This window comes from Conger conger, chromosome 12 (genome assembly GCF_963514075.1).
Source record: "Conger conger chromosome 12, fConCon1.1, whole genome shotgun sequence".
Lineage (NCBI taxonomy): Eukaryota > Metazoa > Chordata > Actinopteri > Anguilliformes > Congridae > Conger > Conger conger.
The window spans coordinates 30,913,112-31,056,297 of record NC_083771.1 but is presented as its reverse complement, the minus strand read 5'-3'; the positions used below and the strand labels follow the sequence as shown (position 1 = coordinate 31,056,297).

Below are 143,186 nucleotides of genomic sequence, written 5' to 3'. Positions count from 1 at the left end.
GTTTTGCTGAGATGTGATGTTTTTTTTAGATTTCACAGCTTTTTAAATGCAGTTCAGCGCAATATAATGGACCTCTATGGACCACTCCTTTTCTTGTAATGAAAGTGCCGACAATTTGCATTCTTAAAACGACACAACAATGGCTCTTTCCAAATATAATGGCATGCTTACTTGCAAACATCTGCAGAGCTCAAAAATGTACATTTTAATCCAGAACTATTTCTGGACTCACCAACTATGTCCTCGCAAGCAGAAGTTTCTGCTGAAGCACACAAGTATTCTGGGGCAAAGTGTTCATGACTTCTTTGTAATCTGACATTGCAAGCGAAAGGAGTTCCTGTATTGACTTGGCACAGTTTTGCTAACTAAAGTCCACAGCTGGCTAATGTACACTTGATATGCAAGCCGCTTGCAGCTGCAGCTAAAACACTGGTCTAAACAATTGACACTTTTCCCCAGAAGGTGTGCTTCCTTGGTGAACTGTGTCTAAAAAAGTTCTATCTATATTCTTCACATCTCAGCAAAACTGTTTGGATGGATAGATAGTACTCTTGGGTAAGTGGAAATGTACTTTAATTTCATTTTTGGTCCTTTAAAGTCATGTATTTTAAATGTTTTACCACTTCAAACATCAGTAAAATTCCTGGGACTAATGCAGGGAAAAGCGACAAAAATTCATGCAGTGAATTTGTACAAAATTAATTCAGCCTTTCGTGTGTTTCTACATTTGGTTAGGAGCATATATTGCGAATACCTGTGTTGTAAAATTATGCTGGCATCGAAAGCATTAAAATATTTCAGGCACATATTTTACCCCGGTCTGGCTGGAGAGGCATGTCCTCTAGCACTGTGCCCGCTCGACATGAACCGGTACTCTCTACAGATACTTTGTGCCCCACAATGAAAGGTATCTGTTGCCTGTTTGCAGGTTATAGCCAACATGAGTAGCGCTTACAAACAGGGAAAGAAGGAGGCCAAACAAAGAGGGATGAGCATGCCCACTGTCACTCTGAAGGTGACTGACAGCTTACTGGACACTGTGGAATCTCCCCCACCAACGCTGCCAAAGGAGAACCATTACCTGATGTTCCCGGCTGGAGCCATCCTCACCACAGAGCAGAATGGCTTTGCCGAAAGGAAAACAGAGTTTGAAATCCCTGTGCTGGTGTCTGGCATCCAGTGATGGTGACTTGCGGCTGGGGGAGCTGGACGTCCCCAGTTCTCGTCGTCTGGCCTGCAGGACGCAGTTCCCGTCTTCCACCATTGCTTTCATCCTGAAGGAAGCCCACGGAAATGGCGTGCCCAGTTTGGGAGGAAATGACATTTCCTGTCTTCAGCGGAGTCTTCAATCAAAACGCAGACCTCCATAAAAAAGGGAACGCCGATCTAATTGGAGCTCCAAAGCCCAGTAGGTGTTTGCTCATTATTCCATCACCAGCTGATTGAGTTGATAATCTGCCTCGTGTCTGTGAAGCCCAAGAAGGCGGATGTTTACCAGTGACTGAAAAAAGGGGATTGTTTGGACTTCTCATTCAGCTCTGCTGCTTCACCAACTTTAATTACCCTTGAGAGTACAACGTATACACGGAATTTAATTACGTTTGGTTCGAAATGGGATTCCTCAGCTGTCATATGTCCTACTGAATAAATGACTAGTTCTTCTAGGATGGGTGGGGGTTGCAGTTGTCCATATGATTTATTTTTGTAAGGTATGGTTGCTTGTTGCACTGGTGTTTTCCATACTGACTGTATGCATGACATTTCCTCCTCACTGCCATGCTATAATTTGTGATTTTTAATCTGGCTCTTGTAAATCTGCTGACAGCTTTAGAAATGTTGCTATTTGGCTTTTAAGTGGGATTTTAAGTGCATCTCGTATATATGGCGAGAAATACCAAACTGGGAGACTCCAATGAAGACCACTGTTATACTGTTGCACTATAATTATAATTACCATTTCAAGTAATTATATACAAGGTAGTTTCATATATTTCAGCAGATTTAAATTAAGATCAAATATTTAAACCAATTGCCTTGGTACTACTTTAATATTTCTTACATTTGGGATTCTGTTGAGAATAAGTGCCTTAATGTTTAAGATGGATGGATGTAGCAGATATGCTATTAATAGCGTATCTAACTTTTTTTTTATTTATTTGAATATGTGTTTGTATTGTTTCTGTCTTCTGGCCTATGGAGGAAAATAGCTTTTTAATAAGCATTACTTACTTACTTACTTCTTCAAGGCAAGCATGATAAACAAACCAACAGTGTTCTAAGTGTTTTCATTTTATTTGTTAAAAAAATAAAAAATAAACACTTTCAATGTGTCTCTTTCTTAAAGTTCTGATGTTTAGGCAGCGACAAACTAGGTCTGTACATCTTCCCTTAGTGAAGGTTCACAAAGGCAATGTGTGTGCGTGTGGCCAGCAATTTGACTGTACAAAGCTTTCTCACATCACTCCACACTACTTACCTGGCAGAATGTGATCAAACCATATGACTTACAGGTGTTTCACAAGTATGTTGAGGAATATTGCATAATCTGTGGACGTTCTTCTAAATGTACCCAGGTATGACATAATTCATTATAAAAAAAAAGGTATGTTTTACCATAAATTCATGGGTATTGCACACTGTTACCCATAACATGTATCACAGAGAACTTGAGTGTATAACATCCAACTCCATCCCATCCATCCATCCATTATCTGAACCTGCTTATCCTGAACAGGGTTGCAGGGGGGCTGGAGCCTATGCCAGCATACATTGGGCGAAAGGCAGGAATACACCCTGGACGGATCGCCAGTCCATCGCAGGGCACACACACCATTCACTCACACACTCATACCTATGGGCAATTTAGACTCTCCAATCAGCCTAACCTGCATGTCTTTGGACTGTGGGAGGAAACCGGAGTACCTGGAGGAAACTCACGCAGACACGGGGAGAACATGCAAACTCCACACAGAGACCTGGATTCGAACCCAGGACCTCCTTGCTGTGAGGCGGCAGTGCTACCCACTGCACCATCCGTGCCGCCCCATCCAACTCCAACTGAACCAAATTTAAAAATAAGGAGATCACATTACTCCTAAAGTGATTGTACAAGGTAAATGTCAGAAGACCACGTTACTGTGCCCTCTCCCTTCATTGAGAGCACAAGCATAAAAGAGCAATGGAGGTTCAGGGTGAAATGGTCAACCATAAAATCCCAAAATAGTTGCAGACTGCACCAATTTCCTCTTATTTCTAACCTATAATGGTTATCTTATCTCAGGGCTGTGCTTTTTGAGGGGCAGGAGTTCAAAGTGAGTAAAGGTTATTCTACAGAATATATGTATATGACCAAAATAAATGAATTAAAATAATACAGTACCAGTACAACTGAATATATAATGTAGTATATATTGTGTATATTATATATTGTAATATATAATGTAAACACAGTTGATTGTAAATACCATCTAATACAAAATTAATTAATTTCCCTTCACATCAATTATTGCGACTAGTTCTGTAGGCCTCTTGTTACACTATTCCTTTCAAACGGCAAATGACGTCAGTGCTGCTCCTTCTCCCTGATTTGACACTTTTGGACAAGAAACCTGCTGTATTTCCGGTTGGAAACCGAGCTGCTACTGTAGCGTCTGCTTTTCTGTATACTTACTAAAGGGAACCTTGACCACCAAGGACTAAGAACACCGCTGTAGCAGAAATGTCTGGGTTCACTGAAAAACTCAGTTCTTACACTATGACGCAGTTAAATGAGTTGCTTGAGGACGAGGAAAAGCTCAACAAAATCGTCCAAGATTTAGAAGAGGTAAGTATTTTGACTGTCATAGCTACCTCGCCAGTTGAACAGCTGGCTAGTTTTTGAAAGCTAAACTAGTTTCGGTAACTTAATATGGTAGTATAATTATAACGCTGTAACTGTAGACTGTAACAATTAGACAGCTTTTGGTTTTACACCTATTAATGATGTTAGTATGAATGTGGCGATGTGTGGTCACGGTTTCCTGGCTTGTATTGCTCGAATAATGAAATGGCATCTTGTTAGCTAGCTATTTTTGCTAACATTAATTTCCTATACAGTCAGTATTGTAACGTTACAGTCCACCAGAAGGTATTCTGAATCCGTTTGTTTTTTTCTAATGTTGAATATACATAATCATGTCTTTCACATTTCTCAAGACACTACTTAAAACACTGCTGAAAATGGTAACGTTGAAGTTGACGTTAGCTTGCCGGCCGGCTCCATTTGTTTCAAAATAGCCAGCCATCATTATATAGAAATCATTATTGCCAGCTAGCTAGTCATCGTCATTGTGTTCATTTCAAAACTGACCGCACGGTTGTTTTTTGCTATCCTTGCTACTACGAAAAGTAATAAACCTGGATGCCTGGTCAGCTCATTCACACCTGTTCAGGCAGCATCGTTTAATAGTGTGAGTTAATACCGATTTTTTTTTTTTTTTTTAAAGGCATTGTGCACATTGCATTCATTTAGCAGACTCATATCCAGAGCGACTTGCATTCTAGGTTTATATTGTTCTTTTAGCCAAAGCCATTCATGAGTTTTCCGCAGCTAGTTTGGGAAATTATATAATTGCGTACTATATAGTAACGGTTGGCATTTATATAGCGCCTTTATCCAAAGCGCTGTACAATTGATGCTTCTCATTCACCCATTCATACACACACCAACGGTGATTGGCTGTCATGCAAGGTACCAACCAGCTCGTCAGGAGCATTTGGAGGTTAGGTGTCTTGCTCAGGGACACTTCAGCACATCCAGGGTGGTATCGAACTGGCACCCCTCCGACTGCCAGACGACTGCTCTTACCACCTCAGCCAATATCACCCCAAAGAGCAAGACAACGGAGCGAAGAGATGAGGGAGATCTAAAACGTCAGGCTCCTTCCATTTACATACAGGCAAAGTGAGACCCAGACTGCTGGGGTAGCAGAATTTGCGTGTTGTCTGGCTGGCAGTCACGGTCTTGACCTGCTAAAAAATAAGCCTACTGTAAGTGTTTAATAAAGAATTGTATAATTCTATAATTATCCAAAAGAAAAGCTCTTGAATGTCATGTCTGGGCGTAGGTGAGGTTGTTGATGGGCTGTTGTGCTGCAACACTGGGGAAGGTGAGGAGGCAGCCAGTCATAGTGAATCTCCCTCCAGAGCAATCTGCATACCTGACCACAGACCACAGCTTGCGCTACTGAGGTCTGTGCTTGTGGATCACTGCTTACCCCAAGGGTGTAAGATGATGTCACGAGTGCTTGGTTTGGCAATGAAATTGGTTTGATTTGGCTTGGTTTAGCATTTACCATTTACCATTTAAACCCTGTGGGTTGAAGCTGCTAGTGCCGAATTTCATCAGCTCATAGTCTCTCATCAAAGAGAAGATGTGGAAAGGTGAATTTTGTCAGCTCATAGTCTCTCATCGAAGAGAAGATGTGAAAGTAATGCTTTCAGTTCATTCTGGCCCAGGGCTCTGTGGGTGGGGGGGGAGCAGTTTGCACACAGAGGGTGTGCTTGCTCAAACAAGGCTATGGATAGGCTGGGCTCCTGGGAAAAGGCAGGGAGGATCTGCCCCATTTGAATGGCCAAGGTGGACCCAGCTGAGCTGTCGCTAGGGCGACTGAAACGGTTTGTGACTGCTGTAAGACTGGGGCCCATACACTCAGGCTCCCGTGCTCGATGGTTGTTTTTAGAATCCCTTTAGCACGCAAGGAGTTGGAGGAGAGAGTCCCAAAGCTCATGCTCTGACTGCCCAGCGTCATTACAGCATTGCCAAGCCTGTGTCTGTGATGGTTTTGTTGAAAACAGGGGCTGGTTGCTCAGCATAAATGGTAAATGGACTGCACTTATATGGCACTTGTATCCAAAGTGCTTTACAGTTGATGCCTCTCATTCACCCATTCACACATACACTCGCACACACCAATGGCGGCTGGCTGCCACGCAAGGCACCAACCAGCACGTCGGGGGCAATTTTCTTCTTTTTCAGGAGCATTTTATTTATAGAGCCCAGAGCCTGAGGTTGCTTACCAGTTAAAAATAAAAAGTCCCTGTGGGACTGCCGAGTTCATTAGGGCTCTCAGTGAGCATTGAGTGGGCCACTTAAGATTGCAAGCAAGAGACTTAATCAGTGGGGCGGAGTCGAGAGGAGAAGTCTGACCTCTTGCATGAATTAAGCTATGTGGTTTGATTCTTGGCCCTGTCATTTCACATTCCATGGCTAAAACTGTTGTAGCAGCCAGTAGGACCCCCTTGGCAGCGCTACCATACCTTTAGATTGGACTGTGATTGACATTCCCTTATGAATTGAGGAAAAATTGCCCCACTTTGTGAAATTCCACCCTGTCTTTGTGTAAGTTTAAAGTCTGAATATATTCCCAAAATCAGATGGGAGATGAGGGACTCACTGGCACCACACCATTCAGGCATACCTCAGCATTGATACTTTTCTGTCGCTTTCTCATTGTTATGCATCAAAGATGCATTCTTAAGGTGGGGGCGGGGGGTATCTTTAACATGCTTGGCCTCATTTTTCTTTCTTCCTTGTTTGAGAGCAGGGCAGAGTAAAGGCAGGAAGAGGAGTCGTCTTTCTCGTCACTGAGGAAAAGCAGGCCCCTGTTGAAGACACAACCTACCCAAAACTGTGGTTTCCTCTTTTGTGTTTTGTGACTGCCAAATCTATGCGCTACGTAAGCCTGTGTCCACTTTCTTGGCATTTAGGGGTTTATATGTGTCAGAGAACACTCTGATAGGGTGTCCAGACAGGGTGCACAGCTCTCCACAGCTTTGATCGCAGATGGACCAGGGCTGGTCTGGGGCAGGGCTGATGTGATGAACAAACTTGGCGGAAATCAAACCACAGCCAAACCCTGTGCCACGCAACACATTGCAGCCTCAAACTGTTCGCTTAGTGACACCCCACACCAGTTGGGATGGTGTAGATTTAGATCCTGTCAACATGTAAGTGATAACGTTTGCTGTACCAGACTGTCATTTTTTAGTCGCTTTATTTAGTGCACTGCAAAAAAATAAAATAAGAAAGACAAGGTGGCATGTTTGTCCGCTTAATCAGATGAGTTGGGACCCTTTGTGAGTTTTTAGATCGATGGCAGGCAGGGAATCCCCCTCATTAATCAACATCTCGACTAGTTCAGCCAGCAGGGATGTATAGACTACGTTGGCCGAAGTCAATGCGGGTGTTTCGCTTTGTCTACGAATGCATCATTTAATTCATAAGAAGTAACAAAGGTTTGTTTCCGCAGTATGTAGTGTATAGTGCCGGCTTTATTCTGCCACACCAGACTGAGCCAAACTAAAGTCTTACATTCAGGAACTTGGGGAGGGGGAGTGGGGTGTAGGCAGAGTGACCTACATTATGAGCTGCGCAGAATGATGTAGAAGACTCACATTTGTGTCCTCATGTCTCTAGAGATCGTCCTGCTCAAAGGCTTGCACCATATAGGGAGGGGAGGGGAGATCTTCCTTGATTCAAATGTGCTCAGATATCTTGTTTAATCAGCCAGGTAGTTCTAGTTGTGGCCTGACCTCGTCTCTGGGTTCTGCAGCGACCCTGTCTGAAAGCCGATTGCTTCCACATCAAGAAGGCTCCGTTTTTCCCTCTGGGGTTAAGAATAAAATGGCACTTCCTGATTCCTGGTGGTACTTATCGTTCCACCACTCCATACAAAGCTGTCTAGCTGCTTAATCTTAAGTGATTTCACTGCGACTCTACCCTACCCTCCGTCAATACTCATGACGCAGCCCCAAAATCACTTACTTGATTCTCCTGCTGACATGCAATGTGAATTTTGCGGCCATCGGAAACGAATTGTCTCAAGTGGGAAGTTCTGCTCGGGGAATCATATTCAGGTGTTTCTGACAGCGGAGGAATATTCTCAATAGAGTTCCGCAGACTCTAAGAGCGAAGGCACGGAGCCGCGCGTATGTAGTGGGATTAGTCAGAAGTGTTTAGCGTGGAGGGTGGATGCGTGGTTGTTGGCGAGCAGGCGGTGGCAGCGTCGTGAGACGACGAGAGAAGGCGGCGTTGTGTGAGCTGGGAACCGACGCATGGTCTGTAGGTGCGCTGGCTACGCGTGAGTCCTGTGTGGCAGTATAGCTCCAGCAGCCAAGGAGTACAGTTGGAAACGGTCTTAGCCAACTGAAATCAGTGGCCCAGCGAGACGGAAGCCTGCGTTTTGCAGTGCTGCTTTCCGCCTGTTCTGCAGTGCCCAAGGGGAAAGTGGGTGGCTTAGTCATTCAAAGATCTGCTGCCAGACGAAGTTGGTCCAGGAGCAAACCGAAAGGGTGCAAAAGTTTATTGAAACAGGAATATCTTTTTTTATATGTTGAGCAAGGGACTTGAAACAGTGGGGCCCTTAAAACATCCAAAACACCTGGGCTTACTCCAGGATGTGTTTCAACCAGTGCAGGGAAACACCTGTTTGAAGGAAAGAAATTGATCTTTCACAGATGTAGCATCATAAAATTATTTTGACTGCTTAGGCTAAAATTATCAAAAATATGTTTTGCTCTTGCTTTCATTCACTGTAGCATGTCAATAGCATGTCTTCTGTTTCATGGGCTGGCAATCAGAAGTGAATATCCATTATGAAACAACCTCAAATCAAATCTCCCCCTCTTGTTTAAAAATGTATATACTTTACATCAAAAGGAAATATTATCATTCATGACCATGTCTATGGATTTGGAAATTTAATTGTTTATATTGTGGTTTAATGAGCATTTTAAATGGAAGCATCAATATGATAGCACATGACTAGAGGTTTTCTGGCAGTGATATCACACCTCATCTGAATGGGCTCTATGCTGCCTCCATTTTAGGTGTGTTTGCTCCTGAAAGTTGATGTGTGCTAACTTGAAACATAATTTTGGAGCATGTGACTTACATGTGACCATAGTGTCCTCAAAATGTGTCATGTGGGAGCATTTGTCACCATAGAGCCCTGAGGGACCCCTGCGTACTATATGTGTAAATATACATGGCTTTTACCAGATCTTAACAGGTAAACAGGATATTTGTGGCGGCCCTGGCTTTGTGTCTGTCACGCAGCAGGAAGGGAGTGATCGCTGTACCTGGTGGTGTTTGTTTCAGACGCAGGGCGTGCAGCAGTCCAAGGACGTGGTGCTGGCCGGGAATCGCAGCCTGGCCGAGCAGAACCTCCTGCTGCAGCCCTCACTGGACCTGCAGAAGAACGAGCTCACAAAGCGGTACCGCTGCCTCCAGGAGCTCTTCGAAAGCTTCCAGCTCCGCAAGTCCACGTTAGGTAACCCCTCCGCCCTGCAGGGGGCGCTGTGTTAAGGGCCTGCCCGCTTAACAACTCATTCCACTGATGTATCTGTTATACTGTCTCATGTAGCCTTATTATATATAATATAGCTATTTGTGTTTAGATGTGCTGTGCTCTTGAAAAGGAGATGGCATTCTTAATGGGGCTGTTTGTCGATAAATGAAGGATAAAAAAATTATATTGTGGCTCTTTCACCAGCTTTCCGCTTAATATCCATGGTGTTACTGGCCTGGGCACTGTTTTTTCTTAAGACTGACTGTTTAGTTGGTGATGATTTGGTTTTTAGCTTCATGCACACTGTCTGGCAAATGACCAAAATTCACTTGTGAAGCTCCATTTGTGAAGTGATAAAATTCCACCTCCATGGTTCAGTCGTGTTTTGATTCAGTCCAGGCCACTGTATACAGAAATGTTACTGTCATTATTGTCACATGTAGCACCATTCATGATAATGGCCTTAAAATGATCTTGGCCATTATCATGAATAATGTCTTTGCTAAATGAATAAGCACTACATTTTCAAATGACCTCCTAATGGATCTGGTGTTGTAGGTATTTGAAATGACATTTTATTTTACTGACTTAATCATTCAATATTCATAACTGACATTTGTGGAATCTGGATTGATTGTGGAGCAGCATGTGAGAAGTGCGCTGAAGTCTCCTAGTGTGTGCATAAGTACATGTGTGTGTGCGGGCGTGCATCCGTGTGTGTCTAAATCCGTGTCATTCCATCACGTGAATGGGTGTAGTCGTACACTGGTGCGCTTGTTCCTCTCTGTGGATGACACACACAGGCCAGACTGGTTCTGCTGGTCCTCACAGCTGTGTTCCTGGCTTAAGCACTCCCCTGGGCATTACTCCTCACATAGTGGTTTATCTGTGTGTTAGAGCAGCGAGTAGGGTGTCACAGTGAGTGAGTGTGTGTGTGAGTAGTTTTGTAGGGAGTGAGTGCGTGAGTGTGTGTGCGCAGATGTGCAGGGTGTTGTGATGCATCTAGTGCAGTTGTGCAGTAGTTAGAGGGAAGGTGCATGTCTACTTCCCACCTGCTTGCAACCCTCTTGCTTACAGCTTGCTGCCGCTGGCTAGCCCCTGTGGTGAACAGGAAATCAGCCTAGTGTGTAAGCCTTCCCTTGCCAGTACACAGCCTCTCCTTCACCAAGACTCCTGCCAGGCATCCTCGTGGCCACACACGGTAACTGGGTGCCTCGCCGGTCCCTGGCAAACTTGGCAGGGGATCTCGGAGCTGCAGTGGTCCCCAGAGGTGTGATGTGCAGGCCCGCAGTTGTGGACATACCCTGGCGTCCACCAACCACTGTTCCGCTGCCTTGTGGGTAAGTCCAGAAAGACAATGGCTTGGGGAGCACACCCTGAGAGAAAAGCTGGTGCTGGCAGGCACACCATAGGCGGTCCTCCGACAGACTGGAGCTTCGGCAGCCTCCTGCAGCTGTGAGGAGTTGCCGGTCGTCTTGGATTATTTTCTTGCTATCGGAGTACAACTCCCCACAGCGAAGAAGTGATGTTGGAGCAAGCGCATCCCCTTTGTCACTTTAAATAATCTCAGCATGCAGGTATCTGCTACTGGTTTATTGAGTTCCATCCAGGCCCCTGCAAACCTATCAAGTCTACTGCCGATGGGGTGCCTGGTGACGGGGGCAGGACAGAATGATCTGGAAGCTCCTAGCTAGGTCCCTGGACAGTTGCAGCACAGGGCTATTTGGTTGTCAGCAGCTGGGATTTTGAGTGGCAGCTGCTCCCGGCAGACCCCTGTGTGTCTGAACAGCCCTATTAAGGACCACACTGTTCACCCCAGTTGGGGAAAGGTCTAGAAAAAGTGACCTAAACATTGCCCACTCAGACTCTCCTGGATGGGATACCGCGCCCCTCAGCAGGACATTCCGTTTAGCGGTCGGAAAAAACAAAAAAGCAAAATATATTCCTACGAATTGCAACATGGAACGTCAGGACCCTCTTGCACTCTAGCCACAACACCGACAGGCCCAGTGGAAGGACTGCGCTGATTGCGGCAGAGCTGAAGCGCTACAACATTGACATTGCTGCTTTAAGCGAGACCAGACTCCTGGGTGAAGGATCACTGAAGAGGGAGAGGGCTACACCTTCTTCTGGAAACGTTACCCCACAGGAGGACAACACCTGCATGGAGTGGGCCTGGCGATCAAGAACTGCCTCTAGCCAAATCTCACTGAGACACCGACTGGCATAAGTGAAAGGCTTATGTCACTCTGCATCCCCCTCGTCGTAAAGCAATATCAGTGCTTATGCACCCACCCTTCCATCACAAGAGGATGTGAAAGACCGCTTCTACGAGATGCTGGATTAGGCCCTCTGCAAAGTCCCCAAAATCTTGCTGTTGGGTGATTTCAATGCAAGAGTGGGGAAGAATAGTGACATTTGGAAAGGCGTGATTGGACAACACGGCATCGGCCACACCAATGCAAATGGGTTAAGACTCCTAAGTCTCTGTGCTGAACACAATCTCACCATTACCAACACTATATCCCAGATGAAAAATAAATACAAAACCTCCTGGATGCACCCCCGGTCCAAGCACTGGCACCTTCTGGATTACATCATCATCAGGCACTCGGATCTGAGGGATGTCCACATCACATTAGCCATGAGAGGGGCGGAGTACTGGACAGACTGTGCCTGGCTGCAGGAAACAGGCATGCAACAGCTTCCGCTGTTCCCTAGCTAACCAGCTCTCAGTCTCTCCTGGGCATTGAGGGGACGACCGATGACAAGTGGTCCTCCCTAAGTGCTTCACTTTACGAAACGGCAGCCAAATCTATCGGCTACAGCAGGAAGAAACACCAGGACTGGTTCGATGAAAACTCCACACACATCTCCACTCTCCTCAACCACATGCATAAAGCCTCACTCAATAACCCATCTTCTGCAGCCCTTAAAACCAAATGGCAAGACCAAAGGAGAGAGGTACAGCGTTCCCTGAGGCACATTAAAAACCAGTGGTGGGTACACAAGACATAGCAAATACAATCTCATGCAGACAGGTATGACATGCACAACTTTTATGATGCAGTAAAGGCCACTCATGGTCCAAAACCTACACTGTCTGCCCCCTAAGAACTGCAGATGATTGTCCAGAGATGGGGGGAGCATTTTGAGGCTCTGTTAAACCAGCCAGCCCCAGTTGACGTCTCAGTTCTGGAAGACCTCCCAACCCTACCCACCATCCCGAGCCTGGACCTTCCACCTTCCTTCTCCGAGGTACATGCTGCCATAAGGGCACTGAAAAACAATAAATCCCCAGGACCTGACTCCATCCCTGCTGAGATCCTGAAGCACGGGGGCTATCTCTGCACCAGAGCAATCCACCTCTTCATCTCCCTAGTATGGCGGGAAGAAAGCATCCCCCATCAATAGAAGGATGCAAATATTGTCACCATTTATAAAAAGAAGGGGGACAAATCCATCTGTGGGGCATAGCACTTCTTTCTGTTGCTGGCAAAGTTTTGGCAAAAATCAGGTTCCACAGGCTTATTAATACTATCATTGAAGACCTGCTACCAGAATCCCAGTGTGGATTCCGGAAAAACCGAAGCACAGTGGACATGATTTTCACCTCCCGGCAACTGCAGGAAAATGTTGTGAACAAAAACAAGACCTGTTCATGGCCTTCGTGGATCTCTCCAATGCATTTGACACCATACATCGTGACCTCCTTTGGAAAGCCCTTCTACACGATGGCTGCTCAGTGAACTTTGTCAACCTCCTGCAGCAGTTCCACGATGGAATGATGGCCAAGGTTACAGTAGATGGACTGGAATCTGCCCCTGGAGTAGGAGACAGGGATGCATTCTCGCTCCGGTCCTCTTTAACATCTTCCTCCTATGTGTAACGACACTTCTGCACAAGGAAATGGAAGATGGAAGTGGGGTGACCCTGGACTTCAGACTGGATAGGAACCTCTTCAACATCAGGAGGCTCCAAGCTACAACAAAGCTCCAGTCTATAAGCATACTGGAGCTCCAGTATGCTGATGACTGTGCCCTTGTGGTGCACTCACCAGAAGCCCTGCAGGCCACGCTTGCAGCTGCTGCGAGAGCATACAGCAGAATGGGACTGTCTGTTAACACCTCAGAAACAGAAGTCCTCTGCCAGTGGTCATCAGAACCCCCAAAGAAACCAACTGTCTTCTCCGTCGCAGATTCCCAACTCACCATCGTTCCACACTTCAAATACCTTGGAAGCATTCTCTCAGAAGACAGGACATCTAAAACCGGATCAAGCAGGCCTCATCCTCCTTTTGAGGAAAAGAGTTTACAACAACAGCAATCTCCATCTACACTCCAAAGTTGCAGTTTACAAGGGAATATGCATTTCCACTCTCCTATACGGCTGTGAGACATGGACCATCTACGCTCGCCATCTAAAGATGCTGGAGTCATTCCACATAAAGTGCCTCCAACGCATCTTAAAAGTGACCTGGCAGGATTGTGTTCCGATGGACTACCTTAACGTAACGTAACGCCTGAGTAGTTTTTGTAGGGAGTGAGTGAGTGCATAAGTAGTTTTTGTAGGGAGTGAGTGCGTGAGTGAGTGCATGAGTAGTTTTTGTAGGGAGTGAGTGCATCAGTTGTTTTGTCATGAGTGAGTGATTAAGTGAGTGTGAGGGAGAGAGAAACAAGAATGACCGGGGAGCGATCTTTCTCTCAGTTTGAGATATTCACCGCCACACGTCTCCATCCTACACACGCCTGCCCTAACCATGTCCGCCCTCACCCCCTCGCCGTGACTACAAACAGCCATTTCAGGCCAGGCCCAGATTGCAGTGGGCGTGGGTGCGTCAGCAAACGACCGCTCTCCGGTGCCCCCCAGCCCGAGCGCGGAGGAGAGGAGGGGAGGGGAGGGGTGGGGTGGGAAGGTCCCCCTCCGTGTCACCGTCACCGGCTCCCGGCCTGCAGCTTCACCATCTCCCAGTCTGCTGATCACACACCCCCGCCTTCCCCACAGAGGGCTGAGCTGGTGGAATCCCCACCCTCTGCGGGAGCCAGACAGCCAGCCTTCCCCGGTCTGGATGCCCTCACTTCCAGCTGAGCGCCAGGGGGGGCGGGCTAATCAGAGGGGCCAGATTTAGAGAAGGCAACCGGGGAACGTGGCCAGGGAACTCCCCCGCGCTTTTAGCAGTGAGGAGGCTCTCGCAGCAGTTGGGTGGTGTCGAGTGGGCAGAAATGGGATGAGCGGTGCCTACTTTGTGATTGGTTGTAGGGCAGAAATCTGCTTTGTGATAGGCTGCAGACAGACACACACAGAATCACACACAGGCAGACAGACACACAAACAGGGACACACAGAAACACACACAGATTCACATAGACACTGATAGAATCTGATAACAGAAGGCTCAGGGGCTTTCTGGGCACAAGGGACTGATAAGGGTTGTTGGTCTGTTTGTGTTGGTGGAACAGCACCAAGGCGACTGGAAATGTGAACATACAGCACACACACATCACTGCATGCGTGACACACATGAACACACACAGACTGACACACACACTGACACACGGACACAAACAGGCAGGGACACATCACCGTACACATGAGCGCATCCTGCTCATTCTCTACTGTGGGTCAGAAAGGTTTCCATTGAAGGCAGGACCCACAATTTCCTGTTCTCTCTCCCTCCCCTCAGATCATAAGTTAGGCAGTGGATCGATGGACACACTGTTGGCCCTCCTGCAGGCAGAAGGTGCCAAGATTGAGGAGGAGACTGAGGTAAGAGTGCAGCATTTTATTCCCGCTATCCACACACACACACACACACACACACCCAGGTACATACACGCATTCACACACACACACACACACACACTCGCGCACAGAAGTACAAGCTGCCATGGTCTAATGCCATCGGGACCACACTCCACATCTCAATTTCCAGTCTGGTATTATAGTATTTGCCATGAGTTCAGCAGTAACTCACCCTGTCCCTTTGTCACTACCTGGCTCTGCCCCTCCCTCCCTCCCTGTCTCTCTCCCTCCCTCCCTCCCTGTCTCCTTCCTACCCTCCCTCCCCGTTAGAAAATGGCGGACCTGTTCCTGGATGGCGGGCAGCCATTGGAGTCCTTCGTCGATGATTACCAGAGCAAGAGGAAGCTGGCGCACCTGCGGCGAGTGAAGATCGACAGGCTGAGAGAGATGGTCCTGAGGGGCGTCAGGATGCCCCAGGCCCCCGTGGTTCAGCCCACCCCCGCGCCTGCCCCCCAGCTCGCCCCCGAGGCCGACACCAACGGCTCCCCGACTCCCGCGCCCCGGAGGTCCCCCACCCAACCGGCTCAGCCCGCGTCCGCCCAGCCCGCCGGGCTCTCCGGCTTCCCCTACCCGCCCTGCCCGTACCCCTCCGTCCCGCCCCAGACGGGCTACGCCTCCGCCTTCCTCCCCGAGGGCCTGGGGCCCCAGCCCGGCTTCATCATGCAGTGATGTGTCACCGCCCCGCCAAGCCATTGCACAGGGAGTGCAGCTTCCTCTCGTCTGTTTGGGTGTACGGACCGCCATGGCAACAATATCGTCATCAAACAACCCATCGAAAATAAAAACCCTGATCATTTGAACTTGATCTTACAAGGGGAAGTATCTTAAGTTATTCTAATTTTTACCCAATCAAAAGGGAATGGGGATTGATCATTTGGTGTATATATTTTCCTTCTTTCCTAGATAATTTTTATTGGATAATCTGGCCAGGGGGGGTTTGTACAGGGAGCGGGGCGGGGCTCCAGGGCTCCACCCCCCCTCCGCCAGTATGACATCACTTTCCTCCCCAATTTGGGTCACACTCGCGGCTGAGCGAGTGAAAGGGTATCTTCTGGGTTTTTGCTGTTATTGGTTGAGTGTGTGTTGTAGCATATCTTTAACGTGTAATTTCATAGCCGAAAACAAACCAGCCCTTAAGACAGCCCACTGGACTGCTAGAATTGTGGTAACAACTAAACCAAGCTGAAAAACATTGAGCCTAAAATGGCGTGTTTCAGCCTTATGTTCTCATTTTCTCATGTACAGTGAGCCAGAATGACTGACTGGAGTGACGTACAGTGGCACATCATATGCAAACAGTAAACTGTGAATATACTGTGCTGTTTTATACATGTGCATACATTTTTTTTCTTTTTCTTTTTTTTTAAATCACTGTCTTGTTTCGAGGGGATCAAAATGTTTTTTGTTTACCAGGTTTAAATGGTGCAAACTTGCAACCAAAGTTGGACTTCCATGGGTGATTTTGAAAAAATCCATATAGGACTCTTTGTACTTAAACATTACATTTTTACAGCATTACACTAGTTGAAAACTGGACACATTTATGTGGAGGTGAGAATTGACAGAATTGTCTTTTGGAAAAATAACTTTTAAATGTGATTTGTTTTGTGGAACAGTTTTATTTAACGTCTTTTATTTTGAGATCTGTTCTGGATAAATCCGCCTGCTGCAGGGAGTGTCTGTTTACCATCTGGTTCAGTGGCCATCTTGGGAGGGACCATAATTCCTCTTATTGTCTTAAACTGGTACCTTGGTGGGCATGCCAGTCCAGGGAGGGAACCTAACGAGGGTTTTGAGGGTAGCAGGCATGGCTGGTCACAAGGGGTACCTGGACAGGCCAGATGCCAGTGCTCTGCTGGTAGGGTAGCACACACAACTATGCTGTACTAGGTACGTCAGGGTGGAGTTACCTGTCTGAGCCTGTGCACCAGGGTTTTACTTGTGTGAATCGAGTAGGTCAGGGTTGCGTTACCTGTGCTAATCCAGATGTGTCAGGCAGGAGTTACCTGTGCTGTCCCTGGTGTGTGAGAGTGGAGCTAACCAATGCTGATGCAGGTGTGTTAGGTTAGGTTGGAGTTACCTGTGCTGATGCAGGTGTGTTAGGTTAGATTGGAGTTGCCTGTGCGGATGCAGGTGTCACAGAGTTACCTGTGTAACCCAGCTGTTTCCGTGTGTAGTTACCAGTGTAACCCAGGTGTGCCAGAGAGGAGTTACCTGTGTAACCCAGGTATGTCAGAGGAGTCACCTGTGTAACCCAGGTATGTCAGAGGAGTTACCTGTGTAACCTAGGTATGTCAGAGGAGTTACCTGTGTAACCTAGGTATGTTAGAGGAGTTACCTGTGTAACCCAGGTATGTCAGAGGAGTCACCTGTGTAACCCAGGTATGTCAGATGAGTCACCTGTGTAACCCAGGTATGTCAGAGGAGTCACCTGTATAACCCAGGTATGTCAGAGAGGAGTTGCCTGTGCTGAGGCAGGTGTGGTGTGGTGTTAGCTGTGTAATCCACGTCTGTCAGGGTGTGTTACCTGTGTGTCCTGGGTTATGGTGGCTTCCCAGGCTGGCGATAAACTCAAGTCGACCTGCTCATTTACTGAGCCACTGTGAGCCTGGCTTTACTCCGCCACTTATACTTGTATTCATTTACTCTTTCGTTCTTTTATTTATTTATGTTTTATTTTCAGTTTGTTTGCTGCTGTTTATATTTTCTTGCATTGCCTACGTTTCTCTTCTATTCCCCATTCAGTAACTTGCTCCCGACTACTTCTCTCCCATCTTGCAGTGCTTCTGACCCCTAGTGGCAACTGATAACCACAGCCTTGTGAAAAGTTGTTCCTTCAACTTCCACCTCCTCATAATCCCAAATTGGGGAATTAACATTGTTTTTAACTACTTTTCTGAGAATATTTTCTGAAATAATATCCAAAAGTCTATTTTTAATACAGTCGTTTGTCTCCAAACCGGTGGCACAGGCACACCTCCTGGCCTGAAACCCTGCAACCCTGCATTCCTGTTGAGGAGGGGGAACAGGTCCGACATTTCTTGGATCCACACGCCCGTAACGGCCCCGTTCTGTTTTTAATGCTAGTAGTCACCGGTCCCTTGACACACACACTCCCCAAGCCCCTTATCCCCTGACTGGCCTGGCCTGAGAGTGTTATTCCAGAGAAGAGGCTGTGACACTGGGCCTCTGTGCTACAGTGGGCTCTGCCTCCTGCAGGTGGTGCTAGAGCGCTGGCGTTAACCGTCTGCATCTTTAGGTACGCTCTCCAGGGCCACTCTTCATCAGTACCAAGTCCAGTTACTAACACTAGCGAAGTAGCTGTGCTCTGTTGATTTGCCTTTCAGTTATTAATACAAAAGGTTTTTTTAAACATTGCCAAATTTCTCCTGACAAACCAGCATGTTATTATGCCAAACATCTGGCTTTTACCACTGCTTTTGTATAAATCTTTCTCCCCACTTATGAGATGCAGGGTCTTTTTCTTGAATCTCGTTTTTATATAAACAGTACGTACAATGTGTATGCGACAAAAGCCCTGTGAAAAATTCACCTCTCAGAAACCACTGTTTTATATGTAAAATAATTTATTGTACACTCCTTATGTAAATTTTGTTGATTGTTATTGTAATGATGTGCTGTATGACTAAAATGAGGATTGTAGTGGGACTGCAGAAGTTACCTCTGATTCTTTTTAAGGCTAATCAATAAAAACAAATGTTTTTATAACTGTATACTCTTTGTTGTGTTTAATGTCCTGTCTTTTCTGTGATTATCTGTCTGCAAGAATTTTAATTTGTGCATTGAGTGTGTGGGGCTAGGATTTGATTCCTGAAGTAAATTCAAGTAAATAAGTAAATAAGTAAATAAGCCATAAGCTCATGTGCCTGGAGCATAAGTTGGTGACCACAGGGTTGGTGAGTGACATCACTAAGAAGTGTGTCATAGCTTTTCCCTTTTGTCCATGTATTAATGCTTGTGCGAAGTGCAATTGAAGACTTGTTCCCTTCCAACTCCAATCTCTTGGCTAGATTGGAAACCCCACTGTACCCCCATATTTTATTAGCATATAGACACCCACTGAGCACACCTACTTATTTATGCAATTATCTAATCAGCCAATCAGGTGGCAGCAGTGCAATGCACACAATCATACTGGTCAAGAGCTTCAGTTAATGTTCACATCAACCATCAGAATGGGGAAAAATGTGATCTAAGTGACTTTGACCGTGGAATGATTGTTGGTAGCAGACAGGGTGGTTTGAGTATCTCAGAAACTGCTGATCTCCTGAGATTTTCACACACAATAGTCTCTAGCGTTTGCAGAGAATGGTGCGGAAAAAAAGTTCAGTGAGCAGCAGTTCTGTGGGCAGAAACGCCTTGTTTATGAGAGAGGTCAGAGGAGAAGGGCCAAACTGGTCGAAGCTGACAAGAAAGTGACTATAACACAAAAAAAACACACATTGCAGTGGTATGCAGAAGAGCATCTCTGAACACACAATGCATCAAACCTCCAAAGTGGTTAGGCATCAGCAACAGAAGACGTAATAAAGTATAACAAAATGCTCACTGAGTGTGTGTGTGTGTGTATATATATATATATACAGTAGTGTGAAAAAGTGATTGCCCCCTAAACCTAACAACTGGTTGGGCCACCCTTAGCAGCAACAACTGCAATCAAGCGTTTGCGATAACTTGCAATGAGTCTCTTACAGCGCTGTGGAGGAATTTTGGCCCACTCATCTTTGCAGAATTGTTGTAATTCAGCCACATTGGAGGGTTTTCGAGCATGAACCGCCTTTTTAAAGTCATGCCACAGCATCTCAATAGGATTCAGGTCAGGACTTTGACTAGGCCACTCCAAAGTCTTCATTTTGTTTTTCTTCAGCCATTCAGAGGTGGACTTGCTGATGTGTTTTGGATCATTGTCCTGCTGCAGAACCCAAGTTCCTTTCAGCTTGAGGTCACGAACAGATGGCCGGACATTCTCCTTCAGGATTTTTTGGTAGACAGCAGAATTCCAAAAAGTTCAACTTTTGTCTCGTCAGACCACAGAGTATTTTCCCAAAAGTCTTGAGGAACATCAAGATGTTTTCTGGCAAAATTGAGACAAGCCTTAATGTTCTTTTTGCTCAGCAGTGGTTTTCGTCTTGGACCTCTGCCATGCAGGCCATTTTTGCCCAGTCTCTTTCTTATGGTGGAGTCATGAACACTGACTGAGGCAAGTGAGGCCTGCAGTTCTTTGGATGTTGTTGTCTTTTGTGACCTCTTGGATGAGTCGTCGCTGCGCTCTTGGGGTAATTTTGGTCGGCCGGCCACTCCTGGGAAGGCCCTTTGTGGATAATGGCTCTTACTGTGGTTCGCTGGAGTCCCAAAGCTTTAGAAATGGCTTTATAACCTTTTCCAGACTGATAGATCTAAATTACTTTCTTTCTCATTTGTTCCTGAATTTCTTTAGATCTTGGCATGATGTCTAGCTTTTGAGGATCATTTGGTCTATTTCACTTTGTCAGGCAGGTGATTTCTTGATTGAGAACAGGTGTGGCAGTAATCAGGCCTGGGTGTGGCTAGAGAAATTAAACTCAGGTTTGATAAACCACAGTTAAGTTATGTTTTAACAGGGGGGGCAATCACTTTTTCACACAGGGCCATGTAGGTTTGGATTTTTTTTCTCCCTTAATAATAAAAACCTTCATTTAAAAACTGCATTTTGTGTTTACTTGTGTTGTCTTTGACTAATATTTAAAATTTGTTTGATGATCTGAAACATTTAAGTGTGACAAACATGCAAAAAAAAAAGGAAATAAGGAATGGGGCAAACACGTTTTCACACCACTGTACATATATATATATATTTATATATATATATATATATAGTCAGGTCCATAAATATTGGGACATCGACACAATTCTCATCTTTTTGGCTCTACGCCATCACGATGGATTTGAAATGAAACTAACAAGATGTGCTTTAACTGCAGACTTTCAACTTAAATTTGAGGGTATTTACATCCAAATCAGGTGAACGGTGTAGGAATTACAACAGTTTCTATATGTGCCTCCCACTTTTTAAGGGACCAAAAGTAATGGGACAAACTAACAATCATAAATCAAACTTTCACTTTTTAATACTTGGTTGCAAATCCTTTGCAGTCAATTACAGCCTGAAGTCTGGAACGCATAGACGCTGGGTTTCATCCCTGGTGATGCTCTGCCAGGCCTCTACTGCAACTGTCTTCAGTTCCTGCTTGTTCTTGGGGCATTTTCTCTTCAGTTTTGTCTTCAGCAAGTGAAATGCATGTTCAATCGGATTCAGGTCAGGTGATTGACTTGGCCATTGCATAACATTCCACTTCCTTGCCTTAAAAAACTCTTTGGTTGCTTTCGCAGTATGCTTCGGGTCATTGTCCATCTGCACTGTGAAGTGCCATCCAATGAGTTCTGAAGCATTTGGCTGAATATGAGCAGAAAATATTGCCCAAAACACTTCAGAATTCATCCTGCTGCTTTTGTCAGCAGTCACATCATCAATAAATACAAGAGAACCAGTTCCATTGGCAGCCAGACATGCCCACGCCATGACACTACCACCATGCTTCACTGATGAGGTGGTATGTTTTGGATCATGGGCAGTTCCTTTCCTTCTCTATACTCTTCTCTTCCCATCATTCTGGTACAAGTTAATCTTTGGCTCATCTGTCCATAGGATGTTGTTCCAGAACTGTAAAGGCTTTTTTAGATGTTGTTTGGCAAACTCTAATCAGGTCTTCCTGTTTTTGAGGCTCACCAATGGTTTACATCTTGTGGTGAACCCTCTGTATTCACTCTGGTGAAGTCTTCTCTTGATTGTTGACTTTGACACACATACACCTACCTCTTGGAGAGTGTTCTTGATCTGGCCAACTGTTGTGAAGGGGTTTTTCTTCACCAGGGAAATAATTATTCTGTCATCCACCACAGTTTCCGTGGTCTTCCGGGTCTTTTGGTGTTTCTGAGCTCACCGGTGCGTTCTTTCTTTTTAAGAATGTTCCAAACAGTTGATTTGGCCACACCTAATGTTTTTTCTATCTCTCTGATGGGTTTGTTTAGATTTTTCAGCCTAATGATGGCTTGCTTCACTGATAGTGACAGCTTTGGATCTCATATTGAGAGTTGACAGCAACAGATTCCAAATGCAAATAGCACACTTGACATTAACTCTAGACCTTTTATCTGCTCCTTGTAAATGAGATAATGAGGGAATAACACACACCTGGCCATGGAACAGCTGAGCAGCCAATTGTCCCATTACTTTTGGTCCCTTAAAAAGTGGGAGGCACATATGGAAACTGTTGTAATTCCTACACCGTTCACCTGATTAAAGCAAGTTTCATTTCAAATCCATTGTGGTGGTGTATAGAGCCAAAAAGAGGAGAATTGTGTCGATGTCCCAATATTTATGGACCTGAATGTATATATATATATATATACAGTGGATAGAAAATGAATACACCCCCTTCAATATTTTAAATGTCTTGTTGTGTCATGGAATGTAAATGTAATGGATTAAAATGGGACTTGTTTTTCCCTGACCCAAAGAACACAACATACCATATGAATGCACTGAAATTATTTTAAGTATAAACCCCCCTGAGTCAATACTTGATGGAAGCGCCTTTGGCAGCAATTACAGCTACCAGTCTTTTTGGGTAGCTCTGCACAAGGTTGGCGCACCTGGACTTGGAGATCTTCCCCCACTCCTCTTTGCAGAACTGTTCAAGCTGGGAGAGGTTTGTTGGTTTGCGCTGATGGACAGCAACCTTCAAGTCATTCCACAAGTTTTCAATTGGATTTAGGTCAGGGCTTTGGCTTGGCCATTCTAGCACATCCACCTTGTTCTTTACAAGCCACTCAGTGTTAGCTTTGGCCTTGTGCTTTGGGTCATTGTCGTGCTGGAATATGAATTTTGGACCCATTCTCAGTCTCCTTGCAGATTTCTTCAGGTTCTTCTCCAGAATATCCCTGTATTTGGCCCCATCCATCCTCCCTTCAATGTTGACAAGTTCCCCAGTCCCTTTAGATGAGAAACATCCCCATAACATTATGCTGCCACCACCATGCTTCACAGTCGGGATGGATGAGCAGTGTTGGGTTTAGAAATCTTCTTATATCCCTCACCTGATGTGTACCTTTCCAAAACTTTGTCACGGACTTCTTTTGCGAGATCTTTGGAGCCCATGCTTCTGTCTTTCAGTGAGACTGAAATTCACCTCTACTGTATGTAGATTTGTAGAAAAAACACATTGATTAATTGCACTTTAATTACAGGCTATATGTCAAGTAAATCTGAAAAAATGTTGAGGGGGTGTATTCATTTTCTATCCACTGTGTATATATAAATATGTATATATATATATATATATATATATATATATATATATATATATATATTGTGTACACTTTATTAGTGTAGTCTATCCACTTAGAGTTATGATGCGTTGTGTGTTCAGAGATGCATTCCACTGTTCTAATGTGTGGTTGTTTGCGTTAATGTCACCTTCCTGTCAGCTTTAACCAGTCTGGCCCTTCTCTTCTGACGTCTCTCAGTAACAAGGTGTTTGTGTGGGCAGAACTGCTGCTCGCTATTTTCTTTTTTTTCTTTTTTTTTGCACCATTCTTTGCAAACTCTAGAGAAAAGTGTGCCTGGAAATCCCAGGAGATCAGCAGTTTCTGAGATACTCAAACCACCATGTCTTCCACCAACAATCGTTCCACGGTCAAAGTTACTTAGATCATGTTTTTTACCCATTCTGATGGTTGATGTGAATATTAACTGAAGCTCCTGGCCTGTATCTACATGATTGTATGCATTGCACAGCTGCCACACAATTAGCTGATTAGAGAACCGCATGAATAAGGAGGTGTAATAAAGTAAAAATGTTCCTAATAAAGTGCTCGGAGAGTCTGTATACTCACCATGCCAAAAAAAACTGAACCTCTTGACCACATCTGCATGCTTTTATACATTTAGTTGCTGCCACATGATTCGCTGATTAAATACTTGCATTAACAAGCTGGTGTACAAGTCTACTTAATAAATTGTTCACTGAGGTATGTAGACAATTATTGGCACCCCTGGTTTAATACTTTATGCAAACACCCCTGGCAAAGATGACAGCCATGAGTCTTTTCTTATAATTTGTGAAAGTTAGAGAAAACATTTGGAGAGATGTTTGACCATTCCTCCAAGCAGACCTTTTCAGAATCATTGATATCCTAGGGATGTTATTTATTTGGTTCTGTCAAAATGTAATTTTAAGACCTGAACATTTGTCATGTCCGGTAATATATATCATAAGGCAGGTCTGGAACAATATGAATGTGGTCTCAAATTACAGTTCTGAATTAAAGGAAGAGGGTGTGATGGCAAATTAGTGGTTTGGATTGTATGTTTAAGGTTGCCACTGGAGCTGACACAAGAGAACGTTGCTATGGTTGTGTCTATTCTCTACGGACTCAGACAAAGAGAACTACTGCTCTATAGTAGACCTTCGCAGCCATACTGTAACTAGATATCATCATAGTAATTATCTTCCAACCAGCTCATGAGTTTGTGAAATGGGCGTGATTCGTACACGACACCTATATCCCGTGCAGAACATGGGTATCAACCCAGTTGCCTATTTTTAATGATTATTTTACTAATTTTGGAAGGTAAACTCATTAGCTCAGACATGTTCAGAACAAATTCCAACATTTTACAGGTGCTCTTATAGTTTTTAACCACGCTCAAATTACATTTGCCAGCGTTGTAATTGGTGGCCTTTAAACTAGGACAGTTGGTCACATTATTGTTTCATTGTTTCACCGAAAGATGTGACAACAGCGCCACCACACCTTATATAGCCTCACCCGGAACCCAAACGACAGCATTTGTGAGTTCGAAAATACACAGTCGTGAATCCAGTTGCTCAGATTGACAGAGAGGATGAGCGGACGTGTCGGCGACCTCAGCCAAAAGCAGGAGGAAGCGTTGACGCAGGTGTGATGCAGTTTTGCTTTTTTTTTTTTTTGTACTGTACATATTTTACCTGTACATTTTTTCATGACAGCTCGCGCGCCTTAAATCGTGAACGTTAGTCTGTGCAGCTATTTAACTCACATGGCGACTTGCAAAAATGCATTAGGCTATTTTACAAACAAATCGATTTTAAAACTGATTTTGAAATAGAATAGAATGTCGTCATCCACCATCTAGCAGTGCTCAGATAGACACATAGGTCACATTTAAAGCATTCTGACAAACTTGTGAGAAATTAAAGTGACATGCATTTGTTAAACCTAAACTTGCACATTCTCATGAAGAAGCTAAACGGCGAAAGGGATTCCGTTCACTTCTCTGAATGAATGACGCCTCCAACTTTCTTTGAGCAGTGAGTTTGCGATTTGTGAAACTTTACGAAAACTTATTAATTAATGAAGCAAGCCCTACAAAATGATGATGAGCGAGTATTAATGCAACCAGTACGCTATAGAAGATATCAAAGGATTTAAAAAAATAGCCTTTGAGAGGCACAAGGTAAAACAAAACGGGCGTCCTCCGAAGGGATATTTGAAAGCATGTCACGCGTTCGCAGTGAGGTTCTAATTAGTATTGGTATCATTGTGAAGGTCTAAGTCCATTAAAGCATACAAGACCATGTAACATTCTGTTTCTGTATGTATTTGTGCATACATTATTCTAAATTCTAAAGGCATAACACCGTTTGTGTGAGCGCTTTAGCCGTTACATTTCGTGTCATTCATTTACTGTCTCACAGTCTCCGATGTTGTTTTCTGTTTCCAGTTACGAGAGAGAATAGAAGACATTCTCCCGCAGCTCCCATTGCAACATGACCATTTCCTGCTTCGCTGGCTTAGAGGTGAGGAGAAATGTCACTTGCTAATTTATAAGCAAGTCACTGTTATTCAGGCCGTGCACAATCATGTTGACACCGCCGCCATCCATAATCACACATTATGTTGATAACATGGGACCTGTTTTAATTCTACCGAAATGCATTATTCCATGCACTGCCTGCAACCAGGGGAGCAGATGATTAATGACTGACATGTTTATTCCAAACACAAATTAAAAGCCTAGACCTGGACCAAAATGACAACATAGAATTGTGCTGACCTGGGACCTGTTTTACCTTTCATTATAAGAAATGATAAGATTCTAGATTAGCAGTCCTACTCTGACATGCTTGATATATAAGCCCCCTGAATTTGGGGTTTCAAAATTGTTTTCATGTTCTGTATCATGTTGTTACACTGCCGATATGAGACATACAACAATACTGGACTAGAGTTTGATTTTCATACTGACATACTTCATTGCTTTTTAACGGATATATGACATAAAAAGCCATTGTATAATCGTTGTATAATCGTGGTTTCATAGTTAAAACAGTGCCTACCTCAGTGATATCATTCACCGTAACCCAGGGGGTGCAGAACTGCGGTCCTCGAGGGCCGGATTGCGTGCTGGCTTTTGTTCCAACCAACTGCCTTGTTTTTAATTTGCTGACAGCTCTATAAATGACCATGTAAGTAAAATCTTTAGGATACACTTGCAGTCTGCAGCTGTAGCCGGTACTCACACACATAAGCAGGGCCATGCACAGACATTTTGGGGGGCAGGGGCTCAAGCATGTCCTGTATCGTTTTGTTACACTGCATATTCTTTATAAATGAGGCATACAGTATAGTAACTACTGAACTGCAGTTTGATTGTAAAATATTTTTGAGCATCATACTGAGAGGAAAATAAACCACAGTATTAGGCCTATATTATATTCAAAAACACACACACACACACGTATGCACTCACACACTTGTTATAAGTATTACTCTTGTTACATCTATGCCAGGGGTGTGCAGGAAGGGCTGAACCATTTCAGGATTTTGAGGCAACTTCTGCTCTTAATTATTTAATTTGCCCAATCATACTGCATCTTGGTCATTTGTATCAGTAGCAGCTACAGTCACAGACTGCTAAAGATTTTACTGTGATCCAGTACAGGAGTGAACCAGTGTCATCTATAGAGCTGTCAGACAACTAAAATTAAAGTAATTGGTTGGAACCAAAACTAGCATGCAGAATGGCCCCCCAGGACGGGAGTTGTCATAATTAGACTAGCTTGCACGCTCATGAGTACCTAGGCTATTAATGCCAGGATTACAGCACGAAGGTGGCAACAGGCAAGTCCTAATGACCTACTTCATCATTTTTTAATGGATATATAACATAAAAGCGAAGTAAGTGTTGTTTAATCGGTTTCATAATTAAAACAGTCCCTACCTGAGTGATATCGTTCACCGTAACTGAATTGGGGCTAGGGATGTGGTGCAACTTGCACCAAGATTGATTGATTGGGGGGCTACTTTTTACATTGATGCATTTAAAAGTGGGTATTTTTTCCTGGATACTACTATACATTCAACTCTTTTTATTTGATAGGATTTCAATAACAAATGAAGAAAAAATAAAATACAATGAATTACAATTAAATGCAAAAAAAGGGCACTTTGACTCTGAGGGCAAAAGGGCAGGGGCTCAAGTCCTCCTTGGGCCCTATCTGTTCACGTGCATTAGTTAATCGAGGCAATTCAACATTTTAGTTTTCTCCCAATTCACATATGTAGGGCCAGGCTATAGATTTTAAACTCTGTTCCATATTCTCACAGTAACATCACAGGCATCCCAAGACAAACAAACTGTTGCTTCTGTGTGTGTACTGTCCTTCCAAAGTCGCTTTTTTGTCTATACGTTCAGTGTAGCTACATTCTTTCCAATATTAACATGACTCCAGGTTGTTTTGTAGGCTATGCATGGATATGCTGCATTTGTATAACTCACATGCATCATTTGCATTCCACGCAATTCGCCTTCTCTCTTTTCATTTTGGCCATTGCATGAAGTCACGGAGAGCAGCAGGTCATGCCAGTTCCCCTGTAGCAGCTGTTACCAGTTTTATTTGTCTGCAGATTTTGTAGTTTTCCTCAGTATTCTGTGAACTTTGGGGTAAACACTCAGTGTATTTTGTGTACATGTGTACTTTTGCTTTCTGCAAAGAGTGGAGTGGAACAGGAGCTTTTATTAATTATTATGTGATGCAGTGTGTGTGCGCATGCACGTGTGTGTGTGTGTGTGTGTGTGTGTGTGTGTGTGTGTGTGCATGTGTGTGTATTTGCATAAGTGTGGTTGTCAGTCCTCTTTTGGGGTGAACTAACTGCACTGACCCCTGTACCTGGCACATATTCAGCTGGCAAAGCTTCATTTTGGATCTGGGCATTCCAGTAGTGGCTAAGGTTCAGAGCTACATGCTGTTGTTTACTCTTAAAGCAGCTCTGGCCTCTGCTATTTTATAGCCAATCGCAATCGCAGAATTGTATATCTGGAGCAATCTCATTTGACCCCCAGAAGCTGTGCGCACCAGATGAATATAAATGGTATTTTCTCCAGTGCAGCTTTTAACAGCCACTGATTTGATTTCAGCACAGCTTTAATTGTTTTTGTTTGTTTGCTTTTTTCCCCATTCTGAATGGGAAAGAAATGTGATCTAAGTGACTTTAACCATGGAAAGATTGTTGGTGCCAGCCAGACAGACAGATTTGAATATCTCAGAAACTGCTGATCTCCTGTGATTTTCACACATGACAATCTCTAGAATTTGCAGAGAATGGTGCGAAAAACTAAAAACATCCAGTGAGCTGCAGTTCACTAATGTGTTCTTAATGAGAGAGGTGAATGGAGAAGACTGGTCAAAGATGACAGTAATGCAAATAACCACACATTACAAAAGTGGTATGCAGAAGAACATCTCTGAACACACAGAATAGCTGTTTATGGAAAACAGCTATTTTGGATTTATTATACAATAATTTAGTATAAATCAATACATAAATCTGCTACAGAATGTGAAGTAATCTGGATGCGCAAAAGTTCCAATTTATTTATGCTTTCAGAAAAGTTACCTGCGTCAGAGAACCACATAATATTGTGTGGCAAAACAATTATTGCTATATAAATTCTACAGAAAATTGAGATTGTTAGTTATCGGGATACATTTGTATGTGGGAAGATGACAATTTTATTTGTTCTCATTTAATTCAAAACATTCATACAAAATCAAACCATCAAACGTCTCCACATTATCAAAGCTGACAAATTTAAAAAGACATTTCATTTACAAATATTAACTAAACAAAATAGTAATGCAGTGTTAGCTGTCTTCGTAGTTGGGTTGAGTTATGTTAAATGAGGCTGGTGTCCACAGAAGCAATGGGACAGGCCATGGACTTTGTACCAACTGGATGGGGGTGGCATTTGGAGGTCATCGACCCAGGCTTTCTTTCTGATGCACTTGCTGAATGCAAACATGGGGCTGAAGGACCTCTGATGGACTGGCCAAAACGTTGCTGTGGGTCTTGTGCCTCCAACCATTCTTGAGTGGATGCTATGCTTCTGTTTACTTAAAAATGTTAAGTGAAGATGTCTGCCAACAGCATCAGTGGTTCACAGGATCTGTATGGTCAAAATGTTGTCATTGTGATTGCTCACCACCCACTAGGAGCCAACCGTTGCCATGGTATGGTTGTCACCCTCCTGGCTTATTTTGTTTTTACCTCCATATAGTAATTATTGTTGATGTGAGTACACCACTCATTGTTCTAGGTGACTCTGGCTAACCCCATGGTGAAACCACCCCTTATCCAGCCCCTCTGACTCCCAACCAAAAATACACACTTATCATTGGTGCTATAATGTGTTCTTATCTCTGCGTGGTCAACACCCCACAATAATCACAAGTATCCCCTTAAAGTCCAGTGAATGTATTCAAAACAGTTCACATTATTTACCTATTTGTTTCATGAATAAATACTTTTCTTGCATGATGGGAAAGGTTGGTGTCGGGTGATGACTGGCCAGTTTGTAGGCATTTGTTGTTGGTACAAACAGGGATAACCGGTTCTCATTTCACTGATGTGTTAGCCAGTGACCTTGAGTGTCAGTCGACTTGCGTAAGTTCTGTGGTGTCATTTGCCGGTTCTATTTCCAAAACTAAAATGCAGGCTTTAATTGTGAAAATAGAGCCAATTGCTCTATTGCTAAACCTCACACTTTCAGGTCCGTGACAGCCAATTAGCAGTTCAATGATCTCTGTTTCTGAGATAGTTTATACTTTGTGACAGATTACTTCAAATGAGAACCTGCTTATGAATGTGAATTGTAGCCTGTCTGGTGGAGACCATATTACTCAAACACCACAGCAGCTTTCAACTAAGTGTCTGTGATGGAACTATAGTTTTTCCTGCCATGCTGACTGAATGTGAATGGATAACCATTAGTTGCTTGAAGAACAGACAAATGCTGCATTAGTCTCTATTCAGTGCAGTCTTGTTGGTCTGTATCTGTCACTATGTTTGTATAATCAGTTTCATGTCTTCAATATCTTATTTACTTTTATTTCATAATCGTTATTGTGATGACGGTGGCCCCACTCCAGACCATGACAGGACATGGACAGGGCTGTTTCTAAACAACTGGCTGTCCCTCCCTCTGTAGTTGAGAGATAAAATGAGGCAGAACCCTGGACAAAAATAATTTCTTAATTCAGAAAATGCACACTTCATTTGTGCAAATGTGCAAAGGTTTAGCACAGTGAAGTTCTTGAACTCTTAGAACATCATAGAAGTTCAACCAAACGCCACTGTCAGTGTCTAATTTTTATGAGTGGAAATATGAGAACTTCTCACCTTTTTAAATCCAGTGTGTACTCTTTGAATGTTGTGTGATTTGTCAAGAATTTGCTATCAATATCCTTTAAAGAAAACAGATCACTGTAGAATTTTTACCTGTTGCTATCAATAGTTTTTTCCCTATTAGCTATACATTAGCTTTCCATGTTAAGTTGTCACAGGCCTTGGTGATAGCAGCACAGATTGATCACATCCTTATTGATTATGGATCTTTCATAAATATACTTACTGTGATCTATTTCTTTCAGCCAGAAGCTTCAATGTACAGAAAGCAGAGACAATGCTTCGAAAGGTAAAGTATTCTTTGTTTCTTCTTTCCTATCCTCAATCCTCTTGAAGTCTGATGGATTTTAGTGTTTGTCGTGCAGGGGCAAGAGATTGCTTAAGCGTAAATCAAAATTTAACTTTGGATCGACTTGTGTGCAAGCCGATTGCGTGTGCACATTGGAGAAGCCAATGGAGGATAATAAGTCTAAGTTAAGTATGAGTATAATAAATATTTAATAAGTTTAATAAGTTTAATAAGTTTACGTTTCACTGTCCCCTTCATGACTGACTAGTTAATTGTGGTAGGACAGTCTATAGCTAAATAGCCTAAATGTTGATCCTGGACTATCCTGTAAGTCTGATTTAGGAGCAGAAAATGACTGAAACTGAATAGGATATGCAAATCAATTCACCCAAAATCAAAACACCCAAAACAGAAGCATTTCTTCCCTCTTGTGTATGCTGGACACTGTCAGGTTTGGGGGACAGAGGAACCAAGCGCAGACTCAGGGGTTATGAGAAAACGGCAGGTTTAATGAAGCCGGCTGATAAGGGGCAGACAGAGCGTAATCCAAACAGGCAAAGCTCAAAAACCGGGTGGTCAGTCCAAACAAGGCAGTGGTACAGAGATCGCAATCCAAAGACAGTCCAAAGAGCCAGACAGGGGTCAAAACAGAAATCCAAAAATCGAAAAACAGAACAGAATATAAACAGACATAAAACAGGCTAGAACAGAAGAGAACAGAGAATAACCTTACACAGGAGAAACCAAACTGATGAACTAGCCACAAGACAGGCTTAAATATACTAACAAATGAACTAAAACGATAATCAGGTGTAAGTGCTGGGGAACTGATAACGAGAAACAGCTGGGACAAGACAGGAAGGAAATGCATATAGTGGTGGGCGGAGACACGAAATAGGGAGAAGTAAAACAAGGACCAGAGTGAAAGGAGAGAACATAGTAAAGGGAAAAACAAATAGAAGGGCACGGACTTGACAGAAACAATGACTGGACACTGGATGGGAGGAGCAGGGAGGGTGGGCGGAAACAAGGGAAGGCAGAGCACTGAGGGTACAGGGACGATAGGGGCAACATGAATAGTGAGGGAAACAGACAAAGTACAGCCACTGGGGCTTCAGGACAGCATGGGAGTCCCTCGTTCTGGACCTGGAGGGGCTTGGGGTCAGAGCGGGTGCTGGACACTGGGGGCCTTCGGGCAGAAACGGTGCGGGGGCCAGAGAATGGACCTGGGACGGAACAGGAAGCTGGATTTTGCATGGTTCTGGGAGCTGGGTTGGGAATGAAGTAGGAGACTGGATCTGGCCCGGAAATGGAAACTGGACCTGGCGCAGTTCGGGGAGCTGGGTCTTCAAGAGGAATGGATACCGGGCCTGATTTGTTGCGATCTGAGCAGCGATCTGTTCAAGACTTCGCATGCGGGCCAATTGAATGGAGATCATGGGGTCTCAGGCGAGCCTGGGGTCTCGAATAGAAGGGCACGGATGTGACAGGACACAATTGTTTTAATCTCATTGATCATACATAACTCACTAACAACAATGTCATTTATTGTTATAATTTTTTTTGTTTTCTGTGCATTGTCTCATTCTTTAAATCAGAGTAAAATTATGTTACTGGTTATCTAAAACTACTCCAGACTTGGGCATGCTGGTTTCACCATGCATAAATTGCACCACTGTATTTCCTGTTATAGGCTCAATGTTGTAATGCATGGTTATTTGTGTTATTGTCACCTTCCTGTCAGCTTTGACCAGTCTGCACATCTCTCATTTCTGCAGAACTGCTGCTCACTGGATTTTCTTTTTGTTTTTTTGCACCATTCTTTGCAAAGTCTATAAACTAGTATGAGTGAAAATCCCAGGAGATCAGCTTTTCTGGAGATCAGAGATTTCTGAGATACTCAAACCACCCTGTCTGCCACCAACAATCATTCCACGGTCAAAGCCACTTCGATTTTTTCCCAATTCTGATGGTTGATGTGAACATTAACTGCAGTTCCTGATCCGTATCTACATTGTATGCATTGCACTGCTGCCATATAATTGGCTGATTAGATAATCACATTAACACGTAGGTGTAATAAAGTAAACGTGTTCCTTATAAAGTGCTTGTGAGTGTATATGTTGTGAATGTTTATGGAAAGTGCACAATATGTAGTTATTCTTCCCCACATCCATCTCATAACCCACCACAACTGCTCTCACGACCCATACCAGATACCTACCTACAGTTTACAATACAGAGTTGAGGATATAGACAACGATCTCACCATTCCCCATAAAGTGCGATTAGGTTTGGTTTCTAATGCTTTCTGCCTCCCAGTCAAACAGGAAGTGTTCATCCTAATCTCTTATCCGTCTGTTTATTTCATCCTCAGCATGTGGAATTCAGGAAGAACATGAAAGTAGACGCACTGGTTACTGAGTGGGAGCCACCGGAGGTACTGATCTTTAACCTCTTTAACCTGCATTGGAATGGCAAGAGCAGTGCCGTCTGTAGAATATGATATTGCCTCTGGGTTTGTTCGCGCCTTACTCCCGCCCGATTGGCTGGTGTGTGTTCTGTGTCCAGGTGATCACCCGATACATGGCAGGGGGGATGTGCGGTTACGACCTAGAGGGCAGCCCCATCTGGTACGATGTGATTGGCCCACTGGACCCCAAGGGCCTCCTCCTGTCTGCCAGCAAGCAAGACTTCCTCAAGCGCAAGATCCGCGACACTGAGATGATGCACAGGCTGTGTCGGCAGCAGTCAGAGAAGGTACAGTCCTCCCCATCCTTGTGCCCTCTCTCTCTCTTATACACCTTATAATACACCCTTATAAACAATACCGCATGCTCTTATATACCATTTAGTACATTCTCATATATGTATCATATATTCTCTTATAGATCACATAGAACACTAGTATAGATGTTTTGGTACACTCCCATAGAGGGTACTACCTTTCTGTAGGCAGTCCATCTGCACCTAATGTGATCTGTGGCCAAAGTCCAAGAATTACAGTGTTTTTAACTCAATATGCAGCATTATGATATTTCTTTTGGAGAGAGGGTGAATGATACAGAGATAAAGGGAGAGCACAGAGGCTGTTTGGATCATGTCCAGCTCAGTGAAATTTCACCCTGGCTTGGAACAGATTCCAGACTCTCCTATAACAGCTGTTTGTTTCTCCTCCGCCTGTGTCCTTTTAAAGCAAGCACATTGTCCCAGAGACTGTAGCTTGGAATGTTATATTTGTGTGCTCCCATAAGCCCCAGTGGCCCTGTGCAGGTTTACTCCTGGTCTTGCCACACTGCAAGTCACATTCCTTTTCATCTTTTCAAATCACCATGCAGATTCACATGGGTTGCTTTGATCTCCTACCTTGAGTGAGCGTTAGTGCTGTGCAGAAATTCTGTGAGTTTTAGCCCACGGCAAAATGCTGACGTGCTTTGACATTTAGCAGAGCTCTAATCGTGCTGGCTTGGACTTCAGCGAAATGTTAACATGCAGTCTCATTATTGGCCTCCAGCTGGGGAAGGTTGTGGAGTCCATCACCCTGATCTATGACTGCGAGGGGCTGGGACTTAAACACCTGTGGAAACCTGCCATCGAGTCCTACGGAGAAGTAAGGGCCCAGTTTCACCCATAGAGAGATAATTACAGAGATACAGTGCTTTACACTCTCACTCTCACGCATAGAGCAATAATGACATAGCGACAGTAATAATTACATTACATTTTATTTATCCAATACTTTTATCCATAGCGACATACAAAACAGTGAATATCCAGGTCATGCAACAAACAACCAAACAGGCCAGATAAGGTACAATTCATATACGATTGGTTGTAAGGCAACAAACATAGATCCAGTACACAAGGTAGATAGGCCGAGTCTGTAACTACCATACCAAGACCACTAAAACTTGTGTGTACTCTACACACAAGGCGACATGGCTCAGGCAGTAAGAGCTGTTGTCTGGCAGTCGGAGGGTTGCCGGTTCGATCCCCCGCCCGGGCTGTGTCGAAGTGTCCCTGAGCAAGACACCTAACCCCCAAATGCTCCTGACGAGCTGGTCGGCGCCTTGCATGGCAGCCAGTCACCGTTGGTGTGTGTGTGAATGGGTGAATGAGAAACATCAATTGTACAGCGCTTTGGATAAAGGTGCTATATAAATGCCAACCATTTACCATTTTACACACAATGATATGCAGTGCTGTTGAAGGTTGACCCAAAAATGAAATCTCTCTTTCCCCATATAAGGTTATTGAAGTGACAACTAAAAAGCATTTTAGCTAATGACATTATGGTTCCAATGGTGTATAATTTGTAAGGCTAGCATAAAACACCACAGCATTTTTTCACCTGCATAAGGAAACAGTAGCATTTATGCACACAGAGTCTGTTGCACTTCAGCAAAAACAGTTCTTGTTATGCCAAAGAAGGTTGACATTTTACAACCAAAAAAAAAGGATTTTGCAATGTCTATTATTTTGCAATGTGAAATCTGGCTGAGTTGTTAAGTTGCTTGATACTCTGGGTAAGTGGAACCACACTTTAATTTCATTTTTGGGCAGACTGCCCCTTTATTGGTTGTAACCATCTTGCCAGAGTTCATATTATGGCCTTCAATATTATTTAAGTAATGGAAGTGGTGCAAAAGCTCTCCGAGCTCCCACCACTGAGTTGAACAATGTTGCACTTCTCACATCATTAGCAAAAGATTGACAACCCTCCATGTCTGTGCTGCTGCAGATCCTCACCATGTACGAGGAGAACTATCCCGAGGGCTTAAAGAGGCTGCTTATCATCAAAGGTGAGTGTATTCCGTTTGTCACAAGTCTATGTCCGATCATATCTGGCGTATGTATCTGGCCGCTTTTAGACAGTCACGACCGATGGCATAGAACTGGCCTGAATAGATTATAAAACAAAAAATGTTTCCATCATTTTCCATTCGTCTTGCATTTGCATTTGGGGTGCAATGTCCTGAACAAACAGCATCACATACAAGTGACATGTGGGAGAGAATGTTGACAGACAAAAAAACATGCAAGTGGTGTGTTGCAGGTTTGGAGCCCTGTGCCCGGTTGCATGAAACACAAAAAAAAAGTGCTTCCCTTAACTCGGACACTTAAGGGTTAATTTTCCCTTAGCTAAGGGAATTACCTGAGGGTGTTGCATATAAACCCTGAGACGTTTTTCTAAGGGAAACAGTTAAGTGCTTTGCTGCAATGGTTGATGGTTTACTGTAGCAAAATTCGACCGTAGTCATGGATGCGTTCTCTCATGGGTTACGATCAGATACTGTTGGCTATAAAATACGATTAGGGTTTAACCCCTAACCTACGGTAGCCTAGCTATATTTTGTTTTATCTTGCAAAAATGAAAAATACGGAAAACAAAAAAAAGGAAACCAACTTGGACAGATGAGGAGAAGTGTATACTACTGTTGGAGGAATACGTGAAAATAAAAACCATTTTAAAAAGCGAACTCAATCCGACTGTGACAGCGACCAAAAACAGAAGATGTGGGAGGAAATAACAGATTACATTAACGCTAGAAATATAGCCGTGAAGACAATTCAGGAGGTTGTTAAAAAATACAAGAGTGTGCGTAAAAGAATTGAGAAATTATAGGAGGGAATCCAGCAAAACCAGTGAGAACTAAAGTCATACCTAGCTAGTTAGCTACCCATAGATAACTATTCCTTCGCTAACCTTAAAATTAACTGAGGGTATTTCATGCAACACTGAACTGATTTTAACGGAGTACTTATAGGAGTAGATGAGTCTAGATGAGTATTTAGATGTTTAGATGAGTCCAGTGGGACCACATTAGAGTCTACACCAGCGCAACTCACCTGCACGTCCTGCAGGCCGCAGTGTCTTCTGGAATTTGCTTCAATCGTGCGGTACACCACCTGATCTCACTAATTAGCTTATTATCTGAACCAGGCAGGTAAAATCGTGAGTGAAATCAGGCAGTGTAGTGCAAGGTAGGAGCAAATACCTGCAGACACTGAGGCCCGTAGGACCTGGAGTTGAGTAGCACTAGTCTACACTGCACTTTTCAGTGCAGCTGGAATGAGCATTTACTGGCCCTAAACTCCCTATCTTTAGCACATATTTACCTAGTGTACATGTGTAGCTTGAATGTCACGTGATATGAAATGCAATCCATTTGACCATATTTAGTATCCTTGTGAGATACAAATACACTCAATGTAATCAAGGTTCCCAACACAAAGGAAAAAATGTTGCCTGTTTGTGTGTGTGTGTGTGTGTGTGTGTGTGTGCGTGTGTTCTCACTTGATTTCCCATGCGACTTTGCTCCACCATGGCCATTATTGTGTTCAATAAGTTGGGGAAGATAAGATAAGAAGTTTCCCTCATCTTGGTCTTTTATGTGGAAATATTTAATTTACATAGCAGGCACAGGAACATAGAATCACAGTAAAAAGATTTACCTGCAGTGCATACCTACATACTGCTACCAACATACTTCTATGTTGTGAGCAGTCTGTGAGAAATGTTGGTGTAGCACAGCCGTAACTGTTCAGCAAACAGGGACTTGTGTCCAAAATGTGTCGAATCAAAAGCTGCTTCAGCCAAGCTTCTGTCTTAAAAACCTTACTACAACTGTGGCACCCCTCTCTTTATGAAAGACAGTAGACTGTAGACTTCTGCCTGCAGTTCCTGAACTCACATCTCTCTGCGCCCCTCTCCCTCCACCCTCTGCAGCCCCCAAGCTCTTCCCTGTGGCCTATAACCTGATTAAGCACTTCCTGTGTGAGGACACACGCAATAAGATCATGGTCCTGGGAGGTAAGAGCCACACGGCCAAACACACACCTGCACCTGTCCAGTAGGAGGAGCTGCTCAGACAGACAAATGCAGGTTCTTATTAGTATTATAATCGTTTGAAGAAGTAGAAAAAATACTTATCAATACTTGTGCGTTTGCAGCATTTTTCATAGTTGCTACAAAAAAAAAGCTTAAAAAAATTTCACACCGAATCAAGAGGTATGTACCATACATAAAAGAATAACTCCTCCCCCCAATAAGATGAGCTCAGGAATGTGTACTCATCCTGGAGTGTTGGTTCATCTCTCTCTCCCTGTTTGTCTGTCTGTGTTCCCGTCTCCATGTCCATCCACCTCCCTACAGCCAACTGGCAGGAGGTGCTGCGGAAGTACATAGACCCGGCGGAGCTGCCTGTTGCCTACGGGGGTACGCTGACCGACCCCGATGGGGACCCCAGCTGTAAGACCTGGGTGAGAGATAACAGAGGAGTGGTGGGGGCAGACTGAGGGGGTAAAGGGGCAGTTCAGGGGCGTCCCCCTGTTTCAGCTAGCCCCCGATTCAATGAGATTTCTCAGCGTTGCACCTGGATCCCAGTGCAGGAGATTTAAATTTAGATTTAGATTCAAGGATACCTTTTAAACTGAAGCATTTAAACACAGTGGTGGCCTAAAGCGGGCTTGTGTTCAACCCTTTATTTCCTTCTAGCTTTGATGTCACTAATCCCTGATCATGGATTAGTTGCCCTTCAGTATTGGTGAGGAGACCAGGAGGCAAGTGGCTTTTTGAAAAGCATTTTTCTGCCTGCTCATCTCCGATTTTATGAATTCATGTTTCTGTGAGTCCAGTGAGCATGTCTGTTCTGGACCATAGACAGTTTGGCGCTCAGTCAGTTTTGTTTCTTACCCAATGAAATGGCAAGGTTATTTTTGCTAGAACAACTGCTGGAAGCACATGTTGAATCCACTTAAAATCCACTTGGGATTTTTATCCCAAGTAATATCAATATAGTACTGCAGATAAATAGATAGGCTGGGAATTTAGCCAGGACACCGGGGAACCCCCTACTCTGTGAGTGTCGTGGGAACTTTAATGACCACAGTAAGTCAGGACCTCGGTTTAACGTCTCATCAGAAAGACAGCGTCTCCTACAGCACAGTGTCCCCATCACTGCACTGGGGTATTAGGGATAATTTGACCAGAGGGAAGATCGCCCCCTACTGGCCCACCGACACCACTTCCAGCAGCAACTTAGTGTTCCCAGGAGTACTAACCAAGCCCACATCTGCTTAGCTTCAGCCATTTGGCAGGAGCTGGGTGCATGATGGTATGGCTGCTGGAATAAATTTGAATTCAGATGAATCGATCCATTCTAAACTTTATCGCATTTGTCCATAACTGTGAAATTCTGATAGAAAAGAAAACGGCCTTTGTCAGCACTGCTCCAGTAGCTGGACCCGTATGTGGGAGCTGGAAATGTTCATGTGTACAGGGGAGCTTTGTTCCCCTGCGTCCGGGTGGCAATGAAGGATCGAGTGATTCAGCACCCTGACCCTCGTTTAGACCCAGAGTGCAGTCAGCTGAAAACACGCTTCAGTGCTCAGGAATGACAGAGCCGCTCCAGCACCACGCTGCTGCAGTACAAGGAGCCTCGATGTGCCCAAATACCACCACCGCATAGCGGAGTTAGAATGCTTACAGACAGACAGACAAACAGAGAGATAGAGACAAATAGATGGACAAATGGACAGGTTGACAAACAGATTAGATAGATAGGCAGACAAAAAGATAGATAGACTGACTGTGGGAGCCGGGACGGAGCACCAGACGCGACCGAATAGGGAATCTTCAAGTTACCCACAGAACGTGTGATAACCACTAAGATAATCTAGGGTTCTCCCCAATGTAATCTAGGAGGACCACTAGAGGAGAAAGGGGAAAACGAAAAACAGGACAGAAACTCCCCAGCGAAATGTCAACTAAAACTTGGTACACAAGTCTATTTTGACTTAATAGATGAACAAAAAAATAAAGAAAACTTGATACGGTTCGGTTACCTGAATACAGGGTAACACGCCTTTAAGTCTCTAATGAAATACCAGCCTTGAAGGCTACCTCTACCTGGCTCAGTGTCTGAAACACAATGTAACACTCAAGCACAGAGCAGAGGGACAATGAGTCTTAAATAGGGTAGAACCCGCCTACCAATAAGAAATAATTGGTCAGTAATTAGACTGCACCTGGATACCAATTAACCAAGGCAGGAATCTGCATGTGTGAGCCCGAAAAACGTTACTGCTTGGAAAATGAGTAGGAAAACCCTGACACTGACAAACAGATAAATTGATAGATAGATAGATAGATAGACAAACAAACAGGTAGGTAGATAGATGGAGCGGCCTGCAGCGTAGTGGTAAAGGTAAAGGACTGGGACACACAAGGTCGGTGGTTCTAATCCCGGTGTAGCCACAATAAGATCCGCACAGCCGTTGGGCCCTTGAGCAAGGCCCTTAGCCCTACATTGCTCCAGGGGAGGATTGCCTCCTGCTTAGTCTAATCAACTGTACGTCGCTCCGGATAAGAGCGTCTGCCAAAAGCTATTAATGTAATGTAATGATAGATAGACAGACAAACAGATCAATAGATCGATAGATAGATAGAGAGACATATTCTCCAGGACAGAGATTCCTATGTCTTCAGCGTTATCATGGGTTTCCATCTCCAGATAAACTACGGGGGCGATGTGCCAAGCTCGTACTACGTGCAGGACTCAGTGAAAGTGCAGTACGAGCAGAGCGTCACCATCGGCCGCGGCTCCTCACACCAGCTGGAATATGAGATCCTGTTCCCGGGCTGCGTGCTGCGGTAGGTGGGATTCTAAATCTAAATCATTCAGCATGCTCATGAGCATCAGATTGGGGGACCGTGACCCTGCTGATTGTTTTCCCTCTTGCCCTTTGGCCCTCAGCATAGCACCAGAACATGATGGCGTGCTTCACTGAGACTGACCCAATTAGACCAAGCAGCTTACACTGTCTCCTCACTTTTGGAGGAATGAATAGTTTTCTGACTATAGCTAAGACATTTACAGAAAATTATAAAATGTCCCTTGCTTAGTGCAGAAGCCATTGTATGGAGCTTGTTGAAGGGGTGATTTTCATGTTACCAAGCTACCTGTGATTAGAAGAAGGCAAAGTGAGGCAGCAGACTTTTTATTTTACTGATAAACTTTCATTCAACCCCACTGCCTAAAGGACAACTGCACACCCTGTTTTTCAATATATTTTCCCATTTTTCTCCCCAATTTGTAGCCTAATGATGCTAATGCTGCAATGCTAATCTCAAGCTGCACTATCAAATCTGGAAAAACACATAAACTGTCATTTGTATTTGACAGTGGAGTTAATTATGCATCTTGCACACACACACGCAGGTCAGAGGGAGACACGGGATGTGCAGCTCGCTGTGGGTGGCCAGTCAACCAGCTGGCGCACCATGAGAAGCTATCTTTCTGGCTGAATCACTGAAACCCTCCATTCCCTGGGTGATGCTAGTGCCATTTATGCGGCCGGCCACAGTGGAACAGTTTGGATTCGATTCCAGGCAGTGGGGTCCATCCACGCACTAGAATAGGACAGGATGAGCCATGCTGTAGCCCTGCACGCCCTGTTTTTAACCGAAACCGGGGTGGTGGTAACAGTGAGATGTTTTCTCTGAATGGCGTTGCCCTTGCACCCAGGTGGCAGTTTGCGAGTGAGGGGGCGGATATCGGCTTCGGGGTGTTCCTGAAGACCAGGATCGGCTCCAGGCAGAAGGCTGGGGAAATGCAGGAGGTGGTGCCCAGCGAGCGCTACAACTCCCACATGGTGCCCGAAGACGGTTCCCTGACCTGCGCTGACGCGGGCGTCTGTGAGTACGGGGCCTGGGACTGCAGTCCGACTCCTCAATTAACTCACTGCCGATCTACATTGTTTCTCACGTAACACATTCGCTTAGCAGCCGTCCTTATCTAAAAGGACACACTGCTTGTGGTTTTTACACGGTGCCCGTTTATGAATCTGGATATATATGGAAGCGATTCAGGCAAAGTACCCTTCTCTAAGGAGCAATGGCAGTAGTCTTCTTGGGATTTGAACTCACAAGGTCTGGTATTACGCGTTCGGCTCTTTCCAGACTACAACATACTGCCACAGACCCCAGTTCCAAGCCGTAGACTGCCAGGTTTGCATTCTGTAAACGAAGGGTCTGTTAGCGGCTTCACAATGCTTGTTCATATCACTTTACTTGAGGAACAATCAGAATTTTCTTTTCTTTTTTCCATTCCAGATGTACTGCGGTTTGACAACACCTACAGTGTCGTGCATTCCAAGAAGATCAGCTTCACAGTGGAGGTTCTGCTGTCTGACAGCCAGATGCAGTCAGAGAAGCAATTTGAGTAATAGGCTGGGTCAGAGACTGAATTCTGTTCAGTCAGCCAATAATGTCATTGAGATGACAAAGGACACTGTCCCTCTTCTTCTGTTTCACAAAGGCTTATGTACTGTAGCTATACCCAACAGCTTCCAACAAGGCTTAATGCTGAAGGTCACAATCTTTCAGCTCAACTATTAATAACAAGCTAATAGCAGTCAATGTTTATTTACATTCTACTTTAATCTGAAGAAGATTTAAATCAACATTCATGGGAATAAATTAAAACCTTTTAATGTTTTTTTAAAGGAATTATCAGTAACTGCATATGATATATGATATGTGAATGAAATACCTCTCTTAATCATATGACTATCGTTATGTTTCTTCTATCAGTATGGCAATTGTTGTTTGCAAACAATCTCATAAAGTCCAACAAACGTGACAAAGCATTCATTTGTGAAGCTTCTGTAAATTACATATCAATGTTTCAAGTTCTTAGCTGCAAGTGAGCTATGTAGGCCTACCTCTTAAATGAAGTAAACGCTAATTTGTTATTTATTTGTAATTGTTACACCAGGATGATATTTAACAATTTTGTTAAACTAATTTAACAGTGTGAATAAAATGTATTTTAGCATAACTTTGAATCTTCTCTCATGAAATAACTGTAGCCCATGAAATAAAAGGTTGTCAATCCCATACAAAGATTTGATGCCATTGATAATAATAATATAATATAATACAAGCCTGCACTGGTACAAGCTGATATGAACCATATAGTATGCACAGGTATGGCTGTGAAGCTTGGACATCTATGGTTCCACAGTGTTCAGTCAACCGCCCGGCCATGTCCTGCCAGACATTTCAAAACAACCTTGAACCTTTACTTTTTCTATGCTGTCTGTCCGAGGGGTCCGTTTTCTTGTATTTATATCTGTTAGTGTGGCTCTACCTCTGCCTCTGTCTGTCTGTCTCTCTGTCTGTATATGTTTGTGTGCATCTTACTGTGTATGTCTCCTCTCATTACTACGGCATTCAATTCAGTTCCATTTTATTTTGGGGTAACATCGGAGCGACATGAGCAACTCACCTAACCCCCAATTGCTCCTGACGAGCTGGTTGGTGTCTTGCATGTCAGGCAATTGCCATCGGTGTGTGTGGGTGAATGAGAAGCTTCAATTGTACAGTGCTTTGGATAAAGGTACTATATGCAGGCCATTTACCATATCTGTGGTGCCTAATGCTTGCTAAAGAAATACTTTACAGTGGGAATGAAAATATGATATACTCCTACAAATATACTCCCATTTGAAAACTGCTCACTAGTGAAGCAGCACATTACAGACCTGCGCTCACAAATATAAGCTTTAAAAAAATTCTAGCAGTGTTACTGAATTACAACATGTTGATGTTTCTTCAAAAGCTGCCATTAATTCTGTCTGATAAAACTCCTGTTGATCGACAAATATTGTAAGTTCTCGCCTATTATTATTTGAGGTGTAAGAAATTCAGTTAAGTTGCTCATAACTCTCACATAGGCTAAGAATAATGAGAACACGATGCTTTCCAATCGTTATGCTCTCCTTGTTTCGACACATCGAGTTTGGGTGCTACTATTACTTTAACCACTTGAGGGAGCCCTGACATAATACATTGAAACGGGGTCCAGTGGTATGTGCATCCTATGTGCCGGGACAAATTAAAACAATAAGACAAATTAAACATCAGTGGTCAACAAAGAATACAAACAACAACAACTACAGTGTTATAATAACGCATTTCTTAGATACATATCGGGCTATGACCCAAATTACACCGTTAAAAAACATCCCGTCAAGGTCACAGAAATGAGCAACATTTCAGGGGTCAAGAGAGATGTCGATCGGAAATGGTAAAGGGGGCATAACCCTTAATAAAATAATTTTTTTAAAGCTGTGGAATATTTATTTTACGACAGTTTGAGATTTTCAGGGGTAGGCGAGGTGGTGCATGTTTCATTAGCATATCATATTAAATTATCATTCATAACATGTTACGATGGAAATGCTTAAGTCAGTTAGTATTTTGCGAGTTAGTTGATTACTAATTCAGCTTAGAGCTCCCGTGAATGGACTGACCATCGGGTGAAACAACGCCGTATCAATGTCAGAGGGCCGCCGGTTGAGATTGCATCACAGAGGTGTCTCTGACCAGAAACTTGACACGGCGGCGCGGATTGAGCCGCGGCGCTTTTCCAAGAAATCCTCGTGGCTTAGCCGCCCTCTGTCCCCAATGCAGTACCGCACCGCGCGAAGGGAACAGCGCCAGAAAGATGCAGATAGAGAAGGGTGGCTACAGGCACGTTATGGATGCCATGTGCTTTTACATAACAACCGGGCGTCAATGACAGCTGTAACTCAACCACCTAATTTGCTGCTCATAATTTTAAATTCGACGTGTCTGGTTGCACTGTCAAATTGAAGGGGTTGACGGGTGATGGTAATTCCAGTAACCTGGTTAAAAGTGTACAGAACCTACAATAAACACCCTTGATTATCCGAACAATAATTTTCCACCGGCTTCAGAGAAATACAGGGAATATACGCAGAATTGCGCTGGTCTACAAACCCACCAACATGACAACTAAAATGATTTGAAGAATGAACAAATATAGGCTACTGACATATAGTGGGGTTGCTTCAATGCTGTAAAATTGCCTGCTGTAGCCCAACAAATGCAAAGCAGGCAGCTTAAAAAAAAACTATATTTGAATTATTTATGATGGGGATGCGCTATTCTCAGCATGTAAACAAATAACCTGAGACATGTTAAATCAGACTTAGCTTGCAAAGATGCAAACATTTTATCAATCTGACTGATCAGTCCTTTATAAAAAAATGTTTTCCAGGCGCTTACACTTGTTTGTTTACACACTAGCTCCCCGTAAACAGTACCTGACCGCTCCGGTAGGCGTTGCGGAAGGAGTTGTTATGTTAATAGAGGGGCGGGTTGCGGGAAATGAGAGTGGGTGACGTCAGCTCCCTGCTCGCGGAGAGTGAAACAAACATGGCGACAGGATGGAGTGGACAGGGGTATGTTCTAACTTTGATCGTTTTTCTCTGGGGTGCAGTGGCCGGACGAATGGAGACAGTTGTCGGGGGGATCAGCGCCAGCCGGATCTTGGGCATGCGGCTGGAGAGGAGCGACAAACCAGCCACGACCACTGATGACGGGGTCATCCAGGTAACGGAGGAGAGCAGCGTCCAGCTCAGGTTTTATGGGGTGCATATGAACTCTGGCACCTGGTCACAGATCAGGTTCACGGAGCACGGGGACAGCGGGGAGGAGGGCAACAGTAATGACAATGTTAACAGGACTTGTGCCGATTTTACCAAAGACATCAGCATCAGCAATTACATGAACGTCAGTAAGCAGGGCACATCGGGGGTGCTCGGAATTAACATTAAGCCACTCCGCAAGAGCGAGCCGCAGAAGGAGTATGGTCTGTGCGTCAAGAGTAACCCCGAAGGAAGGTGGCACTTGCTGGGGGACAGCGATGGCAGGATGCTGGTGGTGGAGGAGAAGAAGTCGCTGCTGCCGATATGGTTTCAGGGCATCCTAATTTGCTGCCTGCTGATGCTGTCCGGCATGTTTAGTGGGCTCAACCTGGGGCTGATGGCCCTGGACCCCATGGAGCTTCGCATAGTCCAAAGTTGTGGTACTGACAAAGAGAAGCGTTACGCTCGCAAAATAGAGCCAATTCGCAGCAAAGGGAACTACCTGCTCTGTTCGCTACTGTTAGGGAATGTTTTGGTCAACACCACGCTCACAATCCTTCTGGACGACCTGATCGGCTCTGGCCTGGGGGCAGTGGTCGCTTCCACGGTTGGCATTGTCATTTTTGGTGAGATCGTGCCCCAGGCACTGTGCTCTCGCCACGGTTTGGCCGTTGGGGCAAACACCATTCTTTTGACGAAGTTCTTCATGGTTTTAACCTTTCCGTTGTCCTTCCCGGTCAGCAAGCTGCTGGACTGCGTGCTTGGCCAGGAGATTGGCACCGTGTACAACCGGGAGAAGCTCGTAGAGATGTTGAAAGTGACAGAGCCCTACAATGATTTGGTAAAAGAGGAGCTGAACATTATCCAGGGCGCACTGGAGCTCCGAACCAAGACCGTGGAAGACGTGATGACACCGCTGAGTAACTGCTTTATGATCCATATCGACGCGATTCTGGACTTCAACACCATGTCAGAGATCATGCAAAGCGGCTACACGCGCATCCCGGTCTACGACGAGGAACGGTCGAACATTGTTGACATTCTCTATGTCAAAGATTTGGCTTTCGTGGACCCGGACGACTGCACAACGCTTAAAACCATCACCAAGTTCTACAACCACCCGGTCCACTTCGTCTTCCACGATACCAAACTCGACGCTATGCTAGAGGAGTTCAAGAAAGGTAAGTCGTCTTACTTGTCCAGGTCCAGACAGCCTATTCCAGTAATTCAGACGAAATTTGAAGGGTATCGGAGAAGAGAAGATGGAGATTACGTACGCAAAATTGGATTCCTTTGGGGAATATTTTGCGGATCTAGCCTGTTGCGGTCATCTTATTATTTTGTATGTTCTGTCTCACAATTGTGAGGTGTTAAAAAACTGAGAACAAAAGAGAACGTGTGTCTTTTCTGAATAGTAAGCTTTGTTATTGTGTTACCGAAACCCTCCACACTTGCTTTCTTGAATGTTTACTACAAAGTTGAACGCATGTTGGAATCAAATAAGAGGCTTCATTGCACCCATTGTTTTCATGTTTGCCATCTTCTGGTGTATTTAGACTTATGGTGGGGTACATTTTTATACCATTCGTACACACAAACATACACATCTGTGCATTGGCGAATGGATCAGCCACTGTGATATCAGCTTCATCACCTGTTTGGCATGCTGTGCCCAACCAAACATGAACAAAATACCTTCTATAAACCTTCCATTTTCCCCTTTATCTCCAAAATCAGACAGACTTGGAGGCAATGTTTGCCGACAAGAGTCCATAGTCCACTGGCATAATTTCTCATTTCTCACTCTTTCTCCATCCTTGAATCACATTGAACATACATTGAGCAATAGAGAACTAGTGTGCATGTGTCTAAGTCATGTTGCTTTTGGGTTAAAATGACAGCTGGAATGTCAGTAGATTGGGTTCAAATCACAAACGCATCACACCAAGAGTTTTAGGATGTGCGTTGGCAAATGGTGCGTATGTTTAATGAGGGGAAAACAGCCTTACTGTTAAAAATTCAGTATGTAACCAGAACTAAAAAAAAATGTTCACCGCTGTGATTGTGTGTGATTCAGTACTATGAACACAAAGCCTCATGTTTAACCTGTTATCATATGTTTGAACAGAAACCGCAGACAGAGTCCCTGCAGTCTTTGCTTGCCTTACCAAGCTGTAGCATGCAGAGAACTCTGCACTGACATGACTACACCGAACACATTTTGTTCATAGGTTTTGACAGAGTGTCAGTTTCACACATCTGGACATAGTGTTCCCTGAGCTTAAAGAAACATTGCACCTTACACATTCACCTCCCACCCAGTTCTCAGAGTTGTTCCCTGAACAGGTGGGCAACTTCGGTCAGTGTGGAACCAAAAATAAATCAGTTGCAAACAGGGCTGATGCTATGTTCTTTCTCATGTGTTGTCCACTGCTACTCTCCTTTTTTGGTTTTGCACGTCCATCTCCTGTCGGCCATCTTCCTCCGCCCTCCTTGTCCTCCTGTGTAGTTACTCTGCACAGACTGTACCCAGGCCTGGCCATTCAGCCCCCACTGTCCGATTTCAGTATGCCCATACAGGGGGCAGCCCGTAACATAGTGGTTAAAGTACATGATTGGTACCCACAAGGTCGGTGGTTTGATCCCCGGTGTAGCCACGATAAGATCCGCACAGCTGTTGGGCCTTTGAGCAAGGCCCTTAAACCCACTTTTCTCCAAGGGGGAAATTGTCTCCTGCTTCATCTAATCAACTGTAAGTCGCTTTGGATAAAAGCGTCAGCTAAATAACTGTAATGAAATATGGAAATGTACTGTATACACTCAGTGAGGACGTTATTAGGTATTTATCACACTTATTTTTTAGACTTATTGGTCTTCTGCTGCTGTAGCCTTAGAGGTTTGAAGCATTGTCTGCTCAGAAATGCTCTGTTGTAATGTATGGTTATATGTGTTACTGTCACCTTCATGTCAGCATTGACCAGTCTGGCCCTTCTCCAGAAAAACCCAGGAGATGTTTCTGAGATACTCAAAACAATTCACCCTGTCTGGCACCAGCAATCATTCCACAGTCAAAGTCACTTAGATCACATTTCCTCCCCATTCTGAAATTTGGTCTGAACAACAGCTGAACATCTTGATCATGTCTGCATGCTTTTATGCATTTAGTCGCTGCCTGATTGCCTGATACATGATTGGCCGATTCAATATTTGCATTAGCAAGCTGGTGTATAGGCTTACCTAATAAATTGCTCACTGAGTGTATGTTCCTATATAAAAACAAGACGGACAAATATTATGCATTATGCAAACATTAGATTTATGTATGGGTTCTCAGTGCAGAGTTGTACTGCTGCTCAATATAGTCCGGAGGGGGGCAGTGTGGTGATTTGGTGGTGGGATTCTGTTTGGAAAGGTGCCCTTGCTAACAAGGGCAGGATCCCTAACTGGATATGCTTCAGAAAATGTCACGAGGGCTGGGCTCCCAATGAGACATTATAAATAAATATGATGAAAACAGGGTTCCTGAAGTGACACTTTTATTATATATAATGGGAGCAGGGTTTCTAATGTAAGACTTGTTCAGTAAATATTGCAGGAGCACTCAAGGCTTTGTCAGTAAACATCCAGTTGGAGTGTGAGCTCAGGGAGCCGCCCCGGATGCAGTCGCCTGCTGGTGAATAAATAAATGCATAAATAAATGAATAAAGCGCTGCGTGTGCTTTAAATAAATCCCCTCGCACAGGGAAACAAACGCACGACCCCCCTGATTGGCACAGCGATGGACTGCAGTGGCAGTGTTTGCATCTGAGTCGCCGTGTTTGAGGAAAAGAGAAAATAAACAGCCCATGGCTGAGAGGCACCTCAAACGCTCTTTCTCCCGTTCTCCCTCCCTCTCCTCACTGCCTGGTTCACTCTATATACCCCCAAAAGTGCACTTAATAATGTTTATAGAGCCAGATTAGTTGATGAGACAGAGTTGGTTTGGAACACTAACATGGAGTAGACATGAAGCGACATTCTTCTGTAGAACAGGCTGATGTTGGCAGGTAAGTGGAGGGGATTTGCATGTTCTGCTATGAAACCACAAGCTCCAAAGAACAACCTGGCTCAGTATAACCTTTCCCACTGTAGCGCTGGAACCAGGCTGGCTCATTATAGCCCTTTCCCACTGTAGAGCTGGAACTAGACTGGCTCATTATACCCCTTTCCCACTGCAGAGCTAGAACTAGACTGGCTCATTATAGCCCTTTCCCACTGTAGAGCTAGAACTAGACTGGCTCATTATAGCCCTTTCCCACTGTAGAGCTGAACCAGACTGGCTCATTATACCCCTTTCCCACTGTAGAGCTAGAACTAGACTGGCTCATTATAGCCCTTTCCCACTGTAGAGCTGAACCAGGCTGGCTCATTATAGCCCTTTCCCACTTTAGAGCTGAAACTAGACTGGCTCATTATAGCCCTTTCCCACTGTAGAGCTGAAACTAGACTGGCTCATTATAGCCCTTTCCCACTGTAGAGCTGAAACTAGACTGGCTCATTATAGCCCTTTCCCACTGTAGAGCTGAAACTAGACTGGCTCATTATAGCCCTTTCCCACTGTAGAGCTGAACCAGGCTGGCTCATTATACCCCTTTCCCACTGTAGAGCTAGAACTAGACTGGCTCATTATAGCCCTTTCCCACTGTAGAGCTGAACCAGGCTGGCTCATTATAACCCTTTCCCACTGTAGAGCTGAAACTAGACTGGCTCATTATAGCCCTTTCCCACTTTAGAGCTGAAACTAGACTGGCTCATTATAGCCCTTTCCCACTGTAGAGCTGAACCAGGCTGGCTCATTATAGCCCTTTCCCACTGTAGAGCTGAAACTAGACTGGCTCATTATAGCCCTTTCCCACTGTAGAGCTGAAACTAGACTGGCTCATTATAGCCCTTTCCCGCTGTGGAGCTGGTGTCAGACTGGTTTATTATAGCCCTTCACCAACAAAGCTAGACTCCTGCTGTGAAAGAGATGAAATTTCAGGGCATCCATTCCATTCTGACCTTTTCACTACAATGTACTTCAACAGCAAATGCCCTTTATCAGTCACAGCATTCAGTATCTGTAGGGAAGGACATTTGGAAGTGACAAAGAGGTGTAAGAAAGAAAGGTAGAGAGGAATAGAGTGATGGGGAAGGAGGAGTGTTCTTTTTTTGTGGTTTTTTTATTTAGACTCCTATTCATTCAAGACAGAGGCCACTACCTCTACTACCCATTGTGATGGGCAGACCCTAGTACATTTCAACATTTGAAGCGAATGGAGGGTGCTCTTCCTAGAGCTTCTGCTAACTCAGTAAGAGGTATTGAAATCTGCTTTATTTTTATTTTTCTTGCACATTGAGGTAATGTGTATTTGTAAAATTTGCTGTCCCCAAAAGAGCATCCCTCTCTTAAATGTCCGACACTCTGTGTTTGAGTCAGGGAGTGTCTGATTGGTTACAGTGAATTGCAATTTGATGGTAAGAGCCTCATTGAAATGCTCTCTGCCTTATTTACTGAGCTGGAAAGAGGGGCTATTTAAGCTAAAATGAAGACTATTGTGTTGGTTTAAGCGGGTAATCTTTGATTTTGTGACTCCTTTTTTTATACCTTGAGGCGATACACACACAAACACACACAGGCCTACACGCACACACGCACGTACACACACACAAACACACACACACACACACAGACATGCACTCTGACTCTCTGAAGAGACTCTCTTCCCTAAGGTATTTCCTTATGAAACATGGTCTGACTAAAGTTACTCCATGCACATGCTTTGTGACATCTCTCAGAGCAAGTGATTATGATGTCATCAAAGCCCACGGCCAAGAGGAGAGTGGATTGGCCAGGTGCAGGAGGAGAGAGTGTAGCCTGGAGGGGAGTTCATCAAGGCTGTGGTTCAATGGACTTGCATGTAGCCAAGAGATATCTCAGGAAAAAAAGTGAAGAGTTTTTGGAGTGTTATTCCTGTGAGTGTGTTCTGGGTTCTGTGCTCTGCAGTGCACAACGCTGTCTTTCTTCCAAGATTGGACACCTGGGCACCTCGGTAAAAAAAAAAAGCATCCTTATTAATCTGACACATCTCCCATATCACTGCGCTAGTAACTGTGTTGATATTTCTCTTAATAGATACAAGCCAGTTAGACCATCACTTCCTCATTACCATTTGCACATGATCACTAATAATGCCTGGAAGGGTGACATCATTATATAAGCACCCCCCCCCCCTTTTTCCTTCTCCACCCTGCAACTTTGCGTTGTCAAGGGAAACCACAATGATGTAATGCGTCACTATCCTCGATGTCTGAGTCACTAGTGGGCTGGCGGACCCTCCAGCGAATCAGAGTGCAGTGCTGCTGCCAGTGTCTGCACCAAGTCTAACCGTGAGAACTGCCAGGATTACACATTACTTATGCCCATTTTTATGGATCAATGTGAAGGCATCTTGACCTTGTTTATAATTGCATGGTCTGTTTGTTTGAGGAGAATGAAGGGTCATCATTTTCACTCACTTCTTATGCCCTTATCCTGTGTGTGTGTGTGTGTGTGTGTGTGAGAGAGAGAGAGAGAGAGAGAGAGAGAGAGAGAGAGAGAGAGGGAGAGAGAGAGTCCCACAGGACCTACTGATTTAGGGAGATGGAGGGAGACAGAGAGAGGGAGGGATGTGGAAAAAAAAAGAGAGAAAGTGGAATGCAAGAGTGGGGGGGTGAGAGCGAGAGAGGGAGGGGAAGAGTGGGGGTGAGAGAAAGGAAGAGGGTGGAAGATAAAAAGAGGGATGTTCGAAAGGGAGAGAGAAATGAGGCGATCGATAGATATGCGCGGTTAATTATCTCACAGCTCTGCTTCAGCTTTATACTTTTATTAGCATGATTACACACTGTAAAGTATGTCAAAACAAATGGCGCATTGAAAACAGAAATACTGCAAAATTATATCTGATAATTCTTTGGATTTACGTAGCTCCACTCTTCTTTCTCCCCATTTCTCTCTCTTTCTCTTTCACTGCCCCCTTTAGACTCCTTTTTATCTTCCTCTTTAAAACTATTAGTTCTGCACTCAGGAATTCAGCAGAGACCCATAACAGTGTCCTCCACAGACTCTGCCCCACTGCTAATATACACACCACAGCATCCATTAATAAGATTTTTGATTATAGCCTTTATTTATTATGTAAAATATTTTCTGTATATTTTCATTTAACTGTAATTTTTTTTATTCAAAAGATTGGTGGAAAGTATCCACTCACTGAGCACTTTATTAGCTATTGTAATACCACTGTTGTAATGTGTGTTATTATTGTTATTTGCGTTACTGTTACCTACCTGTCAGCTTTGACCAGTCTGGCCCTTCCCCTCTGACCTCTCTCATTAACAATACATTTGCCTGCAGAACTGCTGCTCAGCTGCTTTTTTCACACAATTCTCTGCAAACAGTCTTGCTCAGACTGTTGCTCATGAAAATCCCAGGAGACCAGTAGTTTCTGAGATACTCAAACCACCCAATCTGACACCAACAATCATTCCACAGTCAAAGTCACTGAGATCACATTTTTCCCCATTCTGACATTTGCTGAAGCTGAATCTCTTGACCATGCCTTATGCATTTAGTTGCTGCCACATGATTGGCTGATTACATTTTTATATATTTTGTATATTAGCCTTTGAATTAACAAGCTGGTGTACAGGTCTGCCTAATGAAGTGCTCACAGAGTGTAGATGTATATTTGTTTAAGAAGCAAGTGTAATTATTTATTGAATGGGGGTTGTGACCTAGGCAGGCTTGCATAACCTAATAGTCTTTAAATTTATAAACTGTATTACCTGGTAGAAGGGGCATTCATGGTTTATCATTTACCATTTATCAACTTTCTTGTTTCAGGCTGAAGTTCTAGTGCACCCTGAATACAATGTTTTTATCCATAAATACAGTATGTGCAGTAAAGCAAACAAAAATAATAAAGCAAAGATTGTACTGTTACACTTTTCTGGAAGACTGGGACTACATAACTAATGATACATATGTTAACTTGTATATTAGTCATCTAGTGCAAGAATAATGATTCTGAGAGCCCTTGTCGTGTGTGTGAGCATGCATGTGTGTGTGTGTGTGTGTGTGTGTATGTGTGTTTATTTGTCCAGGGGGTATAACAGCCTCTCTCTCTCTGCCTTAGGTAAGTCCCACCTGGCCATAGTGCAGAAGGTGAACAGTGAGGGGGAGGGCGATCCCTTCTATGAGGTGCTGGGTCTGGTCACACTAGAGGACGTCATAGAGGAGATCATCAAGTCTGAGATCCTGGATGAGTCCGACCTCTACAGTGAGTCCGCAGCACATCCAAAGCTTAAAATTGCCTTGGCTTTGTCTGTGACTTAATACGTTTTCTAGACCTATCAATGTTCAGTTAGCCTTGCTCCAATCTGGCTACAGCAAAACCGTACATACAAACCAGAATGGTGGACTTTGGGACTCTGCAATGTTGCTAACTTTGAAAGTGATGTCAAAATGCATACACAAATTTTAACACTTTTTTATGACGAATGTCTTGGTTACTTGATTACTAATTGTGCTTGACTTTGATATGCACAAGTCCGGCTAATGCTGGCAGCATTATAATGTGGTGTATGCGTTTCACGCCGGTGTCTCAGTTTAGCTCATTTGTGCTGCTCGTGCATGTGCTGCTGTGATGCATTGCACAATATTGGTCCTTAAAATAATATGGCAGAAAAACATGTATATGGGGATTCTCCATATTATTTATTTATTTGCTGTTCTTTTTTTTGTGTTTTTGCCTGTCTCTCCAGCTGATAATCGCAACAGAACAAAAGTGGCCTATAACAAAAATAAACCCGATTTTTCTGCGTTCAAACAAGAGACTGAATCCAATGTGAAGATTTCACCTCAGCTAATGCTAGCTGCCCACCGCTTCCTGGCAACAGGTGAGTGGAATGTACAAAAGTACCAGAGTACCAACTGCACACTGCAACAAATACAACAACTGCAGATCCACACTGCTTTCTCCGGCACCCTGTACTACTGCACGCTGAAGCCCCACACTACACACCCCAGCATACTTTTGTTTAAAATGTCAGTTGGAACCTAGGGATCTAATTCCAAGGTCTGAAAAAATGTTTAAAAGAATCTGGCCCCCTGGATGAAGTAGTGGTAAGACCCTGCAGTAAAGCTGCAACACTGTCTGAACACACACAGCAGAGTTTCCATTGTAGTGCACCACAGTACACTGCTATGCACTGCAGTGCTGTACTATGACACTGATGCCAGTGCGCAGCAAGACTATATATAACCCTGGCATTCTGCTCCAGGGGTGCTGCTTGCTGGTCCTGCTTGAACACCAAAATGGAGTATGCTGAGCCTTCACACTTTTCTTTATTTTAAGTGCTATTTTTAAGCCACGCTGGGACAAAAATAGAACTGTAGCGAGACGTCATTTTTTAATATAGAAACCAGGCAGGAACATTGCCTCTTAACAATTGTTGTTGGGTCAGACAGCAGAGCAAACACATAGAGAAACGCCTGTCCATCTCCCACACACACACATACGCACGCACACACACACACACACGTGTACACTCACAAACACACACACACCGACCAAAGAAAGATGTTTGTCCTGACAGAGGAAGTCAAACACTAGGCCTCGTTAATCCCGCCTGGGCATTCCGTGGTTGACATCACTAATCCTATCATGGAGCTAGCTAAACTTGGATCTGTCTGAGGGGGCGGGGCTTTTGGCTTCACCTGTCTGTGCAGTGCACTATGGGAGGGAGAAAGTGTCCAAAACCAAAGCCCTACTGGGCTGCTACTGCTAGCAAGACAATCTGAATATTGTATGCCAATGCGATTCTGCAGAAATGCCATATGAACTACTTAAAGCCGGACACTAAAGCCAGTTGGCTCCCAGATAGTTGTCAGTGAGATAACGACAGCCAGACAGCATGTCTGTGAGCTAAGAGCAGACAGGCTGCATGTCAGAGTCCAAGTATGTTATGCTCCTTTTCAGTATAGGAGAAAAGAGCATTATGGGAGCTTAGAGAAGACAGGGGCTGCTGGGTGACTCATCCTGTTAAGACACTGTTTCAGTGCACAGAAAAAGAACTCACTGCAAAAAATATATATATATGTCAGTCTTAAAAAGTCATTTCTTATATTTGGACTTAAAATATTATTTGTTACCTTTCTTGCACTGAGACAGTTTTACAATTTTAAGATTTGCCAATGGGGTAAGACAATTTCACCCGTAATGTCAAGCAAGCTAATATTGTCTACTTGAGATCACAAAATAAGTGTCTATGTCTCATTACAAGACAAAAACACTTTTGCAGAACCAGTAAGCCACAGACGAAGCGCCTTGCTCCGACTCATGTTTGTGTGAGTGCAGCTCGCAAACTGCAGTGCGAAGTTTCTCAGTGATAAGTGGTAAGAAGCTTATCTGCACTATCCACAGTCAATATTACAGCACCGAGTGCTTCTACTGGCACGGCTGTGCATTCCTAGGTGGGGTGAAACAAGGAAGAAGCACACATTTATTTGGTCAGAGCAAAGCTGAAAGTCTGTAAGTGAACAGTCAGCCCAAAGTGGGACACTAACCTGCCCAACCCTTCACCCCCCACCCCCCACCCCCCGGCCCTAGAGGTGAGCCTGTTCAGCCCGCTCCAGATCACTGAGAAGGTGCTTCTGAGGATCCTGAGACACCCGCACGTCATCCAGGAGATCAAATTCAGCGACAGCAGCAAGCACTCCCCCCAGCACTACATCTACCAGCGCGGCAAGGCCGTGGACTACTTCATCCTGATCCTGCAGGTACGCTGCGGCCCGCGTCTCTCCCGCTCGCCGGCCGGCTCCTCCCTCTCTGTCTCACGGCGGAGGGTGAGGTGAACTGGGTGAGGATTTTGTGTCCTTCGGCTTGAGGCATTTAGCCTAAACTGATTTGGGTCTTATCCAGCAGGGGCAGTTGGAGGATGTAAGATGTTGGTGTGTGTGTGTGTGTGTGTGTGTGCATATACCCGTGTGTGTGTGTATGTGTGTGTGCGCATATGCCCGTGTGTGTGTTTTTGTGTGTGTATGTGCACATATGCCTGTGTGTGTGTGTGTGTGTGTGTGTGTGCGCATATGCCCGTGTGTGTGTGTGTGTGTGTGTGTGCGTGTGCGCATATGCTCGTGTGTGTGTTTGTGTGTGTGTGTGTGTGTGAGAGTGTGCGAATGCCTATGTGTGTGTGTGTGTGTGTGTATGTGTGTGTGCGCATATGCCTGTGTGTGTGTTTTTGTGTGTGTGTGTGCACATATGCCCGTGTGTGTGTGTGTGCGTGTGTGTGTGTGTGTGCGCATATGCCCGTGTGTGTGTGTGTGTGTGTGTGTGTGCGCATATGCCCGTGTGTGTGTTTGTGTGTGTGTGTGTGTGTGTGTGTGTGTGTGTGTGTGAGAGTGTGCGAATGCCTGTGTGTGTGCGCGCGTGTGTAGGGGTGTGTGTGAGAGTGAGCGGATGCCTGTGTGTGTGTGTATGTGTGTATGGGTGTGTGTATATGTGTGTGTGTCTGTGCCACTCGGGATGTGGGCATCTTTAATCGAAGGATGTCATCCCATCACATCTGTTCCCATTCCAAATACAATGCATCACTTCCAACCCTGCCCAATCACATCACATCCCTTCTTATCCAGTCACATCCACATCCTGGCCCAGGGGTCGGCAACTCTGGTCCTGGAGAGCCGCAGGGTGTGCTAGTTTTTGTTTTCGCCTTAATACCAGCAAGGCGAGTTAACTGTGTAATCGACTGTTTTAGTTGATCAGTTAAGTGCTGAGTAACAACGAAAGCCAGCACACCCTGCGGCTCTCCAGGACCAGGGTTTCCGACCTCTGTCCTAGCCCCTGCCATACAATGACATCACACTCCTTCTTATCCAATCACCATATCACATCAAGCCTGAGCCATCCTCTGTGGCTGCATTTTTAATCCATGTGTACAGAGCGTCAGCAGTTTTTCAGTGTTGCGATAAATACTCATATCTGACATGCTTTAAAGCCAAATGGGACAGCAGTCAGATGCCATTAAATGTGACCACAGCAATATTTAATGAGGAGAAGATTTGACTGGTTCTATCTTTGCATTGCGTATGTGTGTACGTGTGTGTGTGTGTGTGTGTGTGAGTGCACGTGTGTATGTGTGTGCACGTGGATGTGTGTGAATACGTATGTGTGTGTGTGTACATGTGTGAGTCTGTGTACGTGTGTGAGCGTGTGTGTGTGTACATGTTTGTGTGTGTGTGTACATGTGTGTGAGTGTGTGTGTGTGTGTGTGGACATGCTGTGGCAGACTGACAGGTCGGTGCTCCGGTTAGGACAGGAGCAGCTGTGTCCTCTCTGGGGGGTGAGAACGCCCAGCTGGGACCCGCAGGTCTGCCCTCCGCTAATTTATCCTGCTTATGTAAGAGAGTCTACCCACTGCCAGTGAGCCTGGACCGCGGGGCTAATCCACACCTAACACGCACACGCGCACACAGGCATATTCCCCTCAACACAAACCCAAAGTGACCTTCACTAAACCGGAATGTGGTCTTCCTTCCTTCCCCTACCTCCGGAGATGAGCGCAGCTGGGGGGTCAGGGCAGATTTTACCCCCGCCGTTCCCTTCGGGGAAGCCAATCGGGACCCAGTCCGCCGTGCCACAGGGATCTCTGCTCATGAGCATTGCGTTTCCTCGTCTTTTAGTTTGGGTTTTTCAGCATGTGACATGGCTCCCTGGGCTGAGAACCGTGCCTGCAGTCATTGGTAAATAAGCACGGTTGCCGGGACGTGGTGTTTTGCTGCTGTCATTGAAGACTCATCATTTACAGATGATATGCTATGGCATATATTAGCATGCATTTACATCTTCTGCCATAACTTGCCTGCAAATGTGACGCGTAGATCTGGCAGTGTGTTTGTGCATGGTGTACACAGTGGGCTCCAGAATTATTGGCACCTTAATGAATATTCACAAAAAGTGCTGCAAACTAAAAAATAATACAGTTATTGACATTTTCCAACATGCGTAAAGTAGTGCGCTTTATTAATGATTCAATGGAATCAACCATAGTCTTCAAATAAATGAAAACATTTCCCCAAAATGCCCCTGGTTTAAGTGCAAACACCCCTGGCACAGATGACAGCCACGAGTCTTTTCCTGTAATAAGGTTAGAGTACACACTTGGAGTGTTTTTTTTTACCATTCCTCCATGCAGAACTTTTCAGAATCATTGATATCCTTGGGATACCCCCTCTTCAGTTCAGACCACAGGTTTTTCATGGGATTTAAGTCTGGAGATTGAGATGGCCATTGCACAACATAGTTGTTGTTTTTACTTCAACATTTCTGCGTGGATTTTGATGTACGCTGGACAATCTACCGATGACCAAGACTCAGCTTCCTAGCAGTGGCAACCATATTTTCTGCCAATATTTCCTAGTAGTTTGTTGAATTTATTGTGCTTAAATAGTGCCCCTGGACCACAGGCAGCAAAACATCGCCAAAACATTAATGAACCTCCACCATATTTCACAGTAATTATGAGGTGCTTCTCCTTATATGTATTCCATTTTTCCACCAAGCATGTTGATAGTGTGTATTGCCAAAACATTCCATTTTGGTCTCAATCTGACCATAGCACACTCTAATAGTCATAATTCCAGTGAGGTTGGCAAACACAAGATGCTTGGCTTTGTTTATTGTGCTCAGTAATGGGCTGTCTTCATCCCACCCTTCCAAAGACTTTGCTGGTATGGAGGTGCAATTTAATGTTTTTTTAATACTTGGTATGTTTAAACCTTTATATATATATTTTTCTGTACCCATTACTTGATTTGTGATGATCAATTACCATCTGTGTCTTCTGAATTGACAATTGTTTGGATTTTCCCATGTTGATGGTTGACAAATGGATTTTGCATGTTTGTGACCTCATTTTTATACTCTAGTGAAACAGGAAGTGATGGAATAACACAATTAAGTTAATTTAGACTTAACTAAATTAATCTAAAATTGTATTGCCAATTTAACTTTGTTTGATTTTATTTCCAATAATTGATAGGGGTGCCAATCAGAAAGAAATGTATTCCTAAATAAAATACATTGAAACATGAGAGTAAATGTATTGAAATAAAAGTTTTCCCATATATTTTAACTTAAAATATAGATCATTATCCATGTTGTTTATTATATGCAGCCTTTTTTCCAATAACTCTGGAGCCCTGAGTGTGTATGTCTGCATGCATGTACATGTGCACCCATGTGTGTTTGTATATGTGTGTGTGTGTGTGTGTGTGTGTGTCTGTGCGTCAGCACTGGTGTGTAAGGCCAGCAGAGGTAAGGGGATATGGTGACAGTGATTCTCCATGTGCAATCGGAGAGGGGGGGGTCTGGTTGCAAGGTGTGGGGTGCTGGCTCCGGGGAGGGACCGCATAACACCTCCAAGGTGGCGACAGGGCACTGCAGACAGAGGTCACTGCTCTCTTTACCTGAGCTCCTGAAGCTCAACACCCCCATGCCATGCACTGCTGACAGCGGCTCACATCACACCGCCCCTGCGCTGGCATTACACCGCCTTCCTGTAGGGGGCAGCGAGGTACCCAAAATTTCTGAAAGATTCATTCCCGGAACTGATACAAATACAGCAGGTCTCTTCTTGTAAAGTGAAATGGCACATATCAAATAAAATACTCAATGGATCAACAAAAAAAAAGAATGGTCATGTCCAAACTCTTTTGTTCATCTTTGCCCTGACAGATGGTGCTAAGGTGTCCTGATAGAACACACCTTTTCTGTCCCCTGCAACTGACTTTTTCTTGACCCCACCCCAGACAACTAACACACACACACACACACACACACACACGTGACTGACAAGTGACTGGAATATAGAGGTAGCCTGACACTCACTCTAGAAAACAACCCAGTGTAAGTCTGAAAACTCCACCAACCCAGGGGGCCTCAACTGCCATCTGCTTGATTTGCAGACAACCAGTCCAGTACTGCTGATAATATCTTCCCTTTTGATTGGGCCCTTGTCGTCAGCTGAAATGTCCCAGAGACTGTAAGAGCCGGTGTATTGATTGAGATGTGCTCTGTGTTTGTGTCCTTACACCAGGGTTACCATAGCGCCCCAGTGCTGTGCTCAAGCACAGAGTGGGTTATCCTGACCACTGTGCATTTATACAGTGAAAGAAAACAGTGTGACCTTTGTGAACTTTCTGCTGCCATTTCTCTCTGTTCTGGGGGTCTGCCTGTTTTATTTTGTCGGAGCAGGAGAGCTACCACCCTCCTCCGAAAAAGGGTCCAGCAAGCACCTCTGGGTTATCACGACAGCCTCCAACTCTTGTTTGTAACTTCTCAGGGCCGGGTTGAGGTGGAGGCAGGAAACGAGAACATGAAGTTCGAGACAGGACCTTTCTCATACTACGGTGTCATGGCTTTGAGCTCCCCCCCCCTGGGTGAGTCCCCCCTCCCTTCCCGCCTATCTGTCTGCTCTTCCACCTCTCTGTCCCGTCTACCCGCTCTCTCTCCACCTTATTCCCATCGCTGGCTGGTATGTCTTCTTGTACAAAGGCCTTTTAAAGGCTGGTAATGTGCTTTTGACAGGCAGGCTTCTTAATGCTAGGGTAACTTCTAGACATGGCATTTGATGGCATCCTCTCAGTGAGTGGTCAGGCTGTCATTCTGCCTTTATCTGTGCATTTATTATTTATGCTGCTTGGACCACAAAGGTCCTGTGGAGAAGTTGATTAGTTCACACTCAAATGATGTTGTCATCATTTGGGGCAGCCTGTAGCCTAGTGGCTACGGTACATGGTTGGGACCCGGAAGGTTGGTGGTTCAAGCCCCGGAGTAGCCACGATAATATCCACACAGTCGTTGGGCCCTTGGGCAAGGCCCTTAACCCTGCATAGCTCCAGGGAGGATTGTCCCCTGCTTAGTATAATCCTCTGTAACTCGCTTTGGATAAAAACATCAGCTAAATAAATTATTATTTATTATTATTATTATTAGCATTCAAGGGCTAGTCTGCATTATTTTTCCTTTTTGCAAGGCAAAGCTAATGGCGTTGCCTGGGAAACTGATACTCTGACACACTTAGGAATATTGCGGAAGCTTGAACATGTGGTAGTCAGAGGCGGGTGAGAGAATTAACTACACAGATGGTGTTTGTGTTTTTGTGTCTGCGTCACTCTGTCTTTTATGTCGGTATTGGATTAAGGTAATTGATCACTCTCTCATTACCTGACGATGAACTGTTGGGTGAGATTAATTGGAAACTGTCGATGGTTAAGGCATTGCTGTTGCATTACTGACACCTAGTGGCTGACAATAAGTACCACAAGGAAGACGAACACGAAACTGTAGTTGTCTTAAGTGTTAAAGCACAGTCTTATGAGGCACTACCAGGCAGATGTTGAAGTAATATGTCTGTGTCTCTCACCAGCATAATATGCATCATAGATTTATGTTTTCTATTTCTTTCCCTGTCTAAATCTCTGGCTTTCTTTCTAAAACATGGCTCACGCCCTTTGAGTCTCTCTCTCTCCCTCTCTTCTCACATTTTAACCAGTCATGAGGAGGTAGCAGTGCTTATTTCTCTTCTGTGTCTGTCTTGCCAACCTCCCTCCTATTTTGTTTTTTCTTGTCCAATTTTGTCTTGTTTCTTTGTGGTGACCTGTGTATCAAAGTCTCCAGCAGTTCATGTGTATGTCCCTCACAATCCCAGATTCAGGTTATGGTCAGTCATATCACATTTGTATGTCTGTGTTTGTGTGTAGTTAATTATTGCCCCCTTTATGAGTCATATTAAAATGTTTTAAATGTCAAACATCAGATTTTTTTATTCAATTTGCACACCTGGTCTTAAGTTTATTGACAACATTAGAATTTGTCCATTTCAATTCCATTTCAGTTCAGTGAGTTCAGGAAATTATTTGTAATTGAATTTGGTGGTTAACTGAAAAACCTCTTAATGCACATTGGGCCTTAGTTTCCTGAAATGACTGAACTGAAATGGAATTGACCCCCACATGGTCCTGTCCTTATTATTTCCATCTGAGTGAACATCCTCAGACATCCCTGTAGTAGGTTTTTGTCTGCAGGTCCATGGGGAAGTTAATTGTCTAAATCCAAGCATTCATCTCTCTTCCTTCCCTATCCCACTGTCTCTCTGTCTACCTTCTATTTTACCCTCTACCCCCTCTCCCTCTATTCCCCATGTCTCTCTCTCTCCCTCTCCTCCATTTGTCTTCCTGTTTTAGCTGTCTCTCCCAGTCTCTCTCCCTCAGTGGCATCGTCTCGTCCTCGTCATCTCTCTCTAAAGAGGTTTTCTCTGTTCTCTCGCTTTCCAGGTAAAATGTTTTGCATGTCTGGGTCCTGTGTGGGCTGACTTGGAGAGGGTAATTTAGGTGGGCTAACGTGGAGAGGATAATCTGGGTGGGCTAGCCTAGAGTGGCTAATCTTGGCGAGCTAACCTGGAGATGGTAAACTTGGTGGGGCACCCTGGAGAGGCTAATCTCAGTGGGCTAACAAGGAGAGGCTAATCTTGGTGGGCTAACCTGGAGAGGCAAATCTTGGTGGGGCATCCTGGAGAGGCTAATCTTGGTGGGCTAACCTGGAGAGGCTAATCTTGGTGGGCTAACCTAGAGTGGCTAATCTTGGTGGGCTAACCTGGAGAGGCTAATCTTGGAGGGCTAACCTAGAGTGGCTAATCTTGGTGGGCTAACCTGGAGAGGCTAATCTTGCTGGATTTGGGCTCTTCCCTCCTTGAGTACCACTCTCACAGAACACTAACTGGCAGAGGGGGTGTCCCAGCCCCCCACCCCACCCCAGTCAGATATACAGTCATGTGCAAAAATCTGAGCACCCCTGGTCAAAAAGCCTTTTACAATTACAATCTTGGTGAACAGAATCGAACCTGACCTCTAAATGGTACAAAGTTAAACATGTCACATTTCTTAAAATGTTAAAGCAAGATAACTTCTTTTTTTTACAGTTTCAAAATAAAATAAAAAAGCAAAAAGGTTTGGGAACCCTGTCAGTTAGGAGTAACTCCTCCTTGGGCAACGATAACAGCTTACAAACGCTTACTTTAGCCAGCTCGCCAATTCTCGCTTTTGGAATTTTCCCCCATTCTTCCTGGCAGAACACAAATATTCTTCAGCCTCTTTGCATGTATGGCCTGTTTGAGATCTCTCCAGAGATTTTCAATAATATTTAAGTCTGGGGTCTGTGCCAGCATTTACAAATCCTTCATCCGTCTTTCCGGAAGGTACTTCATGGTTGATTTTGAGGTATGCTTGGGATCATTGTCTTGCTGGCATACCCAACTTCTCTTCAACTTCAATGTCTGGACTGACCTGAACATTAGCCTCTATAATTTCTTCATATTTGATGGAATCCATTCTTCCTTCCACTTGTACAATATTTCCTGTGCCACCAGCTGCCACACAACCCCAAAGCATAATGGATCCACCTCCATGGTTAAGAGTTGGCAAGATGTTCTTCTCTACAAAGGCTTCACCCTTTTTTCTCCAAAAGATAGCTTCTTTGGTGGTGGCCAAAAAGTTCAATTTTGGTTTTGTCAGTCCAAAACACATTGGTCCAAAAGGCTTCAGGCTTCTCAATGCTTAATTTTGTGTTGAGTTTGTTGGAAAGGCTTCTAACTCTGCCATGTAGGTCTTGTTGTATTGTTGTCCTGTGCACAGCTACACCTGTGCCTGCTACTCTTTTTTGCAGCTCTTTTGTAGTTTACATTTACATTTTTGTCATTTGGCAGACGCTTTTAATCCAAAGCGACTTACAAGTGCATAGGTTCTACCATAAGTCAAAGCATCACATCCAGAACTAGGAAAATACACATAGAATGCTGTTCTAAACATAGTCGTCATCATAAGTGCAAGGATAGGGATAACAGAAAGGAGGGGCGGGGAAATCAGGAGGGAGGACTAAGGTAGAGTTTGAAGTCTACGTCGAAATAGGGGGAGGGATTCTGCTGTCCTGACAGTGGTAGGCAAGTCATTCCACCACTGAGGAACCAGAACAGAAAACAGGCGTGAACGTGCAGCTCGACCGCCAGGTGCACGTAGAGAGGGAACCATAAGGCGACCAGAGCTGGCAGACCGGAGTGGTCTAGCTGGGGAATAGGGAGTGATCAAGGATTGTATGTAAGGTGGGGCAGTCCCCTTAGCAGCCTGAAATGCCAACACTAGGGCCTTGAAACGGATGCGTGCGGCAATAGGAAGCCAGTGATGTGTGGGTACTTCTGAGCATTTCTCACCAGGTCTTGGGACATTCTATCTGTCATTTTCTTCATGACCTCGCTTTGACTTCAACTGATCCATTTACCTTCCATTTTCTAATAATGTTTCTGACAGTGGAAATAGGCAGTTTGAAACGTTGAGTTTTTTGTAGCCTTCTCCTTCTTGGTGGAAATGAACCATTTTCATTCTGAAATCCTTGGACAACTGTTAAGAGGAACCCATGGTTGTTAACACCAGACTGAACAGCCACTGCAGTTGGATACTTTAGAAGTCATGTAGTTACTACAGAATAAAAAGTTCAGGCCTGTAATTATATTCACCTGACACATTGAACCCCTATCAAGTAAATCGTCAGGGCCTTATTAATTATCTTTTTAAAAAGTAACAGAGAATAATCCAAAAGGGTTCCCAAACTTTTGTACGGGCCCTTTTCCTTTTTTATTATTTATAAACACTAAAAATGAAAAAGAAAATTGCAGAAAGGTCTCATGTTTAACTCTGTAACACTTCCAGTTCAGATTTGCTTCTGTTCACCAAGATATTAATTGGCTTTTTGACCAGGGGTGCCCACATTTTAGCATATGTGGTCACTCAGTGTCAAATGCTAATGCTAAATAGGCTAAAAATGGAAAATGGAAATTGGAATGTTGTCAATGTTATTTTCACAATGTGATTTCTGCACACATTTGTATTAGAAATTTGGTGTTGGGGGGCTGAGGCTTGGGTTTTGATGGGCCAAGGGGGTAGGGTTGGGGTTGGTTTTTAGTCGTTTCTTAAGGTGGTGGGGGCAGGGTGTTCCTCAACACCCCTTCCAGAAACTTGCATGGTCGTGGGTGAACATTCAGAAGCAGGCATGCATTCCAAGCTGTTCACATGGGCAGCGTGTTATGAGGGAGGTCACGGGACTACCACTTACTACATGCACATGTGTGTTTGCAGCTTTGTGTGCGTGTGCGTGTGCCTGTGCACATGTGTTTGTAGCTTGGCGTGAGGGTCTCCGCACATGTGCGTTGCTTTGCGCGCGTGTCTCTGCACATGTGTGTTTGTAGTTTTGCGCAAGGTTCTCTGAAAATGTGTGTTGCTTTGCGTGTGTATCTCTGCACTTGTGCATTTGTAGCTTTGCATGTGCCTTCATGCATTGTTCACTTGTGTGTTTGTATATACAGCATGTATAGTGCAGTCCGTATTTGGACAATGACACATTTTTTGTTGATTTCACTCTGTACTCCAGCAAACAAGCAGTTGAAATAATGCAATCACTATGCGGTTAAAGTGCAGACTTTCAGCCTTAATTTGAGGGATTACATCCATATTGGGTAAACTGTGCAGGAATTCCAGCCCTTTGTATACATAGTCCCCCAATTGTAGGGGATCAAATTAATACAAACTGAAATTAAGCCATCATATTCAATATTTTGTTGCAAATCCTTTGCGAGCAATGACCGCCTGAATGGACCCAAAGAAATCATCAGATGCTGAGTATCTTCCCTGGTGATGCTCTGCCAGGCCTCTACTGCAGCCCAAACCATAACATTACCTCCACCATGTTTGACAGATGAGGTGGTATGCTTTGGCTCATGAGCTGTTCCTTTTTTCCCTCTAATTTTCTCCTCTTTCCATCGCTCTGGTACAGGTTGATATTTGTCTCATCTGTCCACAACAATTTGTTCTAGAACTAATTTTTTAATGTACACTTAATGCAAACTTAATGGAAACTGCCATTCTGTTCTTGATGGCTTGTCAGGGTTTGCAACTTGCAGTGAACCCTCTGAGGTTACGCTGGCGTAGTCTTTTCTTACGCTTCACCATTTAAAGGATTCTTCTGTCATACACTACACTGGCCTTCCATAGTCTACCAGGTAATTTGCCATTTGTGAGCTCATCAGTGCATTCTTGCTTCTTAAAAATGTACCAAATAGGTGGTTTTGACACGCCTAATTCTTTACTAGCGACTTTTCTTTGGTCAACAGAGAGACAACAACAACAGACTCCAAATGGAGATGACACTCCTAGAATCAACTAGATCTTTTGCTAGCTCTTTTATGCATTAACTAATGATGAAACTTAAGACTTGTCCAAGATACATTTGAGCAGCCAAGTGTCCAATTACTTTTCATCCCCTAAAATTGGGAGGACTGTGTATAAAAGGGCTGTAGACCGTTCACCTAATCTGGATGTACAAACCCTGAAATTAAAGCTGAAAGTCTGCTGGTGATTGTTTTATTGCAACGTTTTGTTTGCAGAGCATAAAAAAACTAAAATGTGTCACTGTCCAAATACATACGGACTGGACTGTATGTGTGTTCTGTACAGGCCATTGTCAGCAGCTTCCTGTCCCTAACCCACTGTTTGTTCCGATCTTACAGTGTGTGTGTGTTTGTGTGTGTGTGTGTGTCAGTCAGTGTTTGTCCCGATCTTACAGTGTGTGTGTGTGTGTGTGTGTGTCAGTCAGTGTTTGGCCCCATCTTACAGTGTGTGTGTGTGTGTGTCAGTCAGTGTTTGTCCCGATCTTACAGTGTGTGTGTGTGTGTGTGTCAGTCAGTGTTTGTCCCAATCTTACAGTGTGTGTGTGTGTGTGTGTGTGTGTGTGTGTGTCAGTCAGTGTTTGTCCCGATCTTGCAGTGTGTGTGTGTGTGTGTGTGTGTGTCAGTCAGTGTTTGTCCCGATCTTACAGTGTGTGTGTGTGCTTTGCAGAGTTTCGCTCTCCGTCCCACGTCAGCGGACTGAACCGCTCGGCCTCTCTGAGCTGCACAGAGCGTGCCGAGTCTCTCTCCATCAGCGGCAGCAACACCCAGCTCAGCAGCGCCTCCTCTCCGCACTACACCCCCGACTTCAGCGTGCGCGCGCTCACAGACCTGCAGTTCGTCAAGGTAACGCGCTGTCCACCCGCGCGCGTTAACCCACGGGCCGTCGTGTGGCGCGCCCCGCTCTGGATCCGCCCCCGGGGCCTGACGTCCCGTCCTTTCTCCCCCCTCGCTTTCCTTGTGCTGCCGTGCCGTTTCGCCGTCTCCCCCCTTCTTGTGCTGACCCCCCCCCCCCGTGCTGCTGTGAGCCTGAGACCGATGTGGAGTAAGAGAATGGGCTGTGTCAACTGTGTGACTACTAACTGTAGGCAAGGCTACAATCTCAAGCCAACTCAACCAATTCATCTATAACAAAAGGTTGTCTATCAACCAAGTATTTAGGGGAGGGACAATTGGGGGGGGGGGGCTGGGGAAAAAGTTAACAGTCCTTCAGCTAAGTTGTAAAGTTTGTGAGTTAACATAACTATCACCTATTGCTGATGATTTCAGAATTAAATAAACACAACATTACAGACTACTAATGAGTGTAAAAGAACATACGTTTACCTCCCAACTGACTCAACTGCACACAACTGCCTTCACTCAACTCAACTGCACAATGTTGCAACTGTCTGCATTCGCTACGAGGCTACTGCTGGTGCTGGGCGGAGTGATCGCAGAGCCAGACCCAAAGGATGAGGCAGGGGAGGGGGGACTGAACCACTGTGCCTGCCCAGGCTCAGGCAAATCTCACAAAACTGAGTTTCTCCATGTTTTGTGTACTCGTTTGTTTTATTCATTATTTTAATGTTATATTTCGCTCTCTGGGTTATCGAACAGAAAACTTTTAAGTTCCCTTTTCCAGATACTGAAGAGGCGGCCATGTCTGGAGTGTAGTCTGCTCTTCATCCTCTCTCTCCCTCCCTCTCTCCCGCTCTCGCTCAGATCACACGCTCGCAGTACCAGAATGGGCTGATGGCGTCGCGGCTGGACAGCACCCCACAGTCCCCCGAAACGGAGCACAGGAGGCTGGGGGGGCCCACGCCCCCCCCCACCCAGCCTGGCGAGGCCACGGAGAACGGGCCGGATGAGACCACCTCCCTGCTGACCGAGCAGAACTGCATGCTGCCCTCCCGCCCCAACCACACCCATATGCTGACCCAGCTCCACAGCCATGCCCACACCGAGAGCACCATCTGAGGGGGAGCGGAGGGAGGGCGGAGGGAGGAGGAGAGAGGGGGAACAAGAAGAGCACCGTGCGGATCACTTTCATGCATTTGCTTTAACCCCACACACAGCATCCTCTCCACCTATCTCCAACCTCATGTCCCCACCTCAGTATTGGAGAGAAGCATGTGTGTGTTTGCAGAAAGAGCTGCACTGTCCACTGATGTAAACAGAGCTCTCGATATTGTGTGTGTGTGTGTGTGTGTGTTGGACACTGTTCCAGGGTATGAGGGAGAGAGTCCTTGTGAAGCATGGTGTATCAGTGGATCAGGATGGCGTTCTACCATCACCATAAGTTGGTGCAGAACGACTTCAGTTGTGTGAATTTAAGAATCCAAATCCAGGCCTGGTTTTCTTTTCTCCTGGCTAATTAGTGCAACTGATTGTTCAGACTCTCTTCACAACTGAAGAGTAAAGGGAGGGTGGAAAACCAGCAGTTCTCTGCCCTCAGCGACCGCAAGTTTCTGATTCCGGCTCTACAGCATGCCACAACCTCAGGAAGATAAAAACCACCATACACCTTCTCCACAAGGGGGCGTACTTCAAATCACGCTGTCTTTGAATCACGCTGTAACCCTGATACACTACAATAGCACAGTCTCTCTCCCTCACAGGGGCAACGTGTGTGTGTGTGTGTGTGTATAATGTCTCAGTTGTGCGATTCATCTGACACTAGCAATACATTCCCTCAAACAAATCCCAAGTTGGCATGTTTTCCCCCTCAAAACTGGACCGAGGGGCTTTAGGAAGACGGAGGCCTGTGGCACAGTGGGGGAAAGGCGCAGAGATTTTGGGAGACGAGGGTAAAGTCTGGGCACGTTTGACTGAAAGTGACTGGTCTTCCTTCAGAGTCTGTGAACTCCGGGCATTGCGATGAGCCTTGTGTGTGACTGGGGCAGAAAAGCTTTAGGAGGGCGCTGGTGGCTGGCTGCTAGGCTCCTTTTATAACTAGACACCCGCCTCCCGAATATATAATAATATATGAGATTATATTTATTTTTCAAAACCAGTTAATGTGTATATTTTTGTGATTTTTATTTTGTATGTTGTATATTCCGTTTTATAATATTCTCTTATCTCAGTTTTACACTCTTATTTTTCATGTTGTTTTTTTTTGTCTTGCTAAAGACTTGCTTTTTTCTGCCGGCAATCTAATTGGCTGACAGAGGCAGCCACTCTGGCACAAAGACACAAACGCAGCCTGGAAAGGCCTGCAGCCTCAGATTGTGTAAAAGTCTCTTGGTGCAATAGAAAGAACCTACAGTTCGATTGGACTGATGAAAGAATTATTGTCTGCAATGTTTATGCTTTAAGGACCGCCCGTACTGACCTCCCATATGGATACTGCTTAATTTATTTATTTATTTATTTGTTTCTCTACAGTCCGGGAAGCAAGCAGGCACGCACAGGGAAGCTAAATCTGGGTCCTTCTGTGGGCTCCTTCCACTCTCTGGCCCATCACTGCTGCTTTTGGGATGAACTTGAATGGATGGGCCAGACGTGCTCTCCCTAGGGCGGTGGCTCCACTGCAGTAGACATCGAAGGTACCCCTTTTTCAACCATAGTATTGGTCTCCAGCACTTTCAATAACCACTGTGAGATTTTGTAGCAAACTTCCACCCCATTCACCAACCTCATCCCTCATCAGACTGTGAGATTTACCAAACTCTGCCCCCCTCCCCAAATGTTGACTTATTGAGGTTTTGGCGCAATAGAGGTAATGTTTGGAGGTGATGTATATATATAATATGATGGGGTTTATTTGCCCACAATATTGCTTTTTAGAATCAAGTACCTTAAACAGGAGTGTATCTGTGACTTATTCTGTTTGTTTTACCAGAGGACGAGAGGTGTCACATATCACCTCTGCCTAAAAGGCTTTCTCTGGGTAGGGTGGAGGCCAGTTTTGGGTTGCTGTATATTAGGATTGCAAAGGGACTAAACTGGACTTATGAAGGGAATTGATTAAGTATTTGTAACTTTAAACTGTGGTTTGTTGTTGTTGCTGTGCTTTTCTAGGTTTTTTTCATTTTTTTTGGGAAGGGGGGGGTAAGAGGTAGTGTGGACCCTCATCAACGCTGTGTCAGTGTTGAGTCCACCCACCTCTCCTATGTTGCAGTGTTTTATTTGAACAAAACATAAATGGAACTGTAATTATTCAGGTGCTCAAACATCTGGTAAAGTAGTGCCTATGGCTACAGATGTAGACAGGTGATAAAAGTGATTTTGTTTCATTCTGGGACTTTTTTTTGGTCAAGGTCAAGTACCCTGGTGTACATGTAGTAACATAATTTGTCCACTTGGGGGAGGTCCTTCTTAATTCCAAGGATTTCTACCTGCTCCCCCCCCCCCCCCCGGACAAACACTGTGCCAGCAGTAACCAAGATGGCAGATTCAGAGTTACTGTCCCTGCGTTAATGAACCTTAGGTTCTGTGGCAGAAACTCCTTTCGAAAAAAAGACCTGGGAGGAACGGAGAGTGCGCTTTCCCTAGTTACGGGATGGACTCTGCCTCGGAGGTGAAGCTATGTCATTCCAAAGAATCTTTTGTCCTATTCCAGGGACCAGTGGTTCAAGCTGACACTCACATAGCTAGTGTTTAACTTTTCCAGCAGGTGAAATTATAACAGACAGCTCTTTTTCAAACTGCTGGTGTATTTCAGTGATTAAGCGTATCTGGAAAATGGATGTGAAATACTGTATTGGAAATCAACATTTGTTACTACATTTCTAAAAGAGATAGTAACTTTGAAGTAGGATGGGGAAAATGATTCTGGTGTAAGAAGTACTTCCATTCATACAAGATGAAGGTTGTATTTTAGATATGTACTTGTACACTTACAAATGTCTCTCCTCAAATGGATGTCGATAAAAAAAAGAAAATGCAAGAACAGACTGTTTCCAGGGAATATGAGAATATGATGTGGTATCTCCTTATTTGTGCCTTTATGCCATCTAGTGGTAACATTAAGGTACTGTTGTTACATTGGGGGAGCCGGTCGGTCAAGCAGTCAAAGTCAGTGAGGGAAATTGCGGCTGTTTAATCACAGCCAAAAATAAATAAATAATGTATATAATATGTTTAAAGAAACATGCATTAGACTAATCTTTGCATGGTCATGCAAGTGTTTCATGAATGTTGCCTCAAAAAAAAAAAAGATAAAACAAAAAAAACAACACTAATAGGACAAACAAATTTGCATCCTTGTCATTATTTGTGAGTGTGACATTTAATGAAAAGGCTGTGTTGTCTCTATTCCTTGGCAATTCCGTGTTCAATTAAAGCACAGAGTGGTTTTAGCCTTTTTGCTCACAATAACACATTTTAAAGTAGCACCTTTTTAAATTTTTCAGTACTTGCACAATGTTTTTTTCTGTTTCTATTACTTCTTGGGATTAAGATGAAAAGTAATACTGTTGATGGCTGATGGCAAATGGCTTTGTGCTTTGATTGAACCCACCCAGCCCCCCTTTCCCTATCCTCCATGCAGTGGTCAGTAACCCGGATGCATTTCTCAGTCTGCAGAGTAAACTGGGATCTAGCTGACTGGGCAAAGGTGGGAACGAGCACTACTGCCACCCAGTTTAAGATTGAAATCCCTTTGTACATAAAGTCAGGGGGTTTGATTTGATACGTTAATCCTGCTTTTCCAAAAACTTTCCGCTTCTGAGGAATGCGGCAGGAAGGGAGTTTAGATCCAGGTTTTTCTTTTTTGGTTTACTTATTTGTATTTATTTATTTTTCATTTTTCCAGAGTTGTGCTTGTGTTAGCGCACAGTTGATGATTACAATGTGGTTAGGGTTAAAAATGTAGAGGTGCACTTCCAGGGACAGGACCCATTGAACCGCACACGCCCACACAACTGTGTGCTGCCAATCACTGCTTATTTATTCATCTGTTCATGTATTTATTTATGTATTTATTTATTTGTTGTGGGACCGTGTGCAGCTCTCAATATCTCATGGCAGATGTCTTTGATATAAGTGAGCCAGTAATTTCCCTCCCTGGGCAGAATTTTTAAAAAAGCAACAAATGATTAATAACTGACTTCTTGGTTTTCTGTACTCTCTTTTTTATATGTTATTAATTTACTGCTCCAGTATTTTCTCCCTGTTACCTTTTCACTTGATGTTTTTCATTGTTAATCTATTGTTGTGGTGCAGTGTCTCAGTCATTTTTAATGACCATGAAATTTGGGCACCATTGTAGTGACATTGGATTAGGTAACCTGCCCAAATGTTGTTGGTTTGCATGACAGTGTGTTGCACCCTCAGCCAGTGTACTTTTTGCTGTGCAAAGGAAGTATAATAGATAAAGTAAAAGTTAAAACTTGATGTGGCAAGTCAAGGAACCCGCCCTTCTCCTTCTACCCACAGTCTCCATGGGGTCACAGAGCCTTATGTTTCCATTTAACCAATATTCTGTGTGACCATCTGGACTCACATAGTTAAGCACTTTAGCAGGGAAGGAGGTGTCACGGGGGGAGGACTAGTCAAACAGCCATGTCCATGGATATGCTTCAGTTTTGCCCTGTCACTTGTGCTTCAGACCAACCCCCCCCCCCCCCCCACACACACACACACACACCCCACCCCTATTTTTGCTCAATGAAGTCCCATCAGTTGATATATGGGGAACTAGAGTGAGTCATCATTGTTGTCTTTTGTTTATTTACTTTGTGTTGTTTAGTTGTATTTCCCTCTCTTGCAAATACAATGAAGAATATAAGTTTTACCCCTATTTTCTATTTGTCTGCTTCTTTGTTTATGTATTTATTGATTTATTTATTGTTCTGGTTTGAATGTCTAGCCTCATTTCAATGGTTGTAGCAATTTGGGGTTTTTTTTTGGTTTTTTTTCAGATTTCAGATTATAGAGTTTGGCATGTTCTGAGCAGTTACTTTTGTACTGTAAAAAGTAGGATGTCAGTAATTGTGAAAAGCACTATTATTGGTTTTTTTTGTTTGTTTGTTTGTTTTGTTTTTTGTTGTTGTTGTTTTTTTTTACTTTATTTGGGGAAGGGGGCCAGAGCACAGATATAATGTTTGAAGTGTAAATGTAGAGTACCTCCATTTCCCCTGGCATGTGTTAATTTAAAGCAATGTGTACATATTGTTTTATAATTACCGTCTTAAAGAGTTTTGAAGAAGTATATTAAGAAGACGATATTAATAAACTGAGATATATTTCTCTACTTTAAAAAGAAAAATGTGTGTTTGCTGATGTGTCTTTATTGTCAGCTATGTTCACTGTCCTGTTATATTTTTACATTTTAGTTAGATTTAATTTAGTTAGATGCTCCCAAAGTCCAGGAAGAGTGCTTGTACCCAACTACCTTTTAATAAGTTAAAGCTTGTCTCAACAGCATTGGCTAGAAATGCACAGTAATATTGGAGTTAAATGGTAAATGAATTGGTAAATGGAGTTATCCTCTTGCCCTCTATCCAGACAGATTTCTCCTTCAGTTTCCTGACCTTGACTGCTTCAGAATTGTCTGCCGTGCTATCATGACATCATGGCCTAAATGGGTACTTATAGGAGCAGAGAATGTGTAATAAGAACAGACCTGGTGGTGGCTGGTTATTAATATTAATTTAATTAAACTCATTACTCATCTGTGCTGGCCAGGTCATTGCACGGCAGAGGCTGAATTACCCATTTCTTGCAGCCTATTCCTGATTGAATGTGCAGGAATTGTACTTAACAGATAAATGCACAGTAGATAATATATTTCGATTTTGTAGTGCAAGTGCAAATGCACTTTCCCCGCTTGTAGATTCATTAGTTATTCTTCCTTGAGTGTTTCCATGCACTTTGACACCACGTGGTAAAGGGGGAATCGAGTTCTGAATGACTAACTGTGGACTGTGCACAACGAGAATACATTGTGTACGTTTGTTTTCATTGTGGTTACTCTGTGACTGCTAGGTTATCTTTGAAATGATTTACAGTGTTTTGCGCAATGAACAAACTATGCATGCAAGACCTGTGACTAATGTCTGTTTTTATACTTTTGATGTAGTCCCAGCAATTTATTTAAGCAATTTCATAGAGGAAACTTTATACAAGTAGTTTACAAGTTGTACACTTAACACGGCTCCTTTAAGTACACGGAGTTGTTTACAAGAGCCTTTCACCGATCCTGACAAAGTAAGGCGGGCCTATTTGCCTTGCATTATTTCTATTGGAAGTCAGTATTTGTCGTCAACCATTGGCCAGTTCTTAAAAGTGGGCGTTAGCTTCGTGTGAGCAATGGCTTCCATTGTGGCTCACTGATGACTGACAGAGTTTCTTGTTTAAAAGACTTGCAGATCCAAAATGGCGGCCACAGCAAAACAGTTTCCTTCAGCGTGTTATCGATTCGTTTTACGTCAGGGAGCATGTAACTCCAACTCAGGGCATATGTCACATGATTCATAGAGCCCAGCTGCCCAATTCCAATATGGTGGTCAGCTTGGCAGACTTACGTTTCTTGTTGACGATATTGTTCTTCTGCGGGTTCGGTATCGGCGCCTGCAGCCAGGAAGCCCCGCAGGTTCTTGGGCTGCGTCTGGAGGAGTCCACGGCTCAGGTATTTATGCATAAACGGGTCGTCGTAGCGCAGTACGGAGCCAATTTCCAGCTGCGATTGTTTGGTTCTCACCTGAATAGGACTTGGCCGTGGGTTGCTTTCGCTAAGGCTGCGGAGGGGGAGGCAGGTGCTGTCGGGGATGCAGCAGACCCGTGCGAGACGGAGTTTCGCCGGAATTCTACAGCGTTCCTAGTCAAGGGAACGTTTAGCGCGGACGAGGAGAACAGCGGATTGATAACGGTCCAGGCGACCGATGATAGCGCTTTTGCTGCATCCGGGGTAGAAGATGAGACCAATCCGGGATACCATCACGTCTGCATCTTCCAAGGCGTCAAATGGGCATCTGTGGGTCCAGACAGATTGCGTATTGTGAAAGACCTTGGACAACCGAGCGATTACATTCCGGCATGGGGCTTGGCGGTGGGTATCGTGTTGATAATTTGCGGCTGTGCGGTATTTAGAATTCTAAATCTGAGCCTGTTATGGTTGGATCCGCTGGAGTTGTACGTGCTACACAGCTGTGGGTCTGAGAAAGAGAAGCGGACTGCAAAGCGACTAGAGCCAGTGAGAAGACGGGGCAATTTTTTGGCATGTGCTCTGTTGTTTACCTGCGCTGTGGGGCATTCCGCTCTCGGTGTTTTGTTCTACCGCGCTCTCGGATCCGTTGTGGCCTCTGTGTTCGTGTGCGGCCTCTTAATCTTTCTTTTGGCCGAACTGCTACCGCACGTAATATGCTCCGGTTACGGATTTCAGATCGCGCCGAACATTACATGGTTAGCTCAGATCTGTATGGTGCTGACCTGCCCGCTGTCCTGTCCGCTGGGGCTGCTTCTAGATCTGGCGTTGCGCCGCGACATCAACACCTGCAGTGTGCGCGAGAAGACTATGGAAATGATCAGGACCAACGTCAACGACCCTTACAACGAATTTGTCAAAGAGGAGTTCAGTCGCGGTGCCCTAAGGACCAAAACGGTGGAGGACATCCTGACCCCACTGAAAGATTGCTTTATGCTTCCTTCCACCGCCGTGCTGGACTTCGGGACTATGTCAGAGATCATGCAGAGTGGTTACACGCGAGTTCCCGTGTACGAGGAAGAGCGTTCAAACATTGTGGAAATCCTGTACGTTAAGGACCTGGCGCTGGTGGACCCAGATGACTGTACACCGATGACCACCATAACCAAGTTCTACAACCACCCTTTGCACTTCGTCTTCAACGACACCAAACTGGATGCCATGCTTGAGGAGTTCAAGAAAGGTGAGGCCGCCTAAATGATTCTTGAAGTCTGTAAATTGGCACACCGTGTTTTACATGCTCACAAATCCCTATTACAGGCCATCGTTTGAAAGTCTAAAACGTTCTCCTGCAGAACCGTTAAAAGCTAGTTATTCAAGCAATGTATTCCTAATGTCATACTGGAAGTATAGATGGTTGGGGTTGTTGCAACAAAATTTGGCAAAAATATTTATCCGGCTTTTGTGGAATTGAAGACTATCACTTATGTACAATTGACATTGTGATTTTTAAAATGTATACACACACATACTGTATATATGCACCTCTGGGTATATAGCCTAGTATACTGACTATAACATGCTTTTCCCTCACCTGCAAGCTGTGGAATTTGAACAACATGTAATGGTTTCTCTCCCCCTCTCCCCATTTTCCCTGTGTATCTGTCTTTCTCTCACAGGTAATTCTCACCTGGCCATAGTGCAGAAGGTGAACAACGAGGGGGAGGGCGATCCCTTCTATGAGGTGCTGGGTCTGGTCACATTAGAGGACGTCATAGAGGAGATCATCAAGTCTGAGATCCTGGATGAGTCCGATGGCTACAGTGAGTGGGGAAATGTGTATATGTGTGTGTGTCTTAGGGGGTGTGGGTTTTTCATGGAAACTACAGGAAAATTCACACAGGTATTATTCTCTCACTGAGAACCACCCCAGTTAATGTAACACTTCTGATGTGTTGGCTGGTAATATAACGATAATAAAAATAATAATAATAATAATAATAATAATAATGAATAATAATAGGAAATTACAAACTGGTTGAGTATCGGTTCCAGTTATCATGTGGTTCTGTGATCCAGAACTTTGCAAGTTGGTTGCATTTGCTCCATTAATAATAATAATAATAATTATTATTGTTGTTTTGTTGTTCTCTAAAGCAGTATTAAGGAGTAATGGGTGTATTACTCCTCAATACACTCATGACTAAAATTGCTACTAAATTCAAACTAAACCTTTTATCTTCTGTCTTTGCCCCACCCCCCTCCTGCAGTGGAGACCAAGGTGAAGCGCCCTCTTGCCCCACTGGAGATCCCACTGGAGCCCCGGACCGTCCACGAGGAGTTCTCCCTCTTCAAGCTGCCTGAGGGGGAGCCGAAAATCCGCACCTCCCCCCAGCTGCTCCTCGCCACACATCGCTTCCTGTCCCGAGGTTAGCGTCCGTCTGCTGCTGTCCCCTCACCTCAGGACAACAGCCTGGGAGCAAAGCTGACTGCCTTCAGCAACCCATATATGAACATATATGCACATTGTACTTATGCACATTGTACTTATGCACATTGTACTTATGCACATTGTACTTATGCACATTGTACTTATGCACATTGTACTTGCGCACATTGTACTCTTGCACACATACTCCCAATGCATACAGCATACACACAAACACGCTCTCACACAGAGACACGCGTACTGTACATGTGGGGCTCGCTCTGTGCTGACTACCCTTTCCCGTCTGTGTTTTCGCATTCCTAGAAGTGGAACACTTCAGTCCTCAGCGCATGTCTGAGAAAGTGCTGTTCCACCTGCTGCGGCACCCCAGTGTCAACCAGGAGGTGAAATTTGACCCAGGAAATAGACAGAGCCCCGAGCACTACCTGTACACCCGCAACCACCCCGTGGACTACTTCATCCTGCTGCTGCAGGTAACCAGCCTTGTGTGGTCTGGGAAGACACCTGGTTACCTGGTTACGATATTTCAAATGAGTACAAAGAAGGGCTACTAAACTGGTTCCTGGTGTAACAAGTAAATTCTATGACGAAAGACTCAAGATACTATATCTCATCAGGACAAAACTTAAATGTTTTATGTGTCACACCTTTCTGTCTGGGGTGCCCATTATTCTTTTAAGGTATGCTACAGGGCACACAGCAAGGTTGCTACAGGATGGCCTGTAGTGTAGTGGTTAAGGTAAATGACTGGGACACACAAGGTCAGTGGTTTGATCCCCGGTGTAGCCACAATAAGATCCGCACAGCCGTTGGGCCCTTGACCAAGGCCCTTAACCCTGCATTGCTCCAGGGGACGATCGTCTCCTGCTTAGTCTAATCAACTCTACGTCGCTCTGGATAAGAGTGTCTGCCAAATGCCATTAATGTAATGTAATGTAATGTAATGTAATGCTTTATCACAGACTTTCCCACATATGACATAATGGAATAAGCACAACCAACAAGTACATATTTCCCTTGCATACCACAGATGGATATACTTTATTAATCTCCAAGGGGCAATGTGCCAGCTCTTGAGGCACTTCTCTCGAAAGCATCAGGGTTCCCCTGAAGTAATGGCCAAATTCTAAACATGGTGCTGCCTGTCTGGCCCCTCCAACCTCCCCCCTGATTAATCCTATAATTAACCCTTCCCTCTCCACCTCCGCTGTGCAGCCATTCTGGCACGGGGTGGCTTCACATCATCAAAGTGGGTGCTACTGGTGATTGAGGTGATTTACTTTCCTCTGAAGGCCATTGAGATTGATGAATGGGAGTGCATAAGTTCAGGACATCTTCAATATCTCCTCCATAATGATCTGGTTTATGAGCTTATATTGTGTAAAGATAAACACCATTACACAACATTTAAACAAGTGCTTAGACCAGTTTATTAATGATTAAAAATTCTTTACTGTGTAACTGTGTAAACTAGTCTATAAAAATATATTTAATTGTATGCTATTTGTACAGATAATAATAAGTGAATTGCATTCAAAAGTTAAATAAAAAAAAAAAAAAAAAAAAGAATCTCATTGGGAAGGGGGGGGGTGGTTCATTGTTTTGTTATTTAAATATCTTGTCCGTACTGGTGTTCATGTTGATATCTATCTTAACAGATGCTCCGGACCTGTAGAATTTATTTATATAACAAAACAATGCACCCCTCCCCCTCCAAATGAGCTTGCAAGATTTTCATTTTCATAAAAAAAATTAAACTTTTGAATGCAATTCACTTTTATAATTAGGCAATTATCTGCTTCTATAAGTACACATTATATATTAAATATTATTCTATAATATTCTATAAAATAAGTGTTTATAGAAAGGTTTATACATTTTAAAGCATTTTTAATCATGTTGTGGTTGATTGGTGTATGTAGATTTATGTTAGCTTACGTTAGCTTTCATTTACATCACTTAATTCTTGTTGGAGATTTTTAAAGTCTCCACTTGCATTTCTTTGTAAGTAACTAGGGCGGCCTGTAGCGTAGTGGTTAAGGTATATGACATATAAGACCTATACCTTATATTGCCTGTCCCAGTCATATAAGGTATATGACTGGGACAGGCAAGGTTGGGGGTTCGAATCCCAGTGTAGCCGCAATGAGATCCGCACAGCCGTTGGGCCCTTGAGCAACTGTACGTCGCTCTGGATAAGAGCGTCTGCCAAATGCCATTAATGTAATGTAACTAAGCAGGAGTGTTGAATGCAGGAGAGGAAATTTGGGATGCCGTTTTAGTTTGCCCATTCACCTAAACTGCGTTTCTCACACAGGGTCGTGTGGAAGTTGAAATCGGCAAGGAGGGCCTCAAGTTTGAGAATGGGGCCTTCACGTACTATGGCGTTTCTGCCCTGACTGCTCCCTCATCAGGTAGGTCAAGGTATTACCTGCACCACAGCACGAAAAGGTTAAAGGTACAATCGGTAAGATTTTTTAGTTAAAACATTGTTACAAGACCATTGTAAATCCCTTCCTATCATTGAAAAAAAACCTCACTGACACGTTGACTCACCCTCTGCCTGTGTTAATAGTCCTTAAATTCAGGTTTCAAAATATGCAGTTGACGGGCCAGCACTGTATCATAACATCATATAGCTGTACAATAATTCAAGCTCATTGGTTGAAAATTGGTTCTAATTGCCACAGCCAATGGCGTTTCATTGTCAGCGTGTTCAGAGTAAAGGGGTGGGATAAACAGTGATTTGGTTTGAGTGTGTTTGTTGCTGCAATTACTCTCTTGACCATTAGAAGTCCGAAATTACCTACCTCTATTTGTTCAGTCAGTGTGATATAAATCCATTACACTTCGGGGAGGGCAGAGTTTTCATTAAGTACCTTTTGAAAGCAACAAGCTTCGAAAACCGAACACCGAGAAAATGCATATTTTTCTTTGAAACTTTGGAGATCCCAATGGTGATATAACTGTCATGATTATCAACTTTTTCTTTTGTAATATTAAATTAACTTTATTTAATTGTCAAACGTTTTCTAACCTGTGTACTGTGCATGTTCTTGTGCGTCTGAATTTGTGCGCTTGCTTGTATGTGAATTGTTGCGTATGTGAATTGTTGCGTATGTGGGTGCTTATTTGTCTGTCTGTGTCTGTCCGCCTGTCCGTCCAGTGCACCAGTCCCCCGTGTCCACGCAGCGCCGGTCTCCGCGGGACCCCTTTGAGCTCGGGGAGGCATCCAGTCCGTCCAGCTACTGCCCCGACTACACCGTCCGTGCACTCACCGACCTGCAGCTCATCAGAGTGAGACCTGCAGCACCCACACACAGTACTGTGCACTCACTCACCGACCTGCAGCTCATCAGAGTGAGACCTGCAGCACCCACACACAGTACTGTGCACTCACTCACCGACCTGCAGCTCATCAGAGTGAGACCTGCAGCACCCACACACAGTACTGTGCACTCACTCACCGACCTGCAGCTCATCAGAGTGAGACCTGCAGCACATCAGAGTGAGACCTGCAGCTCCCACACACAGTACTGTGCACTCACTCACCGACCTGCAGCTCATCAGAGTGAGACCTGCAGCACCCACACACAGTACTGTGCACTCACTCACCGACCTGCAGCTCATCAGAGTGAGACCTGCAGCTCCCACACACAGTACTGTGCACTCACTCACCGACCTGCAGCTCATCAGAGTGAGACCTGCAGCACCCACACACAGTACTGTGCACTCACTCACCGACCTGCAGCTCATCAGAGTGAGACCTGCAGCACCCACACACAGTACTGTGCACTCACTCACCGACCTGCAGCTCATCAGAGTGAGACCTGCAGCTCATCAGAGTGAGACCTGCAGCTCCCACACACAGTACTGTGCACTCACTCACCGACCTGCAGCTCATCAGAGTGAGACCTGCAGCACCCACACACAGTACTGTGCACTCACTCACCGACCTGCAGCTCATCAGAGTGAGACCTGCAGCACCCACACACAGTACTGTGCACTCACTCACCGACCTGCAGCTCATCAGAGTGAGACCTGCAGCACCCACACACAGTACTGTGCACTCACTCACCGACCTGCAGCTCATCAGAGTGAGACCTGCAGCTCCCACACACAGTACTGTGCACTCACTCACCGACCTGCAGCTCCTCAGAGTGAGACCTGCAGCTCCCACACACAGTACTGTGCACTCACTCACCGACCTGCAGCTCATCAGAGTGAGACCTGCAGCACCCACACACAGTACTGTGCAGAAGTCCTAGGCACCCTAGACTTTATTATATACAGTATTGTGCAGAAGTCTTAGGCACCCTAGACTTTATTATATACAGTATTGTGCAGAAGTCTTGGGCACCCTTGACTTTATATATATATTTATTTTTTTGTGTGTGAATTTAGTATAAAAGAACACATTTGCGATTTCTAAATATTCATTTTCCAAAAGATTTCATTTTACAGAGACATTTTTGTATTTAATTTTAAAAAGTAACATTCCTGTTAGCAATTGACTACTTTTTACATAAAAACTTGATCAAGGCTGTCTGAGATCAGAAGCAAGGAGCCAACCAAAGTCTGCAGAATAACTGTGGCAAGTTCACATAACATGCTTGGAGCAACCTCCCTGCTGATTGTCTTATAGAACTGCAGGACAGCGTTGGCTATCTCAGAGAAGTGATGCAGTTTTAACGCCGAAGGGTGGTCTCAAAAAATAATGATTTGATTCAGTTTTTAACTATTCTGCCAAATTACTAAAATGTATTGTACGTTTATTTAGCACCTTTCATTGAATTACTTTTAAAAGAATCTTATGTGTACAGAATGTCGTACAGGTGCCTAAGACTTTTGCACAGTACTGTACAGCGTTCAAGAGCACTGCCACAAAATCACTGACTCAACCTACATGAAACATGCAGCGTCCAAAACCACTGACACAACCAACAGGAAACATGCAGCATCCAAAACCACTGACACAAGCAACAGGAAACATGCAACGTCCAAAACCACTGACATAACCAACAGGAAACATGCAGCGTCCAAAACCACCGACGCAACCAACAGGAAACATACAGCGTCCAAAACCACTGACACAACCTACAGGAAACATACAGCATCCCAAATCACTGACTCAACCTACATCTCTAAAACAGAATATTGAATGTTCTGGATCTGTTTCAGAAACGTACTTCATGACATGAATCATATTTTCCAATGATGATCAAAGAACATGCTTTTTTTATTTTTATTTTTTACATGCATACATGTTTTAGAAATAGGTGAATGTAAACAAGATGTTAATATGGTTAAATTTACATACAATAATTGACATAATAAATGTGCATATTTCATTATTTGACTTGAGGTGTAATGATGCACTGTAACCCCAGGTGACGCGGCTGCAGTACCTCAATGCCCTGATGGCCTCCCGTGCAGCTCAGAGCCCTGACCCCCCCGACATTAAAATCCTGCCCAACAGCCAGACCAAGCTTCTGAACGAGAGGAACACCAACCCAGGTATGGGGGCAGGGGAGGGCACCGGAGGGGGTTACTTGGAGAGTTAGAAAGAGGATTGGATAGGTACTAGGCCAACAAAATAACAAAGCCACGAGTAAGAAAACCCTTACACTGTTCTTTCAATGTTTTTCATGTACTCACAACCAACCTTTTTTTTCCTCTGTGTGTGTTTGTATAAATATAAATAAATCTGGTGCCCAATGTGGGACTGTGGGAATTCTCACCACTATTTGAAACGGCCAATCTTCTGCAACTGCATTTATGCCTTTTCTGTGAACCCCACTGTTCATTTGGGAGAGGAGGGTGTAGACGTCCTGGGTTCTCTTCCGCAACGTGATGAAGATGTGAGGCTCTTAAGCCCACAGACAACCTTCTGAGTGGACAAAGCATTATCCATCCATACATTAAGTTTATAGCATTGAGAGCATAATATGTGTAGGGGTTTTATTTTTGCCTTTGCATGAGGCAAGATGTACTGTTGGATAAATAAGGATTTTCTTTTTTGTGAATTCTAGTGAACATATATTAAGATTCTCAGGAATCTGCTGGGATTTTACTGCCTTTAGAAAGGTTTAAGTATTTAAAATACTGAAATAATTTTACTGAGGTCTGGTTATTATTTCTTAATGTGTGGTATTTATCCAGTAGCAAATGTTTTTGGTATCTAGGGTAAGCACATTTGTTTTTCCATAAGTTTAAATGAAAAACTTAGTATATAATTCTTCTCCTCTGATAGAATTGAAAGAAAGAATGAAAGGGGAAACATTTGGATTGATTGGTTATTTCTTTCTTTCTTTCTTTCTTCAACTGAACTAAGACTGTTTTTCTCTCTTTCTTCCCTTTCTCCTTTCTCCTTTTGTTTCTCTTCCCTCCCCCTTTCCCTTTCTCCCTCTGGTCTGATCACCCTTAGAATTCCCTGTTCCCTTCTCCTTCTTTGATAAGATTGAGAACTACAGTTAGTGTGCTTTGCATGAGGTAAATGCAACCCTTGTTTGCTCTGACAAGCACGGCAAGGGTTCCAGTTTGGTCTTGTGCTTGGTTGTGCTGTGCGGACATCGCTCACTGGTGCACAGTCCCTGTTCCATTGACAAAATGTCTTTTTACCATGTGAAAACATAGACGTCATCGGCTGTAGGCTTCTGAGAATAACTCTCATTGCTATTGGTCCAGTGCTAGATATCACATTCCATTAAAGCACAGTTTCTCAGTCGCCCAACTGAAGTGCATTGTGGGTGGGTATAATGAAGACTGAGCATGTGCGTACACACACTTTCTCTCTCTCCCTTTGTGATATTTTGAGGAATTATACTCTTTTTTAATCCTAAACTATGGTGCCAGAGGGCTGTGCGTTGAGTGCGGGGTTGTATGTCTCTGATGCACCTCATACTTAGAGCGACCTTAATTAGCTTTCTGTGGCCCATATGCTTTCTGCCAGCATGAAGCATCAGTCTCTGCCTCAGCATTAGGAATCCCTGTTCCTGGAGTGCTCGAGACTTTTCTGCTTGTCGTTTTCCCCCGATCCACGCTCAACCCGCCCGCCTCCAGCACGTGGTCGGCTGCTGTCATTAAAGCCGGATTATTTGTTAGCGCTTTGGGATAGAGCGTCACCACAGAAAAGGTGCACTTGTGCTCCGGGACCAGGGGCGCCTCCCGCCTGACCCACAGTACTGTGCAGGAAGTGTGGAGCACCTGAAACCCTGGCCTGTCGGCTGTGGTGGCTCAGCCTCTGCCGGTTTTAACCCGCTGTTTTGCTGTAACCTGCAGGTGCGAGCAAGAGCAAGGATCCTGTGGCCGGAGGTGAAACTCACGGATAGAGGGGGGATTGCAATTTTATTATTATTATTGTTATTAATAATTTAACTCATTTTTTGTAACTTTTGTCATCTTGTTTATGTATAACTCCAATCGTGAAGATGATTTTCTTTTAAGAATCAGAATTTCCTTGTAAACAAATTATTTTCTGGATCATGGTAACTGAGCCAGGACTGAGACTGGAGCAGGCAGAGGCTTGAATGCATCGCTCTGCAGTGGGCGTGGCAACCCACTGTTTTGCATATCTATGTAAACTTTCCACTTATTTCTTCATGTTTTCCCCACTGGCAATATACACATATAATGTATATGAATGAGAGAGTGTGTGTGTGTTATGGTGTGTTTGCTTTCTTTGTGTGATAATTTAGGAGGCATGAAATATGCTGTATGCTTATCCTTGTTTATAATAACCTGTTGTGTGCCTCTCACATGGCATGGATTCATTTCCCCCCCAAAATGAGATGAAAAAATTAAGGAAAAAAAAAGAAAAAAAACGTATGCCTAAAGCTGTCACCTGCCCCTTAACAGAGGACATGAGGACCTCCACCACTTTTCCATCTGCACAAAGTGTGTGTGTGTGTGTGTGTGTGTGTGTGTGTGTGTGTGTGTGTGTGTGTGCGTGTGCGTGTGCGTGTGCGTGTGCGTGTGCGCGTGCGCGTGCGCGTGCGCGTGCGCGTGTGCGTGTTTATACTGGGTCTTTGTAGCACTGTGCTTGAACATTCACATTTTGTCCACCAAGCGGTGCCAAAGTCATTCCTAAAATAACGGTCCTCTGGGCCTTGTTTATCCAATGCGTGTGAGTGCATGCGTGTGTGCCTGCCTGCCTGCCTGCCTGCCTGCCTGTCTGTCTGTCTGTCTGTCTGTCTGAAATCAGTGTTTGATTCAGGGAGAACTGCTCGCAGTGTTTATGGACATTTGGATTGCCACTCAGCCATGCCGCTCTGTGCCAGTGTGGAAATGTATGTGTACCCGTCCATTCAAGGAGATGTGCAAGAAGACAGGTCAACTGGCAGATTTGCACAAAAAAGTTTATCCTGTGCACTATAATTGGTTTAATTCTATTGTTTTGTTCTCATTTTATTGATAATACGGTACGTCCAGATTGGCTCCCTCTGTTGCTGTTTGACTGGCCCCTTTGTCAGTTACACAGCAATGTGTACACACACATACACACACAAACAAGAGCACACTTTTTTACCACGCAATATAAACAGTATTTGGTGCCAACAAGTAACGATGCAAAAATACTGTGAATGGAAACGCATCACCACCATCAAAGTGGAAAATCGTTTTATTTTTTTCCAAAAGTTCTTTGCTTCTCAGCTATTCTTTCTCTCTGTCTCTCTTTATTCTGCAACTCTTTTTGTGCGACTAGTTCAGGTCAGTGGGTCTCCACTTCAGAATAATAATAACAAAAGGATGAAGAAGACTGCCATTAAGTGAGAAGTTGTTGGAGTTCCTAGCTCCTTTTTTATGTTATACTCTTGTGAACCCAATAGGTTTTTAAAATATTTTGTTATTAACATTCCTGGTTACATTATTGCATTTTTGTGTACAAACCATTGTGTGTGTGCGTGCGTGCGTGCGTGCGTGTGTGTGCGCACATGTAAATACAGAGGGAACAGAGTTTGTGAACAGTTCTCTCCAGTCAGTATTGAGTCTTAGAGGATGCCTACAGGAAAATATTTTACCATTAAAATGTGTAACTGCATGTGCAGGTTAAGGACATATTCAGTAAATTTGTATTCATTTGTTTTTTTAACTGGAGAGCCAGAGACCTGTTTGGACTCGTTTTCTGTTTAAAATAGTTTGGTTCAGATACCATCTTAAAACGGGCCCTTTTTCAAGATATTTCGATGTATTGACAAAAATGACAAGTACTAACAGGAATGATTAACATTGCAATTCCAAGTAAATATTTTTCAGCCATTGAAAGAAATTGCCCTGCTGTAAAAGTGCATTTATATTGTAACAAAAGAATGTACACTGTAAACAAATAATCCTTTATTGTGCTACTATTACTTAATGGAATAAATGATGGGGGGTTGAAGTGGAGGTGGTAGAGATTACTGTATATTAATATATAAATATACACACTGTATTATAGAGAATATATATTGAAGATGCTAATAGATGGTAGATAATACTTGTTTTTCAGGTAAGAACATAGTACTGTTACCAGGGAAAAATGAAGTCTGGGTATTATTTTCTACCCATTTCTTCCTTTGTTTTAGAATATACATTTTTTGTTGTAGATTTTTCTAGAATGTTAGAAGTCCTGTGTGTATAAATCTTTGCATCAAATTACTTCATGTTAAACAATGGTATTTCATAGGGAATAAACAAACTCAAGCATACTTGCTCTTTGTGTATTATTCACACTTTATCACAAGGTTGCCTGCCTCTGTCAAAGGTAAAATGCAGGATAAGGGAACCACTCTGGGCACTTCCTAATTTCTACAGCGAATAGTGTCTGATTTAGCTGTGCTGAATGACATCATTCTCAACACAGGAGGATGGGTTCGACCAGTTTCACCACACTGGGTTGCATTTCCAGAACAAGGACAAAAGTCACAATGTAACGTATTAGCATGGACATTACAGAAACTGCCGACATTGTCTTCTACTTCCCTAAATGTGTCTTGACTAAGCCGCAACAGCGTTTTCAGCCTGCATGTTCCCCACAATAGCTCAAACAATTACGTTGTTGATACCTTTTGGAATGCGTGTCTCTCCATAGACTAACTTTAGTAGACTTTTAGTTTAGTTCCTAAACTTGTACAGTGTCATGAAATAAGATGTAAATTTCAATTGGATGGGGGAGGTTTAAATCCTGCCAGTATTATGGATGTTAATTTTTGATTTAAAAAAATTGTGTGTGAAAGGATTTGTGTTAAAGTTCCTTAAACCGTTCTAGTGGCTCAGTGCACGGAGGTGCATGTTGCACATGCTTGTGTAAGGGTGTTCAAGACCACCTTCAGGTCCAATGCGGGGACCATGAGACTCTTTGGTGGGCACAGCATCCGTGCCCCTCAAAGAAAGCAGCTGATAAGGGACTGAGAGCCCACTGTCAGGCAGTCGACAAGATTGTGGTGGCTAGATATAGACAGCACATATCCCCTCGACTCCGATAGACCACTCTCCAGAGTGAGCAGAAATATTGGAACAGAGAGTAAATAACAGTTAATATTTGGTAGCATATTCCTTGCTTGGAATGACTGCATCAAGCCTGCAATTGACATCACCAAACTGTTGCATTCAGCCTGTTTCAGTTTGTTTTGGGGGGTTTTCCCTTCAGTCTCCTTTCCAGGAAGTGGGTTAAGGTCTGATGACTTTGGACTTTGTATTAGCAGTGTGTTTCGTAAGTTGACTAACAGAATGTTTTTTGTAGACTTCTCAATTCATCCTGCTGCTACCATCATGAGTTACATCATCAATAAAGCAAGCCCTAACCATGACACTTCCTCCACCGTGCTTCACAAAGTGAGGAAGTGTCATGGTTAGGGCTTGCTTTATTGATGATGTAACTCATGATGGTAGCAGCAGGATGAATTTAAAAGTCTACAAAAATGAGCTTGTATGCTTTGGATCATGAGCAGATCGCTTCTTTCTCCACACCTCGGCCTTTTCGGAGAGGTTAATCAGTCCATAAAACTTTGTTCCAGAATTTTTGTGGCTCATCTCTGTACTTCTTTGCAAATTGTAATCTCGCCTTCAGATTCTTGCTACTGATGAGTGGTTTGCATCTCTATATTGCTGCTCACTTAAGTCTTCTTTGAATGGTTGATTGACATGCCTTCACCCCTGCCCTGTGGAGATTGTTTGTGATGTCACTGACTTCACTGATGTTTTTCTTCATAGCTCTCACAATGTTTCTGTCATCAACTGCTTATTGTTTTCATTGGTAGACCTGGTCAATGTCTGTTGCTCAGTACACCAGCGGTTTCTTTCTTTTTCAGGATATTCCAAGTTGTTGTACAAGCTATCCCCAATGCTTGTGCAATGGCTCTGTGGCTCAATGGCCCCCTCTTTTATAGGCTTCACCTTCAGGTCCAATGCGGGGACCATGAGACTCTTTGGTGGGCACAGCATCCGTGCCCCTCAAAGAAAGCAGCTGATAAGGGACCGAGAGCCCACTGTCAGGCAGTCGACAAGCTTGTGGTGGCTAGATATAGACAGCACATATCCCCTCGACTCCGATAGACCACTCTCCAGAGTGAGCAGAAATATTGGAACAGAGAGTAAATGAAAGTAAATAACAGTTAATATTTGGTAGCATATTCCTTGCTTGTAATGACTGCATCAAGCCTGCAATTGACATCACCAAACTGTTGCATTCAGCCTGTTTCAGTTTGTTTTGGGGGGTTTTCCTTTCAGTCTCCTTTCCAGGAAGTGGGTTAAGGTCTGATGACTTTGGAACCTTTTTCGCCTTTTTCACATGTTGTATTAGCAGTGTGTTTCGTAAGTTGACTAACAGAATGTTTTTTGTAGACTTCTCAATTCATCCTGCTGCTACCATCATGAGTTACATCATCAATAAAGCAAGCCCTAACCATGACACTTCCTCCACCGTGCTTCACAAAGTGAGGAAGTGTCATGGTTAGGGCTTGCTTTATTGATTTATTACCAGCGGTTTCTTTCTTTTTCAGGATATTCCAAGTTGTTGTACAAGCTATCCCCAATGCTTGTGCAATGGCTCTGCTTGCCCCCTCTTTTATAGGCTTCAAAATGACTGGCTTTACTCTCAAAGACAGCTCTCTGGTCTTCATGTTGGTTTTCTAACACAAATACAGTCTTCACAGGGAAAACCTAAGGCTAAAACCAAGAGTGGACATTCAGAACAATTGTAACAGGACACATCTGGGCAACAAGAAACACCTGTCAGTGATATGTTCCAATACTTTTGCTCATCTAAAAATTGGGTGGTCTTATACAGTTGTGTTAAAAAAAAAGTAACCTGATGAACCACTGTTATTAGTAGTAGTGATATTTCTGCATGGCGAATAATTTACTTGTAGATGTAGTAGTGTAATAGACAGACCCAACTGTCATGACATGCATGCTGCTTGTATTGAGTAATTGACTCAAATTCGAAAGGAGATTTTTTTCCAGTGTATTGGCTGTATCCACTCAAACACAGTTTCATCAAGAAAAAAAACAGAATAAAAAACAGTAATACTGAGAGAGTACGTCAGCATGTGTGATATTTGGGTCGGAATTGTGGAAGGAAACAGTCTTTGATGTGATGTAGATATCAGTAAGTGAGTAAGTAGGGCTTCCGTTTTCACCTTCACACTCATTACAGCACTGTCAATCAGTGAAAGCTGTGGGCTGGTGCATTTTTCAGGGGAAAAACAAGCAATGTATTTGCCTGGGAAATATACACTGAGCACTTTATTAAGAACACCTGTGCACCTACTTTAAATTACATTACATTACAAAGCATTTAGCAGACTATCTGAGCACCAAAGTTTTAAATTTGATGCGGGCCATAACAGCAACCAGTGGAGGTCTCTGAGCAGGGGGGTGACGTGAATGTCTGGGGACGTTGAATACCAGATGGGCGGCGTTCTGGATCAGTTGTAGAGGTCTGATGGCAGATGCTGGAAGGTCAGCCAGCAGAGAATTGCAATAGTCCAGGTGGGACAGGACCATTGCTTGAACGAGGAGCTGAGTGGAGTAGGTGGTGAGAAAGGGTCGGATTCTCAGGACAGCCTGTTGTTCATCACTACTCCGAGGTTTCTTGCAATGGGGGATGAGGTCACTGTGGTATCCCAGAGTAAGATGGAAAAATCGGAGAAGGGAGAGGTTAGAGCAGGGATGAAGATTATTTCTGTCTTACCTGGGTTGAGCTTTAGATGGTGATTGCCCATCCAGCTCTGGATGTCTCTCAGGCAGGCGGAGATATGGGTAGAGACTTGTGTGTTGGATGGGGTGAAGGAGAGAAAGAGTTGGGTGTCAACGGTATGACCATGATATGACATGCCATAAGCAGACATAACAGGGCCAAGGGATCTGGTGTAAATGAGAAGAGGAGGGGTCCGAGGACTGAGCCCTGTTACTCCTGTAACAAGGGGGCAAAAGGTTGACACTCTTCCAGCCCAGGTCACCTGGGAGGACCAGTCAGAGAGATAGGACTAAATCCAGTCTAAAGGCCCTTCCACACCAAACAGGATTCGGATTATGTAATGTAATGGATTGCGGTGCGAAAAGCGAATGGGAAAATTCCGCACACAAGGTGTTATTACTGGATCCACCCCAATACCCATTATGCGTGAGACAGTATCAGTAACTCGAATACAACCAGACAATACAGCGTCAGATCATAAAAGACTAGTCCAATAGTCCAGTAAATGGAAGTAGGCCAATCTAACATTTCCACTTACATCACTCCAACAAGGGGTGAACCCAATACTTTCTTTTTTTGTTATTCACTAACATATCAATCACTATGAGATCTTTATCACTTGACGACATCTTTACTAATGACACTCACGACTGACAGTCACGGCAAAAAAATCGCACCGCACCTGGTGTGGACACCTTGTGTGCGGAATTTTTGCATTCGCTTTTTTTCCCGCATTTCCGCACCGCAATCTGAATCCTGTTTGGTGCGGAAGGGCCTTAAGGCTGTGCCATAGATCTCTGTAGATGCCAGGGAGGATAGGAGGATGGAGTGGTTGACCGTGTTGAAGGCTGCAGAGAGGTCAAGGAGGATCAGGACAGAGGAGAGGGAGGCTGCTCGTGCAGACTGAAGGGATTCATTGATGGGGAAGAGTGCGGTCTCCCATTGAGTGGCCAGGTCTGAAGCCGGACTGCTCTTTCAATGGATTTGGAAAGGGGTGATGGTTCGATCCAAGCAGGTGGTTTTAATGTTGTGGCTGATCGTTGTATATATACAGTGGACTCAAGAATTATTGGCACCCTGATACATATGCACAAATAGAATTTTATTGACGTAAACTTTATTTTCCAATATGTGTAAAGCAGTGTGCTTTATTATTAATGCTTACATTTTCCAAATTCACACATGGTCGTCAATCATGTGTGTGTAGTGAATAGTTTTTGAGTTAATGGGACTAGGTGGAAATTGGATTGTGAAAAAATGTCAGAATCACCCCAGGTTTCAAGGAGATAATACTTCCCATGTGCTGTATTGTATTGTATTGTATTGTATTGTATTGAAAATAAACCAAGTTGAATGAAACAATGTTCTTCTTCTTAAAATGATAATAATGGTCTTTGTTTTTGTTACTGTTATGAAGTGGCATAACAGAATAAAAATAACAAAACTGTTATTTTTATTACAAGTACTTCCATTAATCTGATAAGAAGCATATTTTTATTATTATTATTATTGTTGTTGTTGTTATTGTTATTATTATCAGCAGCAAATGCAACGCCACACCAATAACCAGTCTAACTTTTTTTTTTTTTAAGACATTTGCTGTACTGGAACTGCACACTGTACTGGACATTTGCTGTACTGGAACTGCTAATGCAACCTTGCTGCTGATGAATACGGCAGTGTGTTGCATCACTAGTGTCTCGCACATGGTCGTTGAGTGCTTCCTGTGAGGAAGTGTGCATGGTGTTTTCACAGCCAACGCCGGAAGGTCCTCTCCCTCCTGCGGCAACATTGCACAAGCCATAACACCATAACACATGTATATGTATAGATATGGATTAATTAGGCGGCATGGATGGTGCAGTGGGTAGCACTGCCGCCTCACAGCAAGGAGGTCCTGGGTTTGAATCCCTGTCGGCCGGGGCCTCTCTGTGCAGAGTTTGCATGTTCTCCCCGTTTCTGCGTGGGTCTAAATTGCCCGTATGTATGCTGGGATAGGCTCCAGCCCCCCTGCGACCCTGTTCAGGATAAGCGGGTAAGGATAATGAATGAATTAATGAATGAATGGTTTAATTAACATTGCCTATTCATTAACTTTGGAGGCATATTATTATGGGGGAATGGGAATTCCACAATTGGTGCCACCTATCTTTTTTTTCAGTTTCATAATGCAATTGATTATTCGTTTGTATTATATACCTTGTATATTTTTTCCAGGTCCTGAGTTCGAATCCCGGTCAGCTGGGGCCTCTCTGTGTGGAGTTTGCATGTTCTCCCCGTGTTCGCGTGGGTTTCCTCTGGGCACTCCGGTTTCTTCCCACAGTCCAAAGACATGCAGGTTAGGCTGATTGGAGAGTCTAAATTGCCCGTAGGTATGAGTGTGTGAGTGAATGGTGTGTGTGCCCTGCGATGGCCTGGCGACCTGTCCAGGGTGTATTCCTGCCTTTCGCCCAATGTATGCTGGGATAGGCTCCAGCCCCCCTGCAACCCTGTTCAGGATAAGCGGGTTAAGATAATGGATGGATGGATGGATGGATGGATATTATATATTATATATATATCACATATCAAAGAAGTGAACGCCTGGCGGCATTCTCTTCCGCTGTCACTGCCGCCAAGGTAAAATACTGTCAAACACAAATTCAGAACTGTTCTCTATTTTCTCCTCTCTCCTCAGCACACCGCCTCCTCCACTTCAGTCCTCCTTCGCTGCTGATGACTTTGCAGATTTTTTCGATGAGAAGGTCATAGACATCCGCAGATCCTTTGCAACCACCGCCCCCCTCTCTATGCCCCTCCCCCCCTCTAGGCCCATCCCTTCCTGATGTTTCTTAACTCCTGCTCTCCCACCGCCCTACAACCTGTGCCCTTGACCGTATCCCCTCTTCTCTTCTCCAGACTATCACACCTGACATTCTTCCATTTGTCACCTCCCTTGTCAACTCCTCCCTGTCTTCTGCCTGTTTTCCATCATCCTCCAAGAGGGCCCAAATCACACCGCTGCTAAAAAAAGGCTACTCTGGATCCCTCCATCATCCAGAACTACCACCTGGTATCTCTTCTTCCTTTTATATCTAAAACAATAGAACGAGCGCTTCTAGTCTACTTTCTCCTTTCTTTTCTAAAAACAACCTGCGAGACCCCCATCAATCTGGCTTCAGATCTGGCCACTCGACAGAGACCGCCGTCCTCTCCGTCAGTGAATCACTCCATGCTGCACGAGCGGCCTCCCTCTCCTCTGTCCTCATTCTTCTAGATCTCTCTGCTGCCTTCGACACTGTGGATCACTCCATCCTCCTGTCCTTCCTGTCAGCAACGGGGATCTGTGGCACAGCCCTGGACTGGATTGAGTCCTACCTCTCTGGTCACTCCTTCCAGGTTGCCTGGGTTGGTACGGTATTGACACCTTGGCCCCTTGCCACAGCAGTTCCCCAGGTCTAAGTCCAAGGTCCGCTTCTTTTCTCTCTTTACACTCGTTCCCTCGGCCCTGTTATCACTGCACATGGTCTATCCTACCACTGCTATGTGGACGATACCCAACTCTTCATCTCATTCCCACCATCCAATACACAGGTTTCTACCCGTGTCTCTGCTTGCCTGAGTGACATCCAGGATGGACAACCACCATCTAAAGCTCAACCCAGGTAAGACTGAAATGATATTCATTCCTGTTATTACCTCTCTCCATCTGGATCTCTCCATTTCGCTAGGGGATACCACACTGATGCCATCACCCTGTGCAAGGAACCTCGGCGTGGTGATGGACAGCAGACTATCCCCCTCTGAGAACATTGCGGCAGTGACCCGGTCATGCAGGTTCTTCCTATACAACATACAGAGAATCCGCCCCTTTCTCACCCCCTACTCAACCCAGCTCCTGGTCCAAGCAATGGTTTTGTCCCACCTGGACTACTGCAATTCCCTCTTGGCTGGCCTCCCAGTGTCTGCCATCAGACCCCTCCAACTTATCCAGAATGCAGCTGCTCATTTGGTCTTCAACCTTCCCAAGCGCTCACATGTCACCCCCCTGCTTACTTCCCTCCACTGGCTGCCTGTCATGGCTCGCATCAAATTCAAAACATTGGCGTGAGCCTTCCAAGCAGTTAAGGGGTCTTCCCCAGCTTACCTCCAAAAAATCATCAGACCCTACACCCCTGCTAGACCTCTTCGTTCGGCCTCCACAGGCCGTTTGGTGCCTCCTCCTCTCCGAACTTCCACCTCACGCTCATGACTACTGTCTGTTCTGGCTCCACAGTGGTGGAACGAACTCCCCATTGAGGTCAGAACAGTAGAATCTCTTCCTACCTTCAAGCGCAAATTGAAGACACACCTCTTCAAGCAGCACCTCTCCCTGTCCCTCCCTACCTCCCTGTAAACCCTGTAATTGTTGTCTTTCTGTGATTTACTTGTGTATCAGGAGTTTGGCTAGGTAAGTGGTTTGCTCATACATTTGCGTGTTGCGATATTACGAGGACTTTCAGTTCTTAGCCATTCTTTGGGTGTTTTGGGTCATTATCCTGTTGGAAGACCGATGACCTGCGACTGAGACCAAGCTTTCTGACGCTAGGCAGCACATTTCTCTCCAGAATGCCTTGATAGTCTTGAGATTTCATTATACCCTGCACAGATTCAAGACACCCTGTGCCAGATGCAGCAAAGCAGCCCCAGAACATAACCGAGCCTCCTCCATGTTTCACAGTGTTCTTTTCTTGGTATGCTTCATTTTTGCGTCTGTGAACATAGAGTTGATGTGCCTTGCCAAAAAGCTCCAGTTTTGTCTCATCTGTCCAAAGGACATTCTCCCAGAAGCTTTGTGGCTTGTCAATATGCATTTTGCCAAATTCCAGTCTCGCTTTTTTATGATTTGCTTTCAATAGTGGTGTCCTCCTTGGTCGTCTCCCATGAAGTCCACTTTGGCTCAAACAATGACAGATGGTGCGATCTGACACTGATGTACCTTGACCTTGGAGTTCACCTTTAATTTCTTTGGAGGTTGTTCTGGGCTCTTAGGTTACCATTCATATTATCCGTCTCTTCAATTTGTCATCAATTTTCCTCTTGCGGCCACGTCCAGGGAGGTTGGCTACAGTCCCGTGGACCTTAAACTCCTGAATAATATGTGCAACTGTAGTCACAGGAACATCAAGCTGCTTGGAGATGGTCTTATAGCCTTTACCTTTAACATGCTTGTCTATAATTTTCTTTCTAATCTCCTCAGACAACTCTCTCCTTCGCTTTCTGTGTTCAGTGTGGTACACACCATGTCACCAAACAGCACAGTGACTACTTGTCACCCTTTAAATAGGCAGACTGACTGATTACAAGTTTGAAGACACCTGTGATGCTAATTAGAGGACACACCTTAGTTTAACATGTCCCTATGGTCAAATTATTTTCAATCTTTTCTAGGGGTACCATCATTTTTGTCCAGGCCTGTTTCATTAGTTTGTTTTTTAAAATGATTCTGTTGAACCACAATTCAAAAGTAATGTCTGATTTTCATTGGTTAATTTTCAGTAAATTTTTATTTATTATTACTTTTGTCAGTTTCAAGTTATTTCAGTGACCATTGTGGGTTTTTCTTTTCATTAACAGAGGGGTACCAACAATTTTGTCCACGTGTGTAAAAGCAAATTTCCAACGTGGCTTCAGGTATCACTGTCACCAGAAATCGTTCATCCTTTATCCAACCCATGAAATTCCTGGTAAGGGTTGCAGCAGCCTATTCCAGCATGCTTTGCGCAAAAGGCACAGTGTCTTTCCCCTGGCCTTCAAAGCAAACATAATATTGCCATTGAATACATGCAAACAGGAAATGGCCTAGATTAAGAAAACCAATGTAATTATAGGCGCAGTGCTGAAAAGACACGTCACATCAATTTTACGTTGCAGCCGTACTAGTCAGGCTCATAAAGTGAAGTGTGATACAGTCTTTAAAGTCAAATAAATGTCTTTTTGGTTGTTGTGTGGAATTACAGTATATATTCCCACAATCAGTGTTGTCTCATTTGAGGGAGGCACAGAGGAGTGTCTGGGGGAGGGGGGCATCAGGTGTCGGCTGCAGGTGCTTGTCAGTATGAGGCTGCTAGCAAATGTAAGGTAGTTTCAAGATGAAGAGTTCATGAATGTTTGGAAATTTGCTCTTTTCTACTTAATGGTTGACATTTACATAGCACCTTTATCCAAAGCGCTGTACAATTGATGCACACACTCACACACCAACAGTGATTGGCTGCCATGCAAGGCACCAACTAGCTCATCAGGAGCAATTAGGGGTTAGGTGTCTTGCCCTGGGACACTTCGACACACCCAGGGCGGAATTGAATTGGCAACCCGACTGCTCTTGCCACCTGAGCCAATGTCACCCTAACTGACACTGACTCACCACTCTCTTTCACAGGCCTGCTCACTGTGGGTGCTGATTTTATTTCTGCTGTTCTGTGTCTCTGTGATATATCACATGAACAAAGAAGGTGTTAGTAAAGCCTTTCCAACATTATACATAACACTTGATAATAGATTTGCTCAGATTAAACACCACAAACCAGAACAGGGCTGACATGCAGGGAACTGATGATGTCACTTTCCATCAGCTCTCTACCCACCACACATTTTTTATCCTCATATTTGATTAAACACATCCTACCCGGAGATCTGCAAAAACAAAAAATGCATAAGATTTTCTTTTTCCAGACAAGCCCATTTCAATGGTTCTTATCCTCTGTGTCGAGCTAAGCTACGGAAAAATGTGCTGAGGACTTGAGGAAGTCCTGCAAGATGTTTCCTCTCAGAACCAGGATCTCTGCCAAACAGCTCAACACAGGACCCTCGTCTGTAAAATTAATATAAAAATATTCAAGACCACGTACGTATTTGATATTTTCTGTGTACTCCATATGTTTTTCATGTATGTTTTTTTACAAGTGTTCACCCCATTCCCTGGTAATGTAATATAAAACCACAAACACCTTCCTGTTTGCTTGGTGAGGCACCTGTCACCTGTCACAGAAATTGACACAAAACAGAGTAAGCCTGATGCCAAATCCCTTCATTTCCAACAGACTGAATCGACAAGTCCGACAGGCCCATTTTCACATGCTTTACTCAATGCTACAGTGGACAGCACTGTGACAAAGGGCCTGGGCCTATTATTTAAAAACTTTAATCATTTTTTGCTATCCCAGATCAAATAGATTTTGTAGGTTTTGTCCCGTTTTTTTAAATAATATTCAGATCCAGACATTTGGCAGATGCTCTTATCCAGAGCAATGTACAGTTGATTAAACTAAGCAGGAGACAATCCTCCCCTGGAGCAATGCAAGGTTAAGGGCCTTGCTCAAGGACCCAACGGCTGTGCGGATCTTATTGTGGCTACACCGGGGATCGAACCACTGACCTTGCGGGTCGCAGTCATGTCCCAGTTATGTCCCAGTCATGTACCTTAACCATTACGCTACAGGCTGCCCCCGGTCTGGATGACAGAATCTATATTTGGATATGCTTCTACCTTTTGGTCAAGATAATACAACATTTCATTAAGACAAACAGCATTAAGGGGCAGTTCACCAAAAACAAAAAATTCTAATTTACAGTATGTTTCCACTTACCCAGAGCAGGAGAGAGTGGGGCATATTGTCACATTTTTCTTTCTTACATTTCTTGAGCACAATACATCACAATGGAATGTGTCATACCATATGAAGGAATTAAATTAATATTTTGTGCGACTCTGCCTCATTAGTTCAGTGTGAAGTTTAATTTAAAAGTACTGTCCAAAATAGTATAATTAGTAAATAGTAAAGTCATAGCTTTGCATAGACTTGAATGGGGAAATTTGCTTTTGTCACCAGAAGCATTTATATAATTTATAGCATTTATATAGCACCTTTATCCAAGGCGCTGTACAATTGATGCTTCTCATTCACCCATTCATACACACACTCACACACCAACAGCGATTGGCTGCCATGCAAGGCGCCGACCAGCTCGTCAGGAGCATTTGGGGGTTAGGGTCCCCCAGGCGGGGGATCGAACCAGCAACCCTCCAACTGCCAGACGACTGCTCTTACTGCCTGAGCCATGTCACCCCACATATGCACCTAACACCTGACACCTGCAGCCTACCACACCTGCAGCCTACAAAAGTGACCCAGTAATTACAGATGACGTGTCCATCTCGCCCTCAGTATCTAACAATACCTCACTGCTCAGGGCTTGGGCTGCAATACTTTCAACTACACTTTGCTTTATTTAATATATATTAAATACATTGTAAAGCAAGATTGCTTTTTCTTTTCTTTTTTTTCTTAGTTTTTCTTTAAAAAAAAGAAAGAAAAGCGGATCTGTGCAAAAGTTTAGGAACCACTTTTAAAAAGATGATTACAAAGGCCCAGACCCAGGTGAACGTTTTATTCTGTAGTAACTCCATGGCTTCTAAAGTCCGACTGCAGTGGCTGTTCTGTCTGGGGTTAACAACCATGGGTTCCTCAGTTGTCCAAGGATTTCAGAATTAACATAGCTCAGAAGGAGAAGGCGACAAAAACCAAATAAATCTACATTTTACAACTACTTTACAAATCTACAACTATTTCCACTATCAGAAACATTATTAGAAAATGAAAGATAAATGGAACAGTTGAAGTCAAGGGCAGGTCTGGAAAATTTCAAATAGAATGACCCGAGACCTGGTGAGAAATGCTCAGAACACACACATCACTGGCCTAGCTGTACACAAGATAACAATACAACATCCTTTAAACAACAAAGACCTACATGGCAGAGTTACAAAATACCTCAACGTAAAATTAAGCATCTGAAGTATGAAAGAAAACATTTTGAAGCCTGAAGCTTGTGAAGCCTTTGTAGAAAAGAACACCTTGCCAACTGTGAAGCATGGAGGTGGATCCATTATTCTGTGCAGCATCACACATCAAACATTGTTTTTTAGTTTTTTAATCATCTTCCAGGTGTCCACTATTTCACCAATTAGGAACCTATTGTTTCACCTCAGTCTGAGCGGAAGATGAGCATTCGCAGGAAAGACTTGCTTGCGGGACATGCACACGCGGATTGATGTCTTTATTCAGACGTCCATTTGGAAGAAAGACCTGCCTGTGAAAGGTGATTGTTCAGAGTGAACAATTTGGAATGTAGGTTTGCACACACGGAAGGCGGGCGCGCTCATTCGCCATGAAGACATAAGCGCGTAATGAAGTACACTGAATGGAGACGCACCAATAAATATCCATAGCACACTCTTAGCCACTCCCACCCGCTCGTGTATAAATATAGCGTCACCAAAAACAGTACATCTGACAACCAGTCAACAAGAACTACAGATTCCTATCCTCGATACATAGGCTACAAAACTGTCAGGTATAACCAAGCACTTTTTATTTGTAGCATACGCGCAATTGCATAGATGGTTAATAATTAATGATACAATTAACACGGTCTCTTCTCTTCTTATTTTAGTTCCAAAGATGATGTCCGATGCAGATTTGGCACTGGTATTAGACAGGTAAGATTTTAATCGATGAACTTCTCGTTGTCATCGGTGTTGTCGGTGTTCTTCAGCTGTAGGCGTACATAAATCCTAGTTATTTTATAAGTACTTGTTTAGATATATGAAGTTTCCATTTTTATTTGGATACCTGGACATGTTCGTAAGTTGATATATCATTTGCTTGGTTTCTACAGTATGAAACGTGAAGTGGTGGAGTCGCATCCGCCGCCGAGTATGCGCCGAATCGTCAGTCTCGTTATCGCCGTGAAAAGGATGGAGACGCGCATTACTGACGAAAAGCTGCTGTGCGAACATCTGAAAGTATTCGAGAGTAAGTGCAACTGCCACAGCAGCCATCTCTGTCAGTCATATCTGTCTGCATGCCTTAATTACATTTACGGTATTTTATTTCACCATACTATTGACTTGACTAATATGAACACCGAAACCCAGGGAATTGAGTTTGCAAATCAAGATAAATCTGAAATCTTTGGAAAGGTTTATTTATCCACTTCTGCCGTCAGGATCCACCTCTCCAGTTGCCTATCAGCGAAATGCCCAATTATAATGAGCACTGTTTGCGTTGCTTGGCACTTCCATTCAAAATAGCACATTTTGAACCTCATTTTGTATCTCACCAGGTTCAAAACCAATTTCAAAACTCAAAACTCAAAGTTTTTCAATTGCTTGGATACAATATACAAAAACCAAACATCATTTTGATCACTGAATCAAATCATTTGTTCACAATGACTCAACTTAACTTTCAAAGTATTAGCATTTCAAAATGAAATACACACATTACCTTTGAAAATACTTTTCATTTTTCTTTTCATTTATTTCAGTGCATCTAAATACCAATGTATCCAACTAATCAAAATGATGAGTAACTGTAACATTTCTCCTAAAACATAGTTTTATGGAAACAGATTACCTGTAACAACATTTCATGTTTAGATCATGAATGTTTTAAGATAAATAAATAAATTGACACCAATTATTTTGTAACAAAATAAGTATATTGCCTCTAACTTTAATATGCAAAATTACCAATACACATTACAGTGCACTACTCAAAGATTAAGAACTCTTTGAGAGGTTGTTAATGAACGTCATAGTGGTTATTGCGTACAGACCTTATTGTGGCTACACCAGGGATCGAACCACCTACCTTGCTGGTACCAGTCATGTACCGTAACCACTATGCTACAGGCCGCCCTGTTTTTTTGTGATTAATATCCCTTCAGGTGCAGCTGCAGCAAAACACTAAGATAAAGGTAAAATTAAATTAGATTAGATACAATTGAATTTAATTGTATTTGTTTAGTTCTTTGCACAGCAGACCGTCACAAAGATGCTTTAGAAGGGAAGAAAAAATGGGAAATCCCAACCCAAGGCCCCAGATAGCACACAAGCAAAAAAAACATCCATAATGGTGAGGAAAAACCCTCAAAACGTGGCAAGTAAAAGATTCCATGATCTCGGGGGGAAACCCAGCTACAGGGAGGATGCCCATCCTTTGCTTATAGGTTAAGGGGCGGCCTGTAGCGTAGTGGTTAAGGCACATGACTGGAACACTCAAGGTCGGTGGCTCTAAGGCCCTTAACCCTGCATTGCTCCAGGGGAGGATTGTCTCCTGCTTAGTCTAATCAACTGTACGTCTTCTGGGTAAGAGCGTCTGCCAAATGCCATTAATGTAAATGTAATGTAAACAAACAGCTGTTTGATTGATGCTCCCTGGAGTGCCCAAAAAATATGATTTAGGATGGCCAAATGCCAATAATGTAATGTAAAAGTTTTTGTAGCATTTGAGGTGGTAGGTGATTGACTATAATGTGCCATGGGGGAATTGGTTTCTGACCATATAGCTGGGTGGAATGCTTGTGAAATGGGTAGCTGACCCTCCCTTGACCCTCACCTCCACAGATCCTTTGAAGCGGGATGAGCAGAAGCCCAGGTTCTTTCGACAGAGCTCAAGGACCGTGGACATGCAGCACTCGGTGTGTAATTCACAGCTGAGGAAACTGGTGTTCAAATGTAACCCTCCTGAACTGCATTCAGCCACCCTCCAAGCCATTACCATGAAGGACAGAAATCTGGAAGAGAGAGTTGGTAAGCTTGGTGTATGTTAATTTAGTACACATATTATGATCATTAAACTGCAAGTCCTGTTTTACAGATTTCAAAATATGAGTCACAAAATGCTTCGAGAGGCAAAATACATTCCCATATGTATGTTTTTTTCCTGGTAGTTAGCTAGTTCTGTGAACATACAATGGTGGATATTGACTAATTCATTCAAATCGCCTAGTATTCCTTTTTCACTGGTTACATACCAGTCTCATTACGCCACTGATCAACATTAGCTAGAGACCATCAGTGGGAAGATTGACAATTTCTAGCTTGTCTCAGTGTCTCAGACTCAGAGTGTGTTTAACATTAGCTAGGAATATAGGCTGGTCTGATGATTATATGGCAGTTTACAATGAAATGAACATTTCCAAATTAATCATCTTTCTAGTTAGCTACCCAACTAGCCTGTGTGGCTTTGTATAATCTCTCTCTCTCTCTCTCTCTCTCTCTCTCTCTCTCTCTCTCTCTCTCTCTCTCTCTCTCTCTCTCTCTCTCTCTCTCTCTCTCTCTCTCTCTCTCTCTCTCTCTCTCTCTCTCTCTCTCTCTCTCTGCAGTAAATCTGAGTCTATCAACATACAGGGTCACATGTTTTGAAGGCCGAGGCGAACTTGTCGCCCTGGGCATTCCCGAAACCAAATACATTTTCTGTGCTGAAAAGTCAAACGAGCAAGAAATACCCATTCTGATGCTACAGGTAAAGGCAAATCTTTTTCAATGCTCAGGTTACTCTCTTTGAATATATGCACATACTGTCAACTGCTGTGTTATATCTCATTAGGAAAGTTACTGTCACTTTCCTGTAAGCTACGACCAGTCTGGGCCTTCTCCATTGATCAGCTGTTACAGAAATACTCAGACCAGCCCGTCGAGCACCAACAATCATGCCACGGTCGAAATCACATTAATAAATAAGTGTACAGGTGTTCCTAATAAAGTGTTCAGTGAGTGTATCTCTAAAACTACAGCTGTAGCCAACTGTTGTCAGTTCGTGGACAGACAGAAGTTTTGTCAATTTGATTTTTAGCAAACATGTTGGTGCCAGACAGGGTGGTTTGAGTATCCCAGAAACTGCTGATCTCCTCGGATTTTGCAGAGAATGGTGCGAAAAACAAAAAACATCCAGTGAGCAGCAGTTCTGCGGGCAAAAATGGCTTGTTTATGAGAGGTCAGAGGAGAAGGGCCAGACTCATCAAAGCTGTCAGGAAGGTGACAGTAACGCAGATAACCACAACAGTGGTATGCAGAAGAGCATCTCTGAACACACAATGCGTTAAACCTCTAAGTGGATAGGATACAGCGGCAGAAAACCAAGAAGTTTTTAAAAAAAGTATAATAAATACCTTGCTGAGTGTATATATTCCTTAAATATGTCCCTTTCTGTTCACCCCCAACCATTCCTTTCCCTCCCTCAGGAAGTGTCCAACAAGGAAATGTTGGAAGAGCGATTCCTCTTCTTGAGGTATCGTTGTGGTCAAGACACCACCACTTTCGAGTCAGTCAAGTTCAAAGGTTGGTACATAAGCACAGCGCGAGACAAGGACGCACGTCTGGACATGTGCGAAAAGGATGCGAATGACCGTCTGATCACGTTCAAGGTCACACATTAAGTCACTTCAACCAGCCATTATTTGATTAATCCTCCCTGGTGGTTAATGGACCTGTGGTCACTGATATGCTGTAAAGCTGCCTGCCCACTAGACCTGTAACATCAATGGTGACATGTCTTTCTCTGTTCCAAAAAAAAGAAATAATTTAGACCAACCGTGGTGTAATATGAGTCATTTGTAAACTGATATTGAATTCTTTAGATTTTTTTAAAAATGTGAAAAATGTGAAAAAAGTTTAATTGGGAAGTAATTTTATCTTTTCATGCTCAGGTTGACATTACTGTGGAATGCATATAACATATACCACGTGAGTGTATATGTTGCTTATTTTCTGTAATTCCATATTCCACATTTGTTTAGACAAAAGATACCTATATAGTCATTGTTTAGTTGTTTTTACAATACTTTACTATAACTATAATTGATGTTTCAAAATGGTTATTCTTGTGGTTCTAAATAAAGGGAATAGTGGAAACGGTAGAGGAGAGTGGAATCATTGAACAAAATCAGAATACTGTAAAAAAAATATATATATATATGTTGTCGTGTCTAGGAAACGAAATCAATCGAAAATGAAATTAGTCCAATCTATAATTTGTCGAGAAACAACTTCACGAGGGAAAAGACACCACGGCAGCAAGCTCTTCAGGAAAATCAGACTTTATTAGCACAAGTGCACAAAGCCGGATCAATTCTGCAGAATTGAACCTTGATTGTTGGTTTCACAAACATTTTATACACTTTTTTCAACATAACCCCTCCATAATACCAGTTGCTCTCTGTCCTGCCCCAATGATTCATCATTGTGGCAATCTTCCAAATTATAATTTCACTTCATATGCTATGTGGTGCCCCGCTGGTTGAGAGAGAGAGAGAGAGATCACAGAATGGGTGAACAAAAATCAATTTATTCTCAATAAGGGCCTTCAAGGCAGAGTTCAATTGTCCAGAACAAAAAACTGGTTCCTTAAAAAAAAATAGCCAACGGCCAAAAAAATTAGGAACCCCGAAAAGGCAGCGAAAAAAAAACACAAAAAAGAATCGGCATCCTGCTGTTTGAAGGGCTTGTTTTTTATCTACAGTGCTTTTTACTGTGTTTAATGTATACTTATCCCGATTCTCTTTTTTCTTGGTATTTTTTGGCTCTGCCCTTTCCAACGGTTCCTTCGTTTTGTATGGGAGTTTTTCCCATCTTGGGATTTCCTGCCCCATAGTTTTGCGTTTTTTACATGTTTCCCCTTCCCTTATTGAGCCCACCTGTTTGAGCTGTTGGTGCACTTTATACGCTCTCTTTTTTCCCTCAGCATCTTTTATTTCATTCACCTTTTTTTACTAACTTACTATGGTAGTTATCATATTGTTCATACTTTTCCTTTATCAACCTTTCCAACCCCTCCACCTCTTCGTATTCTTTCCTTAGCCCAGTTATTCTCCGTTCCATCTCCTCCTTTTTATTTTATTATCTATATTATTATATTTAACTTTTGATTTTCCTATTATTCTATATTTTATTATATCTTTTACCAGTAATTTTTATCATTATTTTATTTATTTTTATTTTATTATTATCTATATTATTATATTTCACTTTTGATTTTCCTATTATTCTATATTTTATTATATCTTTTACCAGTAATTTTTATCATTATTTTATTTATTTTTATTTTATTATTATCTATATTATTATATCTTTTTTACCTTAAATTTTCTTATTATTCTCTATAGTATTATATGTTTTGCTTTTATCTTTCCTATTTATTCAATTTTTTCTCCCCTTTAATACTTTATTCACCCTTTGCGTTTCTTAACTTAATTTAGTTTGTTGTTTTCCACCCTTATTTTTTATAGTTGTACACATACATAAATACCGATTTTATGATTTTTACCCCCGTTGCCTCAATACAAGGTTAAATCCACACAAGCACAAGCGTCTAAGCATAATTCACACTTTAGAGGACAGCGTTTTTACCCAACACGGTTTCTACCAGAGCTTTTGCAGGCAGCCCTTCTTGGGTCTCTCTCCTTCCAAGTTTCTGGCACCTCTACAACATCAACAATTTAAAGCAGCAATAATAAACCAACAATTTTTCTCTTCATTCACCCCCAGAGGATTGTGTTTTTTACCCAACACGCTTCTACCAGAACTCTTGCAGATGGCCCTTCTTGGGTTTCTTTCCTTCCAAGGCTCTGGCACCTCTATAACATCAACAACTTAAAGCATCTGCAGCCTCAGTATAATATCCGCTCCATCTTACAACACTTCTAAAAGTTGTGGCGTTATACCACAGGCACTCTTCAATACCAACAACTTAAAGTATCAGCAGCCACAGTGTTAGTTGCCGGGTTAGTTATACGAGAGGATGTCGCCTCCGGTGTCAGGGAGAGGAGGTCAGAGGAAACAGCACCCTAATCCAAAACATGAGTAGTTAAATACTCTCACTTTTTGATAGGCTGCGCAGCTTTTAAGGGGTGAGCACCCTCTGCCCTTGTCTCCAGGTGCCGGGAGCTTCAGCAATTGCTCTTTCGTATCCCGGACGAGCCCCCAAATGTCATGTCTAGGAAACAACAGAATTCTAAGTCCAATCTCTAATTTGTCGAAAAACAACTTCATGTGGGAAAAAACACCACGGCAGCAAGCTCTTTTAATCTAATATAAAACCACAAACACCTTCCTGTTTGCTTGGTGAGGCACCTGTCACCTGTAACTTCGTGCAGAGAGAAGCTGTCCATCAGTGGATATTTCCACTGAACTGTAGCAACGTGAGCAAATATGTGTCATAGGGCATGAATACCAGGAAGATAAGAGAATCAGAAACATTTGTTTCAAATATCATCACGAGCTTGCAGAAAAACCGGTGCCCACCTAACCACGAAGGAGGGGGCCACACTGGATTAACCCCAGAACAGGGACTGCCCCACTCTCCCCAGCAACAGAATGTGTATATAAACTGTAATGAAGTATAAGGAATTGTTCTCCGCTTTGGAAGCGCTGCAACCGATAGGCATATTGTATGAAGCTGTTAAACTCTTACTTGTGCAGAGCTGTTATTGTGTTGCAGATTTGTATCCAACACACGTTGTGTTAATATTGTCAGGCTAGGTCAGGTGATGTTCATCACTGGTGATCAATTTATTGATAGGCTAGAAATTCCACCCACCTCGCTTTCAATGACTGAAAAACCCATGGGCACTAGGGCCATCCAGGACATGAGTATGAGATTTCTGGGCTTCCTGTTAGCTTTGTACCCCTGGTCTAAAGCTACCCTTTGCATTGACAGGTAGAGCCAATTCAGGATGACAATCCACCCAAGGATCACATCTACCTTTTCATTTGGCACATCAGCGGCAATGCAAAGTGGGAAATAACAACAACAGAAAACTCTGACAAGTCAAGTTTATTTGTATAGCACATATTCATACAACTGAATGCAATTCACAGTGCTTTACATAATAATAAAAAGATTGAATTGGCAATATACATGTATAAAAGAAAGAACAGTAAAAGTGCAATTTAAGAAAACTGAAAGACTGTTAAAAAGATAAGAATGCAGTGCAGCACTTTAAAAAGTAAAAGTGCAATTTAAGAAAAGTACTTAAAACAACAACACTGCCTGAAATTCCATGCTAGTGGAACACTAAGAAAAGTACCATTTAAGAACTAAAAACTATAAAATAAAAAAGAAAAAGATAAGCACAGATCAAAGTGCAGTGCAGTGCTCAAAGTGCAAGCCAAGCAGAACAGAAAGGTCTTGAGCCGACTCTTAAAAACTGCTATGGATGGGGCCAATTTAAGATCATCTCTAAATGTGGCTCACCTTTGCTAGCTTCATGTCCCGCCCATAAATCGGCAGTGAAACACCCCTAATGAATATGCATTTCACGAAGACGGCAATGGCAAACGCTGAAAAGAAGGCCAAGAAAAGGGATTTCAGCCATTTGATTGCCTCTGAAAAGCTACAGGTGTGGGAATAATCCTGATTGATTGTAAATGGTGAACAGTTCTGCACAACAAATGTGATGATGACGATGATAATAATAATAATAATGATAATAATACACGTTATTTGTCTAGCACCATTGAAAACAGTTACAAAATTAAGAGATAAAACAAACAAAAATCCATAACAATAAACGCATTATAAAACATAATATATAAATATGATAACATATGTGAAACTATGCACTCGTATCTGCCCGACTGACGCATTGTAAACGGCATCAGTGCAGTGTAATTTGTCCAACTGTTCACCATATTATTTATGAGAATACATTTAATAACATGAAGTATTGTTTAACAATTCGTCTACATATTTGAGGGATTATTTTACAACAACATCTCCGTTTATATTTATCATCCTAAATCATATTTTTTGGGCACTCCAGGGAGCATCAATCAAACAGCTGTTTGTTTACATTACATTTACAATAATGGCATTTGGCAGACGCTCTTATCCAGAGCGACGTACAGTTGATTAGACTAAGCAGGAGACAACCCTCCCCTGGAACAATGCAGGGTTAAGGGCCTTGCTCAAGGGCCCAACAGCTGTGCAGATCTAATTGTGGCTACACCGGGATTAGAACCACCAACCTTGCGTGTCCCAGTCATTTACCTTAACCACTACGCTACAGGCCACCCTACGTTATTCGTTGTAAGAGAGGCTTTTATCCGTTTTTGCAAATTAACTCTTCATATATGATACGTGAGAGGTAATATTTAGATTTATTTTACACAGTGGTATCTGTTGTGTATCATTTTCGACTTCTCTCGTCGCCAAATGTTGTGTTGCACTTAGGAAGGGAGAGAATCCGTATAGCGAGATTCAACAATACAACACTTTAATAAGTATAACAGGGACGAAGCACGTCCTTACAGCAGCCATACCCAGCCACAACTCCCAGCAAATCTTTATACCTTTTTACATCCTGTTTCACTTCCCGTTTTCCTGGTCTCACGTCACGAGCATTAAAGGCACAGGACACAACAGTATCAATTTCACACCATTTCTCACGTTTCATCCCATTGCCATCGGAGTTGCACTTTCTCATTTCTCCAGTTAATGTGCGTACGCATGGGTCAGAGTTTCCGCGGAGGACCGCACATTTTCCCGTCAAGTTCGTTTTTTATAAATGCCAAAGTTTTCTTAGAAAGTGGCGTACGCATTCTTTTGTGCCTACGCAACGTTTATAAATGAGGCCCCTGGTCTTTACATTTTAAGGAATGAGATTGTAGGTAGGCACTAACCCCTAGCCTCTTTACCTTGGCTCCAAAAACAACAGTTTTGTCTTTATTTAATTATGACACATCCAGTTATTGATTTGTTTAATGCATTTCAGTAGGGAGTCTACTGGTGCAAAGTCATCTTGGGCAAGGGCTATGTAAATTTGTGTGTCGTCGGCATAAGTATGATAGGCAATGTTGTTATTCTGAAGAATTTTACCTAGTGGGAGCATGTATAAGTTAAATAAAAGTGGCCCCAAAATGAAAAATGAGTCCCTAATCTGTAGGTAGGACCTGAACCATTTTAAAACTGTGAAATGACGTCAAATGGGGCAGCGGGTAGTATAGTGGTTAAGGTAACTGACTGGTGCACGCAAGGTCGGTGGTTCTAATCCTGGTGTAGCCACAATAAGATCCGCACAGCCATTGGGTGTAGCGTGGGGAGCTAAGGGGCGACCAAGGGTAGAACCCTTCTAAACCAACAGGCGAACGTGTTCGTCACTAAATCCCAGGGAGAACAGAAATAGGGATACACAGCTAGGGACCGGACTTCTCCTGGAACAATGGGAGGAATAGAAATTAAACAAACCAATCTTCTAAATCGCAAACAGCAAAAGTAGCTCAAAAACGGCTAGAGAACGTAAAACAACCCTTAATACACAGGGCGAACCAATAACTTTGGTACCGTGCCAAATAGCTGGGCACTGAATGAAAACCAAAATAAAATACAACCTAGCGTGAAAAGCTAGGCACGAAAATAAAAACCTCAAGACGCAGCTCGGGACAAAAATGCAAACCAAAATACAACACCGGGGACAACGTCCCTCTACCGTTGACTCACACGAGTCCAAAAGAAAAAACAAAACCCTTGAGGAAGGCGCCAGCACACACAACACTCCCAGCTGCATGCCTTCCTTACCTTTTAGATATTTCTCTTTCTTAGCAATTAGAGAAGTACCCACCAGCACCGAACCTGACTCGTATAGGTTTAGAGTCTACCGGGTGCTTTACCGGCTTTGTGCCAAGGGCGAACGGTTGAACACCATTGAAAACAGTTACAAAATTAAGAGATAAAACAAACAAAAATCCATAACAATAAACGCATTATAAAACATAATATATAAATATGATAACATATATGAAACTATGCACTCGTATCTGCCCGACTGACGCATTGTAAACGGCATCAGTGCAGTGTAATTTGTCCAACTGTTCACCATATTATTTATGAGAATACATTTAATAACATGAAGTATTGTTTAACAATTCGTCTACATATTTGAGGGATTATTTTACAACAACATCTCCGTTTATATTTATCATCCTAAATCATATTTTTTGGGCACTCCAGGGAGCATCAATCAAACAGCTGTTTGTTTACATTACATTTACAATAATGGCATTTGGCAGACGCTCTTATCCAGAGCGACGTACAGTTGATTAGACTAAGCAGGAGACAACCCTCCCCTGGAACAATGCAGGGTTAAGGGCCTTGCTCAAGGGCCCAACAGCTGTGCAGATCTAATTGTGGCTACACCGGGATTAGAACCACCAACCTTGCGTGTCCCAGTCATTTACCTTAACCACTACGCTACAGGCCACCCTACGTTATTCGTTGTAAGAGAGGCTTTTATCCGTTTTTGCAAATTAACTCTTCATATATGATACGTGAGAGGTAATATTTAGATTTATTTTACACAGTGGTATCTGTTGTGTATCATTTTCGACTTCTCTCGTCGCCAAATGTTGTGTTGCACTTAGGAAGGGAGAGAATCCGTATAGCGAGATTCAACAATACAACACTTTAATAAGTATAACAGGGACGAAGCACGTCCTTACAGCAGCCATACCCAGCCACAACTCCCAGCAAATCTTTATACCTTTTTACATCCTGTTTCACTTCCCGTTTTCCTGGTCTCACGTCACGAGCATTAAAGGCACAGGACACAACAGTATCAATTTCACACCATTTCTCACGTTTCATCCCATTGCCATCGGAGTTGCACTTTCTCATTTCTCCAGTTAATGTGCGTACGCATGGGTCAGAGTTTCCGCGGAGGACCGCACATTTTCCCGTCAAGTTCGTTTTTTTATAAATGCCAAAGTTTTCTTAGAAAGTGGCGTACGCATTCTTTTGTGCCTACGCAACGTTTATAAATGAGGCCCCTGGTCTTTACATTTTAAGGAATGAGATTGTAGGTAGGCACTAACCCCTAGCCTCTTTACCTTGGCTCCAAAAACAACAGTCTCAGTTTTGTCTTTATTTAATTATGACACATCCAGTTATTGATTTGTTTAATGCATTTCAGTAGGGAGTCTACTGGTGCAAAGTCATCTTGGGCAAGGGCTATGTAAATTTGTGTGTCGTCGGCATAAGTATGATAGGCAATGTTGTTATTCTGAAGAATTTTACCTAGTGGGAGCATGTATAAGTTAAATAAAAGTGGCCCCAAAATGAAAAATGAGTCCCTAATCTGTAGGTAGGACCTGAACCATTTTAAAACTGTGAAATGACGTCAAATGGGGCAGCGGGTAGTATAGTGGTTAAGGTAACTGACTGGTGCACGCAAGGTCGGTGGTTCTAATCCTGGTGTAGCCACAATAAGATCCGCACAGCCATTGGGTGTAGCGTGGGGAGCTAAGGGGCGACCAAGGGTAGAACCCTTCTAAACCAACAGGCGAACGTGTTCGTCACTAAATCCCAGGGAGAACAGAAATAGGGATACACAGCTAGGGACCGGACTTCTCCTGGAACAATGGGAGGAATAGAAATTAAACAAACCAATCTTCTAAATCGCAAACAGCAAAAGTAGCTCAAAAACGGCTAGAGAACGTAAAACAACCCTTAATACACAGGGCGAACCAATAACTTTTGTACCATGCCAAATAGCTGGGCACTGAATGAAAACCAAAATAAAATACAACCTAGCGTGAAAAGCTAGGCACGAAAATAAAAACCACAAGACGCAGCTCGGGACAAAAATGCAAACCAAAATACAACACCGGGGACAACGTCCCTCTACCGTTGACTCACACGAGTCCAAAAGAAAAAACAAAACCCTTGAGGAAGGCGCCAGCACACACAACACTCCCAGCTGCATGCCTTCCTTACCTTTTAGATATTTCTCTTTCTTAGCAATTAGAGAAGTACCCACCAGCACCGAACCTGACTCGTATAGGTTTAGAGTCTACCGGGTGCTTTACCGGCTTTGTGCCAAGGGCGAACGGTTGAACACAAAAGCATTGAAAACTAGTCCATGCTGGTCTTAAATACTCTTCAGGGAGGTAATTCCCCTGGAGTAAACGAGGAACAGGTGGAAACAATGATCCTCGGCCCTCTCGTGGCACCAGTGAGAATTACCTCCCACCATGACATTGGGCCCTTGAGCAAGGCCCTTAACCCTGTATTGCACCAGGGGAGAATTGTCTCCTGCTTAGTCTAATCAACTGTATGTCGCTCTGGATAAGAGCGTCAGCCAAATGCCAATAATGTAATGTAATGTAAATGCTGCACTGAGGTCCAGTACTAGGACTGAGATTGTACCCACATCAGTGTTTAGGTAAATGTTGTTTTAAACCTTAATAAGAGCTGTCTCTGTGCTGGATTTTAGGCTGAAATCCAGATTGAAAGTGATCAAAAAGGCAACATGATGTCAAGAATTCATTGAGTTGTTTATAGACCGTTTTATCAATTATTTTACCTCTAAATGGCAGGTTATGAATGCACCTGTAGTTGTTCATTTCCTGCTCTTTTTTTAGTAGCGGTACGACCACAGCAGTTTTTAGGGTTTTCGAAAAAATGCCTGATTGAAGGGAACTATTTACTTTTTGCAGTAAATCAGGTGCAAGGGAGCTTCATTATATGTCATTACACTTTTTATCCAAAGCGACTTACAGTTGATTAGACTAAGCAGGAGACAATCTTCCCCTGGAGCAATACAGGGTTAAGGGCCTTGCTCAAGGGCCCAATGGCTGTGCAGATCTTATTGTGGCTACACCGGATATGGAACCACTGATCTTGCAGGTCCCAGTCATGCACCTTAACCACTACGAATCCAGGCTCTTCAAGTTACGCATTGTCTCACGCAAGTGCCTTCAGATCAATGGTTTTAAACTGTGACATGTTGGTGACCCCGCTATTGTATGCCACTACAGATGGAAGCTTCCTGTTTGCCAAATTCGCAAATGCATTACATTTTTCAAGGTCTGGAGCTATTTGAGTCATAATCCAAGTACCCAAATGAAATATTGTTGACGATCAAGAGAAGATTCTTGCTCTATACAGAGTTATTTATATTTGAATGGAAACCATGGATCAGAAATCATCTTGTATTTAAAAAGCTTGGGGCTCGGGTAGAAGAGTTGATTTTCTGACATGCATTTTCAAAGAAGTGGAGCTATTTTTGCTCTGCAACACCCACATTATATGACACTAAATAGGTCCTGATATATGGAGGAATGGGAATACTGAATATTATCTTATTCTTATGCTTCTTTCTCTCTGTTTATTCTTAAACTGCCACCCCTAATTTATTACTTAACAATCTGTAAATAAATGGTATACCATGTTGTCTTTACTGAATACACATCATATTAAAAACATCTGTCCTCCCTCCTGACTTATCCCTCTAGTACACCCTATATATATATATATCCATCCATCCATCCACCCGCTTATCCTGAACAGGGTCGCAGGGGGCCTGGAGCCTATCCCAGCACTCATACCTACAGGCAATTTAGACTCTCCAATCAACCTAACCTGCATGTCTTTGGACTGTGGGAGGAAACCGGAGTACCCAGAGGAAACCCACGCAGACACGGGGAGAACATGCAATGTATATATATAGGGTGTACTATATAGATAAATAAATAAATAATAAGAAGAATACAATTATTATTATTATTATTATTATTATTATTATTATTATTAAATAAAACAAAACTTATGATGACTATTGTTTTTTTGGGTTAGAACAGCTCTTCATATGAGTGTTTTGCTATTTATGGATTTGATATTTTTAACTTGTTGAAGAACCTATGCTCTTGCAAGTCGCTTTGGATTAAAAGCATCTGCTAAATGACTAAAATGTAAATGTAAAAATGTAATCCATACATATTTAATGCATAACTACAGTCTGCAGACACACTGTACATTATGCAAAGTTTTCCACTGATATCCATGTTATTAAGGTTCTCCATTACCAACAGAAACAGACAACAACTTTGGTCTTACCTGATCAATTAAGGCAGTTGCTTACACAGTTAACTCACCTCATCTGATTTTTTGGGTCAGAATTGGTTGTATTGGCACATTGGAGTAGCTATTTCAATTATTACAGGTATTGGTCTTGTGCTTATAACCTATAAACTCCTGCTTCTCTTGGTTGCCCTTGTCCTGGAGATTTTCAGACTGGTGTTGATTGGTTGCTTTCCTGCACACTTAATGTGTGAAATGTGTGAAAATGTGTGTATTCATTAGAGGTACTGTTATAAATGTACATTTTAATCATGAAGAATAATTAATTATATTTGCATGATCCAATCTATTGGATCACACACATGATCTCCCCACAAATGTTAAAACACTTGCACATAAACAATTTGTTGATCTCTGCTGTCATCTTGTGGCAATATTGATTATTACTGTTCCACATCTAGACTAGACAAATCTAGTCTAGATGTGGAACAGTATGATAATGCGATAATGCAACTTGTACATAACTACTCCCTCTGTGGTTGTTTAACATTGTCCCCTTGCACTATTCCTTGTATCTTGCTTGTCTGGGAATGTGTTGCAGACAGGTCTGGCACTTTAGCTCATAGGAATCGAGTGAGCACATAGAAATCGAGTGAATGACAGTCCTCCATAGCTCCTGTGTAAGTGTGTGTGTAATATTTGTGTTTACTGTACTGCATGTACATAACTTGTCGATAACAAGCACCATGTTCGAGCATAGGGTCGCTCATAAGTGTACTTGGTACCAGAGCACCTTAGGCCAAACGTGTAGTGAGGGTGAACTGGGAACGTCTGGCGGAGGCCCCTGTTCGCGAGGTCTTCAACTCCCACCTCCGGAGGAACTTCTCACGCATCCCGGGGGAAGCTGGGGACATGGAGTCCGAGTGGGCCATGTTCAAAGTCTCCATTGCAGAGGCAGCAAGCAGGAGCTGTGGCCAGAAGGTCATCGGTGCCTGTCGGGGCGGCAACCCAAGAACATGCTGGTGGACACCAGCGGTGAGGGAGGCCGTCAAGCTGAAGAAGGAGGCCTTTCGGGATTGGCTGGCCCGGGGGTCCCCTGAAGCAGCAGACAGTTGGTGGCCAGAAGGGCAGCGGCTTCGGCAGTCGCTGAAGCAAAAACCCGGGTATGGGAGGAGTTCGGGGAGGCTATGGAGAAGGACTTTCGGTTGGCCTCGAGGAAGTTCAGGCAAACCATCCGATGACTCAGAAAGGGAATGCAGGGCTTGTCTCAGGCTGTTAAAAAGCAGGGGAGGAGAACTGCTGACCCGGACTGGGGATATTGTCGGGCGGTGGAAAGAGCACTTCGAGGAGCTCCTGAACCCGAACAACACGTCCTCTGTGGAAGAAGCAGAGCCCGAAGACTCAGGGGACTCTGCACCTATATCCCTGGCGGAAGTTGCTGAGGTAGTCAAAAAGCTCCTCAGTGGCAAGTCGCCGGGTGTGGATGAGATTCGCTCTGAGATGCTGAAGGCTCTGGACATTTTTGGGCTGTCTTGGCTGACACGCCTCTTCGGTGTCGCGTGGAGGTCAGGTACAGTACCTGCAGAGTGGCAGACCGGGGTGGTGGTCCCCATTTTCAAGAAGGGGGACCGGAGGGTGTGCTCCAATTATTGGGGTATCACACTCCTCAGCCTCCCTGGGAAAGCTTACTCTAGGGTGCTGGAAAGGAGGCTCCGACTGACGGTCGAACCTCGGATTCAGGAGGAGCAATGTGGCTTCCCTCCTGGTCGTGGAACAGTGGACCAGCTCTTTACCTTGGCAGGGTTGCTGGTGTAACAGGTGAGAAATTGCCTGAGTCCGAGGTGGGATTTGAACCCAAATTATTTTTTGAACGAACGCGTTACCAGTCAGCTAAAGACGAACTCGCCTCTAGCCAAGGGCAACAACGTTCTTTTGAATTTGAGGGTTACATCATCGAGGAGTGTTGTCGCGATAACCTGCTACCAGCCTTCGCTTTCACTGCACCATCCGTGCTTACTAGCGAACTAGCTGAGCTAACCATGCTACACTCACCCCCCTTTGACTTCCCCTCCATGTGAAACTCCGCAGCAACCATTTTATTTTTTATTTTTTACTCCCACCCAGATCCGAGTCACGGCACCAATGTAACAGGTGAGAAATTGCCTGAGTCCGAGGTGGGATTTGAACCGCGGCCTCTCTCTTGTCCAAATTATTTGTTGAACGAACGCGTTACGAGTCAGCTAAAGACGAACTCGCCTCTACCGAAGGGCAACAACGTTCTTTTGAATTTGAGGGTTACATCATCGGGGAGTGTTGTCGCGATAACCTGCTACCAGCCTTCGCTTTCACTGCACCATCCGTGCTTACTAGCGAACTAGCTGAGCTAACCATGCTACACTCACCCCCCTTTGACTTCCCCTCCATGTGAAACTCCGCAGCAACCATTTTATTTTTTATTTTTTACTCCCACCCAGATCCGAGTCACGGCACCAATGTAACAGGTGAGAAATTGCACCATCCGTGCTTACTAGCGAACTAGCTGAGCTAACCATGCTACACTGGCGGGGTCATGGGAGTTTGCCCATCCAGTCCACATGTGCTTTGTGGACTTGGAGAAGGCTTTCGACCGTGTCCCCCAAGGAATCCTGTGGGGTGTACTGCGGGAGTATGGGGTACCGGGGCCATTGTTACGAGCCATCCGGTCCCTGTATAACCAAAGTGAGACCTGTGTCCGCATTCTCGGCACAAAGTCAAGCACGTTTCCTGTGGGTGTTGCCCCTTGTCACCGGTCCTGCTTGTGGTATTCATGGACAGGATCTCAAGGCGCAGCCGAGGTGAGGAGAGTGTCCGGTTTGGTGACCTCAGAATCGCATCTCTGCTTTTTGCGGATGATGTGGTTCTGCTGGCTTCATCGGACCGTGACCTTCAGCACGCACTGGAGCGGTTTGCAGCCGAGTGTGAAGCGGCCGGGATGAGAGTCAGCACCTCCAAGTCCGAGACCATGGTTCTCTGCCAGAAAACGGTGGATTGCTCCCTCCGGGTTGGGAACGAGTCTTTGCCCCAAGTGAAGGAGTTCAAGTATCTCGGGGTCTTGTTCACGTGTGAGGGTAGAAGGGAGCGTGAGATCGACAGGCGGATCGGTGCAGCGTCAGCAGTAATATGGGCGTTGCACCGGACCGTCGTGGTGAAGAGGGAGCTGAGCCGGAAGGCGAAGCTCTCGATTTACTGGTCGATCTACGTCCCAACCCTCACCTATGGTCACGAGCTTTGGGTAGTGACCGAAAGAACGAGATTGTGTATACAAGCGGCCAAAATGAGCTTCCTCCGTAGGGTGGCCGGGCTCAGCCTTAAAGATAGGGTGAGGAGCTCGGACATCCGGAGGGAGCTCAGAGTAGAGCCGCTGCTCCTTCGCGTCGAAAGGAGCCAATTGAGGTGGTTCGGGCATCTGATCAGGATGCCTCCCGGGCGCCTCCCTTTGGAGGTTTTCCGGGCTCGTCCAACTGGGCGGAGACCCCGAGGGAGACCCAGAGCCCGCTGGAGAGATTATATATCTCTCCTGGCCTGGGAACGCCTCGGGATCCCCCAGGAGGAGCTAGAATGTGTTGCTGGGGAGAGGGACGCCTGGAATACCCGGCTTTGCCTACTGCCACCGTGACCCGACTCCGGATAAGCAGGTGATGATGGATGGATGGATGTACTGCATGTGTTTGCATGTATTGTTTGATTTATTGTAAAGTGTTTTGAGACCTATATTGGGGATAATACACTTACATTATATTATTGGTATTTGGCAGACGCTCTTATCCACAGCGATGTACAACAAAGTGCAAAGTGCATACCCTACAGCAGGTTCAAGTGCGCTGGAAGACCCTAGATGGTAGTACAGATAAGTTGTAAGAGTACAACAACAACAAGAACTAGGGCCTATTTGTTAAATGGATTACATTTCAAAATTATTTTTTTGTTAGAAATGTTGTGCAGCACAACACAATAGATTGATAAACACTTATGTAGGAACAATAAAGAGCCAAACTTGGCCAAACGAAACTTGAAAATGTTTTGTCATGAGTGCTTTTAATAATACCATAGTTGTGTTAGACATAGTTTCGTTTTTTTCTAAGGTGATGCACTGGATAGCAGTAAGACAGCACGGTTTTTCTCCAGTTTTCTCCCACAATCCAAAGACATACAGGCCGTGCTACTGGGGAGCATTCACAGGCCATTGCCGTCAACCTACCCTGCATAAATAAAGGTTATACAGGGTATAATAAATAAATAAAAATAAATAGAAATCACATATGGCATGGTTGCCTAATGTAAGCAATAAGGCCTGAAAAAAGATGGATCATTTATATCATGTTTAGCTCGAGAAAGTACACGACAACTGGAACATTTATCTGAAATAAGGATTAGCTGTTCCCTTTGTAATGCATTTCCTTGGTGTAGGGGTTGAAACTTGACATTCAATGCCAGCTAACTAAGCCTACAGCAAATGATCCAGTATTATTGTCGTTTTGTTCATTTGTTGCGTGACGTGGTGTGGTTGCTATGTACGCAGAAGTGTGTTGGGTCTCAGTAATAGACTGCACCGTTAATGCGTTTCACACACACCAGCAAAGGAAAAGAGAGAGCAAGAACTGTCACATGGCTAAAAGTGATGATGTGTCATGACACCGGTTTATAATGAGACATGCATGGATGGTCACATTTTCATGTCTGCTGTTCTGTCTGGATTATCCTTTTATGCATGTGTGAGAGAGTGAGAGTGGGAGTGGGAGTGGGAGTGGGAGTGGGAGTGGGAGTGGGAGTGGGAGTGGGAGTGGGAGTGGGAGAGAGAGAGATCTTAAGTGATTGATTGTGGCTGAAACTGCTTCGGTTGAGGGAGGATGCACAATCATACTTACACAGACCATCTCCATCTTTCAAATTCTATGGTGTGTGTTTGTGTGTGTCTGCATGTGTGTGCATGCATGCGTGTGTATGTGTGTGTGCGTACGTGTGTGTTTGTGTGTGTCTCTGCATGTGTACGCGCATCTGAACGCTGCCATGCACATTCCCGGCACATGGCAACAATGGCTAAATATAGCTCAGCAGCCGGGCTGCACACCAGGATCAAGGAGGATCCCCAGTTCCTCTATTACCCCCACCCCCATCCTAAACCCCCAATTCCCTCCCTGCTTTCGCTTTAGCACCAGATTCTCTCTCTCTCTCTCTCACTCAGGCATCAGGAAACACAAGCCCGTTGCAAAATTCATTATTCGATGAAGAATTACGGCAGCCACAGGGGTCAGTGTGTGAACGTGTGTGTGCGCACGCATGCATCAAAGTCTTACATACTTCAAGGTTTAATACCTTGTGCAAACACAAATTGTGTGAACATTTGATAGTGATAGTGTATGCCTGAAAGAGTTACGGCGTTATGTTTGTGTCTGTGGACACAACGGAGAGTGTGCCAGCGTGTCACGCTTTGTCGCACTACCACGTCGGTGTGCGTAGACATGTTGGCTCATCCAAGAAGGTGGAAACGTCACACGACAAAAACCCCGAAACAAGACCAAAGCTTACCTATGCGGCAGCGTGTCACCCAGTCACGTTCATTAGCTTCCTGACCAGCCCGATTTCTTTTTAAACACGAGCACTCTTCCACCCCTCGTTTGGATGTCTTTGTCATGTGCAGCTGATGCAGCACGTGATGAAACGCAGGGGCTGCTTTTTAAACGGGGCACACAATAATGACCTTGTTTGCTCCCGCAAGTCTCCCAGGCACACACAAGTCTTTGCTCATCTGCTCGATCAGGCTCACTGAAAGAGGCAGGCACCGTCAGACAAGCGCACACGCGCAGACACTCGCACACGAACACAGTTCATACAGCATATCAGCACATACACGCAAGCACACATTCACACGCACTCATACAACATATTCAGAAGCACACACTGATGCAGTCACACAAACTTGAAAACACACCAACCGGGTGTCATAAAACATCTCTAATTCAACATTCTATTTTCTTTGCCAGTGAGGTTGGTTTAATTAAGATGGAAAAAACAATCAGCAGAGCAGCTCGAAAACCTACCATTTTGTCTGAAATGTTTTGCAAAAGAGTGGTTTAAAAATTCTTCCATAGCATTAAAAAAGACTGCTATCAAATTATAGGAAGGGTTTAGTTGCAATTATAGCAGCTAAAGGTGGTGCAACCAGTGAAACATTTTTCAATAACATTTTTCAATAATTGTTCAATAACATTTTTCATAAAATTAGGAAATTAGGAACTTAGGAACTTAGGAACTTTTTCATGGCACTGTGTGTGTGTGTGTGTGTATGTGTGTATATATATACATTTCAACTAATACATTGAAATACGGCAAAAGAAAGAAAACAGGTTTACATATTATTTTAATGTGTAAACCACACACATTATGTTAGGTGTTAGAGAAGCACTTTTGTCAAACCTCCACGTGCACTGTGAAGCCGGTCCTGACGTTGCACCAGCTTCTTCCAAGTGATAACTCACAGCCTGGGGGTTTGGGGTATATTGGAGGTTGGGGGAGGGGTTGGGGTATATTGGAGGTTGGGGGGATTGGGGTATATTGGAGGTTAGGGGGGGTTGGGGTATATTGGAGGTTAGGGGGGTTTGGGGTATATTGGAGGTCGGGGGGGCTGGGGTATATTGGCGATTAGGGGGGATTGGGGTATATTGGAGGTTAGGAGGGGTTGGGGTATATTAGAGGTTGGGGTATACTGGAGGTCGGGGGGGTTGGGGTATATTGGGGTTATCTTCGTCTCCAGGGCTCACATCACCATGGTTACTCGGCTCTCTGAACAAGCAACTGTCACACAACTGCTCCGGCTTTCGCTAAAAAAGATGGGTGGCGCTTGCCGGGTCTTACTGTGATCCTGCCAGGAGATCCCGGGCGTGGAACAATCCTGTTATCTTGCTGGGATCCAGGAGTAGTATTACAGTCTGATTGGGCCAGGGAGGTCGAGAGGATGCCTGGTGGGTGGGGAATTGGGGGGTGGGGGGGCATCCAGTTCACAGGAACCCCACTGTTGCCCCAGGCAAAATAACAAATCGCATTAGAGGCTAAGGAATCAACTCCCCAAACAGCACGTTGAAATATGCCACTATCCAATGGCCCTCAATTACATTTCTGGACAGCTGCTGAAGGGCCCAAGCCACAGGCCTTCTCCGCTAGCTTTGTGCTTCACAGAGTCTCCATGGTGATTTGGCTGTAGCCAGTCTGGTCAGCAATTGGACCATTTGACAAAAAAAACTGGAACGGTTACGTAGAAATGAGTATCAATGCAAAAATTCTTTATAAAGGCGTGTGTGGGTGTGTCCCCCCGCCCCCCCCGGATGATGCAATAGAAAATGTTTCCTCCTTTCAGTCAACTCATGAACCGATCTGATTCATGTAGGAACAAAGGTCTCTCTGAAATGTCAAACCCCATTCTTGGAGAGCGACAGTTTCTGCTGGTTTTAAATGTGCTCCTTACATTGGTGCTTCGTTCAAGTGACTGACTGGCTAGGATCCACACACCTTATTATCAAGGCCTTTAATTGACTGGCAATTGAAAGGAAACCACAAATGCCTGGACACCACAGGGCTTCTGGATTTGGCATTGACACCCACTCAGTCTCAAACAATACGGCATAAATCAAAAATGACAATGAAAGCCAGTGTGGGGTAGTATTATAGTTTTCATTAGTTATAGGATTTTTTTTATTTTTTTGATACAAACATTACATTACATTTTCTAAATATAGACTTGTAAAACTCCATTTAAAAAAAGAAAAGAAAAAAAGTTTGTAAAAAGGATGACTGACCAGCACGCATGGTGCACTGTGGGCAGGCTCAATCAGAGGGGCGGGGCCTCGTCACTGTCCTGCCCAATGGGGCACAACCCTATTGCGGTCATCATCATCCTGGGAGCTGTGCACAAACCCTGGGCCGGGACGGCCTTCCGAATTCTCAAACCAACTCCAATCCTGCCACCCTAACATTAGGATTAGACTAGTGTGCTATGGGCCAGTGTTGGGGTCAGCGGTCAATTCAATTTGAATTCAGTCTGTTTGGGAAATTAAGCATGTCCGCAGTGGTCCTCGAATTGACCAGACTGAAATGAAACTGACCCCAACCCTGGCTAAAAGCCAGGATGACCTGGACCGCGGGATTTAAATAGACAAGAAGCTGAGCAAATCTTGAGTTCACTTCATACCAAGTGTGCGCATTGGCGCCGTGTCTCCACTGAGTCCATGCATTGCTGGTGTTATAGCGCCTTCACAAACCCACGCACACACAGCCTGGCACCCCCAACACCAAGCTCCTCACAGCCAAACCACTGCTCCCCAGGGTGAGAAACCAAACAGGCTTTTCTAACTGCTCCCCAGGGTGAGAAACCCAACGGGCTTTCTTCAGTTTTGTCCCTCCCCAGCACAGCCCAGGCTTTACGGCGAGTGGCACCAGCCGGCTCTGAAAAAGGACACGGAAGCCAACAAGGAAGCTTGGAGTTACAATGCCCAAAATAGTTCTCCGGGTCCAGAGTTAACTGCAACTGTAACCCCACCCCATGTGGAGCTGGTCTCCTGCAGGTCCTGGTTCCACTCTTACCTCTGCACATTCAGTGAGGCCAAACCCCTGTCCCTACACCGGTCCTACAGGGCCCACCCAAAAACTGTGCAGACTGCTCGGTTTTCGACCCAAAGACAGACAGAACCTCTGAAATTGGGAAAGGTAGAAGTAGAAACTAGGAAGTCCCAATCTTTCCTTTGTGAAACATCAGCGCATCCTTTGTGGAAGTATTTTTTTGGAAAAACTGACGTATAAATGATCAACGGTGGATAAACCTCTCCACATCTGCCATGTCTTGGCTTCGAACTGGCGTTTGAAGGAGCAAAGGCATTCCATTTGCCTAATTCATGTTTACTTGATTTCCAAATATTCATTTCTTCTTCTTGCCTCTTTTTCTAGCCTCTCCCAATAAAAAACAAGAAAAAGAAAAAAGGAGAAAAATAAGCAATTGGAATGAGCCCACTGTCCCAAAAAAGAAACCTTCACTACAGCTCCACAGCCCTTCTCTCCACTACCTTCACTCTCTGCCACACCAAAGACAAGCTCCCCGTCTAAATAACCTTCCAAATAACCACCTTTCATCCATCTCCTCATTCACCCAGCCCTCCAGAAGCCGTACAAAGATGAAGCTCGAGTACTGCCATAGGACACACAGAGCGAGCCTGTACTCAGACAACTGGCATGGAGGCCGGGAAATGCCCATTACCTTCCGGGATAGGGGCCTCCTCGGGAACATCTCAGATTTGGTCGAACACACAAACGCCCCCCTCATCCCCCAACTCACACCTGCATCCCCTGGAACCTGCACCCGTTCCCTGCAGAGCATCGATTTATTACAAAAGGTTATGACTGCACCAACGCAAAAGCGCAATCTTCATATCATTTTGTTGAACTGTGGCGGAGTTGGTAAAGCCCAGTTTGTCTTTCCCACAAATCCGGGTGGGCAACTCCTCCCAGTTGTCTGGCGACAATGTACCAGCATTTTGTGTACGGTCTACCAGTCAAGAGCTTTCCGGGAGGTCTTTTTGGACCACCCTGATTACTGGCTCTGCCATCTGCCTGTCTGTGCACAGCAGATCTGTCTGAAGCATGGCTTACTCACACACTTTCTGGCCCAGAGGTCAAGACACAGGACACCACAACACCCCCCAAAACAGATGCAGTTGTGCACAAATACACGCGATGGGCGGGGGACAGACTGAAAGTACTGCACTTACCCTCACACGAGGATGTACCCTCCCCACCAACATCCCTGTACCACTTTGTCCTAACCTTAAATAAAACTCTGTACTGCATGCAGTTTCAGAAGCAACACCTCCAGACCACCAACCTCCAACACCACCACCTCCAGACCACCAACTGCATTGCGTATCTGCCCCCTAACGCTTCCACTTAAATTTTCAATTAGGCTCAGGTTCTCACCCCCTCTCCTGGGTCAAGAAAAAATGAGTTTATGTGGTTATGTGCCATCTGAAAGACGCCCCATCCTGTAACCCACACACCAATTATCAAATAAAACAGGCAGTGAATATTGGACAACAGCTGAAGGGGAAGGGGGTGAGGGGGGGACGGGGGGTGAGAGCACAGAGGGTGAGAGCCCTTGCACGAGCTGCAGGAGCTAGCTCATGCCACATTTCCAATTCCCTCTTTTCTTACAGATCTCCAGTATGCCTCTGGACCTAACCAGCGTCTACTCCATGCATTCATTGAGCCCCAAATGTCAGAATTCTCTCACACCACAAAAAAACCTGCACACCTATTCAAAACAAAATAGAAAAAAACAAAAGAAAAAACCCCACATGCAAACACTTTGCAAATGACCACCTTAAACCACACTGAGATAAGTTGCACTCCAATTCACTTCAGAGGTTCACACCATATTCCCTCTGGCTGGGACATGGGGAGTCTTGAACACACAAATTAATTTCACCTATTAGCAATCAGTCAATCAAAAGACCATTATCAAGGTGTTAGAAAGGGCCAGGTACGTACTCATCTTCTTTCATTATCGATCAGGCTGTCGCTCAGTCTGGCTTCTTTAACATCAGTGTGGTTTACATGCGTTTGTGTGTTTTTGGTTTAGTTTTTAAAACTGAATTTAACATTTTCTAATTTCAGGAGTTGATCAGTTTGGTAATTACCATAAAATGTAATAAATATTTTGAGTTCTGCCTGTGAAGTAATTCATTTTTATTCCCGGTTATTCCCAAAAACCAAGCCCTTGTGCCCCACAGCCCACAGGAGTGAAGAAAATCACTCTAGCACTAGGTCACAGGGAGAGGTACACCCACCCCATGCCCTGCACAGTAGGGTCCACAGTGGTCAGGTCGGAGCCCCACCCTGCCGGCCACCTAGACAGTAGATTTAAATAAAAAGATCTGTTCCAGGCAGGCAATTCATGTGGACGGGCATAGAGGATGAAGCTACAGAGGCAGATTTATATATATATATATATATATATATATATATATATATATATATATATATATAAAAACGCAGTGACCACTGGCAGCCTTGACGGCTCCAACTGTGCCCAGTTTGCAGATGGCAGTTGGTGGCCTTGCCTTGGAACCAAAATGGCGGCAAACTATTTTGCACCTTCTCTGACCTCTCGCCCTCCCGCGTCTCAGAGCACCTAATTCTTCTGCTGCCAGCTGTTAGAAGAGTTTCGCTCAGCAAAGAATTTATATTTGTTACTGAAAAGGGACTGGAAATAAGCGAAACACAGCAAGAACAGCTGCCACTTAACAGCACAGGGATGAAGACATAGTCAACTCATATTTACAGGTCTGCATAAGTGTCAAAAATTCATTGACAAAACAAAAACAAAAAAATACTATTGCTCCCATAAGTTATGCATGACATTTATGACATTTGTGCTGTAAAGAACAGCAGAATTAAAAGAAATCACAAGCTAAATGAACTGTGAGATAGAAAGTATTTCTTTTTTCTTTTTTTAAAGTGCAACAATGACACATGGCAAAGAAATCGACACTTACACATTCTAACCTGCATCAGAAAGCCATTGGTTTACTAGATTACTTTAAGTTCTGCTATCAATGATGTAACAAGAAAAAATAAAAATAAAAACATTCTGAAATCACCCAGAGCACCATGGGTAAAAAAAAAAAGAAAAGAAAAGGAAAAAAATCTAGGCACTCCACAAGATGAGGATGTTGTCAGGAATACTTTTTGTTGATTTTCTGCTAGTTTTCCAAATATATATATTTTATATATATCTTTTTTTTTTTTTTTTACAAAATTAAAAAGGAAACTAAATTCTCAGGTATAGAGTTAATCAATACCAGCATACAATAAATCAGAATATGCAATAAATGAACACAAGGCAGCTCCAGCCCAAAGCAGGCATGCAAGCTTTAAAATCATGACGGACCACTGAACACATTGGGCATCTCACCGTTAAATCTTGTGAAAACGCAATTGTATGAATAACTTGAAATGAACAAGAAATTTCATTTATCAATGCGGAGTTCAAAAATAACAATGATAAAGCTTTTTGGGAAGTTTGGAGTGAACAGGTAAAAAAGGAATCTAATGTACCTAAAGTATACAGTCAACATATTTGTGTGTTTATATATACACGTTTGCCTTTAATTATAGAGGTGTAATACTCTGCCATTCTTTCTTGGTAACAAATGAAAATCTTAAAGAAAAAAAGAAAACATTGTCCTGGACAAATCTTGCATTCAAGCTTACCATATGAAAGGCCTGCTATACAACCATTTATAATTCTGTAATTCATATATATTTTCCATTTAGGTAATTAAAAATATTTTATGCTGGCATGTTCAGTTTTTTAAGAATAATCTTCTTTCAATCGTTCTCTTTAAACCACCATCCATGCATTTCTGTCCGGAAGCACACAGGTGTGATCAAAACTTCAGATTCCATTAACTCAAATGATCAGTCTTTAAACATCTAGTAGTAAAAGAATGACTGATGTTACCTTATCAATTAAGGACCACACTCGCTCTTGAGCCGACGCCTCCAAAGTTGGCTCCCTTTCGATGTTAAAAAAATACTTCCAGTAGTTCTTATAAACTGTAAAAGCAAAGGGAAGCAATAGCGACGTTGCAACTCGTAGAGCCAGACGTACATGATTGTCCATCCAGTCAGTGATTCTTTTACATTTACACAATTTCCAAGACGACTTCAGCGCATTTTTGTTATATCGCTTTAACTGCGGCCTTCCTTTGTAGTTGTGGCAGTTCGTAATTTCAAACCGGGCTTCTAGACCTTCATCTACGACACAGTCCCTGGTTGGAAACAAATCCTGAACTGCAAACTGAACATTATGGCTATACAACGAGAACAGAAATGCCCCACCCCTTCCGCACAATAAATCTTCATTGTTTGGGTGGCCGTGTGTTAACGAGAAAATAAAGAGAATTGTCATAACCCAGTTAGCAAGCTAAAAGTCAGTTCGTCAGTTCAGAAAGTGCCCACACCCACTTCGCCCTTTGATGTCTGTACCTACCGTCGCTACAAAATCTGAATGCAAGTAATCTTTTTAATACTCATCTACATTTAGTTCTCTTCTCACGTTCGGTATGTACTTATTCTGTTATCACCGCCACTGCGAATCCATAAACTTCCATGAAAGGACCGATTCATGGAATACCTCACTTACTACTCTCAGTGAATTACTGGAATCCCACACCACCAACACGGGTAAATCTATAATGAAACAGTAATACAATAGATGCTGGTTTTCAATGGAAACCATCAGGGTACTGGGTCATCTCTCTCTCATTATATAATATATACATATATAATGAGTGTGTGTGTGTGTGTGTGTGTGTGTGTGCGTGTGTGCGTGTGTGTACACACACACACTCATTATATATACACACAAAGCTATTTATTTGCTTACTGGAAACCAGTTGCCGGATTTCAATGGATAGGGGGTTCCTTAATTATTTTTCGTTTGCCCATGACATAGGGCTATCCGTAACGCACTGGCTAGTTATGGCTACGGTTTTACTCGTATAACCACTCCCAGCCTGTTTTGGATAGTCAGGTATTTTAAACAAAATTTCCCTGTCATGTGTAGGCCTACTTTAATCCACGATAAATTAGTATCAATGTTCGATTCGTCATGCACGTTATATCTGTCATATCGGTTTTGCAACGTTAGCTATATTATGCATCTCACGGCTTTTTAAATTAAACTAATCAGCTTTTTAAACTAATCAGTCGTCATCCACATCCTCGCCTTCCGATTCTTCTCTTCTCTCGTACATTTTATCCCTCTGTCTCTCCTGGATCTCTTTCATCTCCTCAGCATAGCGACAGAATGCCCCTCCGAACTTTCCCCATGCTTTGAAGGGAATAGTAATTGAGTTCCGGTAGCTCGGCTTTACCTCACTCACTCTCAGGAACACCCCATATTTGTTAGACCCGACATCAAAAAAGAATCGTTTAGAGTCCACCATAATGGATGTGCCCTCAGGAAGTTCGCCATACCCCCCGGCTGCCGCGCCGCCGGTCAACTCGTCGTCGTCCCCGCCATAATCATCTATTAGCTTGGCCAGGGCATCTCTAAACTCTATCAAGCCCTGGGCAGGCAGGGCGATGGTCTGGCCGGACTGCATACCACCTCCAGGGCCTCCAACTCCGAACCCAGGCCCACGGTTGACGGTCTGTCGGATCCGGAGAAACCTCCCCCGCTGGTTTTCCTTCAGATCGAGGTAGTATTTTCGGTTCTCTCGGACCAAGAACTCACTTTTCAAGGCCCGTCGAGGCCCACCGTCCTCGCCCCCGGAGGACTGCGCGATTTGCTCCGGACTGCTGGGCCCAAGTTGAGCGTAGTGCTCAATGAAATCACCCAGGTAGTCGCGAAACTCCGCCGCAACAGACATGGAAAGGGTCAGGCGGCTTTTGGAACCCCCGGCTCCGACCTCGGCGATCTTGATGAACCTGCCCTTCGAATTTTGCTTTACGTCCAAGTAGAACCGCTTGTTCTGGATGTCAAGCCTCTTGGACGCCAGCTCTTGGGTCTCTTGCTCTCTCTGGAAGTGCTGGAACCCGCTGCCACCTCCACCTCCACCTCCACCCCCGCCACCACTACTACCACCGCGCTCGCTCCCACTGTCTCCATCCGCCATCTTCACCACCAGCAGCCAGCTTCTCCCTCCTGCGTATCTCTGCACACCCCCTTAGCGGAAACAGCATAATCCCGCCTAGTCCACTCGCATTGGCTTTACATCTGCCAATTACGACAGCACGCCAGATATTTGCTTCCTCATAAGCCGCTTTCCTTTGTCAATCGCGCCTGTGTAACCTACCTCCGTTTTTATTGGTCAGAATTATTAATCCGCCACAACTATTTCCCCCTGTTGATTTTCCAATTGGCTTACTCTTCTGCCTTGACGTAAACGTTATCGTCAACCTGTGCTTTCCTATTGGTTGCCAATTTGTATCCTGTTGAAATTCCATCAAAATAGAGCTCAAATGCATACAAACCTCAGTCAGTCAAGCTGTGTTTTCCGTTTAATATGCATATTATTCATTCGTTTAATTAGTGAACTATTATCTGCCCGCTTTTTGCTGGAGACCGTCTAAGTGGGTTAATTCATGGCGGTAATTTCATGCGAGTGTAGCCTCGTGGTGTTTTCAAAATAATATAACATTTTGTGTGCAAAATTATTATATACGATTGTACATACAACGAGGTCCATAAGTATTTAGACAGTGATACCATTTCGGTTCTTTTAGCTCTGTGCTCCAGCACATTTGAAATAAAACAATGAATATGAGGTTAAAGTGCAGACTTTCACCATTTACAGTGGGTGTCAGAATTATTGGCACAAAATAAATGACTAAAAAATTATCATTACTATTATTGAAATGCACTGTATTTTTCAAACATGAGTAAAGTAGTGTGCTTTATTAATGATTCAACATTTTTCAAAGTCTTACATTTTCAAAATAAAATTACATCCCTGGTTCAATACTTTGTGCAAACAACCCTGGCAAAGATGACAGCCATTGGTTTTCCCTATAATTTCTGATGAGGTTAGAGAACAAATTTGGAGGGATCTTTGACCATTGTCCCATACAGAGCTTTTCAGAATCATTAATATCCTTGGGCTGTCTTACATTCAGAGCACAGATGTTTGACAGGATTTAAGTCTGGAGACTTAGATGGCCATTACAGAACATGGATATTGTTTTCACTTAACCATTTATGTGTGGATGTATGTTTGGGGTCATTGTCCTGCTGGGCAATCTACCTACGGCCAAGTCTCAGCTTCCTGGCAGAGACAACCATATTTTCAAATGTCCTGGTACTTTGTTCAATTAATTGTGCCACTGATCTTAAATAGTGCCACTGGCAGCAAAACCTTGACGACTCACATCCATATTTGACAGTAGATATGAGGTGCTTCTCCTTGTATGCATTCCTCTTTTTTCATGTCACCCTTAGGACATTCCATTAAAAATCAACCAGAGGTGTGGGGGGTGACCACTGCAATTTTGCGCCAACTTTGTGTATATTCAATAGAGAACATACATGGGTTTGGGTTCTGGAGTTTGTATCAGCTTTGGAAAATGCTAAATGATGCCATTTGGCTATTTATTTTCAATTTATTTTGATGATGGCTTGCTACACCAGCACTTGGTGTAAAACTTCTCAAGAAATGTAGATATTTTGGTTAAGAACATCCAAAAGAATGTTCAATATTTAATGAAACAATATTTATAAAAAAATTAAATTAAACAAAGGCAAAATTTGGCACAGCCAGAAAATGACCAAAAAGTGTTGCATATTCAACCAAGTAGTTGATAAGGTGGAAAGTTTCCAATCAAAATTAATGCTCTATAGCCTATTGTGTAATGTTATTAAACGCATACCTCCCTCTCTGTTCTAATACTCTTCGCCATATGTCTGTCTCTCCCCTTCTAAATAAATCTATCATTGGTTAATATGATATGCATAATTCTATTGTCTGTTTTAAAATCAGTGCCATTTTTTTCTCTGTAATATGCTCACATAAATTCTCTGTGACTTTTACTTTTCGCTGGCTTACTGGTGATATGTCTATCTAGATGTATGTTTGTCTAAAAAATATATTAAATTGGGGTAATGATTTTCAAAATGTTTGGCTCGCGTTTTATTCAAAAGCAGCAGCTCTGTTTAAAGTATATGGGCCATTCATAGATGAAAGCGTTGAGGCTTTAAACAAAAATCACCCTTGTAGTGTCGTTCATTTCCTCCTACTTTCAGGCCCGTGTGCAAAAGGTAGTCGAAGCTAATCTTGCGGTGGGGGATGGGCAGACATCGTACAAACAATAATTCCATTGGTTGGATATATTATTCAAACCAGCATCGAATGCCGCCATTGGTGGTTTGACCGTCCTCGCACACAGACTCTCGCGAAGGTGGTTTATTGTTTCGCTTCATCTCCGGCAGAAAATTGTCCCAGGTCCCTCGTTTGCCGAGTAAAAACAACTCAACGGAAGAAAAATGGTAGAAAAGTGTTATTTTTCTGTAATTTTGCATTTCGTCATAAAAATGCACTGAATATTATAGTGTCTGAAAATGCATGAAATTAGCCTAGACTGTCCGCTAGCTTGTTGGCTAAGCTAAACTAGAAATCTGACGCAAACTAGCAATCTTAGCTAACCGGGTAAACTAGCTGTGCTAGCACATTAACAGACTTGACCGCCAGTTTTCAGATATTAGCACGTTAAAAGGTGATGTAACGTTATGGATATAGCCTATAGTTAGTTAGCTATTGAGCGGCTTACCAGCAGTTGTTCTGTGTAGCTAACGTTAAGTAGCCATTTGACGTTAGCCAGCTAGCTATATTTAAAATAAATTAAAAATACTGCATCAGCGAGCGTAAACTTAGCTAGGTTGGCTAGCTAGCCTTCTATCGCTGAATTTTCAACAAACAAGCTAGCTAACTAATTGCATAAATTACCTCAAATTAAGACCAGGCATAGTAGCTAGTTAGCTAGTCCGGTGACAAATGTGCGTTTTCATTCCCGCCAACTGGAAAAAATGTGGCAAAAAAAATCTACAGATGGCCATCTATACTACCATTAATCTAGGCAATAACTGGGTAGGTTACGTTGGATGAAAAAAGTTCTGTGACGGGTGAATGTCTAGCTAATGTAACGATAAGGAATTAAAATGTGCAACGGGACGGAATTGCAGGCTAAAGCCAACCAGCCACAAATGAAATTTTAGCTTCGTAGCTGTAGGGTAGCTAGCTAGCTACCTAACTATAACGTTAGCAAGGAACATCATTAACGTTAGCTGGCTTGCAAATAACGTGAAATCGCTTTCTAGCTGTTGGAGCGAAAAATAAATTATGGAGGTAAATTAAAATGAACTGGCTAACAGGGCTAACGTTTGCTGAGAAAAGATGCATCTGGCCTTCCGGTCCTTTGGCAGTTAAAATTGGCTAAGCTGTTGGCTATTTGGCACAAATTGAAGTTTTGTAGCGTAAAAGTTAGCCAAATAGTCTTTTGTTAACGTTACAAGTAACTAGGCTAAGTTGACTGTTTGCTAGCCTAGCTAACGTACCAATTCTCCATGTTGGCTGGGTAGCTAACAGTTACCGGGCTTAATGGCTTTATCTTCACCAAGAGCTAACGTTAGCTAGCCAGTTAGTTTGCCAGAAGGGCTTGTCTGTTTGTGATGGCAGGTAAATTGGCGAACGCTAGGTTATCAAACATAAAATAACGAACGCGTTAGCTAGTGTGAGATGTGGACAGTTCCAGGGAGATAATGTTACCTTGCCTTCGCTTCATTTCCGCAGAGCAACTTAACGTTAACTTTCCTTGTCCTTTTGGGTTTCCTCACGGAATTATCTCTGACCATTTAACTTGAGTAACGTTAGCGGTTGGCCGTTTTGATTTGCCAAGTTGTCTAAATATGGGAAAGTTAGCGAGCAAACCAGTTCGCAAATATGCGATGTATGAACATGCGAGTGTTTCATTAACTGTTTATCCATTCGGCTAGCTAGCCAGGATATTTTACTTAGTCGAGTAGCCAAGTTAATATTATAGCTAGTTTAGTGTAACCAGTAACGTTAAAGAATAATGATTGGTCTTGCAAATTAAGATGTGGTTATAGTTTGACTAGCTAAGTTACCAAATGTGTGCGTTGTGGCAAGTGTTTCGCACGTTTTTCAGAAACGACGCCCCCTGTAGGCGAAATCTAAGAGTTGCGTATAGTTAGATCTGTGATTCATAACGTTAGCGGCAACTAACGTCCCATCAACAAAACACCAGCTTGGACGCCTTGTATAGTGCAGTTGGGGGTTAGCTAATTAACTTACATGGTGGGGTTTTTTTTTGTTGTTTTTTGTAGAGTAATTACAGATCCTAAGTCACGAACCCATACCAAATGTGATGCCATAAATGTGCATGTCATTTTCTTCCTTGCTCAATTGTCTGCTTTTTCTCAATGTTCCAATATTTGCTTAATATTTCACTGCTTTATGAAATAAAAAGTTATGTGACAGCACCATTAGTTGCTTCTTGCTCTTATCTGTGAGTATATTAATGGAATGGAGAAAAGAAATATGACAGTTAACCATTTGGTTATATTTCCCTTAGATGTAGCCTACACAAAGGCATAACAAAAAACCTATTGGTGTCGGTGCTAAGATTATAACTGATTTGATGGCCCAAGATAATGCAACATACATGTACATGCATCAGAAGGCAGACCTCTTTGATGCAGTTTTGCTACTGCAAGTTAGGTGAAAATGTCATGTTCAAAAAGTAGCTTCATAAGTCATCTGGACCTCTTTAGCTGGTAAAAGGAAAATACTAAATAAACGCAGAAGAAATATACAGAGATGTGGTAGCTTTTATTTTTTATTAGTATTTAACAAAACTGGTGCAAGTCTTTTTGCTAGGCGTTGCGCTTCCTTACATGGTCAAATTGACAGCACAACAGGATTTCAAGTTTCATACGTCAGCAACTAAAATAACCGCAGCCCAGAATTTGTATTGTTTTGCAACATGATTCCAAACTATTCAACACTGAGAAGTTGAAATGTTTTTGTTACGCCAATAAACTTAAATTTTCTCTCCATAGTAACTTGGCATTCTTTGCTCACAACAAAAAGGTCCCAGGTTTAATGAATACAGACATTTGGTTGCAGTTTGAATTTGTGCTATAACGCAAGATTGGGTCATCTGCCAATATATTCAGACACATACTGGTTCTTCAGATCGGCCTGAGAATTTCCATTTTGTGTAGTGTGTACCTTTATTTTTAACTCCTGCACAAGGTCATATCTGTTCTGAAATCTGTCTGGCATTTTCTTTCCCAGGCAGGAGGAAAAGCAGGAAAGGACAGCGGGAAAGCCAAGGCAAAGGCTGTGTCTCGTTCACAAAGGGCAGGACTACAGGTAACCAGGCCGCCCATCTCGCCTCCCATTTCCCACACGGTGCCGAGCTAAAGTGAGCTGCAGTCACCGATTGGTCAGCTAGTCATTCTTGGAAGAAGATTTTTTTTAACATTTGTAAAATGCATATATTTATAATTTAGGGGAGGACACTTATAAGCCCCTTAGGGTTTCTTTCCTCTCCCTCACAATTGTCTTGCATCTTCTGTATGACTTTAGCCTTTTATTTTTGTGTACATCAAATCAATATGTTGAGTCGTGTAACTGGATACCCTTTCACCAGGTGTGTTTGCCCTCACCATCTTTTGACAGTTCCCAGTGGGCCGTATTCACAGACACTTGAAGACTCGTACTACAAGCCACGGGCGTGTTGGGGCCACTGCTGCTGTTTACAGCGCTGCCATTCTGGAGTACCTGACCGCTGAGGTGAGACTGAGCATTGCAGCACTACAACATGATTACTCATGCTAACCAGTTTTAAAGCAGACTTTGAAACGCCCCTTTTAACCCATTATGGACTAAGGCACCTCATAGAAAACCCATAGAAAGGCCTAGGAATCGCAGTGCATTTCAACGGTCTAGAAAAACGCTCATATGATCAAATACAACGCTGGTGTCGCATCCGTCTGTTAAGGGAGATGTACTTATACTGTGTAGCGCAGGTCGCATCCGTCTGTTAAGGGAGATGTACTTATACTGTATAGCGCAGGTCGCATCCGTCTGTTAAGGGAGATGTACTTATACTGTATAGCGCAGATCGCATCCGTCTGTTAAGGGAGATGTACTTATACTGTATAGCGCAGGTCGCATCCATCTGTTAAGGGAGATGTACTTATATTGTATAGCGCAGGTCGCATCCGTCTGTTAAGGGAAATGTACTTATACTGTATAGCGCAGGTCGCATCCGTCTGTTAAGGGAGATGTACTTATACTGTATAGCGCAGATCGCATCCGTCTGTTAAGGGAGATGTACTTATACTGTATAGCGCAGGTCGCATCAGGCTCAGTTCAAACTTAACAGATCACCCTTGTGCTTTTCTTTCTGTTGTGTTTTTATACTATTTTTTTGTACTTCCGTATTATCCGTTTTATTGAATGTATTTGTTATTTAGCTTTAAAAAAAAAAATATCCTGTTCTTTGTACCCCATTTCAACATTTCTTATGGTTGTTTTATTGTGCTTTTTTGCACATGCTCATTAGTAGTTCTTTGTGAAAAGCATTATTTACCATTTTTTCCCCGTTAGCACCAATGATTTAAGTTGCTTATCAATTGTATAGAACCAGATTTAAATCAAATGAATACATCTTTTACTCTTGGAATTGGATTGGCGCACCCTGAAATTACTGAAATGAATACAGGTAAATTAAAAAATACCTGACCTTTTCTTGAAGTTTGTTGGGTTCTGTGCTGTACCACTAATTCAGAATATGAAATGGAGGCCTGGCAGTTGCGTCGCCACTCCATCAGTACAGAGATGCTAATGCAGAATGCCATGCACACGTTTTCAGGATCAACCGTTGCTGCCTCCACCCCAGAGTTTAAGCTGTGTGAGCTAGCAAATGGAAGACCATCATTTCATTCCTGAAACAATGGTTATGATGAGGTTAGATTATTGTTGATGACTGAAAGCCCATAAATATCCATAGGTATGTTTTGCATGGCAGTTTGCACCTTGCACAGCAGACATGCCCTTGAACTGACTGGTGTTCAAGACCTCATTGGCATTAGAATTTCATTAGGATTTCATATAACTCAAGTGTGCTTTCAGGGTTTTCCCTTTAGATGATGTAGTTGGCGTGGCTAATGCCTGCTCTTTTTCAGCTTAAGAAATTGGGTAATGACCCTCACGTTATAGTTCTGTGGCAAATTCATGATAATGATTTTATTTCTTACCAGATACCCTACACATAGCATAGCCTTTTGGCCAATCACCGACTATAAGGCCTGCAATTGAAGCCTCTTACTGTTAATCATTTGTTGACTGTCAATGCATTCAGACTGCATTAAACCAGCCTATTTCGTTCGCATGTGGAAGAGGTGGGGCTTTCTGTGTGTGTGTGTGTGTGTGGGAGCCACATCATGGTAGATTCACACTCGGCAAGGCCTGTGTTTATCTGTCCATCACTTTTGTTACTTCGTGTTTCTGCGGCCAAATCTTCAAAGGGTAACGAATGCACTTTGAAACTGAACAATGAAAGCGAGTTATTTTTAATGCGTTTCGTTTTTACATCCTTGTGGCGGTAGAACATTTTTCACGTCCACTTTGAACTTGTCAGTAGACACTAATAATGCTAGGTGAAGTCATCTTGCAGTGCTGTCTCTTTTCCCCCCTGTGACAGTAGTTGTGTAACTGGGAAGAAGGCTTCAGCCGTTTCCTCATGCTCATGCTTATACTCATACTCGTACATTGTGCACACCGGTTTGCAGGTGTTGGAGTTGGCGGGGAATGCGTCTAAAGATCTGAAGGTGAAGCGTATCACTCCGCGTCACTTGCAGTTGGCCATCCGCGGGGACGAAGAGTTGGACTCGCTCATCAAGGCCACCATCGCCGGGGGAGGTTAGTGACACACAGGGCTCAAAAGGCTCAGTTCTGCTCTGGTGTACGGACGGGCCCCACTGACTGCTTTCCAGACCCACTGGCCGGCTCACTGCCTCTTCCAGCCTCACCCAGGGATGGGCGTGCCGGTTCTGGCCTAGTTTTCACTGGTGGTCTCCCATCCGAATACTAACCAAGCCCACACCTGCTCAGCTTCAGTTGGTCATGAGCAGGGCATGTGGTCCGGCAGTGGTAACTAAGGTAAATGCGTCATCGGGTTTCCCCTCTTGAACACTGTCTGCCATTCTGTCTGCAGGTGTGATCCCCCATATCCACAAGTCCCTCATTGGCAAGAAGGGCCAGCAGAAGACTGCATAGAGATGGGAAGGGGGGTGACCTGGAGCCTGCAGTGGTCCTACTTGCGGAAGGAGAGGACTAGGCCACTCCACGAGTTCCGGTCCCTTTCTTTCTTTTTCTTGTTTTTTTTTTTGTTTTTGTTTTTGTTTTTTTATTTGTAATTGTAGCTTGAAAATAAAAGCAATTGATTGTTAGATTCTAAGTTGTAATATTTCAAAAAAAGGAAAAAAATGCCAAAAAAGAAACATTTGTATGTTCATTTAGTTTTTTTTGCTTGACAGAGGGTTGGGGGATGGGTTGTATCTTGTCATATTGTGGAAAAATCTGTTGGATTGGCTAGAGCTTCACAAGTGTTTTATACTGGAAAAATTTGAATTGTTAAACCATGTTTTTCAAAATGGTGTTTGTGGGTTTTTTTTTTTCTCCTGCAGTGACATGCATAATTATATGAAATCCCCTGTGCAAAACCTTTAAGAATCATAACCATAGTTCCTCTAGATCCTGTCACCCATTTCAGACCAATAGTGTGCCAAGTGGTTATATCTGAGTGTTTGACAGGGGACCTTGTCAGCTGACAAATGGAAACGGTCATTTGTTCACTACAAATACTGCAAACAAGACATGTCTAATAGATGCATCGTTTGTTCATTCAAAGGGAGTATGGTAGTGCTATTGCCGTGTCTGGTTGTCTTGCTGCATGGGGCATTGGGCTTCAGTCTCCAATAGAAACATGGCAGATTTGTTTCACCAGTTTGGCTGTTTTACTCGGAAGGTAAATGTTATTTCTGTGACTGGAGTGCTTTGTAAACTGATGAATCAAAAAAATGTCTGGTGGTGGTCAATGAGAGCCCCTTCTCTCTCCTGTAGTTTGCCATTTTTAGGTACATTATGTGCAAACAAAAATAGTCCAAGGGTGTTTTCTGCCATCAGGTTTGTATGCGCTGTTCACTGCGAACAACCATCTGCGTTCCCATTCTAAGCCTAGATATTCCCCAGAAAGGTTTTGTGAGACATGCACATTGTTTTCCCTGTCAGCAGAGGGGGCTATTACACTATCCAAATAGACACCACAAAGTCTATCCGCATCCAAGGCAGCGGTTCCCAACGCTGCTCCTGGAGATCTGCCGTCCTGCAGCTCTTCCATCAAAAAGCTCAGCTCATTCCGCACCTAGAGGTCTTGCTGAACTGCTAGTCAAATTAAGTGTGCCAGATTAGGGTTGAAATAAACACCTACAGGACGGTAGATGCCAGAAATCCGCACAGTCTGAAACGACCGACTGACAATGAAGCACTGCTTGAACCTACTGTAGGGCCAACAGGTACTCATTGGTGAGGCAGGTAGGCAAACCATGAACCATAATCCTTGAGAAAAAAACTGCTTGTGAATGAATGTTAAAAAGGCCAAGGCACTCTGTTTCTGCAAATATCAATAACCTCAAGTAAAAGGTTCATCAGGGTCACATTCTCATTTCAGCAATTTTGAAGTTAATCAGTGCTTTTCCCTCTGCTATTGCTACCAAAGTTAAGGCTGCTGTGACAAATTCATTTAGCAGCTCGACAATAAAAGCAGCTGTCCCAATAAAATCAGAAATGGAGGTGGGTTAATTTCTTGATGGCCTGTCATAACTATTGGACAGTTATGTTAAACTTTAGTTTCAACTGTAGAAAGCTCATCAAAGTGATCATGGTAAAAACATAATTGTCCTGAAATAACAAATATGAATGTCCTACAGTACAATGTGATGCAGCTCGCACATCAAAATGGAGGCTGCACAGATTCTATGATTCAGAACAATAAAGGAAAATACTTTTTCAAAAAAATATTTTTAATATTAATGGTAATTAAAATCCAGCATCATTAAAATAGCAGCATAATTAATTTCTACAATGACCCCTATAAAACTATATACAAGTTTGTATTTAAATACATAGGTGCACAAAAACAACTGAAAAAAACCACGTACAGTAATTGCGCTCTACCCTGATTTGTGAAATATGATGAGTAGCATGTAATGAAAAACTCAATGCCAGAGACTGTTTCCACTGCCTGCGTGGAACCGGCCTACCTCAACAACATTAACGGATGAATAAAGCAGAAGATCATAAAGTAAGTGAAATATCCACTTCTGGGTATTGGATTACACAGCCAGATTGAGCAAGCATGGAGTTGACGTGGGCAGCACGCCTTGGTGTCCGCAGGGTTCGGTGTATTTTAGTAGTGATGGGGGTAAGGGTAGTACTGTGACATGATTGGGGCGCCGGCAGTGGGCATGACCAGGCCTTGCGCACTGGCGCACTGGTACAGCGAGTCCAGGGACACGGCAGGAGCAGAGGCCAGCGTGGCCTGAGGAGCGTAGCGCACCCTGGCGGGGGTCAGATACGGGTTGGGGCTCTCGTGCACGGAGTAGTAGCTAGGCCAGAAAGCCTGGGCCTCGGGGTACTGCATCAGCTGGGAGGTGGCTTTTGCTTGGCAGGCCTGGGCCAGGGCATCCTGGAGGGTCCTTTTTAGCTTCATGCGCCGATTCTGGAACCAGTTCCTGATCTAGACGGAGAAAGGGGAAGCGTGAGACTGGCACAGCCCACAAGAACAGCCGTGTGCTTTTGAAGATTTAACTGAATTCCCTCGGAAAGAATGTGCCGTAAGCAGGCAGTTTGTCAGCTTTCATTCAAAAAGTGAAAAGCTCAGTGGAAGGTTGTATTGATATTTAGCAGATTATATTTGGCGTATGTATCCACAGATAACTTTTTGCACACTATCCAAATAATTTTCTTTTTTTACTGCGGCAATTCAGGTTAAGTATGTTGTGTAAGGGTATAAGAGAGCACCCAAGCTTAGAACTGAACCAGCCATCTGTAAAATACAAGCCTGGTTCCCTAACAATGGGCCTGTCGACCAGCCTATGAAAGACTTATTTATTATTTTCCCATTTTCGTTTTTTTTCTTCATATAATTATCAATGAAATTTTTTCTTCATTTGCCTAACCTATTTTAATTATTGTTTTGGCAGCGTTGATATACACATTGGTCAGGCTGGTAAAACAGGGTTAAACTGCATCCTTACAGGTTGGGATTGTTTGTCACAATGGTCACCACGTATAACTGTTTACACCAGGCATCCGTATCAGTGCCTTCTGTACCAATTCACATGGGTGAAGCTGCATTGACATTTCTTACATATGCATTGATCTTTAAGAAAGCAAAATGGAACGTTGAGTCACCTGCAGTCATGTTTGGCTTGGGTTTTGTGGAGAGAGTGTGCTCACCTGCTTGTCTGACAGACTGAGCTTCTTGCACAGCTCGGTCTTGTCGTGGGTGCCCAGGTAAGCGTTGCGTTTGAAGGCCTTTTCCAGCCGGTTGATCTGCTCGGCAGTGAAAGCGGTCCTGGGTCGTCGTCCGCTCGCTGGGGAAGTCTCTGGGGACGTTGCCGTGGTGTCCTGTGGAGTCGCGGGGGACAGGGAGCGCCCCCCCTCGCTCTCGTATCCTGATGTCTCCTCTTCCTCTACACAGCTGCTGAAGCCCATCTCTGTGCCTGAGAGAGAGAAGGAGAGAGAATTCTTTACTGAACAATCACACAACTGCTCAGTAATATGAATGCACAACACCCTCTGAGTGATCGCAATCACACTGCTTTTGTTTGTCTCAATCAGCACCAGGTCCAAATTAGTGTTACACTCGGTACTAAAATACATGTATTTCTGTATTTCATAACATGCCACCCCTATTCACCATAATATCACATCTGAGCGTACAATTTCTGGTGTTACTTTGACAGCAGTGTTTCTTGTCCTCAGGACATCTGTTTTTTTCTGTATGCACGCTTGTTTACAATGTTCTAGCATAGACATACAGTAAACACCAGGACATTTTTATAGGCCAGGAGGTTGGGCCTCAGAGACTACACTGCTAAAGCAATACATTTTATATTCTTCAATGAGCCCTGGCTTACCTAGAGTGTTCTCCATACCGGGCCCGCGGTGTGTGGCACTAGGGGGGCCATGGATATGATCATGAGGGGCCACCAGCCCCTCCTGGAGCTTCTCACTGCTTCGTCCATGGCTGCTGTAGTACCCGGGGAGGGTCTCCGGTTGGGTGCTGGAGGTGTAGGGCCCATTCTGGGGCCCCACTGAGAGCCTTTGGTCTGCAGGAGCCCTGGGCCCTGTGCCACTGGTCTCCTGGCTGCTCTGGGAGAGCCACTCGATAGAAAAATAGCCTTTCATGGTATCAGAAAACACACAATCCAAATCCAGGGGATGAAAGCCAAAGAAGTCCTTCCGGTCGTCAGCAGTCCAAAATGGGGCTTCTGCTGAACCTACTATTCCTTTTCTGTGGCAGTACTGTTTCCCTGCTTGCTTTTCTCTCTCACTCACTCTCTCTCGGTCTCTTGTTTATGTTAAGATGAAGTTCTGCAGCACTGAGTTAGAGTCTGGGGTATTTATAAAGGGGTTGCCCGCCTCATTTACAAGTCACTCAGCCTGAGATCAAAGGGAAGTCTCCCTCTCTCTTCCACTGACACCCTTCCAGTTTTCACAAGTGTGTTAAGACATCTCATTCGCTTCTGAATGAGCCCATTAATTCCTGGCTCCAGTAAGTCTGGGGATAGATGCACACCCCTTCCCCTCCTCCCTCCTGCACTATCTATTACCTGTGGAGAGCATGTGTGTGTGTCTGTGTGTGTGCGCATGCATGTGTGTGTGCATATGTGCGGGTGACTATGTGTGTACGTCACCGGTACACGGTCAACATGCTTGTATACATGCTCATTTACTTTTATCTCCCACTTTGTACTATCTCCAGATGTTATTTTCCCCATCTTAAACACATGTTCATTCCTAATACTGGCCATATTGGTAGCAACTGTTTTAACTAGTTTTTCAGGTTTAATCAGTATTATGTCATTCCTTTGGCTTAATGTTTCTTAATACTTCACAAGATACAGGGGACCTAAAAATCAGTTCCCGTGGTAGGCCAATGGATTATTATTTTGATCCATATAGATACTGAATCCGTGTCATTTGCTGTGTCCTCCTTGTTGGCGGGACATCCAGGAAACTGAAATAAATTGAGTTTCAGGGGCGCTGCTGCAGTCAAGGTTGAATCGCCTGCTCAATAATGAATTAGCATCTGCAAATAGACAACTTGGCCGCTCGACGAGGATGTTTTTTCTGTTGATGGTGATTGATTGGTTTAAAGGTTTAGACCCTGTCTGTGACCGTTTTAGAAGGGATTAAATTGTCACAGTTAAAATTACTAGATTTTAAGGGTTTTGAACTAATTCTTCCTCGTCATTTGGTTTCCTGTTCTTTGTATGGTGTCCGGAGTTGATGCACTCATAAATGATCTATCTAATCGTTAAAAGGACAGCAGTCTTAGATTATTGCCCCAATCTTCTCAAGACATTTTGAGTGATGAAGAATTGCATTCCCTGCGTTGCCGTTCTTTTACTTATCTGTACACTTTTGCATA

The 143,186-nt window shown here is 43.7% G+C and overlaps 8 protein-coding genes across 9 annotated transcripts; 6 read left to right on the top strand and 2 right to left on the bottom strand.

The window, feature by feature from the left end:
• Positions 1 to 3,636: 3,636 nt before the first annotated feature.
• vps37bb (VPS37B subunit of ESCRT-I b) lies at positions 3,637 to 15,800 on the top strand. The gene is made up of 5 exons (XM_061262138.1): positions 3,637 to 3,823; positions 6,585 to 6,716; positions 9,140 to 9,311; positions 15,013 to 15,095; positions 15,402 to 15,800. The coding sequence occupies exons 1-5, from the start codon at positions 3,719 to 3,721 to the stop codon at positions 15,798 to 15,800; spliced, it is 891 nt and encodes a 296-aa protein (XP_061118122.1). The 5' UTR covers positions 3,637 to 3,718.
• A 9,215-nt stretch (positions 15,801 to 25,015) lies between these two features.
• sec14l7 (SEC14-like lipid binding 7) lies at positions 25,016 to 43,052 on the top strand. The gene is made up of 12 exons (XM_061263145.1): positions 25,016 to 25,152; positions 25,957 to 26,032; positions 31,166 to 31,209; positions 33,587 to 33,649; positions 33,781 to 33,969; positions 34,724 to 34,819; positions 35,951 to 36,011; positions 37,940 to 38,023; positions 38,366 to 38,472; positions 40,725 to 40,864; positions 41,739 to 41,908; positions 42,326 to 43,052. The coding sequence occupies exons 1-12, from the start codon at positions 25,099 to 25,101 to the stop codon at positions 42,436 to 42,438; spliced, it is 1,197 nt and encodes a 398-aa protein (XP_061119129.1). The 5' UTR covers positions 25,016 to 25,098; the 3' UTR covers positions 42,439 to 43,052.
• Positions 43,053 to 45,457: 2,405 nt separating this feature from the next.
• LOC133142090 (metal transporter CNNM4) lies at positions 45,458 to 68,958 on the top strand. Its single transcript, XM_061263065.1, has 7 exons — positions 45,458 to 46,850; positions 53,865 to 54,008; positions 54,493 to 54,627; positions 56,340 to 56,509; positions 61,072 to 61,168; positions 67,670 to 67,845; positions 68,704 to 68,958. Exons 1-7 carry the CDS (start codon positions 45,458 to 45,460, stop codon positions 68,956 to 68,958), a joined length of 2,370 nt encoding a protein of 789 aa, XP_061119049.1.
• A 6,459-nt stretch (positions 68,959 to 75,417) lies between these two features.
• Positions 75,418 to 87,706, top strand: LOC133142013 (metal transporter CNNM3). Of its 2 annotated transcripts, XM_061262924.1 has the most exons (9): positions 75,418 to 76,814; positions 77,251 to 77,394; positions 77,842 to 78,000; positions 78,324 to 78,493; positions 80,338 to 80,434; positions 81,187 to 81,317; positions 83,411 to 83,537; positions 84,448 to 84,512; positions 85,302 to 87,706. In XM_061262924.1, the coding sequence occupies exons 1-8, from the start codon at positions 75,428 to 75,430 to the stop codon at positions 84,495 to 84,497; spliced, it is 2,265 nt and encodes a 754-aa protein (XP_061118908.1). In that variant the 5' UTR covers positions 75,418 to 75,427; the 3' UTR covers positions 84,498 to 84,512; positions 85,302 to 87,706. The 2 variants fall into 2 exon arrangements, with proteins under 2 accessions (XP_061118908.1, XP_061118909.1); XM_061262925.1 differs by lacking the exon at positions 84,448 to 84,512.
• Positions 87,707 to 100,493: 12,787 nt separating this feature from the next.
• On the top strand, positions 100,494 to 104,922 carry il1b (interleukin 1, beta). The gene is made up of 6 exons (XM_061215938.1): positions 100,494 to 100,572; positions 100,672 to 100,717; positions 100,897 to 101,033; positions 102,629 to 102,814; positions 103,390 to 103,529; positions 104,248 to 104,922. The coding sequence occupies exons 2-6, from the start codon at positions 100,680 to 100,682 to the stop codon at positions 104,440 to 104,442; spliced, it is 696 nt and encodes a 231-aa protein (XP_061071922.1). The 5' UTR covers positions 100,494 to 100,572; positions 100,672 to 100,679; the 3' UTR covers positions 104,443 to 104,922.
• Positions 104,923 to 122,542: 17,620 nt separating this feature from the next.
• On the bottom strand, positions 122,543 to 129,606 carry LOC133141963 (transcriptional activator protein Pur-beta-like). The gene has a single exon (XM_061262815.1). The coding sequence runs from the start codon at positions 129,557 to 129,559 to the stop codon at positions 128,645 to 128,647; it is 915 nt and encodes a 304-aa protein (XP_061118799.1). The 5' UTR covers positions 129,560 to 129,606; the 3' UTR covers positions 122,543 to 128,644.
• Positions 129,607 to 131,777: 2,171 nt separating this feature from the next.
• LOC133105572 (histone H2A.V) lies at positions 131,778 to 138,120 on the top strand. Its single transcript, XM_061215754.1, has 5 exons — positions 131,778 to 131,925; positions 134,753 to 134,830; positions 135,140 to 135,253; positions 137,257 to 137,386; positions 137,682 to 138,120. Exons 1-5 carry the CDS (start codon positions 131,923 to 131,925, stop codon positions 137,741 to 137,743), a joined length of 387 nt encoding a protein of 128 aa, XP_061071738.1. The 5' UTR covers positions 131,778 to 131,922; the 3' UTR covers positions 137,744 to 138,120.
• Positions 138,121 to 139,934: 1,814 nt separating this feature from the next.
• ved (ventrally expressed dharma/bozozok antagonist) lies at positions 139,935 to 141,940 on the bottom strand. The gene is made up of 3 exons (XM_061262137.1): positions 141,670 to 141,940; positions 140,987 to 141,252; positions 139,935 to 140,264 (listed from the first exon to the last, which is right to left on the bottom strand). The coding sequence occupies exons 1-3, from the start codon at positions 141,938 to 141,940 to the stop codon at positions 139,935 to 139,937; spliced, it is 867 nt and encodes a 288-aa protein (XP_061118121.1).
• Between the last annotated feature and the right edge of the window lie 1,246 nt (positions 141,941 to 143,186).

What these genes read in the sequence shown, in the direction of transcription:
- il1b (XM_061215938.1), top strand. Translation starts at nt 100,680, where the DNA reads ATGATGTCCGATGCAGATTTGGCACTGGTATTAGACAG. An exon ending in AAATCTGGAAGAGAGAGTTG is followed by an intron (nt 102,815 to 103,389) that starts GTAAGCTTGGTG and finishes CTCTCTCTGCAG; the next exon opens with TAAATCTGAGTCTATCAACA. An exon ending in TACCCATTCTGATGCTACAG is followed by an intron (nt 103,530 to 104,247) that starts GTAAAGGCAAAT and finishes TCCCTCCCTCAG; the next exon opens with GAAGTGTCCAACAAGGAAAT.
- LOC133141963 (XM_061262815.1), bottom strand. Translation starts at nt 129,559, where the DNA reads ATGGCGGATGGAGACAGTGGGAGCGAGCGCGGTGGTAGTAGTGGTGGC.
- LOC133142013 (XM_061262925.1), top strand. Translation starts at nt 75,428, where the DNA reads ATGGTGGTCAGCTTGGCAGACTTACGTTTCTTGTTGACGATATTGTTC. An exon ending in CCTGACTGCTCCCTCATCAG is followed by an intron (nt 80,435 to 81,186) that starts GTAGGTCAAGGT and finishes CTGTCCGTCCAG; the next exon opens with TGCACCAGTCCCCCGTGTCC. An exon ending in CGAGAGGAACACCAACCCAG is followed by an intron (nt 83,538 to 85,301) that starts GTATGGGGGCAG and finishes TGTAACCTGCAG; the next exon opens with GTGCGAGCAAGAGCAAGGAT.
- LOC133142090 (XM_061263065.1), top strand. Translation starts at nt 45,458, where the DNA reads ATGGCGACAGGATGGAGTGGACAGGGGTATGTTCTAACTTTGATCGTT. An exon ending in GGATGAGTCCGACCTCTACA is followed by an intron (nt 54,009 to 54,492) that starts GTGAGTCCGCAG and finishes CTGTCTCTCCAG; the next exon opens with CTGATAATCGCAACAGAACA. An exon ending in CCACCGCTTCCTGGCAACAG is followed by an intron (nt 54,628 to 56,339) that starts GTGAGTGGAATG and finishes CCCCGGCCCTAG; the next exon opens with AGGTGAGCCTGTTCAGCCCG.
- ved (XM_061262137.1), bottom strand. Translation starts at nt 141,940, where the DNA reads ATGAAAGGCTATTTTTCTATCGAGTGGCTCTCCCAGAGCAGCCAGGAG. An exon ending in CGGTATGGAGAACACTCTAG is followed by an intron (nt 141,253 to 141,669) that starts GTAAGCCAGGGC and finishes TCTCTCTCTCAG; the next exon opens with GCACAGAGATGGGCTTCAGC. An exon ending in TCAGTCTGTCAGACAAGCAG is followed by an intron (nt 140,265 to 140,986) that starts GTGAGCACACTC and finishes TTCTCCGTCTAG; the next exon opens with ATCAGGAACTGGTTCCAGAA.
- sec14l7 (XM_061263145.1), top strand. Translation starts at nt 25,099, where the DNA reads ATGAGCGGACGTGTCGGCGACCTCAGCCAAAAGCAGGAGGAAGCGTTG. An exon ending in GTCGGCAGCAGTCAGAGAAG is followed by an intron (nt 33,970 to 34,723) that starts GTACAGTCCTCC and finishes ATTGGCCTCCAG; the next exon opens with CTGGGGAAGGTTGTGGAGTC. An exon ending in TAAGATCATGGTCCTGGGAG is followed by an intron (nt 38,024 to 38,365) that starts GTAAGAGCCACA and finishes ACCTCCCTACAG; the next exon opens with CCAACTGGCAGGAGGTGCTG.
- vps37bb (XM_061262138.1), top strand. Translation starts at nt 3,719, where the DNA reads ATGTCTGGGTTCACTGAAAAACTCAGTTCTTACACTATGACGCAGTTA. An exon ending in CTGCCAAATCTATGCGCTAC is followed by an intron (nt 6,717 to 9,139) that starts GTAAGCCTGTGT and finishes TGTTTGTTTCAG; the next exon opens with ACGCAGGGCGTGCAGCAGTC. An exon ending in GCTCCGCAAGTCCACGTTAG is followed by an intron (nt 9,312 to 15,012) that starts GTAACCCCTCCG and finishes CCCTCCCCTCAG; the next exon opens with ATCATAAGTTAGGCAGTGGA.
- LOC133105572 (XM_061215754.1), top strand. An exon ending in CACAAAGGGCAGGACTACAG is followed by an intron (nt 134,831 to 135,139) that starts GTAACCAGGCCG and finishes ATCTTTTGACAG; the next exon opens with TTCCCAGTGGGCCGTATTCA. An exon ending in TGGAGTACCTGACCGCTGAG is followed by an intron (nt 135,254 to 137,256) that starts GTGAGACTGAGC and finishes ACCGGTTTGCAG; the next exon opens with GTGTTGGAGTTGGCGGGGAA.